The sequence below is a fragment of the Diuraphis noxia genome, unplaced genomic scaffold (assembly GCF_037042655.1).
Source record: "Diuraphis noxia isolate RWA-SAM2 unplaced genomic scaffold, SU_Dnox_SAM2 contig0002, whole genome shotgun sequence".
NCBI lineage: Eukaryota > Metazoa > Arthropoda > Insecta > Hemiptera > Aphididae > Diuraphis > Diuraphis noxia.
Window position 1 is genome coordinate 30,692,058 of NW_028301712.1, and position 115,080 is coordinate 30,807,137.

At 29.2% G+C, this 115,080-nt stretch overlaps 5 protein-coding genes across 12 annotated transcripts; 1 reads left to right on the forward strand and 4 right to left on the reverse strand.

Annotated features, from left to right (window-relative positions):
- Window positions 1-9,229: 9,229 nt before the first annotated feature.
- Window positions 9,230-13,613, reverse strand: LOC107163273 (growth hormone-regulated TBC protein 1-A). Its single transcript, XM_015510606.2, has 7 exons — window positions 13,344-13,613; window positions 13,037-13,238; window positions 12,721-12,954; window positions 10,936-11,096; window positions 10,713-10,821; window positions 10,158-10,343; window positions 9,230-10,073 (listed from the first exon to the last, which is right to left on the reverse strand). The coding sequence occupies exons 1-7, from the start codon at window positions 13,361-13,363 to the stop codon at window positions 9,960-9,962; spliced, it is 1,026 nt and encodes a 341-aa protein (XP_015366092.1). The 5' UTR covers window positions 13,364-13,613; the 3' UTR covers window positions 9,230-9,959.
- A 2,738-nt stretch (window positions 13,614-16,351) lies between these two features.
- On the reverse strand, window positions 16,352-21,631 carry LOC107172630 (uncharacterized). Its single transcript, XM_015522923.2, has one exon. The coding sequence runs from the start codon at window positions 21,629-21,631 to the stop codon at window positions 16,352-16,354; it is 5,280 nt and encodes a 1,759-aa protein (XP_015378409.2).
- A 19,624-nt stretch (window positions 21,632-41,255) lies between these two features.
- Window positions 41,256-95,529, reverse strand: LOC107163278 (PFTAIRE-interacting factor 1A). 5 transcript variants are annotated; one of them, XM_089219056.1, is made up of 18 exons: window positions 95,309-95,527; window positions 83,362-83,566; window positions 64,939-65,004; window positions 55,185-55,247; window positions 52,152-52,211; window positions 51,817-51,960; window positions 50,933-51,196; window positions 50,605-50,715; window positions 48,501-49,114; window positions 47,544-48,426; window positions 47,382-47,480; window positions 45,341-45,520; window positions 45,178-45,270; window positions 44,590-44,722; window positions 44,473-44,495; window positions 44,098-44,373; window positions 42,850-42,984; window positions 41,256-41,746 (listed from the first exon to the last, which is right to left on the reverse strand). In XM_089219056.1, exons 2-18 carry the CDS (start codon window positions 83,548-83,550, stop codon window positions 41,576-41,578), a joined length of 3,504 nt encoding a protein of 1,167 aa, XP_089075182.1. In that variant the 5' UTR covers window positions 83,551-83,566; window positions 95,309-95,527; the 3' UTR covers window positions 41,256-41,575. The 5 variants fall into 5 exon arrangements, with proteins under 5 accessions (XP_089075182.1, XP_089075184.1, XP_089075183.1 ...); XM_089219058.1 differs by lacking the exon at window positions 42,850-42,984 and having other exon boundaries at window positions 95,309-95,529; XM_089219057.1 differs by lacking the exon at window positions 52,152-52,211.
- On the reverse strand, window positions 87,661-88,535 carry LOC149058337 (uncharacterized). Its single transcript, XM_089218360.1, has 2 exons — window positions 88,004-88,535; window positions 87,661-87,713 (listed from the first exon to the last, which is right to left on the reverse strand). The coding sequence occupies exons 1-2, from the start codon at window positions 88,533-88,535 to the stop codon at window positions 87,661-87,663; spliced, it is 585 nt and encodes a 194-aa protein (XP_089074486.1).
- Window positions 95,530-106,525: 10,996 nt separating the features above from the next.
- Window positions 106,526-109,368, forward strand: LOC107163274 (uncharacterized). Of its 4 annotated transcripts, none has more exons than XM_015510608.2 (6): window positions 106,526-106,682; window positions 106,798-106,926; window positions 107,084-107,278; window positions 107,959-108,200; window positions 108,291-108,446; window positions 108,963-109,368. In XM_015510608.2, exons 2-6 carry the CDS (start codon window positions 106,830-106,832, stop codon window positions 109,104-109,106), a joined length of 834 nt encoding a protein of 277 aa, XP_015366094.1. In that variant the 5' UTR covers window positions 106,526-106,682; window positions 106,798-106,829; the 3' UTR covers window positions 109,107-109,368. The 4 variants fall into 4 exon arrangements, with proteins under 4 accessions (XP_015366094.1, XP_089077295.1, XP_015366096.1 ...); XM_015510610.2 differs by having other exon boundaries at window positions 106,528-106,682; window positions 106,838-106,926; XM_015510609.2 differs by lacking the exon at window positions 106,526-106,682 and adding an exon at window positions 106,719-106,739 and having other exon boundaries at window positions 106,838-106,926.
- Window positions 109,369-115,080: the final 5,712 nt, after the last annotated feature.

A 115,080-nucleotide genomic window follows, 5' to 3' on the forward strand; every position in this document is an offset into this window, starting at 1 on the left:
CCTTCCATTTCGTATATTTTAAAACCCCGAACAATATCATTTTCTTCATTTAATTGAAAGTGACGTATTTTATCATCTCCAAATGCAATATTTTCGACTTCACCATTATCGGAAATAGGCCATTTTTTTGGATCTAATGCGCTAAGACCATTGAATAAATCCGTATATATTCATCTATAGATGTTTTTCATTTTGACTGCTTACATGTTACGAATTAGTTGTTATCATCTGATTTCTTAAATCATTTGCTAAACCTCTGTATATAGTTGGCTCGTATTAATTTGTTTTACCTTCCCATTTTGAATGGAAACATTTTTATAAACATTAAATTAAATTGATGTTAAAGCTAATCTTTATCCAGGCTCACTTATCATCGAGTCAAATACTCTAATTGTTGTTCTTATAGCCTTATCGGCTTCTACAAGAGTGAATCTTCTAGTTCATCTAAAGCGTCTACCATTGCATTAAAATTGCTAACAAATACGGCGCTAGAGATCATTAATTTTAACCCGTTATACAGTATACTTGCTTCTTTCTTTGGAATCTCTCGTTATATATGTTGAAGCAGATTTACATAAGTGTAGATCTAAGAGTAAAACATCACAGACTAAATATATTGTGACATAGTCACTTGTCAGATTTTGGTATTTTACAATTTCTACAATCAAAATATAATTACACATTACACAATACACACATACAGATTACAAATATTCGATAGATTAAGTTCGTTACAGTTTATATGTCATTTGTGATAGAATACGTTATTGATAAACGATAGTTCATTGGTTATTTTTACATTTTATTACGGTCGTGGTTTTGTCGGTACTTTTCGATCATTAAACCGCTTACGTTTGTATTGCAATGATACGAAGAAGCGACACGCGAGATGTTAGGTGAAGCCTCTTGGACGTCAATAAAGAATTTAACTTCTCTCTATATTAAGTATATTATATTAATATTACTAATATTTCGTCAAAAAGAAATATTAAAATTTTAATCCTCTAGATTGTGATACTGTCGATTTTTAGAACCGGAACTTTTAAATTAAAATTTTAACCAACCGGGAAGGGGGAAAAGTTTATTTTTATAAACCGGAACGCCGTATTGTAACGACAATTGATTTTTTTTAAATATTAGGTACTTCCAGAATCAAGATATACTAAGATTGCTATTAACATTTCATTAAATTGAATGTTGGGCATCTACGGAATACCAGCTATATATGTATAATGTATGTGATATGCTCCTGTTTAGATAATTAGACCTGCAATTAACTAACTTACTCAAAAATTGAGTTATTAAAACAAATTAAAATACCTACATGATGTATGGTCTGGGTATAAATATTAAATAATAACGAATACATTTTTAATATTTGAATTGGTAGATAATTAATTATACCAGTTGAATATTAATCAACTGTAGACTATAGTTCAATGAAATCACACAGCAAAAATATACCAATTTCATAATATTTCCATATTATAATTATTATTATGATTGGGATACGATTGGCGTAAAGTTGATATTTTTAAACGTGTAAAAACACGATAAATTACACGAGGCGGCGCTACTCAATGTTGTTTCGACACCCGATTAAATGTCGAGAGAAAATTAATAATATTATATTGTATGTCGTATGGAAAATAAATCTACAGCCGTATATAAATTAATAGTTATTCAATAAATTTATAGAATTTACTAGAACTATCGAGTATATTCTTGAGAAACACAAATAGTGTGTAAAAAAATATAGTTGTATAATTATTTTTTATTTATCGCACAATTATATAGATAAGTATAACATTAGTAAAGTTTAGCTTATCAATAGTGGAACGTGACGTTTCATAACGATAATAAAATATTACCTGAACGGCTCACGTGAAACAATGCCACACCGCAACATCGTTGCAAAATAAGTATCAGTAGTAGTAGGTATATTATCAGTCTGTGATGCAGACATGCAGTGAGATAATATAGATTAATATGGGTAGGTAGAGCTTCAGAGATCGTCTACAACAGTGTATTGATGCTGACGGCCGCCATCTTTGAGATATAATTTTCAAACAATAATTTTTAAAAATGAGATTCAATACTTATTTTAATAAAAAAGTTTTTTTCTCTATGTTTTACTGTTCGTTTTTTATAACCCTTCAAAACTCGTCAATCGGCTCTGCCGCACCCTGTATGTTCCATAAAATATGTGATTTTTCACACGGTTTAAGGGTGGGTTATTATTTAAAATAAGTAAAATAAATTGGAACATTTAACTTTATCACAGATACCTACCTAATGTTTTTAAATGTAAAAATTTAAAACGCATGGATAAGAAATATATGTAAAAAAATCTAAAGGGCAGGACAAGAGTGTCATATTATTTAACATATTTGAATTTTTGGCATATAGTTTTATTATAAATTATGTTTTATAATTTAATTTAAAAACATAAGACTATTTTTTGGCTATACAAATAATATAATATAATTACATATTGTATTTATTGTTATTGCTAATTTCTGAAAAATTATATATCCTACATTTAGAATTTATTCAAGTAATTCAACCACTTCAACGTCTGAATGATTGGAGTTGGAGATGTCGATCTCATCGATTGAATAAATAAATAAGGGAACGCGCATGCGTATTAGAAACATTATTTTTTTAAATTTTTTTCTTTATTAGTTTTGTACATTATTATAGGTCAATAATTTATTATAAAAGAAACAAAAAAAAGAAACAGGAAACAGACGTCGTTATCGGTGAATATATTATGAAAATAATAATTATTATTATTATGAGGGTTCAAATTCAAACCCGGTTTCCTTCGTCTCCAAAATCAAGTTAGGTTCTTATATATATAGAATATACAGTGTGTTTCCTTTTAAAGGTAACACTAAATAATTCTGTCCAGTGACATCGGATTAATATGCGGATTTCGGGAGGGGATAGGGAATACATAAATACAAATTTCTTGATGATTTTTACATTTTTAGATCTATCCATGTGCGCATGCGCAATACAACTAGCATTTTTTTAAATGGCAACAGGTGTTTTGAATACCAAATTCGGATAGACCTATTTTTTTTAAGTCGATTTGGTCCTTTTTACCATAGCTCTAAAATCAAAATTGACTAAATGGCAACCAGTCAAAGTTTCGATTTAAATGATTTAATATCTGCAAACCTACGGATACAAAAATAATGAATACAATTCATAATAATTCATAAAATTCTAGTATGATTGGTGAAAAATTCAATAATATTAATCGACACTTTGACTGGTTGCCATTTAGTCAATTTTGATTTTAGAGCTATGGTAAAAAGGACCAAATCGACTTAAAAAAAATAGGTCTATCCGAATTTGGTATTCAAAACACCTGTTGCCATTTATAAAAATGCAAGTTGTATTGCGCATGCGCACACGGATAGATCTAAAAATGTAAAAATCATCAAGAAATGTGTATTTATGTATTCCCTATCCCCTCCCGAAATCCGCATATTAATCCGATGTCACTGGACAGAATTACTTAGTGTTACCTTTAAAAGGAAACACACTGTATATTATGCAATATAATATTTATATACCTAAACCATTTTAAAAGTAATTTAGTCAATCTATCAAGTGTAAATTTGGTTTCATGTTTTTAAATTAAAATTACATATTATATTTTAACCTATATCGCTAGTATTTATTATGCAGAAAATGATGACTTCTTGTTTAAGAATTTTTATATTAAAAATTATTACAAAAACCTGAGGTTGTGAGTTTGTGACTTGTGATCGGTGAACTAATCCAAAAAAGTTTTAGATAGAGGGAACTCTTTAACGAACGCCTTTTATTGGTTGGAGATTCGTATACGATATATTATATATTATTTATCCATATACGATTTATATTTATATTATATAAATCATAAAAATTTACCGTGGCACAGCGGTCTTTTCTATAAATTGAAATACGCAAATGTATCACATTATATTTTATATGTATTAAAATCCTTTCTCGCTGATTGATATTTCGCTGTTACGATAAACGAAATACAATCATCTTGTTGAAATTATCAAAATGGAGTTCCTCAGAAAATTGATCAACACATAAACTCAATAGTCAATAACACACAAATTCTTCAATTCACTTATTAACTCAAAAAGATCTACTTACTACAACTAAAACGTAAGTTCTCCAAAACCTCACAGACTCAAGATAAGAATAGACTTTACAACCGCAGAGAACGACATCTACCACCAGTCACTGCCCAAGGCCTAAGAAGGAAACAACATGTCTAGATAATAATCTTAAGTTAATATTTTTAATTATATTACAATTATGCAAAAATCTAAACATCAGTAGGCTAAGATAACTATCATTCGCCTTCAAAAAAAAAAAAATAAAAAAAAAAATAGAAACTAATGTAATTTACGTCTATACGTTAACTCGTTTCTCAAGAAACGATAAAAGTTCTCACTGTCATATCTAATTTGAATTACTTTGATAAAGAAAAAATATTTATAGTTTGGATATTGATTTAGAATTTTAGATGATACTATACGTGACATAATACGTTATAAATCTTAATATCGTGTTATTATTATGATCATATTAATGATCTTGTTAGTAAAGTTACCTAGATACAATAATTCGTAATTTTCCAAAGATAGCGGAATGAAATGGCCAGAGTAGTTATATGGCGGTTATAGCTTTCGGAGAACAACTCAACTATCGGTCGTTACTATTGTTTAAACTAGTCAAATAGGTGTGACGCACTGAGAGAGATTACACGGCTCGAGTCGCCAGCCATTGTTTATCGTCTACAATTTTATTCTTGTTATTACAAGCTATAAAAAAATTTAATTAATTAACTATTACCAGTAAAAGCGTGTTTCCACATAGATAAGTATAAAAACAACACACGTAGTCGTCTGTACACTGCGCTGCTGTGTACCTACACTATCTCGTTTAGAACATGTATGTAGGTAGGTACCTAGTAATAAATTACGGTTATACCTATTATGTACATATTATTATAATGTTATACGTAAAACTCATAATATAAAATATTAGGAATATTCTTGATTGTAATATAATATGCCATCAAAACCAATAATATTATTTTATAATATTGTACAAACCTATCCATATTAGATGCGGAGCCTACAAGACACTAGGATTTAGAAGACGTACTTCATCCGAACTAAAACTGCTAAAAATGCTCTACTGCTCGCTAGTCGCTAGTTCGTCCTTTATTAGAGTACACCTCCATGTTATGGGATCCCTACACTGCATCTGACTCCTTAATTATAGAGCGTGTTCAGAGGCGCTTCCTATACTTCGCAGGTAGTGTTCCCAAAATCTTCCACTTGGCGCACGACTATATTATACTCCTGTTCTACATGCTCTATGTTTAGATACCTTAGCTGATAGGAAAGCTAATAAAAATATAAAGAAATGTACAATTTAATTTAACTTATTTTTTTTTTTAAAACGTCATTGTAAAAACTCTTTTTGTACATAACTATATAATCTAATTGTAAGCTAATAACCTTGATGTTGATGCTGTAATAAAAATATATATATGATTCCTCCAGAGAATTATTGAGGGCACTTTAAATGCGCCGTCTCTCCTATATCCTATGTTCAATTTCTAGTTTTTTCTTTCCTCAACATTCCACTTGCTCCACTGCTCCATTTGTCGTTCCTTTTCGTACCTCCAATTATGGTCGCAATCGCCCCATCGGCCGTCTAATGCAACGATTCCCAACCTTTTTAGCAGGCGGTGCCTTATTGTTTGTACAAATTTTGTTAGGTGTCCTTCTGTGATATCACGAGAAACGTGATAAAAATAAACACTAGTTTTCATTCATAACTGATTTAAATAATTTTATTGAACATATTATTAATAAATTATAATTGTATTGTTGAAATTAAAAAAAAAAAATTCTGTTTTAATAGTGAAAAACTAATAATTAATGAGATATTTGAGGCTGCTTATTTTTGGAAAGTTTGGCAATGCTTTTATCTATTATTGAATTATTCGACACATATTAGAAACCCTATAATATATAATATTGGATATACAGAGATAGTATTCTAAGTAATTTTGTACATAAAATAATTTTTTTTCTTTTCAACTACAATAAATTTTTAATTTCTAATATATAATTAAATAATTTTTTTCATTATCGGATGAGCCGTGGAGAGCCGTGGATCGTGCCCCTTAAATGAGCTCGCGGTGCACAGGTTAGGAACCGCTGGTCTAATGTGTTTGCCAAATGAGTCCACCCCCTTCCCGCAGTCTACCCCAAAGCACCAACACTATTAATTCAAATTATATTATGTTCAATATGTTCTGTGTTTTATTTTGTAAACAATTATATTATATGAACTGTATTATAATAATAATAATTTCATGTATGTTTCTTTTGTAAAATTGGTCTAACGGGCCATTTAATAATAAATAAATAAAATAAATATTCATTGTGATTTTCGCGACTGGCGTGTACTTACATATTATGTTATTTAATATTTTTGACGGAAAACAATTCTTCTAGGCGGCATTCTTTTAAGTTCCTAAATGTCTAGCAATAACCGCGATGGGATAGACCTAGAAAAAAAAAATAACTAATACCTAGAAAAAGAATCGTTTACGAAAATATCTATACCTATTTCTTCTGTTATTCCACAGCTGCCTGTATATATATTTTTTTGTATATATACACCGTGAATCACTTGTATGGCAATAAAATTACATGATAATAATATATATGGTGAAAGATGCATATTTTCCAACCTTATTATTTAAAATTCAAGCTGAGGTATCAAATATCATGTCGGAAGCCTTCCGCCAAGATAACATGATGACCTTTTAAATTAAGACCAATCTTATCAAAAATTAATAATCTGTAATTTGTTTATGTAAATATTGTATCCTAAGGAATTGTTAACCTTAAAACTCCTGGTTTGCCAATAACGACCATGACGACGAGGCTTATTTATAAAAATAAATATAAAAATTTGAAGTTCATAAGTTGATGTTGCTTAGATTGTAAATTACTTAAATATTATGAAAAAAAAAGTTTATAAGTTTACATTCTCCACCTCTCTCTAGTTTATGTAAATTTCATACAACTTAAGAACGAATACTAATTCCATAACAATTAATGACAGATAGCTTTAATAATTTATTAATGAGTAATGACTATTAAGGTAATTTTTCGCTATACCGACGATCACAATTTAATGACACTCGTGTGGTCATACGGAATAGGGTACGGGTACCTACTCGCAGGAGCTTATCCACAAACAACGATTGGAGACGGCTACCTCGAACACAACAATAAAACCACGTCATGTAATAACATAAACGATTCAATAAATATTATACATTTATTTATGGTCGGTTATGTTATTTAAACGATTCAATGATAATTATAGAAGCACATCGTTAGAAATCCAATATTACAATTCTAAGTGGGATTTAGACTGAGATAAATGTTTACCCCGTGCAAGTGGATCGCGGGTTAAAATAAAAATATACCCACTCAGGAATTATCCGAATATTATCTATATTATTTTTAAGGTATGACATAAAGTTTTAACTTAAAATAATTGTATATAATTGTCATAATTTGTGTGACAAGGCGTTAAATTAAAAAAAAATATTCTTATGATTAATTACTCAAATAGAATCTGTAGTAAAATATGTACTCTAATAGTTTCAAGTTTCCATCTCATCGATTCATGTACGATAATTTCCATATTTAAGTTAGGTATACATATCTATGGGTACGTGTGTGTTTTGAATTATGAACCATGAAGATTTTCCTTTTTTCAAAAATATTTTAATGATTTTACCATAACAGGCATGTTGGAGGGTAAATGATAGAATCAAACCTCTTTTTAAATTGATGGAAACGATACATGACCGAGCACATCTGAGCAAGAAATTAAGCGACAGTTAGGGCGAATCATTGTAATTCTGTATTACCTATGTGGCTATGTTTGTTGTCCTGGTACATATAGCATAATATTATCTTGAACTTTATAATTAAATATAAAATATATGTAAATGTAATGGTTATGGTATAAACGTATTTTAATTTACAAACATAAACTCGTATTAAAAATAAATAACAAAATTTATAATATTGACTACATAAATCGTTTCGGACGATAGGCGATAATAATTTAAATGTGCTTAAAACGAGGAGTGTCTAAAAACAATAAGGAAAATATATTAGTCATGTCATTATGTGTTGATTTTTCCTGAATTATGTAAAGGCTGTACAGGTCTAAGATGAAACAGAAAGACTGACAAATGTAATAACTTTTATGATCATCAATATTTTAAACAAATTTTCATTTTTATTTCTTAAAACTGAAATTATAAATTTTAAAATTAGGTTCAAATTGTTTTGGAAAATTTCAAACTAGTCAATTGGTATGACTGATTATAAGAATCATTTTTATAGTAAAAATATTTATCTAAATCATGTAGTTTATTTTTTAGAATTGCTTAAAATATCAATATTTTTTGGGAGTAAATTAATAAATTGATAACATAATTACTTTTTTCAAAACATTATTTTTGGGAATTTCCTGGCATGAGTATATTTTTAGATTATTTAATGTCTATATAATTTGTATAATTTTTGTCATACATTTAACTAGCATCAATTTCTTTTATCTGATATTTTTGTTACACTCTGTATTAAGCTCACCCAAACGATGTATTATAGATACATTGGAGAGCCGTGTAATTTTCGCCCCAAAAATATATGTTATGTGTAACTAAATTTGAATTTTTTATTAAAAATTAAATTTGTTTCAAGCTCAAAGGTTATATCCTCATATCAATATTAACAAGCAATTACAATTATATTATTGGTTAATAGGATTGTAATTAGATTTTATAATATTTATTAACGACCAAACCAAACTAAAAATAAAATTAAGTAAGGATTAAACAGCCTTTATGTTATGCCCCGTAATCATTTGATCCTTTAAAACATTAATATAACATTTACCTAGGAAACATTTGCAATCCATTGATTATTTATTTCCATTTTATTAACACGTAATTTTTACCGATTTTTAAGTATGTAACAGTAACTTAAATTTATATATATAAGCTTTTTTAGTTATTGTTAGTTGTTTCTTTATAATATAGACAATAGCTATAACTGATAGGTATATTTTTTGTTTAAAACTCTAATTGAAAATAAGCAGATTTTTATTTATAACTAACATTTAATATCTAAATATATATATAATGAAAATGATGGTGAAATTATATAAAACTGAATATATTTTCATAAAAAAATATACTTTCTCTAAAATATTATGGCAAACACCTATAATAACAATTATAAATACATTTCGGTTACACAATTTTATAGATATGTTCATATTAATAGGAATATAAAAAAATATTCAACTTATTTGATAAAAATAATTACATATTTAAAAATAAAATGTCATTTTTTTGCTCTTAGAACTACAAATTATAATAATTAAAAAATACACCTTTATCTTAAAACAATAAATATTACAATACAAAATAATTTTTTACATATTTGCTTAAATTTTCATTTACTCATCATTACAAGGCAGTTTATATTGCTTAAATATTTAAAACTTAGATATAACAAAAGATTGTTTTGGATACATTATTATTAAATGTTATAAAAAACACCACAGCCACATATTGAACATAAATACATACAATAAAAAACAACAAAAAATGATTTTATATAATAGAGCAAATTTATAGCATAGCTACCAATATATATAATGTTATAATGTTAATTTTACTTAAAAATTATATACTTTAATAGATTGAAAATTTTGATTTCAAAATGTAAAATATAGGCCACATGTTACAACAAAGAAATATAATACCTATGACTAGAAACTGTACAAACATTTTATAAGCTCTTAAAATTAATAGTTATATAATTTCAATCTTTTTTATTTTTAGAGGTAGATTTGTTAGCATTACGTTCAGCAGATACTTGTTTCCGTAGATCATTAATCAATGACATAGGTAATGAGCCAATTTCTGTAAACATTTGCTAAAAAAAAAGAAAAAAGAAAAATTCAATTTTTAATAAAACAGTATACAATATACATAAATATAACATCAACAAATTACACACTTTAATGAATATATGGCAGTTTAAAGGAAATGGTCGTTGAACGATCGACTTGAAACATTCCGCCAATGATGCAATATCTTCACATGCCAACAAATCTTTTTTATAATGTTTCACTAACATTAAGCCAACTCTGAATAAAATCTTAGATCCTTCATAAAACAAGCAATCCCAAACTCGCAAAGTTGTCTAAAAAAAAAAAAAAAACTGTAGTAATATAAAACATGTATAAATAAGCACATAATTATCAAATTTTCATAAAAATAAGAGAATTTAAGATTAAGAAAGAAAAGAAAATTACTAACTAACAAAATTGTCAGAATAAATAAAGGAAAGCACTGTTTCAATAATATTTAATAATGATGACTGAGGAGCTGTTTAGTATAATGGTGACATTGAATGGGTTAAAGTTTTAGAAGAAGAGAATGGCTGTAAAGTGGGAGTATAGCTGATTTAATGATTCAAATGACACACAAAATAACCATTAATATATTTTAATACCTATAAAATCAGTTAAATAGAATGAGTCTTTTTAATTATCAAAATTCAATTTAATACCTCAATTGGTAAAACCTCGGAAAAAAGGCAAATAAACCATTTAGTAACAACTAATGCCCACGGCATTTCTAAATTAATCATATGCTTTGACACTTCAGGACATTTTTTCCTAAAAAAATCACAAATAAGATTCACAGTATTATTAAAGTGTACAAATACATATTTTTGTATTTTGTTTTTTTTTAACAGTTTATAATATAAAATAATAAATATTATTATTTACTTTACTAGGCGTGAAAAAACTTCAATATCAACAATGACACCTTCCATTGTCTTAGAATAATAGTCTGGTAGTATATTCTCCACCAACACTCTTAGTAACCAAAAACAAGATTCTTCATTTTTAGTAATTAATAGCAACAAACCAGCTATGTAATTTAAACCCTGCAAAAATCATTTTTTTTTTTATATATATATATATATTATTTGATTCGGTAATAATTTAGTTTATTTAACTTAATTTATTATGAAGTAATGAGTCATAATTATAAACATACAATTGCAACACAAATATTTGATTTAAAATGATACATTTTTTTTTTAACACTGCATGCAAATTTTTATCCAAAAGTAAAATTAAGTATACAACTGTGAAATTAATGACATTGAATGTTCAAACTAAAATAATGACTATTTGTCATTTCTTATAGTAGTCTTAAATTTGTTTAATTATATATTCTATTTTACTGTCCACTGTCATGATATAAACATATTAATATTTTTGTACCATATAATATTATGTACCCTGGATGCAAGCCAGGGTTTTCCTTAATATATTAATAAAAATCATCAAAATATGTTTTTATTACAGAATACTGAACAGAATAACATAAAATAAAATATTGCTACTCTTCAGCTATTGTACTTCAGGAATAATTGATTGTATGGATAATAGCATTGTATACAAATCTATAAAGCCAATCTAACAATACCAATATACCATTGTTAAATGTCTAATTTCTCTCATGTTTAAATGTTAGTTTTTTTTATCTCTTAAATGATTCTGTGTATTGTGTAAGTGAAAAACAATGATTTTTATCTGATATGCTGCCTTAAAACCTTCTACATATGTTTAATAGAAATGCATACTCTGAGCTGTAATGCATGATGAATATTCAGATTCAGTTAGCTTATTATTCTCTACAATTAAAAAATAAAATAAAAATGCATATCTATGGGGATTGACCAAAAAAATAAAAATAAAATAATATTTGGAACTCATTGATCAATATCAGATTCTTACATAATAGGTCAAAACATCCAATAACTTGATTTACTTAAATTATAATAGGCATTGTTAAATTAAGGCCTCCTTATAAATATTTTTTATTTTGCATCTATATTTAATTACAAAGGTATAATTGTAACCTTTAATTCCTATAAGGTATAAAATAATTTATGTTTTTATCAGTTTTTTATAACCTAAAGAAGACTTACTCAAGATTAATCATTTAAAATCCCACAAAGTACAATAATGGAATCAGTATTTTCCTAGCTGTCGCCGTTGTTCACTGTAGTACAATAACTGAATAGTATCAACAGTTTTGCATTAAAAAAAATACTGGGACACAATTTAAAGTCAACTAATTCTGAATACATAATTAAATTTTAGTCTCCATTGGACATTTTTGTTACTTTTTTTTTAGTACTGATTATTTATTGTGAATTAATGATCAATCAACTATTTAGTTATACTTATGTATTAGGATTTACTTGAATTCTACAGGTATTTAATTTCACTTTTATATATTATTTGTAAATATATTGCATAAAATATACTTGCTACATTTCTTGATTTGCTTAATGAAGTTAAATCATATTAAATTGTTAATTTTGAGTATGTTGTGAGTTGTCTTAGATTACCTGATATAAAATCTTTACTATTTATTATGTTTTAAAGAAACACTATATTATTATTCCTAACAATCCATAATATATTGTAGAAAAATAATATAGGCAAATGAAATCCAGGAGCGCTAAATAAAACTAGATAAATGTCAAAATATACCTGACAGTATCCTACATCTGGATTACATGCTGCAAATGCACATAGTATCCTAAACAATGTTTTTTGATTTTCAGAATTTGGTTGAAAATAAATATTATCTGGGTATGTTCGTGGAATATCGACCAATATTATATTCTTGATGTCCTCATTAATTGGTTCGTCTAGCATTTTTCTATATGTATTAGACCCATACTTGTCTTTCAACTTTTGCACACCACTGACAGAAATCCACCCCTAAAAAACAGGCAAGAGAGATGCAAACTTAAAAACGATACGAAAAGTTTAAAAGTATGACACATATTGATGAACAACTAACCGGTCCCCTAAGTATCAATGGTATTCCTGTGCGTACAAACTTTTTAAGTTTAGCGTTTCTCTTCAGCTGTGGATTGTAAATCAAAAGGCTAACCCAGTCCATTGAACGTCTAGTAAGTAAATTTAAGTAAGCGGACATGAACTTTTCATACTCCACATAATCGAAATCATCAGGACGTTTGAAACCATACTCATCGGTTTTGCTGTGGATGAGAGAATTCAAATGACACAATCGTTAAGACAACAACATTAATAATAACAGAATGATTACGAAATGAAGTGTTGTGATTATTTCTAGGAAAACTCACCTGAAAGTGGAAGTTGTCATTTCTAACGTGTTCGAAGGCACAACAAAATACGTTTAATAAGAGGTTCAAACTGTTCAAACAACGAAACGCGTTGAGGACGTGCAACCAGTGAATTACTAATTATTATACAGCAGCTACCACTCTATTAGTATGGCCGTCGAGTGTCGACCGGTCTATCGTCCCAATAATTGTTTCTTATGGCTAGCTACGAAATGTCGTGTTATTATATTTAAATTTAATGCGCCTAGATAGTAGATCGGCTTGACCATAGTCCATAACAAAAGTATAATAATCATGTTGTGGTGTTATCACATCCGTCCGGTACTCCAGCAAACGAGCGGTTGCATCACAGTGTTGCCAGATTTTTAAATTGTAATGAACGTAGTCTTAATAAAAAATCGTTTTTTGTTGTACAAATACCGTACACACAAGTTTAACTCGGATCAGTCGGATCTCGCAAATATAATATCTTCTGATGAGCTAAATAATATAACCCAGGTACACAAATGTAATTTTAAGACTTATGTAACAAACTTTACCAACGACTTTTTACTTTAAAGTGTAAATAGTAATAAAACATTGATATAATATGTGTTGGATCGTAAACGTAAACGTATTCCATAATGGCATGATTTTCCTAGGTCACGTGAATGTTGCTAAATCTACAGAGACAACTAAATATAACCTCTCTCCTTCTATTCACTGCATTCGAAGGGTCATGGCAATACCTACATACAGTGGCGTACCCTGGGAGGGGGGGGGCTTAGGGGGCTTCAGCCCCCCACCATTCTCCGTATTTTGGAATACATTTTATGTTATAAAAGACAAAGTACAAACCATATTTCTAAAAAACGGTATTGAATACCACCACAGAACAACGTATTATCTTTATATAGTAACAATGACCTAGTATAAGCAAAGCATAAACGTTACGTCTATTATGGTATCGAATATTACCGATATAGATTTAGCCTCCCCCCCCCATTCGAAAACCCTGGGTACGTCACTGCCTACATACTATTATACATTTAAAAATGTCATACACTAGCAATGCAGTTTAAATTATATTGAATTATAACCAGTGCTCGAAATGGAAAATTTTCTGAACCGGAACACTTTTTTTTGAGAACATACCATAGAATTGGGGGCTTCACCCAACCAAAATTATAATTTCTTCTTCCTGAAATACTATAACCCTTTTTTAATAATATATAAGTTGTATCTACTATTTTATGAAACTCACGCAGTTCCGGTCCATTTCGAGCCCTGACTATAACATAGCGTTATAATGATGATAAGACGTAAGCTTGATCAGAATCGTATATTAAATGTCTAAAAAAAATGTATTTGATTGAAAAAACATGTGTCCATATAAAGTTAAATTGTATGAAGTGAAATGTTGTAATATATATATATATATATATACTTATGTATAAACACCACCTAAAATTATGAAATGGACCCTGCAGAAAAATACAAATCGAAGATTCGAAACCCCTACACGTAAACATATTGCCTATAACAGGGGTCGACAATTTTTTTGACGGAAGAACCAACAGTTACAATATTATACTATATTTTTCTGATTTTAAAGAGCCACTAAAGATTTTTATAATTTTTTAAAAATAATATTTTATTTTTAAATTTTAATAGCCATAATAATACAATTTCACAGTTATTAATTAACGGCTTACATCAAGAGCGATACATTGAAATCAAGATACATAAAGGGTTACATAAATGGGATCATTGGCTTTGCATATGTGTTTGATCGCGATAGCCGATTCAAACGAATACGGTTATACCTCGACGGGTTTTGTAACGCTGGGTACTATCTATACTACTATCAAATGGTGAAAAATAGAAAAAAAAACAATTAGATAGTTTTATAAAGTGGACTGTATAAATATATTGTTCTTATATAAACTTAATGAAAAACAATAACATGAGAGCGCCTTAAATGTTATGTTAGTCCTAGCATAATTACAACGAATTAATAATAATAATAATAATAATGTCAATCACGACAATGATTGATAATGCAAAACATAATACACAATAAATACGTACGACGCTGATAACAGTAGTCGCGTTAACAGTAGTCGCGTTAACAGAATAATAATAATAATAATATGTGTGATACGTCTGACCTGGCCGCTGACGGGACACCTTGCTCCACACGACGTACCTTCCGACAACCAATATATCCAAACCAGCTCACTCGATGGGTTATTGACAAGGTGTATAAAGTCAAATCCCAATGGACGAGCCTTTCATTCATGCAGGTGACGGCTACAACAATGCGACGGACAGGTAAAACACCATAAACCTCACAGGAACGGACGGACGTGTGCGCGCAGACGAACGCGAATGGCGACGAAACAACACACGGCGATGACGATCACGTGTACGTCAAATCAATCCGTTTCGTAAGTCCGCGACTTTACCACAGCGACGATATTAGAGAAACGGAGTGTAACAACGGCTCATAATATAGCACGTGAAGAATCACAATGACCATACGCATCATACAACTACGCAACAAAACACATGCCGTTGAAGAACTATCGACAACGCACATGGTTAACAGGGCGCGATGTAGTATACGATGCGAACACGGCAACGAACGGTCAACAACAGCGCACCGGCCGGGCAACGAACGTGTTCGCAACGACGGCGGGGAACATAGCGGCGATAGCAACGCATGCGCGGTAGGAGCCGTAGTTTGATAGGCTTGGTGCGCTATGTTGGTATCTGGCCCAAACATCCTCCCCCGTTTTGAAAGGGTGCTTTCAAAAGTTATAAAATTCTCGATCAGAACGTATCACTCACATCAAAAAAAAATAATACAACGCATACAACAAATCATGAAAAATGCTAAATTCTATACAAAACCCAAAAAAAAAATAATAATAATAATAACGTGAGATAATAATTATGACAATAGGTAAGGACAATGAAAATAACAGCAGAAAATATTGAGGATATCGGTAATATGGGAGCCTTTCTTAAGGTCTTGGATCCACTGGAAGTTTTACCAGCTTGACAACAGGACGTTTGAGTATAGCGTCTTGCGTTTTGACTGTCGCTACACGCACTATATTATCTGCACCTGGATGAACCTGGATGATTCGACCGATCTGCCATGCCATGGGCGGTCGTGACGGTGTGTTGATGACTACCAGGTCGCCAATGGACAGATTTGGTGTCTGCTTAAACCACTTTTGCCTCCCTTGTAGGGTGTGCAAATACTCATTGCTCCAACGACGCCAAAATGATTGTTGAGCTTGGCGTAGTAATTGCCAACGATTCAAACGGTTAGTTGGAGTATCGACTACATCCTTTTCTGGAAGTGCTGATAACGGTTGCCCGATTATGAAGTGACCTGGGGTCAACACGCCTAAGTCGTTTGGATCACTGGAGAGTGGTAGCATCGGTCGAGAATTCAAGACGCCTTCGATCCGCGTTATGAGAGTTGTAAATTCCTCGGTCGTGTATACTTGAGCACCGATCACTTTCTTCAAATGAGTTTTTGCGCTTTTGACGGCAGCCTCCCATATTCCGCCAAAATGTGGGGCTCCCGGTGGATTAAAATGCCACTTGCAAGGTATACGACCACATAAGGTATGCTGATTGGAGGCTTCATCGAATAATTTCTTCAGCTGTTTTGCAGCACCAACGTAATTTGTACCACAATCTGTGTACATGTTACTTGGAATGCCACGCCGAGCGACGAACCGGTCTAACGCAGCGAGGAATGCGTCAGTGGATATGTCTGATACGGTCTCCAAGTGCACAGCCTTCACCGACATGCACACAAATACCGCTAGGTATATTTTATTGGTACGCGCACCGCGACGTCGACTTTCACGCACCAAGAAAGGTCCACCGTAATCCATCCCGACGTTGAAAAATGGGCGGTTTGCTACCAGTCTAGCTGCTGGCAGATCCCCCATAAAAGGTCGTGGGTTCATACTTCTGAACCTGGTGCAAGGAACACAAGAATGGATAAAATTTCGGACAGCTGCTCGGCCAGAAATAATCCAGAACCTTTGATGTATCATTGAAAGTACTAATCGTGATCCTCCGTGTAGCGAGATGTGATGAAAGTATCGAATGATTAGCTCGGTGAGATGTGTCTTTTGAGGTAAAAGGATTGGATATTTTGAATCTTCGTTCAACTGTGCATGTCTTAATCTTCCGCCGACACGAATGATCCCGATTGCGTCGATGAACGGGGCTAACTGGGCTGTCGTTGTCGGAGTTATGGAACCTGGATTCCTTATCTGTTTACGTAGATCCGACAGATGTGTCAGTTGCGTACACAAGACCGCTGCGTTCAGTGCATGGTCATATTCCATCCGAGTGATTGGTCCGCTGATATTAGGACTATTTCGACGACGGGCGAAGCGAAAACAATATGCCAACACGCGCTGCATTTTTGACAACGACGAAAATCGTTGAATAATTGACTCGTAGTTCGTTTCTTCATGTATATGCAAAACACTTGCTGTACACTTCGTCTCAGGTAGTTGATCAGTCGGTGGTAATGTTAACTCGGACATGGTAGACACAGGCCATAAATGGTCAGATTGTAACAAAAACTCTGGGCCATGAAAATGTAATGAATTCGAAATCAACTCAGAGGGAAGTAATCCTCTTGATGCGGGATCAGCTGGATTGTTCATGGTTCTGACATGGGCCCATTCACAACCTGGAGTTAATGCCTTGATTTTGGAGACTCTATTGGTGACGAATATCTTGAACTGTTTTTGGTCAGCGTGAAGCCAACTCAAAACTATCGTGGAGTCAGTCCATGCACGCACACGATCGATGTTGGTAAAACTCTGTAAAACTGTGTACTGGTGGGAGATGAGGCGTGCCAATAGTAAGGCAGCGCACAACTCCAAACGTGGAATCGTTAACGACGGATCAGTATCAGAGCATTTTAATGGAGCCACTTTGGTCTTACATGCAATAAAATAGACCTTGACAGCATTCCTCTGGTCAACCACACGTAAATACACATTTGCCGCGTATCCCTTCTGAGAGGCGTCAGAAAAACCTATTAGCTCCACTTGTTTTGAACATCGGATATCAATATGCCGAGTTAGCATAACCTGGGCTAGCGTGGGAAATTCGGAAATAAAGGTGTTCCACTTGTCAACTAGTTGTGTCGGCGGCGAAGTATCCCAGTCCAGTTTTTGCATCCACAATTCTTGCATGATGCACTTGGCCCAAAAAACAACGGGGCCCAACGCCCCAACTGGGTCATATAAACGAGCTATTGTTGAGAGTATTGAACGCTTAGTTGGATTAACTTTATTGATATTGATATGATAACCTAAAACATCCGATGTAGTACCCCAATGCAAACCTAACACCTTTACTGACTGATCGTCCTTAAGTTCGAAAGGTGCGTCAATTGCGCGGTCTTCGGTAGATATATCTTTTAATAGTGCTTCACAATTGCTGGCCCATTTCTTGAGATTGAAACCTCCTTTACGTAATAATAATATGACTTGATGCTGGAGTTCCACCGCTTCCTCTTCCGAGTCAGCACCTGCTACAATGTCGTCTACATATGTTGATGTAACTAATAAATTTTTCGTTAGAGGAAATTCAGATCCATTTTCTAAATCTAATTGATGTAAACATCTAATTGCCAAGAACGGGGCTGCGTTGACACCATAAGTGACAGTGCATAATTCGAATTCTTGGACTTCATCGTCGGGCGAATTTCTCCAAAGTATGTGTTGATATACGCAGTCGGCGTCATAAACTCGGATTTGCCTATACATTTTTTCAATGTCGGCAATGAACATGTACTTGTGGAAACGACTTCGAAGCAGTATGTCGGTAATGTCTCCCTGCAATTTTGGTCCGGTCGCCAAGCAGTCGTTTAGTGAGAGGCCAGATGACGATTTGGCCGACGCGTCAAAGACTACCCGGATTTTCATGTTACCATTCTCTCGTTTGACCACAGCGTGGTGAGGGATGAAATATTTTCCTGGCTTCTCCGCTACGCGCATGTGACCAAGTGACAGATATTCATTCATAAAAGAACGATACGCGGAATATAACTCGGGATCTTTTACTAAACGTCGTTCAATATTATACAAGCGATTTAAGGCCATGGTACGAGAGGAACCAATACTACAATGCGTAGCCAAGTCTTGATTTAAATCACACTGAGCGTTAATTATAGATCGAAAAGGTAAAGCGACGCAGAACCTGCCTGATGTGTCCCGTGACACTGTTTTAGAGAACCACTCTTCGCATCGGTCATCTTCTGTCGTTGAGTGTACTGGGATTGTCGGCTCTTCCACCCTCCAAAATTGTTGCATGGTTTCATTTATGACTGGTATTGCACTAATAGTTAACGACATCAGAGGTAATGAAGTAGGATCCTTAAGTGAACCAACAATTATCCAACCGAGATTTGTGTGCATTGCTGACGGCAATCCAGGGGTATGTATAATATCCGCTTTTGGCTGCAAAATCATCGGGTATAAATCACCTCCTATTAACATGTCCACGGTGCCAGGAAGATCAAATTCCGGATCAGCTAATATTAGGTGTTGATATCGTGTGCGCACCGTAGCAGGGAGAGAACACGTTGGCATTAATCCAGTAATTTGGGACAATATTATAACATTATTTGCTTTAAACAATGGTTGATCTGACTGAAGCGGGAAAAACGCGCACTGAGTAACACCTTTTACCTTGGACACCGGTTGTTGAGAGAGGCCAACTACTTCTACATGACTCTTGTTGCGTTTAAGACCAAGTCTAGTGGCACAATCTGCAGTAATGGCTGAAATTTGTGACCCACTATCTAACAAAATTCGAACCTGATGAGTAACACCTGCGTCATCTTGTATACGAACAACCGCAGTACCTAACACTACAGTGGCTTGTGTCGATATCGCACCAGAGAACACCGTGTTATTTTCACCTGGTTTGGACGTAGAGGACTGAACATCTGACTTTTCTTTCTGTGTCATCTCACTGCTATTCTTTGTACTAACATTTTCTATATGTAACAGTGTATTATGACGACCATCACATTTTTTGCATGTAAAAGAAGCAGTACAAGAACTAACACTATGCCCAGTTTTTAAGCATATAAAACATAAACTATTATCGCTCACAAACTTGCGCCGTACCATAGCTGGTTTGCGTTTAAATACAAAGCAACGATAAATCTGGTGTTCGTGTTGACAAAATAAACACTTTGATGTAGTAGATGAAGCTGACAGTGAAGTTTTGCCAAGATGCCCAATTTTGTTCTTTTTACTAATACCTTTAAAAGTGCCATCAGGTTTGTCGTTAGTTCCAACCGACGTTCCGACATTTTCTAAGATTTTACATCTGTGTGCGACAAATTTTAGTAACATATCTAAATCAGGCACTGCATTTTGTTCAATGCTTGCTTCAAACAGCCGCCTAGTCTCTGTGTCAATTACACGAGCACCGATGTGAAATAAAATGAAACCAGCTAGGTCCTTGACACCAAGTGCTTTAATAGCGGAGACATTTTCCATAAATACATGAACAAACGAAGACAGTGACGATAATGATTCCTTTTTCAAGGGCACAAATGAAAACAATTTGTCAATGTGTGCAGAAGCTAATAGTCGTTGATTTTCAAACGACTGTTTTAATGCGTTCCAAGCTATAACATAATTATCAGCCGTCAATGGGATCGCTTTTACTACTGTAAGTGCTGGACCGGACAGGCTTAAAATCAAAAAATGGTAACGTTGAATATTAGAAATATCTGGGTTGTCATGAACTAGTGATTGAAACATGTCGCGAAACGATACCCAACCCAAGACATTACCATCAAATTTTGGTAATTCAATTTTTGGTAACACAATTGCCTGTGCTGTTTGTCGTGCACCAGTAGAAACATTATTATTTGCAGTCACATTAACCGAAGTGCTATGGAAGCCAGTAGCAATAAGTCGGATATTTGCACATACCTCTTCCATAGTATCAGTGACAACAGCATCAACATTTTCAAACTCGACTACATTATCTAAATCAACAAGGACCTTTAATACTGCTTGCTGTTCTAACTCAAATTGATCAACGAACCGTTTCAATGACAAATGGTGAGCCTCAAATAATGCGCGACGTTCAACATCTAATTTAGCTTCTTCACCTATACTATTTATTTTTTTAATTGATCGTAACGATGCATCCCGCGATGCACGAGCACGAACTAACGACCGTTTACTCTCAGCAGTATTGTCCAAATCTTGACGCTTAGGCCTTCCCATATTACACGATTTATAAGGAATAAAGAGCAAGCAAGACAAGACGGAAAAAAAATAACTAATTAAATTACCTAAATTATCCGGGACGATGGACCAAATGTTTGATCGCGATAGCCGATTCAAACGAATACGGTTATACCTCGACGGGTTTTGTAACGCTGGGTACTATCTATACTACTATCAAATGGTGAAAAATAGAAAAAAAAACAATTAGATAGTTTTATAAAGTGGACTGTATAAATATATTGTTCTTATATAAACTTAATGAAAAACAATAACATGAGAGCGCCTTAAATGTTATGTTAGTCCTAGCATAATTACAACGAATTAATAATAATAATAATAATAATGTCAATCACGACAATGATTGATAATGCAAAACATAATACACAATAAATACGTACGACGCTGATAACAGTAGTCGCGTTAACAGTAGTCGCGTTAACAGAATAATAATAATAATAATATGTGTGATACGTCTGACCTGGCCGCTGACGGGACACCTTGCTCCACACGACGTACCTTCCGACAACCAATATATCCAAACCAGCTCACTCGATGGGTTATTGACAAGGTGTATAAAGTCAAATCCCAATGGACGAGCCTTTCATTCATGCAGGTGACGGCTACAACAATGCGACGGACAGGTAAAACACCATAAACCTCACAGGAACGGACGGACGTGTGCGCGCAGACGAACGCGAATGGCGACGAAACAACACACGGCGATGACGATCACGTGTACGTCAAATCAATCCGTTTCGTAAGTCCGCGACTTTACCACAGCGACGATATTAGAGAAACGGAGTGTAACAACGGCTCATAATATAGCACGTGAAGAATCACAATGACCATACGCATCATACAACTACGCAACAAAACACATGCCGTTGAAGAACTATCGACAACGCACATGGTTAACAGGGCGCGATGTAGTATACGATGCGAACACGGCAACGAACGGTCAACAACAGCGCACCGGCCGGGCAACGAACGTGTTCGCAACGACGGCGGGGAACATAGCGGCGATAGCAACGCATGCGCGGTAGGAGCCGTAGTTTGATAGGCTTGGTGCGCTATGTTGGTATCTGGCCCAAACAATATGTCTTTTGAAAGTTTTGTGAAGTCTGGCTCATAAGCTATTGTTTTAAATATCAAGTTATTGTTATGTATTATTTCATATTTTCAAAAGCAACAAAAATATTAAGTTTTGCGAATGGAATTGGAGAGTCGCAACTTAAGAACGAAAGAGCTACATGTGGCTCGGGAGCCGCAGGTTCCCGACCCCTGGCCCATAATGTCATAATATACCAATGATATTACAAATATTATGTTTGGAAAAATAAATGTGCTTGTACTCCTAACCTAATGCTGATGGCTTAAAGCTGTAATCCGAAAAGAACGACGATTGTACTCGCTGGCTAGTTGCCAATGACGTACGTCATATCGTGCGTTCTAGTAACATTTCGAGTTTAACAAGACTTCGTCATATAATATACTCTACTATACGCACCCATACAGATTGCACACAACGAATATTATCGTGTCTGAAAATAATATTAAATTATTAGAATAACGACGCTGAAAAAAATGACGGATTGCCGTTCGTAATGGAAGACGGCGAGAAGGTAGAAGAGTTGAGGAGCCAGCTCGTTTGTCGGCCAGCGATTATCAGTTTTCACAGCGGCGAAATGTCATAGGAGACAACGTCTCCCCATTTAGAACACAGGATAGATAATTTTGTTTTATACAATATTTACAATTTGAATGTCACTTATATTATCAAATACCAATGTGATGATGTTTCAATATTAATTGTTAAAATCGGCTGTAGTTAGAATTCTTAAAATAGATTTAGATTAACGCGAGACGCGACACGGCAGGTCGTACGAGATGCGGGTCATTCCAACCATGGTATTATATCTGGCGTCGCTAATTCGCAACTCGTCACAACATTATGGCGCGCGGGCATTGGCGAAATTATCGTGAGCGGGCCTTACCATCTACGGTAAGAGAATGTGACGTGCTTCACCATTCGTATTACCACGGTGGTTCGGTGTTCAGCCTTCGATTATCGACGTCGCCGCGTTGTCACGCCCATCGTCGACTGCAAACCGTGATAGATAACGTGATTCTTGATATTTTATTTCGACGTCTGCGAGCGGCGCTACAGAACGGGACGGCAAGAGGCGGAGAACTCCGTTCTGTTGAACAGCTTGTAGGTTGGCTGGATCCGTTGACGACATCCGGGAAACGTGATCTCCACTCCATTGGATCAAATTCTCCACGAGTAGGCAATGCGTCGACCGTGTTACTGGCGAAGTGGCGACCCGTGTTTTCGGTGACGTGAAATCGTCCACAGATCGCAATAGTTTGACCCCTTTAGGGCCGAACACGTTAGCAAGATGTCGCAAATAGGAGTGGATGATACGGAAAAGAGCACGAAGGTGCACGGCGATAACGGTAAGTAACCCGCTCACGTTCTCACTGTTCTCGTACCGCCCAAGGCTTGACGGGTTCGCGGGTGTAGTGCGGTCGGTCGTCGTTAACGCATGATACCCTCTGATGGGTGACGGCTCGACGAGCACTCGGTTGCAGTTACGATCATGTTGAGCGATGGACGAAAACGACGACGGTACGGCGAGTGTAGTAGAGATACCGTCGCAGGCAACGAACTATAGGTTGACTGTACCAAATACTATAAATAATATCTATCTATAGTATTTGACTGTACTAACGATGAGGACGGTGATGCCAGCCAACTCGTTTAGGCGGCAGCGGTGAAGACTTTATCATGGGGAAAGTGATAGAGAGATAGAGACAATAATAATATGTGCAAATAATAAAGAAACTCAAGATTTCCAGTGTTCGACGGCCGAGCATCGTGAACGAACTCCGACGAAGACTTACTTGTCATGCTCCAAGCCTCCAAAGCGCATGCGTGGAAACGAAGTTGGCGAATACCAGTTACCAGTCATTAACTACAAACTTCAACGGTTATTTTGCAGTGTTGTCACGCGTACGAACATTTCAACTATGTACAAACTACAAACATGACTTAAACTGATAACAAAATTACTTTCCTTTAGATCATATTAATAGACATCATGAATCATAATGAATGAAGTTTGTTTCGAAACATCTATCCTTAACTTTAATAGTGACATAATGAAAAATCATATTATATTGAACCAAAATGTTTTCAAAATCATACAATTAATACATTTAATAATCCGTCATTATGCCACAATCAGATTGCATCATTTTGGTAAAATGCATACTTTATCAACCACCAAAATTAATATTCGAAGGTACATGACTAAGATTATTTTGTTCAAAAATCAGTAGACGATAAAATGTATTGGTGTATTTTATTCTTATAATTTTTTTTTAATTGTTTAACTAAGAAATGACTGACTCTAAATCCTTATGGGTACCTAATTTGCTTAATTTTTGTAATACCTATTTATTCTATTGAGAAGGTATTTAGCAACAGGAAATACAATGACTAATCTCCATTAAACCTAACCAATGTTATCACAAAACATTTTACGGCCTTATGCATGAAATAATTTAAACTATTAAATAAGAAATTTTTAATTATCGTTTACCGCGTGCAAGAGAAATATTGAATGCGGTTTTGGAATATTATCCAATAAATTTTGTATTTTTCACAAACCAATGAATGCGAATGTTGAGTTGGCTGTATGTATCGTAAGGACATGCTGTATTTTGCATAATTTTATACGCGTTAGAGTACTTAGAGATGGATTTAATTTTGAAAACTCTTAGAATTGAATGTTTAGAAAATGTGAACGAGGTTACAATAATAATGATAATAGGTAATAATAATGTGACTAGATGTGGTAATACAATAAGAGACAAGTTTGCCAATTATTTTATAAGTGATGATGCAGGAAAATTAGAATGGCAAGATAAATGTATTTGATAAAATCTGATTATTTATTATACAGTAATTGAATTGAAAAATAGTTTTAATACGTTTTTAAACCACTATAATATAGGTATAGTGTATAAAAATTAAAAATATTAATACATTAAGGTTCTAAGTTTCTAACCTAACCTTTAAGTTTATTTTTAAATATATAATTAATTACTTCCCAATTTTTTTTTTTTTAATACTATGTTTTATGAATTCACCCTAGGTAATGTGTATATAAGTTATAGGTGTTATGTCATATTGTTTTTAACTCGGTTAGATTAATTGTATAATAAATGTTTAAATACTTAAATATATTGTATTTAATATGGAACAAATACTTGAATAATTTTTGTTTTAATTACCTGTTTTATTATGATCAGCTTTAGACATGGTGTCATATGAGGGCACTACTTTTTTTGTCACATCATTCCAAGCTTTAAGCTTTAAATCACGATATCTGTATTCTTCAACTCCAGGGTTCGAAAGATTAAGATGACTTATTGTACCTCAACTATTATATGCTCTGTAGTCTGGTCCATTGAGTTCATAGTGAATATAATAGTAATTTAAAAGTTTAAATCAAACGTCAAAGTGTAATGTAAGTTCTCTGCAATGTGTATGAACTTGTTGAGAGAACTGCACTTGCTTGAGAACTTGCAAGACATAATATGAAAACCATTTTTCAATATTTGATCAGCGCGCGTACTATACGCATCCATGTGAAACGGGCCTTACTCACATACCTTCTTAATTATGACGTGACTATATATTTACTATATTAGAATTAGATTGCAGACTGCAGTGATAACTTATTACTTCTCAGTAGTTACTACCTTAGAAGTTAGAATACTTAATATCATATAGGAAGTACATGATGTACTTATCAAAATCAATACAAATCCTCGTCATATTCAATGTTCATGAATAATCTGCAGATATCTGTAAACCATGTACCTCAACCCCCCTCATACTATTAGACAAGCAGTGAATGTATGGAAAGCTTAATAACATGAAGGCCACGTGTTTTTTGTTTAATTGATTACTCAATAATCAATATGCATAGTGGTGCTGGTGCATAAAATAATATATAGAATGCACACCTAGAAGATTAAAGATCTTTAAATTTTAATCTTCGAGGTGAATACGACCACTGAAAGCGGAACACCTGTTTCACTAACTATCAGAATGATCCATTATTTATAATAGAAACCTAACTTGGCAATATATATATATATATTTGTACCGAATTACGATATATACCCATCACATCTTCATTAGAATAAATCTTGGGATTTTGTATAGTACCTATATATTATAAGTATCGTAAGTTTGATTTACATAATTATGATATATTATCTATATTATTGGTTTTCATGTAGGTAGTTCAAATTTTTGTTCTATTATTTCAACACATCTAATCTGGATGAAATAATATTAAGTTGGTATTTTTCTGTTATAAATTTTTATATTTTACATTCAAATATTATTAGATATGCTCATTTAAGCGAACGATATCATTATACTAAACATACTTAAATTTTATTGTTTTATTATTATACCACGGATTATATTATATTATGGTTATGTGTAGTAATTTGTATTAAAATTACGGTCTCTGATCAGCACCTAATCGCTTACGTCCGTATTTATAATCACACAAATGAAGATGGCGACGAATTTATTACTGTTTTTATGATCATTATTATTACGCGCGCAGCATTTTATGACAGAATACAGATGTGATGGATTTTACAACTTTGACGGGCTATACGAAAACCAGCAATGTGCCAACGTCTATAATTTTATTATTGTTGTGTAAAAATATTATTGTTAATTGTGTTTTGGTCCCTAGTTTTCTAAGTACCTATAATAACTGCTATAACGTGCGATACGGGTAGATGCCTATTATACTTATACACTTAGCTACGAAAACTCGACGACCAAACCTGTAGTGTGTGCTTTTTATAATTTATTTTGAATACCTTTACAGCATTTTAATTAATAATACAACAAAAAACCACATTGGTTTAATATATTTTTTTAAAACGTCTAAAGATAAAACTATAAAAACAGAAGATAATGAATCCAAGTAGGGCGTAAGTATGCATATATATAGTATAATATGCAACTATAAAACGGTTTATCTAAACAGGAAATAACTCGTATGTGCCAATGTGCCATTGTATTATAGTTTTTATTATGTGCTATATAGATATATTGTATGCATGTATTTTCAGTCCACATTTCCTGTTTTGAAATTTTACTAACAATTTATGCATCGGATACACAAATAATAATCTCAAAGATATTAAATAACCACAAACCAAGATCAGTAGGCATAATTTACATTAAATCGCGGGGTAGGTAAAGATCAGCAATCCACCTGCAAGTACATCGGTCACATTAAAATATTATTTTGTTACTTGTATATTTATAGCCATATCATGAAATAGCCAATAATACATTACTTAAATTGTCAATTAGCTACTATTCGTAATCAGCTGGAGCTCAAATAACCTATAAAAACAGATAGGAAGTCATTGTCTTTTATAGTTTATACTTTAGACAAACTTGACGAGAAAGGGGGTGGAAAAAGCAAATCCCCTCCATAGCCGGAAAGAGAGCCCGGAAATTTGGGACTATTCAATTTTTTTAGACTAAAGAAACAATTAAAAACAAGAACTTGTGAAAATTATACTTCTTACTGTAGTTATCTCACAAAGTTAATGAATGGTAGACAAAAATAACGGGGCCCGGTCGTGGGTTTTTTCATGGCTATGGCTATATAGTCTACCAATAGTCAATCGTTGAGTAGGATTCTATACTACATCACTACCTAGATGTTAGTTATACAAAAATATTTACAAACTTGTCAAACATTGCTATACTTAATTTTTTTAATAATGTGTAATCACTAAAATTGAACTACTTAAGGATATTATTTTATTGTTTAATAATTCAAGTACATATGATGGAAATGAATCTAACTTTTATCTACTATTTTATTCTAAGACTAGAAACTGTCGTTCTTAATACTTGGGTATTATATATGCGCAGCCTCTAGGCAGTAGGCACACATAAATCTTAAGAGTATGACAACTTACCATTTGTTTTCTTTCTCTAACCTAAACACAACATAATATCTAATTTATGTTTAGCAGAACTAACCCTGTGTTGTTACTTTTAATATTAGAATTTTATTATTTTGCACGTGTTTTTGAATCTTTGCAATCTGGCGAGGTTTAAAAACTTTTAGAATTGTGATACTCGTACATATAATTCAATTGCTACATTTTTTTTTTAAAAATCTTTAGTTGCATACAAGGTGGATTGATAAATTAAATTAAATAAATAAATAAATTGATGATCAATCCACATTGGTTGTATAGTTTCTATACATAAAATGATAACTAAATAAAAAATAGTCATCATATTAATTTGTATGATGGCAACCATTTATAAACAATCAAAATGTATTCGATTTTTGTTAGCTAAAACTAAATTATGTCTGTACCACCGTGAAGCAACCTCCAGAGGTTGGAAAACTTTGCTATAAACAACACTCCTAGTCTTAAAGAATTTATTGATAAAATTGTTATTTAAAACAGTCCAATAGTTTTTATTCTTAAGAGAAGAAACAAAGAAACATTAATTTGTATAAATTTACATTGTTTCACACTGTGATTTTATTTCCATTTTAATAACCTAAAAACTAGTCATTAGAATTTTGATTTAGATCTGTCAAAATTTTCAAGAAATCAACTACTAAATATTTAAAAATCAATATACCTATATTGTTAAACAGAAAATGGTTGCTGCAGCGAGCATACTTAAAAAAAAACACCCTGAATAATATATTATATGGTTGCCATTGATTATGTAAATAAAATAACCGTAAAATATATAAATATAATATGAATGTTTTATGTTTCTTTATTTCTTCTCTATATAAAAACTAAAAAACTATAGAAAAGTTATTAATAAGAGTTATATAAATAGATTCCTTGAGACTAAGAAGGTGTTTATATAGCTTAGTTTTCGACCCCTGTAAATCGCTTAATTCATATGTAAATTTAGTTTTGGTAAACGAAAATTGCACCAACTAGATTTAAATAATTTAATCCCCCATCGACATCATTCATTCATTTTCCTCAAAGTTTAAAATGCATGCATTTTAGTGTTTTTTAGTGTCATATCATTCTGCTCAAAATCTAAATGAAACAAAAATATTGTCATCGGCCAGCACTTAGGTATATACCTAACATATTATATTATAATAGGTATAATGGCTAATAATATAATAATATAATAGGTAAATTGCTAAAAATCTAACGCATACGGGCATACGTGTGTAGTCCAAGAGGTATCAATTTATTGCTCCGCCGGGAAGTAAAATATATTATTTTCCAATATTGATTCAGATGAGTGACGACTATGCATATAATATAATAGGACATCAGTCTTTTTGGAGATCAGATATAATATAATATAGTATTATACAATAAAAATACATACACGTGAAAAAAAAATAATATGTCTTATAATCGAGAGAACTGCAACAATTCGACCGGAAGTCGCCTTCGCCGCTGACCACACAGCACGCCTGGCAAGTTCGATATACGATTACCAGTTATAAATATATAAATATATATAGTAATAGAGTTACCTAGATACCAAGTCATTATAATTAAGTCACAAATATACGAATTCGGAATTTATAACGTTGGGTACATACTACATAATAACATTGGCATATCATAAACGGGTAATGGGTAGGTACTTACAACATAACCGGATCTGAAATTATCGTCGTCAAAGGAGACTTAGAGTAATAAATAATATATTTCAAAAAGGCTTAAGGGGATACTTTCAAAATAAAAAAAAGCCATAAAATATATCAATGGGTGTACTTTTACGTTAGCGTCGAATTGAACCATTTGAGATTCACGTTATAGCACAATCATTTATTATTAGACGTTCGTATAAATAGGTATAACTATAGGTTTTTATATAATAAAGTCAATGCATTATATCATTATATATTAAACTTCTTCTTCGAAAAGTTATATTGTTTTTTTTTTACCTCAACTAAAACACTACAAATCAAATTAAAACTACCTAATATATTTTGTTATAATGATATTTTATTTTATTTAGTTATAGGCATAACTTATAAATCAGTTCGAATTTGAAATTCTCTGAAGTAATATAATATTATTGACCACTATGGTTCCTGAGAAGTAATATTTTTCTCTTTCTATATTTAACTTTAAAAATGTAAATCTAAAGTGTTTTTATAATATAAATTATTTTGGTTTAGAAAAAACTATAATAATTTTTATAAAGTAGGTAATAATACAATATAATTGTACCAATTGATATGCTGAACTGTGATATCGAATCAGTCAGTATAAGGTCAGTTACTGAAGAATATTATATTAAAAACTAATGTTATTCGAAAATTGAAAAATAGCTCATCATTACTTAATACATTGGTTTCAAACCTATGGTCCACTGTGCAAAAGATATTTTCTATTTCAATATTTTTTTTTTACCCAAAAAATTAACTTAAAACAATAGTTCATTAGTGGTCTTCCAAGTTCTTATATATAATTGAGGTGATCAGTAATCTATCAAAAATTTGCTAAGTGATAATTAGGTGGTCTGAGTTGGTAAATAGGTTAACTACGTTTACCTAATTATTTTTATTTATAAAATTGTAGATTATATTTTACAATAATTCAATTTTTTTATTAAGATTTAATTTATAATTTTTATTTTTGTTTGTTTCTGAATTTTGACTTTTTTATATTTGAGAATAGGATTATTTAAATCATATTAAAGAAGAAAAAACAACAATGATATGACATTCAAAATATTTTAAAGTATTTAAAACGTAAAAACAATACATTGAGTTTTAAAACGTTGGTAATTTTAAATTGCCAAATAACAGCTGTATTATAAGGTCATACTAAATATTTTCGTAAATTTATTTTAATTCTTAACAAACGACGATATTATCTAAATATAAAGAGCCGACATAATAGTGACGGTTCATATTTTTAATTCGGTCAAAGCGTGATTCACTGAGTCCATGAATATTATGCTACTATTTTATTGAAGGACATTAAAATTGGTATGTATTACTGTGTGGACAGTATAATATTATTTTTAGATTTTTCATCGAGCTATGGTTATATCGTTTACCTATTTACTATCGTTATACAATCAATTGATGTTCATGATGACTTATATAATATGGGATGAGAGACAAAATCAATTTTTCTTATAATTATTGTTCAATATAAAGGCTGTGTACTCGTGTTTGGTACCTCATTGAATAAAATAATGACTATTGATGCAAGTTACAAATTGAAGCTATTATATTATTAATTATTAAAAATTTTTAACAATTTTAAAATAAATCAATGTATCATCGAGTAAAAGATATGTTAATCAAATACGCCTTTGATATATTACGCCAATTCAAATAGAAAAATACAATATCAATATAATTTTGATTCATTACAATATTATTTCATCGTCGTCGTCACATGTTATGATACATTTAAATTAAGTAATATTTAAGCGATATTATTATTATATATTATATATAACGATTACGTAATATAGTGTAGTGGCGATTACTCGTCTACCCATTTGTTGAATAACAGTTGTAACGAGACACAATAATAATATAAAATACTTGTAGACCTATTATAACAAAACCTTTTTTTCATAAATGGATTTAATTTAAGTATTCGTCAAAATCTAATATAATCAGTCATAATGTTTAGTATTAGTGCAATCTCGATGACGCGGCGACCTGGGTAGGCAATTTATAGCCATACTTGATCGACTGGTTTCAGTTATACCATACGTAGACTTTAGTACAACGCAGTATTGGTACAAATCATGTGGGCACTAAGCCCTCTGAATTGTAATGCTATAGCATTTCAAGATTATCTTATACAGTAATTAAAATCATGAATACTTACCACTACGCGTCAACATAAAAAATCGAACTTATCAATATTATTACCCATATGGCGAATGAGATATTAATACTCCTTAATAGTTAAACTATTGCAAATAAATTTTGGAAAAACAACTACATATTTAAGTACTCAACATTGTAATTAAATTGTTGGTGTAATTATTACTTATATAAATAAATAAAAAGTTATTTATTTGCATACAATGTTACTATTGAATTGAATTTACGATCAGTTTTATTTTATTACTTTAGAGATATCAAATGTAACAGAGATAATATTGTAATTAATGAGAAGAGTTTTCTTTAAAATGCGTTTGTTGACCTTCTAATATTTCCGGGTGATTCCAGATTTGTGCCTATGAATTGTCAAAGCCACGCTGTGCGAATATACGATTTTGTGTATACGAATAAACATGACAAAATCTGAAATCGCACTCATTACCCACACCCACACGATCATATACAGTGCTACGAGTGTAAGGGTGTTCATAATTATAAAATTAAATTCTATGTTTTTGATGTTATTATCGGTGTGATTTTCAATACATTATTTCCGCATATATATATAATATATTAATGAGTTGACAACAAAATATGTGATAAATTAATAAAAGCATATTTAACTAAATTACGGAGTGATTTACGTCAAGATGTCATTAATAATGTAGTCATACCATATTGGTGCACAAATTCCACATACCTACACGATTAATGATTTAACACAATTATACTACGTCAATGCAATCATTTATCGCTCATTATTAATCGGATTATATTATATATAGTTTGGTTTGATTCACTGAGGGCGCAAGGTGGTTGGAAGCGAGTCAATTTCCCATCACCTACTCTTACTGACACAGTGCATAATTCCTGAGAGTCGAATCCAAAATAAAATAATGAGCGATATAATTATTAATGATTGCGTCGGCGTTGCGCTCAATTATAATATATAGCCGAGTTATTATTTAGTCTATGCCATAATGTAATATCATCATGATTAACCCTTCGCGCAGGTGATGTGCTAAATGCAAAAGATAGTACAATTTTCGTTGGTTTCACCGCTGTCAGGAAAACAGTGAAAAATTCTAATTCCCACCTCCCACGTGTATCCTTTTCAAAAAACCTTATAATATTATACACGTCATACGGACGATGCGTGTGTACAACAATATACCTACGAATGATCTGTACGACGGCCATCTAATACACACACACACACACACACACACACACACACACACACACACACACACACACACACACACACACACACACACACACACACACACACACACACACACACACACACACACACACACACACACACACACACACACACACACACACACACACACACACACACACACACACACACACACACACACACACACACACACACACACACACACACACACACGTACGCTCGGGAAACATCATAATATATAATATACACGTACGAGTAAGCACGTAGTCTTACATTATATACATGTGCGGTACACACAATAAGGGCGGCGGCGCGCGAGATTTACGCGATATAAAAATTCTCAGCGGTGTTCAATGATGTGTGACTCTCCGACCTCTATTGTTCCCGGGAGGTACTTATTGCGACGTACCCACACACGTATATTATCAGTGTGTGTGTGTGTGTTTGTGTTTGTATAATGCACTAAAATACAACAACGTGCCCGCTCCGAATGTTTCGCGCGTGTATATAATAATATAATGTATAATGTTATTATTATTATTATTACAATCATTGTTATTTTTTTCCCGCTCTGCGCGTCTCTGGCTGTAACCAGCGGCGCAGTGTGTGGTGCGAGTCTGCCCGGACGAAACTACCCGAGATCGTTTCTCATAATCCGAATAACGCGCGGGTGACACGTACGCAGCAGCCACCGACCGTGTTTATAATATTGTGTATAACAACAGTGTATGTAAATCGTGTGGGTGTGTATAATACAGTATAATAATATAGTAATATATATATATATACAATCGATTGTATACACGACACGAGAGAGACATGTGTAGTACCGTATATAATAATAAATGACATAACATACGAAATAAAGTCAGTGCGTCGTGTTTATATACATGGCGATTCACCAATAATGCTCATTGCTCGCCCCATATTTTCTTCAGCAATCTGATTTTTGGAATTTTTGCAATTCGTGTATTTTAAATCGTTTTCAGTACTACGGCCGTTAGGGTTATCTAACTGTCGGGTAACCAATACAGGATCAATATACTGCGCCCATTTTGCGAGCGTATAATCGTTAAATCGTTACGTATGAGTTTATTTAAAAATTCCGAAAAATCAGAAATTTAATAAATTTATTAGGGCAACAATATTGGAGTACGCATACTGTACATATTTGTGTGTATTTTAGCACGTTAAGGGTATTCACGATGTACCTATACATTTTTAGTACACGGTAAACTATAATATTTGAATCGCATAATGTATAGTATTTCCATATATTATTTTAACTACTTGCTTTTCAACAATGTAGAAAGACTTCAAAGACTTGTCCTTCTCTCAAATACATAACTTGTACAAAACGCGTCTTTATCGGAACATTTTTGCGTTTAAAAAAAAGCAATTTAAATACTGGGAATGTCGCTGTGCAACGCAGTTAGACAGCTAGTAGGTTATATGTTTCGAGTGTAGGTACCAATATAAGTCATTGATTAGGTCATCATCTGATAATATATACATATATAATATATATATATGTATCATAATAATTGATGTGTTAAATTTGTGTTCAATGGTAAATCATTCTCATTGCATATTATATGAAATACGATTCTGATCTGAGACGCTTTATCAGCGTATACTTTCTAAGTACATTTTATAATTTATGTACACCACGATGAGTAATTTATTGTTATTAATAATATTACAATTAGAAATACAATGATTGAATTTTTTATTTTTGCAACTAAGTTGCATAAATTATAAAATAATTATTACAATTTTGGAATTTTGTATCATTTATTAATATAATATTATTGTTTTTAGCTTATAAATAAATACCAACACACAATGTGGCAGAACTATGTAAATAGGTTTACAGTATATAATAGCTTAAAAACAGTTTAAATATGTTGAAACTTGTTATGTGTATAGTCGTAAAGAAGACAATAACATACCGAACGCGAAAAGATGCAGGGAATTGGTTATGATCACACTTTTTTAAATAATATAACAAAATATCTAAAATAATTCGATTTTGACAAAATTGAACTTCAATAATGTCTGTATAAAAGTTTGATCGGCATTTATTGTTTGCTGTAACAATAATATTTACAAGGTACTTGGTATTAAACTCTATTCCAAAAAAATTAGCACGAGCTAGTATAACACGAAAGTCTTATAAATTGTTCAACTACACATTTATTTGAAAATGTTCGTGTTTTCTTTTTGTCAAAATGTCTTCTACGGATTCATGTAAACAAAATAAATTGTGCCAATAATATATTTTCGATATTTTTATATAATACGGAATATATTATTAAATACATCATTTTAAACGTATGACAAACTCACTCGAATTTCCAAAATCCAAAGACGTAGCACTTAATCAAATTGGTTCCGGTCTAAATATGCCGTATAAATTTACAGATAATATAAAACATTTTATTGTTTGTCGTTGCGATTACAATCACCGCTGCAGGACGTTCTGCGATTTTTTTTTATTCTCCTCTCGGAAATTTTCTATGTCGCTGCATTTTAATAATAATATTATAGTTGTATACCTATGCATATATGTAGTATGTGGAAATACGCCGAGAAATGTTTCGTCGAGAAAAAATGTATTTTTGTTTGTTTTACCGTTATCTGCACCGTGAACGGTTGTACCCATTTTTCAGAACTACTTCGTAATGAAAAAAAAAAATATATATATATACATATACTATGCAACGATAATTTATTTTATAATCGTATTAAACCATAGGTACCCCGGCATTGGTAAATCGTGTGATTTACCGGACATTTTAAGGTTTAGTGTGTGATCTACCAAGAGAACAGTAAACAACAAGTAAAATAAAAATTATAAATAAATATGTAGGTACCTAATATTATCTAATAAAAATTAATTAAATTAAAAACATAACTATATAATATGTTCTTTGTGTTTACAAAACAAATGATATAATTAGTATTAGTCAAAATTTTTATGAAACATAAGCTTTTTATATGTTCAAAAAAATGTATAAACAAATTATTCAGATTATTTATTGAGCGGTACTAACATTCAATTAAATAGCGTAGTAATAGATTTTCATTAGCCCCAAGCATTTTTCTTAATATTTTAGATTTTAAAATTGACCATAAACTTTCTAATGTTTGCGTGTTTAGCCCTATTTATGGGATTTACAGGATTTTCAGATTTTATTTTTAAAATGTAATTCTATAATCGGTTTTTTCAATTAACTTTATCGTACATTACCACCATGCATTTAGTCACAAACTCACAAAAGGCATATTATACATTACCTATTGATAGTAGTTCACGGTGGACTCGGTAGATCACACACTTTACCAATGCCAGTACGTCTATATTATATCAAACAAATTTTGATTGTATCAATCACGCCAATTATATTACCGTGTGCATCATGTTAATTGTTGCACTGCAACGATCGCGTTCGATTTCGACAATTAAATATATAACTACTCGTACTTTTTTTTTTACATTTTAGAACTTTTCACGTTGACCGTTTGGCCGAGTATAGGTTACTATAATATACATTCGACTGTATAACGCACACGATATGATATAACACACAAAATTTGTTGCTTACACCGAAATATGAGTCGTCATTAATCAACGGTATTACCCGTCATGTTCTCTGACAAGACAAGTGAAACGATTTATTATCTTAAGAGTCGTTCTAGTTTCTCGTTAAGCGAAAGTTCAACGATTGATAGGTTCTTTATCATCCGAACTCGTCAGCTGGTCAGCTCGTCTAATGTATAGAAAGTTTTGGTCAGTGATTTCAAAAAATAATAATTATACTATTGATAAATTATTCCTAGTTTTGATAATACATTGTCTTACAATACAATATAAGTAATCTTATATAATATTAATAAAATGTACAATAAGTCTATAATCATATTATAAATTAAGTACCATTCATATTCTATAGCGTAAAAGATTGAAAATCCAAAATTTTAAAATCATACAGTATATAGTCAATAGTTTTATGTATAAATAAAGTTGTATAAATTATAATGTAATATATATTCTTGGATTCTGTGTTTGGCAATTTTTGTCGTGAGTTGGTGATATTTCGTTTGACACTTGTAATTCAATTTATAAAATCCCTATAATATATCTCGAGTGACATGGTTATTTATACGCACTCGTTGGGTATAGGTAAGTGAAAAATTTGAGTTTAATCATTTTCAATCCAAGTCTTAACAAATCTGAGGAATGAAAAATAGGATAAAATAAAACAAAACAAACCGTAAATAATCGAATAAAAGGTGCTTATAAATCAAAATTAAACAAAATGTGTAAAAAGTAACGAAAAAACTTTTTGAAATATTTGAAATACCTATAGTTTTGGTGGCTTTTGTTTAAAATAACCCGTTTGATTAATTTTATAACAAATTAAAAGGGTAAAAAAAACAATACAAATCGCAGTAGGTATAGAATTAATTTCAAGGAGGAAAAAAAGTTAAATCCTAAAAATGTACATAATAAATTAATCTTTTTTTCCACTCCTATTATATATAGGGTGTTTTAAAAGTTTGGATTATCGCTTTAACCCATTTGTAATTACACGTTGTAATTAATATAATACTAGCTCGTACTTTGCGAATAGTTCGTGCACACAACTAATTGTGCTCCGAGTCGGTTAAATAATTACGCTTAATTAATATTTATATTGCGAATAACATTTTTTAAAGCCAAAGTTCACGGAGGAAGAACATCCGAAAACGTATTAGGTTTGTTTATGCATCTGCAATCGGAACTTTTGTAGCGTAAATGATGACACGAACGAGTTGATTAATTTGAAGCAATATTCCGGAAGACGCCAAAAAGTCGTATGGTTCTCGGAAGTGTTTCGCACCGATTCGGATTTAACGAAGGCGTATCGTTCATTATGAAAACTACGGGAAAGTATATTAAAACACTACTGTGAGCTTCGTTAACGTATATACATATATAGTTGTCAACATATTGTGACCGTATTGATGAGAGCACGTCTAAACGTCTACGTGAAAAATTTAAATCTCATGAACCCTCTACTGCACCTACACGGGACGCACGCCGCATCACAATATTATTTTAATTCAATGTCATAACAATAATATACGTCGTGAATGAACGTCACACGCGCGAATGAAAAAATGTGAAGATATACCGAAAGAAGAAATGAAACAAGTTTGAACGTGTTTCGCAAAATCGCGGAACTCGCTACTATATACTGTTATTAGTGTTATTATTTTTATTATACGATAGTCGCGAGTCGTGCACATATATTTTGTGTCTAACTACAGCCGCAATATCATCATGCATTCGGATTTCTTTCGTGTAAAGTAAATAACACTAAACATACATAATATACCCATTGCCCACGCGTCATATGTATACTTAAGTTCAAACGGGCACTTTCTCTGTAGTTAGATTATTATATTGTTGTATATATATATATAAGTAAATTAATATTAGATTATTGTATATTATATGATACATTGATAAGAATGAATTCGAAATAAAAAGTTATCACTTATACTATTATACTTGTCCGTGGGTAATAAACCGCCATATATGGGTCTCTGCTATATAGTCGTTGTAAAACCACGCGATGTCGGTTCGTTTCGGGGTGCAATAAAATCGCGGTGTTAATTCGACGAACGACCACCACCTACCGATTTCTGTTCTTGTCGTTTGACACGTTTTCCTATCCTTTTTCCCGACAACTAAAACTTTCTACTGCAGCACTCGTAATTCAAGTCATCAAATGCATACGACTGCTTCTGCTGCTGTAGTTAGAATCGGCAAAAGTTTTAATGATTGAAAACCATATGCATGATGGGTACGGTGGGTAGGTACGCACTCGCGATACGTATAACACCGATCATTCCTGCGTCGGCAAAAACCGTTTTTGACTAAACGTTTTGAAATAGGTTATCTTATCCAAACACGATGGAAATTTGTTTACGAAAAAAAAAATCGTGACACTCTAGCCGTAACAGATAAGGATACTACAAAAAATTTTTTTTCTTCTGCTAATTTAATCTGTGTCAGTCGTCCGTATTGTGCCAAATTTATACATATCGTGCGAAGATCGACGGTGGTTCACACGCGTGTTTTCATAGAATAAATGTACGAAAACGGTCGTTGCGCGTTAACGTAAAAATGTGTACGAAATCGAGTTGCCGTTTCATGAGAATTTTTTCAGTCAAAATATAATATGCAATTAGTTTTTATCGCGAAAACGTTACGAGTGCTTTTCTATGGTAACTTTGATGATATTTATCAAGCAAATTAATTTTAATAAATTTTTTATTCCAGTCCGCGTGTTTAGCTTAGAACCTTATGACCTTATGTATTTTTCTTATCTATTTATAATTGTGCGTATCTGTAAGAATTCAAAATCGTCAAATTAAATCATTAGATCAATATTTAAATTTTGTTTGTTTTAGAATTTACACAAAAAAATGTAAGCTCTCCCCCCCCCCCCTTTAACCGTCACCAGTGACAAGCTTTTTTACCGTGGTTTTTAAAGTATTTAAATGTTTTGAGAATTTTAAACAAGTGCAATGCGTGGTCGGGTATTACCAATTAAATAAATGATATACAGGGAAGAAGTCAGTTTCTTTGTAATATATTTTAGCCGTTGCTCGGGGGAGCATGAAGCGTATTCAGGGTTTTAATATTACAGATAAATGCAGATTTGTCTAAATAATTGTTAATACATAAAAGTTTACATAATCGTTAGACAATTATAGCTGCAGTAGTTTATGAGGATAGGATCCGAAAACATTTTGTTCATATTCCAAACGAACACGCGCGGATATAATCGGGCGCCACGACGACTCCACGGAGATAATTTCGAATCAAAGCACGTTTTGACGGGTCGCAGCGTCCTTCGCAGTTGTATACTTTGGAGAGACAATGGTGAAAGGGGTGAAGCAATTATTTTAGCCGCTTAATCGGGTCCATATAACCTTGCCGGTAATGGGATACAACGTGAAAATAATATAAGTTTATATATTATGTAGATTGTAAGCACTCGAATAGACTTCGTGTCGATATCACTCACACACACACATACACATATGCACATTATAATAATAACGATAATATATTACGACGACGCAGCCCGAACAAGAGGAGGTGTGAACCATAATATTAAAATATGTATTAAACGTGTTATATCATTATATACATATTGCGTATATTATACATTTTAATAGCGGTTTTATAATTGGAATACGTTTGGTAACCGCAAACAGTGTCGGTCAGAAAAATGAGAGTACACGATCGTGGTATGTGCATGTATATTGTATATATATATATATATATATATTATTATACCGGTATATATTGTATATACGGTCAGCGTGTTTTTGTCATTGCGTCAATATTATTTTGTTTCATCAAAACAGTTGTAATTTTTTTTTTTTTTTTTTTTATATATTTATATAAATAATAATATAATAATAAATGTATAATTTTCTAATTATTCGATAACATAGAAAAAAAAATCCAATAATGTTTCCACTATTAGGTATAAAATATTAAAAGTAAACAAAATACAAAATGTTGACATAACCAATATAACGGTCGTGACATATGTGACGCGGTATACACCATGGCTCGATGTGTACATAATATTATGACGGTTATCGTCATTATACAATTTATTATAAATAATAATAATATGACGTGTTACACAGCTGGACGGTTTTGATTGATTTTTTTTTTTTTTTGCAGTAATACTGAAGACTAGAGAAACGACGACGGGCGGCTGATGGGGTTCATATGACGAAGGGATGGTGTATGGTGATTGGTGGCATCGCCGTCCCGTCTTCGTTGTTCACCGCGCTCATCGTGATCGTGAGAGGTTCCTGCAGGTTGACAGGACACAAAACGGTCGTCGAGCGTCCCGTGCACGGGATCCTCTGCGCAAACTTTCCGTTCAGGCACAGCTTTTAACAAAACCAAATCGTCATAGTTATTGTTTTGCGATGATATTTTTCTTAAACATAAACCACTCGGGGCCCACCCCCGATCCATCGACTTGGGTAAAAATAACGCGGGGATGACGTAACAAAAGTGTTATTTAACCGCTTAAATATAATATGTCTTCAATGGACGGATTCGGATGTGTACAGAAATAACGCGAGTTTATTGCATAGATATTAAAGAATGCTATTTATGTTTATCATATACGGGAACGAACATGAAAATATTTTGAGGTTATAGAAGTCTTAACAAAAATTTATATATAAATAATTATTGCACAAATTTATGATACGATTTTTGCCAGAATGAGAGGTAATGATAAAAATCTGTCTTTCTCTCTTCCCCATCCCGGCACACTTCCTTCTATTTTATTAATATAGCCATGGTCCATCCATTCTTTAATATCTATGGTTTATTGCGTTGACCTTTACATATATCTAGTGATTGACACTTCATCCCTTATACATTGCCAACGAAATTCATATTTTTGAAGAACTTTAACGTTGTACGGACCGTTCAAATTAAATTTATTTTTATTTATTTTTTTTGTCAAATGAATTGTACATATTTTCGCCGAAATATAAATCAAAAGCTTGAATAATTCGAATGATATTTTTTTTCGTGTACTTTTTCATAATTTTTTTAGACTATTATATATAGTAGGTGCACTGTGTGGTGTCTCATTTTCGTAGATTGAAATTCATAAAACAATTTAATGAACGCGTTAATTTTCAACGAATGTAAAAATATTCCTTTAAAAAAAATAAGAAATGTGGACTTGAACGAGTTAAGTTTTTACGTGAACAGTCTAAACACATTCTATAAACTATCATTAATCGAAAGGATATTTCTGAATTAGTTTTATGCAGCGGATAATTATTGGCTGGCTGACTGGCGAATATTACAGACCACCCTATCTGCGCGTTTCACTCGAAAAATAAGTATAATATAAGAGGTAGGTACGATAAAATATCGGAAACATAAATTAGAGTACTCGGTCCACCTGCTTTCGTTTAAACATGACAAGTCAAGCACAGAATTTTCATGAATACAGCTATTGACATACCTCGTACGAGCCAACCGTATTGGGTTGTGGCAATTTCCACGCCAGAATGATGCCGTCTGGTCCGATCTGCCTGACGACGTGCAGACCGATAGGGTTATCCGGTCTAATCAGACACAAGTATTTACGGTCGTCGCTCTGAAACAAAATCGTTTTTGTTTCAAATTGGCCGTAAAGTAATGATGTTTTCTGGATTTTGATGTATTATTACAAATAGTTTCCGCGTTTATGAAGATGGTCGTTTCGAATAATTTTTCGGGCGTAGCCGTCGTTCAACACTCTGCCAGGAAATTATGTCATACGCGAACAAACGACGTTTCGGACGATAATGACAAACGATTGTTAACGTGATAGAAAAATAGACAAAGATAATAAATATTGTGCAGGTAAATAATTGTTTTCCCAGATTGTTTGCGTCCCACGATTTAGGACGCACATTATCTACCTACTGATTTAATGATTTGAAGACTGAAATCACTTGCAATGTCAGGCCAATATCAAACGTATGCCATATATATATATATATATATCTTTTGTGAATAAGTTGCGTCTCTCAAAAAAGCTGAAGACTATAGTTGTGACTAGTATGCATATACTCATGTGAATCGTCTATTATTATTATTATATAGGTATTTAGTGTTATGCCACAAAAACATAAAATAATTTTTTTTTAATGATTGTAACCATTAGGTATGTATTATGTATTTGGTTAACATTTACGAAAAACTTTCGTTTAAGCTCAACTCTACTTATTAGATACCTACATGAAAAGATTATTGTTATTACTTATTATTAATTACCTTTTAAATTATTATAATTAAAAATATTTATCTATTTTAAAGTTAAAAATACACAAAAAAAAAGTTGGTAGAGAAAATTAACCGACAAACGTGATCTATGTAGTACTGACGTCTGTTGGGTGCGTTAAAAATGACTGCGCTCTCTTCGGGTGGGTCGGAACGTAAATGTAATAATAATTGTAACATGTCTGTACCAAATATCACGAGTGTTTAGCTGTATTACTCAATCGGGCTATATGGCGTAATAATATATACCACGAAAACGTCCGAACGCAATAATATATCGATGACTTGGCGGAAACATTATTACCAGTGTGTTTATTATTTTTATAATCGTTTTGAACGAAAGCGTCTGCAGTACACGCACATGTGGTATAGATGGCCTTAAAACTATTGTTGTATGAATCAAACGGTGTTATGAAATTTTTTTCATTATAAAACGAGGCAATACCTTTTCATCCGAAGTGCACTCGGTGCCACCGTTCAAGTATTTTTCTACGGTCGTGCAATTAAAGTCGGGAGCGTATCGAGTGGATGGTGTGGAATCGAGACCTCTCGTGAACTCTAATCGCCTACTCCACTTGTCGTGCTCAGATAAATATATCAGTTCGTCAGCCAGCATCATAATTATCTTGTTTTTTTCGAAATTTTTAGCCTCCAACATGGCTGCGTGTTTGGTGAGGCGACCAACTGTTTGTTTTATCTTTGGCGGACATTTGTATTGTACCTAAACAAACTCATAGTGAGTACTCAGCAAACATATTTTTTTTTAAATTATGTAGATAGTAGGTATCAAACCCCTGGTACAAAATCATAATATACTTACGGATTTCACAGATTTTGGATAATCTGAAACAAATAAACAAATATTCGTTATCGGTTAATGTGCACACGATAGCAGTATAAGAGTGACATAAATATTTATTTATTCTAAATAGTTTACCATTGGACGTTTTAGTATAGTCTTCCGACACGTTTAAATTGCTATTCGAGTCTAATGTAGTATAAACGTTGTTGAAATTGTCCATAACTTTTTGTAAAATTGGTTCTAAATGTTTAAAACAGGCATCACACGTCTGAAAAACATCATTATAAAATATATATTTTTATAATTTGTATACCAATGTATGTGAATAATTAATTTTAATTATGATTTCCATTTTTTATTCGCTACAGAAAATTATTTTTGAGTGACACAATAGGACAATATTATATGAATACCATCATTTTGCAAATTGGTTTATTATTTTAGACAACCATATTATAATAAATCATAACTGAATGTCTCTCATACGAAACGGATAGACGGGAAGCAAGCATCTCAAACATCCAGTCAGAAGCTCTCCCACCCAGACAACATAAGACAAATAATAACCTTTATTACTAAGTCCAACCTTATCAATAGTATTTAAGATGTAAATTATATAACTTGTTAATAATTTAGATTTAAATCCATAGTAGCCAATGCCCATAATTGCCGAGGCTTAATTCTAATAAAAAAAAAAAATTATAATAAATTATAGTGATTTACCTGTAATTGAGTTAGGTTCGATAGTCGCGGTGTTGTTATGTGTTCATCATTATCGTCGATTTGCTCCAAGTTTAATTTTCCAACATTACTAGTCTGATAACAAGAAAATTTAGATTAAAGATTAAATGATAAATTAAAGAAAATGTTAAAATATATTATTTACTTTTAAGTTTTCACATTGAAGCTCCTCGGCAGCATTTTTCGATCCATTGTATGACATGTGCCTTTCCAGATTATCAATAATTTCTTGTTTTTGGGAAAGTTCTTGGTTCAACTCGACAGTTATATTTTCTTTAATTTCTTTTTCTTCTGCTAGTGCATTTCGTAAAAGTTTGACGTGTGCCTAAGAAATCATAACAATCAATTATATGTAATAATGATTTGGAAAAACTTTCAGTTAAAATATAGTATCTTGAAATTGAAAAAGTCTAAACAGAACGACACATTCATACATATATGAAAACAAATAAACGATTTTATTATAACACAAAATATATTATACGTTCAATTGGTAAACGTATTATGGTCTGTTCTTCAGCCTTAAGAGATCCATACAGTATTTGTTCATAATCGTTTGTACACATCATTTTTATTTAAATAATTATATAAATATTTGTATATTGTAAACGTTACCTACATAATAAATATGTAAACGCATGTTTTCAAGGCCGTCCTTTAGATTTACGTTAATCAGGGAAAAATAATTATTGTGAGGCCCGGTGCATTCTGATTGCGAAGTTTAACATACATTTATATTCACAAGTGCTTTTAAAATATAATTCAATGCCTCGTTTGTTACGATTCACATTAATTGATTCAAAATTAACAAATTCCAAATGGATTATTCATCTTCCGGCAGAAGTAGAAGTAATATGAGTAGTGTAGTTTTTTGATTACACCAAAAAAGTCTTTAGAGCTGGTATGCAGAGTGTCCCGTGAGGATTTACCCATTGCGATATCTCCCGAAATAATGGTGATATCGAAATTCTGGTTTTGTAATAAGACCCACAAGGATATGAACTACAATCATTTTATTTTTAAATTTATTTTAATGTTTTTGTAAAAAATTTAAGAATTATATTTTTTTATTTAATTATTTCCAAAAAAAATTAAAGATGGCCATTTTGTTGAGTTTATTTTTCTAAAAATATTGACGTTTCAAAATTGTAATTTCATTAATTTCCTAGTTTTTAATATTTTTTTTTAGTTTCGAGAAAAATTGCGTATTATTTAACACCGTAATGTTATTAAACATGTGACCCGCCGCGCCGCGCGCATTTCCATACAGCCGGCCGAATATTTTCCGTGTTCCTAATGGTTATAAATTTATAATCATATTTTATTTCTTCATAACTAGAAAAAATATTAAAAATCAGAAAATTAATGAAAATAAAATTTTGAAACGTCAATATTTTTAGAAAAATAAACTCTACAAAATGGCCATCTTTAATCTTTTTGGAAATAATTAAATAAAAAAATATATTTCTTAAATTTTTTACAAAAACATTAAAATAAATTTAAAAATGAAGTAATTGTAGTTCATATCCCTATGAATCTTATTATAAAACCAGAATTTTGATATCTCCATTATTTCGTAAGATATCGCAATTGGTAAATCCCCGGGAAACACTCTGTATAGTTTACACGATACCATATTTAATATCTCCAAAATTAAAAAAAAAAGGCCATCAACAATGTATGGGACAAAAACCATATTTGCTCCATTTAGTATGCTTGAATACGACAATAAATTTATTATTATTTATTACCTACATAATATTAAGTCATATCGGTACTTCATTTCTAAGAAATTCTTTTTTCGTTTATCTATGGTATTTAATAATTTATTTTTATTGAATAAAATTTAATTCTAAATAAATGAAACCAATTTCTTAAACCAATTCTCTTTCTTTTTAGAACTTGAGTTCCAGCGCCGTCCCAAACCTTTCTGTCCTCATAAGAACGACACTGCATAATGTATATTATATTTTGTACTTATATCAAGTCTTGGTGCTTCTAAAATTATACTTTTTAAATATTTTCTTTGTATTATAAATACATATAGTTGATTAAAATTAAGTAAACAAACTTAGATATAAGCATACATTTTTAAAACTAAAACAACTCATAATTATTATGGCTTTTATCTAGATAAAATTGTGGTTTCCTATTTATAATAATTAAACCAAGAAATTAAAAATTACCTCAAGAGTTTCGACTTCTTCTTTGAGTTCTCCGTTTGTGACGTCATACTCATCAATTTGTTTCGATAATTTTAATATAGTAGATTGGTAATTTTTTGCCTGTAAGAGATTTAAGTGTAATTAAATTAATTTTAATATAATAAAATATATCAAAATGTTTACTTCGACGTTGGATTTCTCCTCCAGCTCAGCGTACACAGATTGTTTGAAATTAATATCCTTTTGAAGGTCCTTAAATTTCATTTTCTCGAGGTCTAATTGATTTCTGAGTACGGCGTTTTCTGATTTAATTTGACAAACTTCATTGACGAACTGGTCCATATCATTTCGAAGTTGTGTTTCACGACGAACCCATGATTGCTTTTCCACATCTTTAGCTTTGAGCTTGTGCATAAGTTCTCGTATCTCCGTTTCTAGTCCATGTATTCTGTCTAAAAGTTCTGGTTCCCTATCCCTAGAATCAGCTGATAACCGCATCCGGTTCTCGCGATCTGTTAACTGTTTTTGTTTTTCTGCCAGTTCTGAGTTCAGTTCTTCAATTTGCCGCTTATACCCTTCTTCGACGTTGGCCAAAATGTTATCAGCTTGTTGTAATGTCTGTTGATACACATTTTCTTTAAATTCAAGGTCATGGATCCGTTTTTCCATTTCCATTCGCTCTTTAGTCATGATACGCAATTTCTCTAAATAATCCATGTCTAGTGCTGTAGACTGTTTGTACTCAATAGCCGTCGTTGATTTATTTTTTCGATAATGTTTACATACAACACGCCATATATTCCATAACACTATTGCGGGCCATGCATTTTCCAAAATTTGTAATTTACATTTTGTTTCCATTTCGGATTCTTCAAGTTCAAAATTTCTCTGCTCATATTTATTGATCAATGCTTCCATGGAAGCCGCGTGCTTACGGGCTTCACACTTTTTTGCATTTGCTTCAGATAACTCTTGGCGTAGTGCTTCGATTTCTTTGGTCTTGACAGTCAATTCTGTTTGTAGAGTATTTTTTTTTTCAGCCAACGTCATATATTTGTTTTCCAACCTAAAAAAAAAAAAATAAATAAATAAACCGTAAACAAAAACAATACATTGTTAGATGCTTAAAAATTAACGTACTTCTGGAATCTAAGTCTGGTGTCGTTTTCTGCTTCTTCGAATTCGCATTTTTCTTCTTCTATCAATCGATTCTGTTCTTTTAGTTTATCTATAGTGGTATATAAAAGTTTTATTTCACTGGCCAGTCTTGATTCTCTATCGATAGTTGATGTTAAAAGTTTCACTCTCTCGTCGCCGTCACATTCATAAGCTTCAATTTTCCTTTCTAAAGTTCGCCAGTGTTCTTTGTAAAACGACAATTCTTTAGCAACTCGATCATCAACTAATGGCACTTTGCGTTCTTCGATTTTTTCACGAATTCTAGATAATTTTCTAAGTTCTTCGGTTAAGTCGGTAGAAAGAATACCTATGGTTTTTTCAATAGGACTTTCCGTTTGGGTTGCTTCTGATATAGCTTCTGAATAAATATCCTCTTCAAAAATACCACTTTCTTGAAGGCAATCTGTGTATGCCTGTTTATGGCGATCATTTTGATTTACGTCTATTAAACGGCACTCGAAATTCCGTATGAGAGCTAGTACTTGATTGATTGTTGATCTATCTTCTACACAATAACATACGCTGTTGTACATTTCCATCAGTCGTTGTTTAATATTATCACATCGCCGTACGTCCTAAAATATAATATTATAGTTAGGTAAAATTCATAAAATAATTGATACCTATATATGTGATGCAGTAGTTAAAATAACATTATGCTTATAATATTTATTTATTGTACATAGCATACGAATGTCAGTTGTCTGCTTGTTCACGTGTTTGTTAAGCGAACAATTAAAAATCATAACGATAACTATATAGTTAACCTTTACATTCTAATATTCTACAGTGACGGCTGTTAGGTACCGCAGGAATGTTTGTTTGGTATGTCAAAAATGCTCCTCATCAAACCCTCTCGGTTACATCCCCTGAGGTAAAAATCGAAACCTGTAATAACCTTGCCCATGCATTATGGATGCCATAAAAATATATTTTTATTACTAGTACGGCCTACAGACGACGAGTGAAGTATTTAATCGGAAAGCCATTAAAAAGTAGAACTATTATTAAATAAGTGCATTTAATTTTTGTGAGATATTACATCAGATCACGATTCGTCCAAAGAACAAAATTCCTATTACAAGGTTGTCACATAGTGCTATAATGTACGCTCTAGGCGTTGCCATTCGAGGCCTGGCCTTATTGTATTTAAAACATTCTATCTCGTACATAAATATATGGTATTTAATATTGTGATTTTTTTTCAGTAGGAGTGGTAGGTAATGCTAATAAAGACTAGAGGGTTCGTTGAATTAACGGCACACCTATAGATTTCGATGACATAATGACTAGAATAATATAAATTGGTAATCAAATAAACGAATAACTATCGCGTGAGAGTGATTTTGAATATTGCCTTTGTTTAGAATATTAAAAACAAAGTATTACAATCTTTGCATACTAATTTTACCCTAAAGATAGATGACAGTATTATTTTTGTTGCCCACTAATATTTAATATGAGCCATTATAACAAAAATCGTTATTATTATATTCGTTATTTATATTTGTAAAATGATATTTGTTGGTTGTTTAGTTAAAATATAGGCACCTATATATATTTCAACATATGTATTGATAAACATATTATTTTCATTAATAATAATAAGTTTTTTTCCACTTGGTTAAATGTAGGAACGTGCTTACGATAAAATATATTTTACACATAATTTATATTTGTAACAGTTGAACTACCAACTAAATAATAATAATAGTAAAAAAATATATAATGTTTCGTGGTAAGTTTATTATCTATCTATTACAGGAAGCGATATTTGTTTGGTTTCAACACTCAAATCCTGATTGAATTTTGAACGCTAACACCTTGTTCTCACAATAAAGATAAAAATAATTTTGTCATTACAAGGACAAAAAAAAAAATTGAACCAAAAATGTTTAAATAGTTTTAATATACAATAGAAAAAACATACATTTTAAATTACTCTTTATTAAGGTATACGAAACCACGACCTTGATTCTCAAAGACTAATTTATTATGTGACATATTATTCGTACAATGTTGTAGAATGTAGATCCTGCTGTGATAATTTTCATAGATTACTTACTAGTTCGTTTTCATGTTGGTCCCCGTCACTGCAAAAATCATCACTGGTGGCCAGTGACATAACACCGGAGTCGCTCATGTCTTCAGTAGTTTCACGGTTTTGAATTTTCAACTATAAAAACAATGGGTCCGAATAAGCACGAAAACGTTTTGCAATCATAGGGGAACGGGATATATTTCATATTCAATAACAAAAAAAACCCGTTAGGTATACAGAGCGTGATAAATGTTGAATGCATAAATACATATATTATGATTTGATGGTTAAATAGAAATTAAATAATAGATAACAAAATCAAATACGATTTTAATTATTTTTTTAATCTTACTTTGGTCGTTGTTTCAATGTCTTCCAACTCCAAAAGCCTGAACTCGAGTAGTTCGTTGTGTTCTGATATTTCTTTAAGTTGCGTTTGCAATTTATTAACTTCAGTTAAAAGGTCAGAATTTATATTTGACAACCGTTGGATTTCTCGTTTGTCATTACGCAACGTCGAGTCTTTGAGTTGTTGCACTTGCATGCAATTATATGCACGCAATAGTTCTGAATGTTTTTCTGAGAGTAATGAAAACATAGTTTCCAAGTCTACCATCTGTAAATAAAACTCTCATAAGAGACAGTTCTGTATTTTACCTGAGTAGTAAAAGTAATTAAAATATTTTTGGTTTTTTTTATAAAATTTTCATTTAGGAGCTTAAGATTTCCTTAATTTAGTTAGCATTTACTATGCCATAATATGTAAATATTTTACTTCAGTATAATATTATACATAATATTTGGCATGACTTAAGATAACTAACTACCTAAGATCAATGTAAAAATCTAAGCTCAGAGACAACTTTCTCAAAGTATAATTTTTGAGATATCATATTATTGTCTTAGTGCGAATTATGTGTCTCAAAATTAATTTTTTGTTACACTGTTCTCTCTTTTTATTGTAATTTAATGTCATATTGTGTACAAGTCGAACATAACCGTTTTATTATATTGTCGTATTTAGTATTTGCCATAAGTACTTATAATTTATTTAATAATTGTCTTATACAAGGTATATAATATAATATATATATATATATATATATATATATATATATATATATATATATATATATATATATATATAATATCAATATGCGTATAGTGAACAAATGGATTTAAAACAATTGTTTCGTTCGTAGTAAAAAAAATATTAAATTCTTCTAATGAACTTACCTGTGGTAATTGATTTTCATTGTCTAAAATTATCGAATTGGTAGTGTTTCCTCCCACGCGGTTATTGACTTCAACAGATTTTTTCCGTACGTCCAGAACATCTTGAACAGTTTCTTTTGACGAATTTGTTAATATTTTTTGTACCTATATAAATTAAATATAATTTTTATGACGTATTACAAAACAACATACCCAAACCCAAGTGCATAACAAAAATATATGTACAATTATGTATTTTGTATAGACTCCCGTGTGAGTTTACAATAATTATAAATACAGTTTTCAAACTGATTTCTAATAATAATTACAGGTTCGACGAAATTATTGTAAATTACCTTAATACTAGTGATTCGGTCAGTAAGTTTTGGTGAGCCAGTTTCTGAAGAAGCGTCGTTCTAAGTTATGATTTATAAAAAAAAGTATATTTAATATTTATAGACTCGTAGAAAATATTTTTATTAATAATATAAGTTCTACCTATCTATCTTTGTAAAGGTTATTTTTAAATTAGGTAATTAAAATTAGTGTAATAATTTAAGGTTTGTATATCAAATAAAACAAAAAAATAACGGGACGAATATATATTTTTGGTTAACGTCTTGTTAAACATACAAAATCATGAATTGTTCATTATAATAAATTTGTTTATAATTTTTATAACTACCAATATAAAGGTTAGGCTAATGCAATAATTTAATAGTTATATCACTTATATAATTATAAAGTTATAAAGTTATAAGTATTATTTGTAATAAAAAAAATTTACTTCTCCTCATAATGTTACTTATTAGTTTTTTTATGATTCGAAAATAAGAAAATATGTCTAAGCAGTAAGCACTAATGGTTTTGGAAAGTTAAATTTTACTTGTTTTTAATACTGGCAGGAACTATTATTTAATTGTAGGTATGTAATTAATAATTATGTATTATAACTTACACGAGTTATACGAAAGTAAAAATTTGAAGTCACTACAACAACAATTTTAAATTTGTTGAATTTCTTTCTTAATATAGGTACCTATGTTATGTAATCATAAGCCAATAAGAAATAGTTAGAAACGAAATTGCATTTGTGACTGCTTCATTTTCTTTTTCTTTTATTTAAAAATTAATTGATTTTATTAAATTTATAAGATTTAATACTTTGAATACATTAAGCACAGAATATGTCTACAAAATCATTCATGTTTAAAAATCAAATAATAATTATTATTACCAACATATCTACAAATCAAAATATTACATTAATATTTTATTTAAATAAGCTAATTGCGTTGAGTAAATATATTTTAAAAGTTTTTATATACCTAGTAAGAATTGTAAATTTACATAGATATATTTTTTTGTTTTATTAAAAAAAAAACAATAATAATTTTATTTTGGATAGTTTGTATTGCAAATTCATTATTTGTCATGGCTTTAAATTAGAACAGTTTAAACTAAATATACTCAGTGAGTTGTTCTATACAATTTATATGGTAAATAATTTATTAATTATGTCTATATTTGAATGTTAAATAATTAAGTATTAAATGTAGGTATTTGTAAAGTGTTGATAATATGAAACTATTTTAAAAATTGTTATTTCACTATGGAATGTAGTTCTTAGATCATAGAAGCTCTCACTGTAATTTTCAATTTTACATCCAAATTACTTCCTATAGAGTTACCGGTTACATGATCAACATATCCTATTAATAATTAATAAAATATTATATGAGATTTATCAAATAACTTTTCATCTTTTCATTAATTAATATTAACGATTTTAATAGCTGTTATTTATTTGGTTAAGTACATTAATATTTTTACATACTATTTTAATGCAAAAATATGGAACATAAATTAAATCCAATTATACGTTGTCACGAATATATAATTAAATTTTTTAATGCAATATTCTGAAACGTCAACGTTTCATTTTTCGATTCAATATACTGGAAATATTATAAGTATATTAAAAGTATTAAACGCCTCCCATGTAACATATTAAGTTTTGATAAAATTATTACTAAAAAATATATAAATGAAATACAAACTGCTTTAAAAATAATATATTAAATGCCTAGGCTGGTAGTAAAATTAAATTAAAACGTTTAACTGGATACCATATAGCATGCATGGAAGAAAGTGAGCTAACAGTTTTAAATTATAATATTATATGTTAAAACATTTCATAGTATTATATGTATATATGTTATTTACTCTAAATGTACAATTAATTTTTTAATCGTAAAAAATAACAATGTTACATTAATTATAATTTACTTGGATAAGAATGTTACACTCGCATTATTATGCACAAGGAAGTGAAAATTAAAATACCTACAATGTTTTATAATTTTATTAGAAAGGTTATTCCTTGTTGAAGAACAGACATTAAGAACGCGTATCGAAAAGTCCCGTACAACATTACAAACCCATTATTACGGTATAGGTACACTCGGATTAGAAACAATATCAAAAATAATGATATGATTACGAATATCGTTTTGGTCGGGCATCACGAATATTCATCTTTCCTACAACAGTCGTGCACATATTAAAGGCACACCAATATTATGTTATTAATATTTCTCATATTTTTTTTTTGCCATTATATTATTGTGATCATTCATGTTATAATATTGGCGGCACCACACGCACACTCACGGGCCACAACTTATTATTACGGCGATGGGGAGAAAGCATTATAATATTATTTTAGAAGTATATATTTTTTTATAATAGTAAAACGTCCGTTACGCGTGTTCAACATAATATTTTTTACGATGCATGTATGCACGATGCACATGCATTGCAATTTATAATAATAATATATCGGCCGTAACCATACAAAATGTTCGCAGAAATCGATGGGCAACATTCGATTGTGACATTTCAACGTCTGCTCGCGCTCGCGTTTAATAACACAATAATAATATGGTTTTAGTGTTCGATGGCTTACATTACTTTATGTTAGGTTAGGTTTGAGTCTTTAGTTTAAATTTATAACGTTGCCGTTTACACATTATACGATACTTCTGTACTAGAGATAAGTTTAAATATGATTTAAAATGTTCGTCAACTATGGCAAGTATAAGGTATAAATATTATACCATTTGTATAGTATTATGTAATTAGGACCTATTTTATTTTATTATTATCAGATGTATTGAAAATGCTGTGAACTTTATTATAATACCTATTATCTGTCGTGTGCGTTATTTTATACTATTACTAATAAAAAATAGTGATCTATATAAAACATAATAGTATATTATATTGTTGTGAATTAGAAGGTTTTTTTTTTCATAAACATAATCGTTAACTTTCAACGGTTGAGTAACAATATTGCTGTTGAAAGTGAAAAATTTAATTCGTCTTACCTTATGGGTCGGTCCTTTTTGATTAAAACTGGACTGTTGGGAACCTTCGTTTAGCTTTTTGATCTGAAAAAAAGAGAAAGATAACAGTGATAACGATTAACGATATTAATAAAAATAATAACAATACTTAATAATAATAAGCGACGACGTCATACAATAAGCTTGGTAAAAATAACATTCTAATCGTTTCAATTTTTAATATAGTTCATATAGTTCACTTTCATTTTCTCGCTTAAATCTTCATAGATTTACTTTATTATTTTTCATCATCATTAATGTACTATTATTTTTTTGCACACGCGATACCGTGACAGATCGTGATCCCGCCAAAATGGTGCCTTGGATAGCTCGTGATGTCGTGGGTGCTTCAAACCAGAGTCGTTGTTGCGAGCGGAACACTCATACAGAATACACTTTCACCTCCGACCGGATCACGTTTTACCTCCACCTCAATTCTAGTATACCTATATATTTGGCACCCGGCGCACGGTCAAATTGGACCAACTAATTAATTTCGACACCTGTTTACCGCGGTCGATCAACCCACCTGCATGGTGTTGCATGTCAGCCTGTTTAATGTACCGTTTATCGTTTCATAATTTTTAATCAAAATACTTTAATGCTTATACCACAGAAAACTACAGAAGGCAATGGAAATTAGATTTATCTTCCCCTTCCCCGCCCACACACTCATCGTAATGATAAATCTCTTGAAATGTTGATGCGTTAGACTCGTTAGAGCATTACAGCTATAATTATAGGCATCTAACTTATTTATACTTGTGAATGTGTACTGTGTACACAATACACATTCAAAAGTATAAACACTAGGTATTATAATTATATATACTATTTTATTCATTATCAATAAATAATAAAACATAGATTAATACTTGTACATAATATTAACATATTATGTGATATAATAAAAGTAATTATGCATATTAACTTTTGAGAACAATTACAGACACAAATAAAGTAAATATAGATATGAGATTTATATTGATGACAATTTTTTCTTAAGTCAAATTTTGGTGTTACTACCAAGTAATAACATTTCTCAAGCTTTAAAATATATATGTATTCACTGTTATTATTGTCAATTTATCGGGTGTTACCATTGGGTAATCTCCGTAATCTTAAGCTTCATGTTAACTCCATATCACTTATCAAACCTACTTATTGTACAAAAAAATATACAGATTGTAGTTTTATTTCAATAAAATAGAAACAAACCAATAAATAAATAAAAAGTCAAAATCTCGCAACCGTAATTGATCATCCGTGAGCTAAATATTTACATACTATTTAAAGGTGTAAGCAAGAACACTGTACTTATTTTATTAATATTATTATTGTTATTATTACTATTATTATTTTTTTTTTAATAAAAGCGTGTGGTAATGAGTAATGAGTAATGTCTAATGTATTAGAAAATGAATTGAAATACGTCTTTGCAGGTTGCAGAGACTAAAAAATAAAATAAACGTTCACAATTTATTCTACTTGGATTTGACATTTGTTGGCCTTTATTCATAAGCAGATGAGTCATGTATGAAATCACACAAATTTGACAGGTGAACACGCCTATTCCCCACAGGAAATCCGCCAATTCGTTTCGACTGATTAATGGACAGTGCTGTGTGTACCGTGTATGCTATATACACTCCGAGAAAACAAACGAAGGAGGTCAAAGCAATAAATATCTACTACTACAAAAAAATCTAAGTACTACATATACTGATATGGGTGGAAATTCTATGAACGTCTTGAGCAAAGTGCTAATAATTCGTTGATTGTTTTTAAAAATGAATCATAAAATATAAGATTTATGTTATGTCACACGTCGGGATTTATATCCATATATAGATACTGTTGTAATTCATTATTAATTTTTATGTTAAGATTGTCAACTATTTATTTTTATTTTTAATCCATAACATACTTTGATAACGTCTTAAACGTAAATTACATATTATTATTATTATTATTATCATTATTATTATAGTTAAGGAGAAAAAAATGAACATACATGCTGCTATTAAATGTAAAAGGTATATACTACGCAAGCTTGAATACACTCAGTTTCAATATAGAATTCTATATACATATACTTATATATTATACATAAAAAATGTAATAAAAATGAATAACTATAATATTAGTTGAGACATTTTATGGCTTCTATAAATGCTTTAATAATTAAATTCTCTAACGTGCAGTTGTCTAGAGTTCGAATGACCACATTCCAGAATTTTCAACAAGTTTTCAAAATTTTGTAAGGTCGCCCGCATGAGAACATTACGAAACATTGATACTTATACTTACATTCAAAAAAGTTAACCCTTATAAGTACTTACACTAGAAACACTGTTGGCGAAATAAGGCTTATAGTATTAACTATATTTTAGAAAAAATAATAAATATATTATATAAGTAACAAAACCAACATAATAATATTATATTTTTTCAAACCGGTAAAATCAAAATTTTAATTTTAAATTTTTTATTTAGTTTTTACCCAAAAACGTTCAATAATTACATATAACATAGATGTTAACTATTATAATGACGTAATAAAGTCATTTAGTCGATTTAGATATAACACACTACTATAAGGCTTACAATCGTTATAAGAATACTAGTAATACTGGATTATACCTAAAAAAAAATGCAATAAAATGATAATTTAAAGTTGTAATTTGTAAATTTCGTAATATACCGAGTATAATATATATATAATAGTCTGACACAACCACATGTGACCTAAAGAAGTGGTAAATATCTATTATATTATTCTAAAAGGTTAATAACTACCAAATTCATATAAAATATTATTACCCAGTAAATATAGCTAACATCATTTAAAATAATATATGTGTAACATCAAATCACTTTGTAAAAAATATGTAGGTATTATAAAATATACGATTTAGGATAAAATTACAAAATGTTTAATCTCCTTAACCTATTTAATAGAATTTTTTTTAATTATTTCTAGTTGGTCATATTGATTTTAATACTTATTAGAGTTAAGAGTTAAAACTTAAAGAAAAAAAAAACTTAAATTTGCATTTATTAACGATTTCATTATATAATTATAATGATTATGGTTTTAAGTTTTAAATAAAAAAAGAAAAACTACAAATTTTAAGAAAATTATACCTAAGGAAACTTAATCTAACTGTATTATTACCTAATGACTAATGATATATATACACTAAAGACAAAAGTGTGTCTCTATGTTATTTTATTTGATTGATCAGTGAATTAAAAATACACATTTGAGATATCTAGTAAAAATAATAAAATAAATATACAATTTTTAATGTTTGCAATTAATTTTTTTCGGGAATTGTGTTTTACATATAGATAATATAAGTTCGTGATTAATTTCAATTTAACTAGGAGACTGAATATTTGTATACAGCTTTAAATTAATGTTGTGATTTATCTTAAGCAATTAAACTATTTCAACCTATCTTCGATGAGAAATCTACACAGCGTTGTGGTATATTAATGTATAAATAATGTAAGTTATTAAGAATTAAAAAATACCTTTTAATGATGGCTAAATAAATTATTTATGGAACTGAAACATTTTATAAAATCAAACTTTCATATGTTTTTATAATATTTGAAAAATTTAATTAAAGAAATTTCATTTCAATACTATAAAAGACAAATATTTTGTAATTCTATAATCTACTATAAGCACGAAGAATATGTTCGAAACGGCAAATTAAAAGCAAAATGTGTATTCTTCATATTGTACCTACTACCTATATGCATAATTTATATTGTATGTTATGATTGAGGTATTCAAAATTTTTCATCCAGAGACTCCTTTGGGTGTTCACAATATTTTGAAGGCACTCAAATTATTATAAAAAAATTGAAACAACACACGGATACAATATGACCAATATGATAATAACAGTGACTTTAGCGCTAGAAAATCATCAACGATTGTGTTACAACTTTCATTGTGTCATGTTATTATTTTATTTTTTAGTTAAAATTAAGACAATGGAACGTTGAATAATAATATTTTAAATAATAGATAAGGATAACTGTTATTTTATAATATAGCTATATATTAATACAAATAGTTTGTTTTTTACTGTTTGTTTTAAATAGTGTTTGACATGATGTGTACTGTGTAGCATACTAGCATGTTATTATTAGTTGCATAATAGCATGATATGTGCAATATGCATAAGTGTGTTCATAAGTTATATTATACCAGAAATGAAATATTGTTGCATAAACATGAAAATATGTAAAGCCCTAGACCAAAAGCTTCTAATTGTTGCATTTACAAATATATTGCAGGACTCTAATAATTATAATAATAAATAAATATCGTCTACAACACACTTTGATAATTTCTGACCAAAAAACCAATTATATAGGTGCAACTAGAATTTTATTTATAGGTAGCTCACGTAATATAGTCTCAAGTAGGTATACTTGTTAGTTGAGAGTGCATTGTGTAAAACCCGGAATATTCATCCGAAAGGCGATAATATTATGTATTATGATTTGGAGAAAACTAATTAATTTGTTCGCATATTTGTTGTTGTTGTTTTGTTGTTTATGTTGGTAAAGTAATAAACAGTGACCACACAAACAAATAATACTATTATAACGGTATAGTACGATGATACTACATTTAGGTTGAACGAACTTCAATATCCTAACCGAATAATCATTATCGCTTCGCTTTTTATACGTTATTATTTCTCTCGTGATGAAAATTAGCAATAATATTAATAATAATATACAATATTTTAAATATATTATTTTATTCCTGACAACGACGGTGACCGTATAGGCTCAAACGTAACCGGTTCGTCGTCAGCCTGGGGTTTAGGGACGGAGTTATCGTCGTAATATTAATACAATAATTACATTATTATTATTAAACCGTGTGTATATACACAATAAGCGTAAAACACGACTGGGTGTGCGTATGGCGCGTGTGTGCGCGTATCAGTGAAAGTACAAACAGCTTCGGCGGCGGCGGGAGAAAGTAGCTTCAGCCTGTTCCGGAGTGCAAGCAGAAAAAATATTATAAGCAGGCTGATGACGGGTGTGTGTGTTTATTATTATTTTTATTATTATTGTTATCGTACCTATTTTTCTAGTTCCCAACGATACAACATTATTATAATAAGTTTACAACTCGCACACGCATGATGGTATATAGGTACGCGGTACAATAATATGCATTCTTGAACTTCCAATACCGTTAATGACTTTCAAAATAATATTCTCTGTCCATATAAAAATTGTATAACCTTCACCTTTCACACAAATACTTAGTACACATAGATACGTAATACACGTATTTATATATATTTTTATAATATAATAATAGGCGTAAGACGTATAATAAAATATTAATATATTATATTTTTGGTATTTTTGTTATAATAATAATTATTGATGTTGAGTTTATAAAGCAGGTGTGGGTAGTATAAACACTATAAACGGTGGCTGGACGGATATTTCGTGACGCCGAGAGCGATGGATATTATGGGTTAAATATATAACATCATAATATATTGTAGAACCGTATACGTACATTGTCTCCAAAGTCCAAAAATTACTATTAGCGACTATTAAGGCAACAATGGGTATAATATAATAGTATAATACGTTATGATTATGGTGTAACAAATAACAATTGTTTGTTGTATATTGCACAAGTTTCCGAAAAAATAGACCTTATTTAGATTGTGGTCCTCGTCAAATATTACAATATGGAATAAGTACACGAGTGTACTTAAGAGTTAAGACACACCATATTAATATAACGGATAAGTATAGATACCTAAACATTATAATGTTTATTGTTATCCGCAATGCACCAAATAACTACTTGAAAGTTGATACAATTAGAGTTTTGGTTCGTTTAGTTGACGTATAAGTATAGCCAGTATAGGTAGGTACCTAAATAAGAAAAATATTATAATGTTTATCGCCGCACCGACTACCTACTTGAAGGTTGATGCAAATACAATATTTACTTCGTTATTTACATAAAGTTTTTAAACACAAAATAAAATGAGTGAAAGAAATATTAGATATTCCCGATTGATTATAATAATAGGTTTTTAACAACCTTTATATATAAGTAGATGAGGTAAATCATTTTTTTATTTTATTGGGAGTTGAGGCTTCGACGACAAGGGCCATTAGCCTGTGGAACTGTCGAGGAGGGAACTGTTGGTTTTGGTACTCGTGGATGTTTTAGCAGAATTTCGAATGGGCACAAGTAGGTTTCTGCCATGGCCGGGTGGGAGGCGGCGGCCTGTCTTTCCAGACAAGATGAACTGCCCGGAAAGCTATGCCACCCATGACCGGGATTCGAACCGACGACGGTGCGCGTTGAATCCGACGTCTTAATCCGCCAGGCCACTTCACCCCCAAATCATTTTTTATTTAGATGAAATCTCTAACAAAATATATAACTATAGTCTATGACCATCGTACCTATTACAACTGTCACACGTTAACATTTAAACTTTATAGCGGAAAATATTCATGATTCGTACATTTTAGTTAGGTATAAATTATCATCATAGCATTATAATAAAAATAATTATAAAAGTTAAATTTGTTGCTAATTTTATTAAAAAACATTATTACTCACGTTAATATAAACATGAATTCGACTATAAAGATTATTATTTACTATTTAGCATGTTATTTCGAATAATTATTATTACTTTTTTTTCTTTATCGAACTCTTTTACTAATTAATATATTATGCATATTTGTATAAATTCTATAAAATAGGTATAAGATGAATATTATAGAAGCTTAATTGATTATATTTATAAAACCACAATTTTGACTTCTACATCACGTCATAACCTAAACTGTAATTTAAATAATGTATTTGACACTTATAAATATTGCAGGTACCTATACGTCCTACATCGTGTACCTACATATTAAACTATAATGATATAACAGTATTTTATGCAAAATAAACTCATATATACCTATAGGGAATACATAAGGGAACATCTTAAACGTGTTGAACATTCACTGCAGTCTATACTTTTGTGATATTTTCCCTAGAATATTATTTCTATAGATCTGCTTCAACATTTAAATTTATAAAGATATAAATTATAATATTACTTATAAATGGTGATGATAGGTATTAATACAATGTAGAGATCGTTGGGTGGGCCGTTATTTTGAAATTGCGCAGTAAAGTAAGTATAGGTTATAACTTATAACTATATAGATACCTAATGGATAACAATAAGTTAAAACTTAATTTTTTATTTTTAGTAGAAAATTTTTAATTTACCTTTTACAAAATATATCGTTGACGTAATAAGTATAATGTTATGTGGGTGTTTGGTATTATGTTCTTGATGAGTTGAGTTGTATCGGAAAATAGACGCTTAGGTATGAAAATTTCAATAGAAATAGAAACATTTGTCTTCGTCGTGAATTGTTTTTAAGTTACAATTTATACGTAGAATATGGTTTGATGTATACGGAGAAGCGTTTATCAATTTAAGTTAAAACGTAAAAAAATATTTTTCAATGTTATTAAAGTAAAACACTTATATGAATATTAAGATTTAAATCTTTATTGTGTACATAATACTTATGATTAATATTATATCAAAGTGTCAGTGACTTCAGATTTCTGCCATATATAATAATATTATATAGCGTGTCACAACCCTACCAACTTGAAAATCTACAAAAATAACTCCTACTGTACTACCCAACACCCAATGGCCTATGTTTCTGTGGGTTTCCACTATAATAATAAAAAAAAAATAATAATAATAACAATATTATTACCTATTGATAAATTCAGCCGTATAGAATTTATGCAAGCGTGTGAGAGTATCAAATAAAATTGATCAGAATGGGTCTAATTAAATATTGTATTACATACAAATTGGATTTTATTCACAATCATTAGAATGCGAAACATTGAAAAAAAATTATGCCATTATCCTTTGAATCCTTCTTCATAAGTCATTAAGCTTAGTAGGTTATTGAAATACATACCTATAAATAAATAATAATATAAAATACGTATCTATATTATTTAAAAAAATATAGTGTTAAGAAAAAAAAAATACGTATCGAATGAGAGAACTTTTATGAGATTTTTATATTATATAACATACCATCCATACCTACATATATTATACTTAATATTTTATTTCATATATTTTTTTTTTTGACTTTTGAGATTTTATTGGTTTGTTTTAATCTTCAAAGTCGACATGAATATATTTTATTTGAACATAATAACTACATACTTGATAATAAAACTCTTATAAAGTTTATTTATAATGAATAAATAATAATATTATATTGTCATGTATAATACCTACTACAATATATATATATATATATATATATATAAATATACTATGCTAAAAACTAGAAAGTAAATATAATAAATTATTTATTAATATCAAATATCAATGACAAAGACTTCATAAATTATCACTCGTATTAATCATATTAAGCAATAAATGTATAATAAATTATAGTACCTACCTAACTAATTCTTGATTTCTTCATGCGGTCTCAAACGTATTATTTAATTAGTATTGTATTGAGTGAAATAAACTATTTTTCATTTTTTTTTTTTTTTTTTTTTTTTTTATACTAATAATTATCAAGTACCAATAGGCTATAATAATAATAGCTTGGTGAAATAGTTGGGTAATTTGTATATTATATACTTCATCGATTATGATTGTGAGTTATAAACAGAAATACAGAATAAGCTAGATATTATTTAAAACTATATTGTTTGAAACCTATCTAACAAATTATGTTATAAATTTCAATTTATCAAGGTTAAAATAATTGGAACCCCTTGTCTTCAATTTTTTATTATTTATAATGAACATACTTAGTAAACATTAGTACAGTTATTATTATTATTATTATTATGTAACCGAGAAATGTATGAATAAAATATTAATCTACGAATCAAAATATTTTAATATGTTACTATATTAATATTATTATGATAATATACTCACTGACCGTAGTTCATATTTAGCATAATATTGTATGACGTGTTGACACGTACGACGAGTTAAATACACCCATTATGAAAGTTATGGTAAAAGTACCCATACACAATACAATATGTGAATAAATTGAATTCATCGACGAGATATTTAAGCTTTTCATCGTCTTTAATTGTTGTATCGGTTATGGTTATCGAATGCATGGAAATGTACATCAGATTCAATCATTCAAATACCATATTATAATTATCATTATTATATTCTATAAATATTAACTATCCGCAAGTAGTTATAGTATTATTATACGCCCAGGTACAACTATGGTACCTACTATAATATTATTACATCATGACTACCAGTAAATTTAACAATATGAATGTTGTTAGAATAATATTACATATATTCATATAATTATTAATTATTATTTTTGATTAAAATGTGTGACTAAATGAAAACCAGTGCACTGACACAATTCTGTTTGTAGTTACCGACTGTCGTTGTTGTTCTTTTTTATTGTTCTTATCGGGAACAGACCTTCTAGCGTTATCTTTTATCAGTTTTAATGAATCCGACCAACATAATAATGCTTGTGAAAACCGGGTTTTAATTACAAATCACCGGAAGCATAAGGCAACGACTTATTGTTGTAACCTATGTAACCCAAATAATAACATTCTCCCCTTACTTTTTTAAGAAAGCAAAAAGTTACTCACCAGGTCTTTGACTCTACTCGAGTTTTTACTCGTAAGTGACAAATCTTCGACAGTATCTTTGATCATCTATAAACAAAAAAATAAATTAACATTTGAGTATGGTTATTAGTGGTAAGGTATTGCCAGCATCCTTTCCCCCATATCAAATTTTAAACTCTTGTACCAAACGTTTTTGCAAGCCTTGAACAAAACTTCCAATAAAATACAATAAATTACAAGTGATAAAAACATCCAATACACGATTTTTTACTTTTTTTTTATTATTATCTTTTAGTATCAACTATTACAGCTGGACAATAATATTATATTATACATGGTAGTAAAATTAACAAGATTTTTGTACTTATTAACTTATAATATACATCATGGTCATAAAATATTATTTAAAATGAAATATAAGTTTTTTATAAAAATTCAAAATTTCAAAAATTACAAATTCATTTCAACGGGCTCCTAAAATAACCGGGTTCCTGTACTCCAGTCTGCAGGTCCAAAAGCCCCCCTAAGAAGCACTCGAACCACTAAACATATAATTAAAAAAAATTATTGGTATCTACTACCTACATATACTACGTACCAGCCGATTATTGACTATATATTTTGTATCAAATAATGTTATATAATTTTAGCACTAGAAAATGAAATATACCGTTTTTTTTGTGTGGATTAAAGGTTTATTAGTGTAAATATATAATCATATAATATATTAATATTTCATAAACCTATAATTATGATTACCTATATCGAAATGATTTGCTAGATTAATAAAAATTCTAAATGTATGACACAAAAAAAAAGTGAATTATAATCTTCACCTCGATATATTAGTATTAAAATTATTTTTTATTTTTTACCGAAAAACTATTAATAAATTAAAGTATTAAATTCTGTGTATTTGTCGTTATATAACTAATATTTTTATTGTTGTAAGCTAATAACCATAGTTGTTGATGCTTAACGATGAATAAATAAAAAATAAAATTCAAATGGTCTTGTACATATGTGTAGTGATCAGTATATTATTCGTTTTACAAACCCTACAAGGAATCTGAAATAATTTATATAAACTTTTCCCATCAAATTAATTACCGAATTATTTACCGAATAACAGTGTATATTTATTTCTCATTTCAAAAGACAGTTAGTTAATAGTTTTTTTTTGGTCTTAAAATAATTAGATAATATTTTATTCATGGGAGCAATCACTGTAAAACACAATTATTAATATAAGGTACCTATGTAAGACGTATAAGATGTAATAAACAGTAAAAAGTACGAATAGATAATAATAATAATAGTTCACTTAAATTTAAATTTATAAAAGTTTAAAAATAGATCTAATATTTAAAGACGGGATTATTAAATTAACATAATTAAATATTATAATATGGCTCACAATTTGGTGAGTTATAGTTTATCGATAAACGAAAATAAAATTGCCTTTCATATTTTTACTGAATAGTTTAAAAAAATTTAGAAATTTAAATAACTTTATCTATTTTATAATATAAATATAGATACAAATATTCTTTTTTTTTTATGGATTTAGTAAGTTTGTACTATATTAAATTCGTGGAGAGTTAAAATAGGTCATTTAGATTTTAAAGAAATGTTATTTTATATTCGATTGAAAATTCTTTTAAAGTTATTTAAGTTTACAAACATTAATTAAACAAATAGCTTAATTTTGTTCTATGGAATTAAGAAACAATTATAGTTTATTATATAAAGTATTAGCATTTAATATCCAACGGGGATAGTAATAATTTAGAAAAAAATTATTTTAAACAGATTATATTTTTTGGTCTTATTAATGGGACATTATATATAAGTATGTATTGTTATACCTACATATCATATTAAATAATATTTTAAGCTTTTAGCGTAATATATCATCATGATAACAATGTCAGAACATATAATATGAGGAATGACTGTGGTAAACTTTATTGTATATATTATATATACACTATACAGAGTGATTCTTTTATCAAACAAAACTTATAAGGCGATTGTGTGTAAATACCACCTAACATACACACCTATAACACACAAACACCACCCAAAACCACCCAACTTTGGGAGGCTATATCTTGTAAACGGAATGAACGAAAAATGAAAATTTAAACGTGAAAATTCATTGAAAAAATAGCCTTTTAAGTTTATGAAATTTTAAGTATAGGTTGTCATTTGAAAATCAAAAGTTGATAATGGTTAACCTGATAAATATAAGGGTGAAAATATTTAAAAAAAATATATAATTCTAGAACAAGATGGTTCTAAAATTTTTGAAGAAAAAAAAATTGAAAAAAGTCAATAGTTTTTGAAATAATGAGTGTTGTTTGATAAAAGAATCACCCGTATTATAGTTTAGCGTAGTTTAAAATTAAAATCTACAAACATTTTATTGTATAAAAGTTTAAATTTAAAATCAAACTTGAAATTATTTTAATGATTCCTTAATCCCTTATACAATTTTATATTCTATTTATGTGTTTCTCTAATACATTGAGTTCTGAGAGCACTATAATACATAATATTTGTTCACGATCATTGTATTTGTCATATCAATTATATTATGTGGATATAATAGGTAACGTGGTACATAATATACATAAATAATTATACATGCTAGTGCTAGAAAAAAAAATGTTATTGTTAATCTCATTTATATTTTTAGTTAATAAATTGTCTGTGATTTTGCTTTATTGCGAATTCTACATGCACATAAGAGTGAAAATGTTTAGCGATTATTTGAGTGGAATGATTTATACATACGCATCTATATTATATTATATATATTATATGTTTGATATATAGCTATTTTTTTTTCAAACAGTGACAAGGGAAATGTAGAAATCACACTTGTGCGTGTTTGGAGAGAAAAAAGTTCACCGGATAATAATGACGGTACACAGCGGTTAATGAGTAATTAAACATTACAACCAATTAAGGGCACGTTCTCGTGATGGAACGTAATTAACGAGGTAACGACACGAAACTATCGTAAACGCGTTTCCGATAATGATTAAATTACTATTAATGGCGGATAATGTTTTATTCTATCACACATTATTGCTTTGCAGTTTATTAAAAAATCTAAGATCAATATACCTCACTAGTCTGCACTGGTATACCTATAATGTTCTTACGGTAGTGGCGGCGTTATATCATATTTTTACTTTGATTAAATATCTATTAGATGTGAGCTGATGATGTCTGTTCTGTAGCGCGGAAGCATCACACATTTTATATTTTGAACACGAATACATAATACCATACTACTTGGTCAATACAAAGGTACGCACGCGTTATATACCATATTATCACTAACATTGCCGCTGACCAGTATAGATATTAACAAAGTATAAACACATTACTCATCTGAAAACTGTAATTTAATGTCTTTAATGACAATTTTATTGTAAATTTGTCAAAATGTAATATATACGAAGTCGTTTGTTAGATTTAGATTTCAATAAAAATGACGAAGTATAAAACACAAAGATTTCCAATTTTTTAAATTAGGTATTATTAATTGGACCCAATAGTGAGCACAGAAAACATTACATATAAGATATGTTTAATCAACTACTGCAATATACTTTGCATTTACAAATTAAAACACATTTGAATCGATTTGTTTTCTGAAAATCGTATGAAAACAGTAAAATCCTACTCGCCGCGAATCAACTTTAGAATACGACAATGTCCACTTAAAAATGTAATAAGTAGGTACAGGGTATCTAGTTGTATCAAGTGATTGAAAAGTGATGGAATTCGAAAAACCAACTCACACTTCGAAAGTTGGTACAATGGAAAATAATATATTATAAAAATGTACTGACTACCGACGAAGGATATATTATATAATTTACGTACAAAGGTAAAAGTGAAATCGTTTAATTTGATTATCTCATTAGGTAGGTACTTTAAATATCTCATATATTTTGTGTTTGCATTAAGGACCAGCGGATATAAATTATATAGTATACAGACTAAGGTTCATATATCGATAGTTCGGAATAAAAGATTTGAATATTCGAAAATTGTGCTTCGAGGATATTTTTAGTTTGGTGTCTGCTACATAATGCAGTAATATATCACGCCATATAACGGATATCGAGTTCTTTTATATCCATAACAGTTACTATTTATAGTTTTAGCATGTTTTATTGTCCGCGGGCGTAGGAAGTGCCGCAGGTATGTTAACAGTTCTCATTATTTCATAATGTCACATGGTCTGAGCTTTCCCCTTGCGTATTCGACTTTCTAATGCCATCAGATGTCAAAAACACTGTTTATTAGTCAACGAGCTATTAATTTAAGAAATAACATACGGGCATCTCAGAACTTGATGTTATTCAACAATAAAAGTCCATTTGTTTACAAAAAATCAAAATCAAGTATTATCTAACATTATATTAAAACTTTTCAAAATTGAATATTGTTTAAAATAATATGCTTTCCTAATATACAACTGGAGTTCAAATGGTATTAGAGTTTAATTAACATTTTACATCACTAAACGTTTAAATAAAATAATATCAAACGCATAAATAGGTATAAACTATAAACTATAATAAAAATCATTGTACCTAGGTACCTATAAACATTTTTGCATTTAATTAAATTTAATTAAATTCGAGATTGTTTTTAACACATTTTGCTTGAGTAGTTTTTAGTTAACACTAAATATATGAGTCTATAAGATGTACACTATAAGTAGTTAACCAACGTAATAAACAATCATTTTTATCCGGTTGTTTATACTTTTATATAGGTTACGTACTAATGTATTATTGCGTTTATGGACGTGAATGTAACGTAAACACACGCAATATTATATTATTACATTTTATTGTCTATCGCGGATAATCCTCGATAAATTATTCAAATAATTATGTCACATTATATTATACTATTTTATTTTAATAATGTATACAGCATTATATAGCGTATTTCGAAAATAAATATTATTTCATAAAGACATCTACGATTATGGATGGTGGCAGGAGTTAATTATAAGAATATTTTGTTGAAAAAAAATAACAACAATTATCGTAACAATATCGAATTTAATTAACGTTTCTCCAGCCCACTTGTCGGGCATAGTATAATATAGAATTAAAGTTTTAAAAATAATTCGGAACTCAATAAGCGTGCAACGTTCAAACACGAGATTTAAAATAAATTTGCACTTGCGGTGAGAAAACAATGCCAATACGGATATATTATAACATACGAAAAATCGTAAATGCCGGGGTCACGTTCCCGCGATAGCCAAACGGCGTTTCACACGACGAGGATGTGCCACTTATCACATTACTCTTGTACGCCGCACGGGGCCCCCAAGTTATTATAACCAGCCGCTTGGTCCACTGACCCACCTGTGTTACCTGAATCTCCCGTTACCGGGTTGTCAATAATTTTTCCTTTCTTTTCCCTGGATCCACCCCACACTGACGACGACCAGAGCAACTTACTTATTATTCAAATCGTTTACGTAACGGCGGTCGATTTAATAATAATAGGCATATAATGTATAATACGCAGCGCTCTGTATAATAAATAATTATATTAAATATATACATGACGTATGGATACGTATCTCATAGCCACCGACGACGATGGTCTCTACCAGCGATCGACCGTCAGATATTTATTATTTATATATATATATATATATATATATAAGTAGGTAAGTATATAGGTACAGGAAGAGCGCCCCAAATTTCCACCGGACTGCAATTGACCCATTTACCTTATAAGGGCACCCGATGTCCCAGATTGTTCTTAAATGTCAAAGAACAATTGACTAAATCGGAAGACTGGTTACTCATTCCACCCCTCCCTCCTAGACGTTATGCCGCCACCACCGCTGCTGCTTGTCGAGAGAATATCTCAAACCGGCTGATGAAATTTCGAACGATAGGTAAATAATTTATTATGTGGAACATATAGGAAAGGAAGTTAGTAAAAAAAAAAAACAAGTTCCCAGTCCGTTCGTTTGGAACACCGAATAATAATTAAATGACCGACATCTTCCCTCGATTATTTAGTGAATGAAATCACTGCAGTTTTATGCATTGCGCAGTGGTTATTACGACAACGATAAATCGCCATTTCCGGAAAACAAAAACACATAAACACAATGTATTTTTATTTAATTTGATGAAAAAAAAGATCACAACTGTGACTCGTTGACAGAAACTCCTGAGGAGGGTAGCGGTTTAGAGAATTATAATAAGTATACGCTTAATAATAAATAATTCAAATTTCAAAACATAAGAATCAACAAAGCGATACAAAAATCCTTTAAAATAATTATTATTCGGCCATTCTTGTATTTAAACAAGGTTTATATTTTTAATTTTAGTTGCATCATATTCATATCAAAGCCAACGGGAAATGTATTTTTTAAACAAGGGAAATATACCTAATAAATAATTAGTAATTATAATTTAATTTAACATAGTATTATTATACGTATAGATAATTCAACTGACATTAGCAAATTAGTCGGTCAGAAGTTACATTGTTTAATGTAAGCAATATGATGTTTTAGAATGCATGTTTGAGTAAAACAAAATATGTTATTTTGATTGAATACGAGAATGCCTATTATCATAATAATAACTTTAAGTTTCATTTCAGTTAGGCTTATTTAAAAATTTAGATTACAATTTATGAAGAATAAAAACACACATAACTTCACAGTTCTCACGGTAAAACATTAAGTAAGACGGCAAATGACTTGGTGCATAAATGGAAGTTTAATCTGATTTAAAAATCTTCCGATAACCCTAGCTAATAATTATAATAATTTATATTGTGTTCCGAGTTTCCAACGTATATTATGTTTTATAGTTTGGTGTCTACAGCTTGACGTTAACAAATGCGGTTTTTAAAAATTATGTTTTGGTTGGTTAGGTTTGATAAATCAAACATAAAAGTTAATATTAACTATAAATAAATGATTTCGATAATAATAGATTACAAAATATGTAAAATATAATTAAAACTTTTTAATAGGAGTACAAATAGACTAAACTGAAAAATTAATATACAGGAAGGTTGTATAACCTTATTAGTTATTATTATCATTATTATTTTTATGTTAGTGCCTATTGGTACCTGGATCATTAAATTAATTTTTTTTTTTTATTATTACATATTTTGAGCAGTTTATTATTTCTTAGTATTCTATGAACTATTAATTAGATATTCAATTATCATTAAATAGCAAAATTGATATTATGTACCTATACCTACTTACAATTGAGTTGATGATAAATAATAATAATTAACACTTTATTGAAAGATAACAGTTCATTATGTATACATAATATAGTATAATGTAATAGTTATATACTATTAGTTAATATAGTAAAGTTATTGTTTGTCATTAATTTAATATATATATATATATATATATATATATATAAATTACTAATTATATGAATCACTATAATATAACACTTTCATTATAAAGGCAGAACTCCAAAACAAAATATAAATATGTACAATTGTACACTAATCCATAGTCTTAATACATTTATAAATAAGTAATCTATGTAAACAATAATCCTTGTCTCCCAATGGCCCATGTCGCCGAGGGTAAATTTTTTTCAAAAAAAAAATAATAGCAAAGAATAGCGCTGTTATATCAATAATTTTTATAATATTGTTATGGTCTAAAATGTTAATTAATAGGTAACGGATCATTTTTAAATTTGTTAGAAAAGTGTTTCATAAATTAATATAATTCACAAAGATTATACATTTTAAGTGGTGGATGATAAAAATAAATCAATAAATAATAAACACAAACACAAAGTTTAATATTACAAAAATCGTTCTCTATTATTAGGTAGTTCTTACCCTGTAAAAATATACGTGCTATTAGAGATTTTCTATCTGACCTTAAAATTGAATTGCACACATGGATTGTTTCAAAAAGTATCTCTCAAGTTCTAGATAAGTGTATGCACATTAATGAATTAGAGTTTCCCCGGCGAACCCTATTTGGAAAACCATTGTCTAGAAAGCCATACAATTTTAAATTATTATTCGCGAGGTTTAACTTGAAATCGTTTTCCATCGTCGTAATAAACGATTTAAAAGGAACAAATTAAATTAAATTCGTGACCAAAAATCACAATTGGTTAGATCAGAGGTGAATGTCCAGGAGGTTAAGGCCAATATCGATTTGTGGTCAATCGCAATGATTCCCGGGGGCATTATAATATGAGACTACGGCTTAGGCCGATTTATACGACACTATAGGTCGAGGCCGATAAGTTTTTTTTTACTCTAACTTATCAATAACGCATTCTAAGAGATGCCAGTGTTATATCTACTCGATTAAATATTTTATAAAACAAATCGTTCATTTAAAAAAAATTCAGTCATGGTAAAGTTATGTTTTCAGAAAGACTATAAATCATGGTGATTTAGCAATAATTCAAAATCTATGCTTACTGATAAATAAATAGCAAAAAACTATGTAGTTTATTAAAAAAATATATTACTGGTACGATCAAGTGTTTGAAATTACTAAAAATAAAATAAATTATTGTTTAATTAAGTTTCTAAATCTTCATTTTAATTTTGTCGTTTATTTGATTTAGGTAGGTATTTTGTTTAACGTTTGTTTAAATTATTTAATTTAATTAAGTGTAAGTTTGGTTTTTATTGAAGATAAAATCATAGATTCCAATTACAATTTAAATAAAAATATTTACTATCAAATTGTATTTTCATTTAAATAAGTAACACACCTCATAAACTACTATGGTAATAAGGCAACAAGTAATAAGTGAAGAGTATAATAAGTTACATTTACTCGTAGATATATATTTTTATTTGTTACAATGTCCAATTAATTAAAGTCGTGAGAGATCTGGCAGTAGGCTTGTAAAATTCGAATAGTACATATACTCGCTAAGCCATCATTATGGTTATTTGATAAAAAAAAAATAACACGATCCCCTCGTATAATGAGAAATAACGTTTAAATATATAATTTCATTTTACTAATTACCTATCTACCTATTATATTATAGTATAAGATTTAATTTACAAAAGTATAAACACATTTTAGTACTCATGCAGATACGCATAATTTTAATGTATAAATCGCATTAAAACACTATTTATTGTTCTTAGGTACATAATTTCTAGAAATATTTTTAAATATAAAAATAGCATGATGTATAATAAAATAATGCTGTATTAAAAAAAAAAAAAAACGAATATTTATTAATTCATTATTTTGAATCATTGAACTTTACGATCCTAAAAGTGTAAGAACTAAAAAATAAAAGTACTCTATAGTCTACACAGGTGTTTATTTTTATTTAACTACTCTATAAAAATTATTTATGATGTGTATGCATAAATAACTAACTGTTATAGGTCACTTCGTGACTACTTAAATTCGTCATTATCTTTTAGATAATAATTTTTGTAACTTTTTATAAAACACCAGTAGTTGTTTAGCATTTTAAATAAATTTTAAAGTATGTACCTATAAAATAATTAAATATTAAAACATTAACTATCGTATAAAACTAATTCTTTGTGGGTTAGACCTTATATTTAACATGAGAAATGTGTAAACCGTGCAAGTTATGAATGTAAATACAGTATATTATTATATATAATATCATTATAATTCTAAAAAATAAGTAAAAATTTTAAATACATCAACCAAATAAAGTTAATTTTAAAGGTTAACAATAATTGAATTAATTATATCACTAAAATGTATAGGTAATTAAATGTCAGGTATCAAACGTTTGTTTTTTTTTTTTTTGTATTAAGTATTATTAATGAATTTAACAAAAAACAGTTGTTAATTTATTAAGTATACCTAGTCGGAATTGTATAATGTAATCGAAGTTAATTATTGATATTTGGGTAGAGTTTTTAATAAGGACATTTAACTTAATAATAATTTATACAAGTATGGAAAAATGGTCTTAAAACAAAGTTTAAAGTCTGTGCTCAATGTTGAATAAACATGCAATTAGTTTCAGTTGTCTCGGCATCACAACGATCGTTCAAGTCTATTGTGAAAAGCGTGCCGAGGGAAAATTCCAAAAAATCAGTTTACCTGCATGGTGGCGTCAAGGTGAAGTGGTGCATTTATAAGATCCATCAGGAGGTGTGGGTGGTGTATCGATAAGAAATTAAAAACGATAAATATTTAACAAGCCTTGCGGACGACACTCGGCCGATAACGACGGCACCGGCATTATTCCCGAACACGCGCACAAGACACAACAATCAAAACACGTTTCACCGTTGGAACGTGAGACCGAACTGAGTGCACTGGCAAAGCACCTGTTGCTCCGACTATCGTTCTCCATCATAACCCCAGTGCAGACGTCTACATACACATTGGATACATATTATGATGGCGGCGGCGAAAAGAAAGGAAATTGACATGAGCTCTGTACACCGAACACATTCAGACTCTTCCATTTAGGTATACAGACCATTATTATTATGGCGTGTGTGCATCGTAGTTCAACGACATAAATTTGTGGTTTCGTTGGGTACCTTTTTTTTATTTTTTGGAATCGACAAAATATGTTACGTTATACGTGGAAAACGTGAATCGCATTAAACATCATAAGCGAAATGACTATGACTCCTTACTACATATAGGTATGCATGTACCTATTAAACTCGCAGCGATTAAGCCATTGTTTTTACAATAACGTTTTATTTTTTGGGATGTTTAGTCATGTATTTTATCACTTTCTTATTTCTAAAAGTTGTTTGATATGTTATGTTTGATGTATATATGGCATCATCGGATCCTCTAGAGACTCAGTCTTCTATAAACTGATGAGTCGAAAATACTCAGTTTCTCCATCTTGTTTCATGCACCTGTCGGATTTTGACAATGTTTTCAATCATTATAAATTGCGAGTAATAATAAAAATAAACTGTGATATTGTATTGCGTGATTGATTTAAAAGTTTAAAAAAAATGCTATTTATATTATCAAAAACTGTATTGAAAGAGGTTCTTACTTATTCTTAACAAGTAATTTTACAAATTTGTCTAATATAACTTTATTATTGGTGTTACTGTGTTAGCCATTGACATTAAACCAGCCGATAAATTGTATTTCATATTCGTACAGTAAATATTATTTTAATAACAGAACAGGTATCTGCTTTGCTGTCAGGCAACTCAACAAATGAATCATATTATATATTTTTATTTTTTTATTGAGAATAAGGCTTCAACAGTCAGGTCATTAGCCTAATCATATTATGATATCATCCTACACCTAATGGCTAATATTATACATCTTCATTGCATAATTATATAACGATGTCAAAGGATTGTTTTACGTTAAACTCTCTATTCTTAACAATTCAAACTTTCACACAGCTGCCGTACTTAAAATAATATGCAAATTATTCATGAAAATTTAGAATAAAAAAATTACTAAGTAAGTATTTAAATAAAATATAATGTTAGAAAAACGATAACAGGATAGTGAAATGTATGTCGTTCACAGTTTATTTAATGAATGAAAAATAAATCGTAAACTTAATTAGTAATTTTAGTATGGTGAATGTTCTTTATCGTATTTAAATGCATACCAATAAATATAATAATGTAGATATTATAAATAATTGACAGCAGTGATGAAGTATACAGTTAATTGTAATTTTTGATCCATATTCCAAGTCTTTAATATTTAAAATAAAATGTTTTACCTATAAGAAACATATATTTATTTTAAATTACTTAACTTTATTATATTCAGAACTTCAGAATATTACTTATTAGTATACATATAGTTATTTAATAATTAAAAATAACAAATATTAACGAGTGTTGCGATATCTATAGATAATAATATACATATAAATAATTATTATTATGAAAGAAAAATGATGTATTCACACACACACAATAGGTATGAAGAATATATACGAGTATCTAACTGGCTACCTAAAATATATTTTGTTAAATAGATGACATTAATCATACAATAGAAGCAAAACAATTTAATAATTCTTATGTTGTAATTGGTGTAGCACCATTTAACAAACTGCATAATACAAGTATACTTATAACACACGCATTTGTTGTCAAACTTTAAATAAATATATTATAATATAGTCCATTTGATGAGTGAACCTCGTTAATTATATTGTAAACATAAATTTTGTGTGATAACGGCAATACACGTGTAAACAACTTAATTGGATTTTACATTAAAGATTACAAATTAGAGTACTTTAAGTATAATAATATTGTATGGTGTTTTCTGTTCTCGTTATTTAATTTTCTTTTTTAAATAAATAGTTATAATTAAAAATAAAGGGTCAATGTACCTACTTAAGAATGAAAATGTCATTTAAACATAGTATACAATTATACAGCATTTGACTATATTTTATTATATTTTGAAATAAAAATTATGTAGCATATAATTTTTTTTTTTTAATTTGCTCAGAAGCAAGTTACTTACAGTATTATTATCTAGGTAGGTACTATAATTTTTGAATTTCTTCAGTAACTCATTTCATGTTTTAAATACCATATATCTGGTAAAATTTATTTCGTACACAATTATGTACCTAATAAAAAAATTCAACAAGGTATTTAATTTCCAATATTATGGCCCGCTGAGCTAATGTTTTATACTTATAACGGCTGAGTTACTGTTAAACAAGATACATACACGAGATATACATCACTCGTTTACATGCAGAGTATTGTTCGTGAGTTGGCCGTTTTCACATATTATATGCTTATATGCATGTTAACGTTTCCTATTTCCTCAGGGTTCTGCAGATGAGAGAATAAAATAATGAGAAAAATACGATAAACAATCAGCTAAATCTATTTTTCTCTCGTCCAGCGCACTATTCATATTGTCTCTACTATTTATTTATTTGAGTTATAGATTTTAAGTCAAACGAAAACGCTGTTGTGATGATTTAGTGATGCGAAAATAATTATGATAATCGTGTATTTTTTTGTTTGAAATAATGAACAATATGTTGTTAGTTAGTAATCTATCTATACTATTCTAAACTTAATCTGTAAATTTAAAGTTAGTCTGGAATTCGTAAATTTAAATTTGTATTAAATTAATTATAAAATGTAAATAATAATTAGGTATCTATTATAATACGAATTATCTTCCTAATTCCTCAGAATTATAAATCGTATTATAAAGTTGGTAACGTTTTATTGTATGGTTGGTGATATAGTTTTTAATTATTTAAACACCTATTATCAAATAAATATTGTACCTAATATTATGATTAGTTTCGTAATTTAAGGAATCACTTTTCTTTTTTTTTAACGATTAATATATTAAACAATACGTTTATTCAACGATAAATATCTTAAAAATAGTCCAAAACAGTTATTATGTAAATATTATCTAAAATATAGTTTCATCAATCACATAGTAGAAGTTAACAGTTAAATATTTAATAAGAATGGCTTCTAAATATACAACTAAAACCTAAAAAAATTTCATAGTAACATGCGATGTATAGTAGAACTTTAATTTGATAAATATATGTTGTACCTACATTATTTTATAAGAATGTATTACTTTAATTCTTAGCTAACACTTAAAATATCTTCATAAATTAATGTAAAAATGTGTTTTTAAAACATTTTATTTAATATTCAGCAAATAGTTATAGCATGAAAACTAAAAAACTGCATTAATGTCTGTAGTCTAATAATTAATAATATTTAAATTTTGTTCTTGTAATATTAAATTAAAATAAGTTAATATCTTAGCGACGTCTAACATTGCTTATAAATAATTAAACTAAAACAAAATTGAATTGGACAGTAAAAAAATTAATGATTATTATACATTAAAGTACCCCACGGCTGCAGATGTAGGTGTATAGAAAATTACAATAATTTCTTTGAAAAGAAAAACAATATTGTAAATAGTAATTGTGAATAGCGAGCAGATTAAAAAAGTCTGTATCAATGGTTGATTATTATATTGTTTCATCCCGTGGGCTATAATCAGAACAGGCCTACATATTATTATAATGTCTAGCGTGGACCACCAACGTAACCATTCGTCTTAAAATTAGTTATACTAGCCCGTGGATTCCATTATTTTCAATATGTTACTGTAACATATCGGATTTATGAGCCAGAAGAAAATATACCAACTATGTTTGTTTCCCATGAAAATCAAGGTTCTAGTAATACCATTGAGGTATACCACCTAGCATGTACCTATTGTACCTGTTATCACATACCAAACGTATTTAACAATTGAACACGATTGAACACAATAATACACAATTTATACAGGGCGCCGTTATCCTTATATGCATATAAAATCGCCATTGAAATTCTATGGACGTTGTTTATTTAAATATCAGACACAAAATTAATTATGAATTAAAATAATAATAGCAGTAACATTGTATGTGCGCGTTTAACGGTATGTAATTTTGAGCAAGTGTCATGACCGAAACCATGTGCCGGTAGCTTAACAAATTTCAAGTGTGTTCGTAAGATACCGTTGTTTTAGCATGCTCCGTTTATTAATTACGTTTGTAGTGGTTAACTCACTGGATAGCCAGGTTAGAGGTACTTATCCTAACAAACAAAACGACCATAGTTCATAACGTTGTTCCAGTAACTTTTTGGCTTTATGAATATTCATTTTTTTTTTTAATATATAAATTGGATGTGACTTGAATCCAACAACGTGTAGAATACGTGATATTATACAACTATGTTAATATAAGTATAACTACCACCCACACATACAGATTTCCCTATGAATGTATAAAATTAAAATATATAGGCAGGCAACGTAAAATGCATCGACTAATTTAGTTAAAAACCTGAGAAGTGGTTCTGCTGTATAGTTGCGTACGAGTGTGCCTCGTCATTGAGTAGGTCATCACTGCAATATTTGTGTTGAATTTGAATTCAATGATAAATCATCGATGTTATTAAAATGCTGCAAGAGTGTAACGTACAAGACCAATTTATATATACTCGTATTTACATAGGTAGGACTTTCCTTGAAATTTAATGATTCCCGTTTTTTCCTAATTTGTTTTTTGTTTCATCAGTGGCACCCAACCTTATTACTGGGTGTAGCGATCGCTACACCTTGAAAATAAGGGGTGGGTGGGTACAATAACATAAAATAATTAACTTTAAATATGTTCATTGTTAATTATTATCATATAGGTTGCCGGTTGGTATCTATTTACCAATATTATCAATTAAAATATGATAAAATATATAAATTTAAATAATTTTGAATTTGTGATGGGTGAGTAGGTGGGTCAAATTGTTTCTTGCTACGCCTGAAAAATATACCTTGGGCGCATTGTTTATTTGTTCCGATTGATTTGAAAAGTTACTGGTAATTTAATTTAATTTTTTTTTAATTTTGTCCCTCCAATGAATGTATTTAGCATCAATTAAATATAATTTTATATCTAAAATCACCATGAAATTTGATGATTGATCCATTTTACTGCTCGTAAAGGCAATAACAGACACAATTGTATTTATTTATAAAAAACCCCATCATATATTGTGAGTAATCAATACATCCATCACTCCACTCTGTATCCAAAACTAAATTTTATACAAGAAAAAATATATACAACTGTATCTCAAACATTTGATAAAAAAAACACGTCTATTATTGATGACTTAATACGAATTCTAATTCAAAAACCAGTTACATACAATATCACGTCCAATTCAAACATTATTATTATTCCGTTAAAATCGAGTCTTAACTTATGTTGTTAGCATTATTGTTTTCTTCGTGCTCGTTGAATACCGTAACAAATAATCGATACCTATCAAAATTTGCATATCATAAAATGTATAAAAAAAAGATAGGTGATTATTGTTCAATTGCTTTTAGAAACAGAGCAAATACCGGTTCTCGAAACTCTTGTGGAATAAACCAATACACGTCGGTATAATACCCCTAAACCGCACTTGTACGGACTGATTGACGACAGCCCACACTTGGTTCACACGGTATGAAAGTAAATTACTGACGTCTTGATAGTATTTACATATTATATACACAGTGAGGGCACCGTTTTTTCAGAAGATTCGGCACAGACAAATAAATAAACAGTCGAAGATTATTGATCCCCAGGGGAGGTCTGTTTGGTGATAGTTATTAAAATATCTGCTATTACTTTCGTCAGCCGTCAAAACCTGTTACTATAAATTCAGGGACTACACCTACATTGCTTAAAAGAGGTTTTTTATAAAACAAAAGAAATTCGTTCACAAATTTGCTTAAAAAATGTATTCTAATTCCTTACATAATACATAATATAATAATAATATATTCGTGATAAAATCAATCAACAGATCGTATCATATAAACTTAATGATAATATAATTAATTTACTGATTATTCACCACTATAACATGTCTACATATATCTATTAATACCTCAAACTATATGGGTACATCAAGATAATATTCTATGTACATAAAATAAGACGTGGGTACTATTTAGTGTTACATAAATTAACCAAGAGCATATATACTCTTCAGTAACTCTTTTATATATATTGTATATTGATATAATGTGATTTGATACACAGTAATAATAAAAGTAGGTAACTCGGAGTATTAATTTCTCAATAAAAGTTTCAAACAAAATATTTGGAAGTCAATCCTAAAATATCTACCTACTATGTTTTAATTCTAAAAATCAAATTTGGAAATTAATCAATTAAACTAACTAAACCAATCGTATTACGTACATTACTGTCTTTACCGTGTGCTCTATTTATATTCTATATTATACTTTTGTATACCACTCTAATCTTATAGGTAAAAGAATGTTTAATATGATTTATAAAGTTATTATCTACAGTCTATGGTATATTGTGTACGACTGACATAATTATATATTCACTATATCGCGTATGTACCAGTAATTAAAATAGTTTGATACTTCACCACAATTTTAATAAATAAAAAAAAAACAATTGATTTATTACAGCGTAGTCGAGATTTAGTATAATATAATGTACCTAATATGTATTTTATGAACAATAATGATCACAATAACGATGATGCATTGGTCGCGTATTACATGTATGATGTCTAAATTATTAATTTTTAATAATTCTGACAATGTGGTTATCGTATTTTAAATGAATATATAGGTTTTAAATGTAGAATAAATCGTAATATTAATCTGTAATGTATTCTGTGGGTATCTGCTTAGAATTCAGAATCTTGTATTTTGCTTTTTGTCTTTTACTAACGAAATGGGAATTGGAACCGGAAGTAAATGGAATAACACGAATAAGCTCATATATGCGTATACATATATATTATGTATGACGTATCTTGTCTTGGATCTGTATGTGTATGTACCATTAAAACCAGATAGAACCGGTCACTGTGTTACAACCGGTCGATGGCCGCCAGTGCGCCTCTTGTTTTTCGTGATCAAATATTGTAAAATATTTTTAATGCCAATAAAATTGATACTGCATTATCATTATGCCCCCGATTATCTTTGTTAGAACGAAAATATGAGTATAGAAAACCGATTCAACGATGTTTATGGAGAAACTATAGAAGTTCAAATTATAGAAGTAGAAAATATTATAGTATAGGCACCTTTGAAAATGCATTTATCAACAGAAACGTAGCTTATTCGAATTTGATAGGTACATGCTTACGAATTATCACTTTTTTTTTCAATTTAGAGCCTGAAAGTGGTTTTTCAGTATCAATATACTATTATTATTTTTATTATCAATTCTATCATGATAAAACTATAAAATAATTGAACATCTTACAAATATTATTGCTATAGATATGTATAACCTAGTTATTATACAACACTATGAGAGAAATTGTTTGCTCATTAATATGATCAAATATCGTAACATAAGCTAAAAATATCATTAATTCAATTTTACAAATCACAAATAGATGCTATAGGCTTAAATACTCTACTAGATATAAACAAAGATGATATAAAAACATATAACTACCTAATCTATATTATGTAATAATAGTATCATAATTTTCTTTTACCGAACATTATGCTGTTTAAATTTATGTAGTCGAACTCTTTCAAAAGAAAAGAAAATAGCTTAAAAATATTTTATTCTAATAAAATGCACTGTTAGTATTCAAATTCCTATGATTTTCTCAATTACGATATAATAACCATGTATTATTTTTATTTTTTTATTCTGATAAATACCTATTAATTGTCTATTATATGAAATTAATGTATTATTAATTAGCTATTATATATTATGTGTTGCTGTACAATAAATGATTTAAAGTAGAATAAAATGTTACTTACATTACTTTCTAACTTTAAAACTCAAGTTATAGATAATATATTATTTAAGTACTTACTTTTTTGGAGTTAACAACCGGAATTTTCTGTTTCGTCCAGTTTTTTGTCACTACGTTACTTGTGCACGTCTGCGGTATCTTGGTTGTTGGTTTACCCGAAACCCCAATGCCGTTTTTGACATTTTGGTTACCGGTGAATTTCATCTTAAGCTCTGCGACGCTTTCTGTTTTCCGTATATATGGCCACATTCTGCTGTTATCGTGCCTATACAATAATTTCACAATATAGTCACTATAATATTTATGTCTTATACCTATACATAATAATAATAAATAGAATAAACCTATTGTACGTTTTTACAGGATTTAAATCGTAATTTTTGACAGTCTGTCACTAGAAAGACCGGGGTCTATTGAACCATAAATATAGTAAGGTCTTTCACCGGAAATTCAAGGATTTTGAAGCAGTAGGTTTGGTGAACCAATATTATTACTTCTTTTTTTGAGATTTAGTGTCTCGCTCGCTTATGGGTAGCCAACTGAGTACATACCGCCCCACATTTTGTGTATGTAATTTAAAAATGATTAGTGAACCGTGAAGAATACACGTTTCATCGACTGTTTGAATTTAAAAAAAAAATCAAATGCACGAAAACCTTCGGGCGGTTAAGAATTCAAAATAAAATAAAATATCGGTATAGACCACTGCGAGAGATTGTTTGCAAGATGAACTTGGAACCAAAATAATACATAATATTTTGATTTGATGAACGATTAAACAAATTTTAAGCTTTAAATTATTGTTTAGCATACAAATAATTTCATGACTTTCGGAGATAACAACAATTCAGAAAAAAATATATGTATATTATCAAAAAAAAAAAAACGATTATAATTTGATAATTTTAAAAGTTCACCAAGGACAAATTTTTCTACTCAGTTTTAAAAAATAATAATCGCATTATTAATGCAAGTCGACAATTGCAGTATAGCCTATAGGCGTGAACCTACATTTCTTATTAAGCAAATTTAACAGTTTAATAGTATTTTTTAAATATTATAAAGATATTTAATTTTTTTATTTCTAATAATTTTTTAAAATCAAAGTTTCTAAAAACTATTATAGTCGAACTATATAACGACGAGTAATTTAAATAATTTTTCCTTCCAAGCAATTATTCAGAAAACTTTAAGCCCATGTATATCATACGCTAACTTACAAACATTCGATACGGAAATCGTTATTTATAATATCAACAGTTGTACTTAAAAACAATCAAAATATAATATGTACCTACGAATGTTACGAAGTAATTCCTATGTAATAAAATCAAAAAGACTTAATCGCAAGAGTAGCGCCATTACTTTTGTCAAGGGAAATTACCGGTAATATAATAACCACCGACACGAATTCGTCGCATTTATTTACAGGTTTAAAAACGTAATGGTAATAAAAAATAAAAATACTATGCGCATATGTGTGTAAATTTGTTGAATTGGTCGTATTTTACGACGACTAGATGAACGGTAATCGTCTTCGTCGGTGGCGCGCGCCACAAGGACATAATATTAACTATCGATAGCGGCAGCAGAACACAACACCCGTTGAGACCGACGAGGACTATAATATATTAATATATATATATAATGTTATATACGTTATACAGGTACGATAGACCGGTGTCGTCATTATTATTATCATCATCATCATTATTATTATTATTATAAGACGGTCATCGTATTCATCGCGTTAAATTGACTGTGCGATGGACCGGAGCGGTTCTGCAGATGGAGGGTTAACCGGCGTGCGGTTCGGTGATATTATTATATATAGACAAGATGCGTTAATGTCTCTTCCGCGCGTTCGAAATAAAACAGTCATTATATACATTATTATACTACGCTTCGTCCTCTCTTTCACACTGTCCCGCCGTGTACCGGCTTACAAACACCGGTGTGTGTGTGTGTGTGTGTGTGAGCGCGACTCGCGTGTGTGTTTTTTATGGACACCGCGGTAGAAGTAAAAAATATTGCACCAGAGTACCGGACCATAAACGTTTCGGAGCATTAACATTCTTTTGAGGTTTTAAAATCGTGAGCCCTCCCGATAACATTTCATTTTTGTCATCGACGACGCGGCCCTCCCACGTAGGCAAGCACAGCGCTGACCATGCACATAATACTATTACATAGATCCTATGCCTTTCCATGCATAACACACATACAGTAGTAATGTAGTATATATGTACGTACAATATCATAATAAAACAACATAATATATTATTATATTCGTATAATAAAATATGCCTGTTTTTTATATAACATTACTGATGTAGTGTTGTGTGTGATCGAGCCTAACCGATAATTCATCATTAACATCGGACACGAAAATAGGATAGAAAACGGAATTATGTAGGTATATTTTTTACACACAGATCTATTTCTATCTGCTGTCAGTTTTCGAGGCAAAAGGATGAAAACGAACATTCAATGTTTTATTTTAGGTGTAAACGATACGCTAACTTCATCCGATCCAGTTCAAAAGTCAAGTGTAGGCTACAAGGATAAATCATAATATATCCATATACGTGGTTTATTATTAGGTAGTATTAAATATGATAAAGTTTATCTATATAATGTACACAGTTCGGACGAACGCGACGACGCAAATCAAACGGCATATTTATTTGTTCAAAAAAAACATATTGAACATTTTTAATCTTATTGAATTAAATAATTTAGATTTAAGATAAGTATAATGCAATTTAGCGATATAATACCTATTTAAAAAAATACGTATATCCAATTTTCTACCCAACACACTCAGTTCACATATTTCATTAAATTAGTTGACTGCGTAAAATAATCAAACGATTATATAATATATCGTACACATAGCTAGGGTTCTAAGCTATAATGAAATTCAATTTTTTGAAATATTTCAGGATACCTTCATGAATAATTCAATTTTAATTAAAAACTATAGTAGGAAGTACTGTTAACTCACCAACATAATTAATTGAAAAAATGTTGCTTATATCTTACATTATAGAAATGATATAATAATTTCTATTTATTTATATAAATATATAATATATATATATATATATCCTCTACATCGTGATCGGAATTAAATATTGATCATTTCTATTCAAGTAGGTATGAAATCAGTTTGACCATCTAGTGGTGATTTTATAAAAACATAAAAGCATGCAACATTTAAAAAAACTATATTTTTGTTTTAAATGGAAAATGTTCAGTTTCATAAGAAAAATCCGATTTTAACAACAATTTTAACACACTGCAATATTGGTGTACCTACATATTATTTAAAATTTGTCAGCCATTATACATTCATAATTCAAACATAATATTCTTATATATTATTGAATACATTTTAAATCATTCTTCTTTCTTCATAATTTAAGTGAAAATCACTACGAAATTCAATAATCAACTGACAATTTAACTCATTTAATGTAGAATATCGATACTTTTATAGTCATAAAATCTGACATGAATTGTATAGAAGCGATACCCTTAATTCTTATTTATGTACTCATTCAGCTGAACATCCCAACCACTTTAGATGCAGCCCTCGGTCCAGATGCAGACTCTGCTCTCCAAATTTTGACTTTTTTAAGAAAATATGAAGTGTACAATTTAATTTAAAATATTATATTTAAGATACTTAAAAAAAAAAAATGTAATCAATGTAACGTTTACGGCTAATGGCCGTTATCGCCGACGTCTTTTGATCAATAAAAAAAAAAAAATTCTTATTTTAATTCATTATAATTATTTATAATGATAACTCATGAATACTCATGTATTCGAATATATTTAAAATGTATATTAAAAAAAGTAGGTACCATAACAAAAATATTTTATATTTGTTTTCTGATATATTCTGCACTGCAGTTGAAAATAATATCCAATAATTTTATTGTTATGAAGCAACTTACTAACATTATGTGGAATACGACATAAGCAGTTTAAGTTTGATTATTCGGATAAGATAATATGCAAACTGAGCTGAATTTAATCGAGAAAAATAGAGAACACTGGCTGCCCGTCAAAATGTTAATGAGATTTTAGCAATTTACTATGTTCTAATACATTTTACTAATTATAGAGGTAACTCTATACAATCAAAAGAAACCTTAGTTCTAAATTGGTGCACCATATTTTTCAATTTCAAATGGAATAACTTTTTTTAAATTGGTACAATATATATTTTTGTTTTACAATACTTTCACCTTTTACTTCCATGAAAAAATAATTGCAAAGAAAATAACGTGTTCGATAGTTTCAGTAAAAAAGTAAAAAATGTAAAATTATGTCTCATAGAATTAAGCTTTATCGAGGTGACTTTGAATCTTGTGTCAAACAAGAAACATTATTAAGAAGACCTAGAATTTAAAATAATACATTTTAAACACGTAATAAATCAACAATTTAAATTGTTATTAATATTCCTTAATATGTCTAACAATTAAAGTAAGAACAAATATATCAACAATATTTTTTTTTTTTTTTTTATTGATCAAAAGGACATCGGTGACAACGGCCATTAGTCTTAAACTTTACATTATTGATTACATTTTTTTGGTATTTTAAATATGATAATTTTAAATTAAGTCGTACAATTCATATTTTCTTAAAAAAGACAAAATTTTGAATGTGGAGTCTTGATTTGGACCGAGGGCTGCATCTAAGGTGGTTGGGATGTTCAGCTGATCGAGTGCCTCTGTGTATTGTCGGCATTCTGTGAGGATATGATGAACTGTTAGTTCGGTGCCACATGTTGTGCAGTTAGGTTTTTCGTCTTTTGTCATGAGGTAGCCGTGGGTTAGCCGAGTATGCCCGATACGAAGTCTGTTAATGATAACTCTTTCTCTTCGTTTTGTGAGGAGATTGGGCCAACTGAATATGGTGTTTTTAATTTTTCTCAATTTAGTGGCTTGTCCGAACCAGTGTGCTTGCCATTTTATTTTAGTTAGTTCTTTAATTTGGTTTTTAGTGTCATCGAATGTAGTAATATTTAATAAGGATATATCAGTGTGCTCTGCTGCTTTCTTGGCTTCTTGATCTGCCTTTTCATTGCCCTCTATGTTGCTGTGCCCCGGGATCCATACTAGTGAAATTTTGATTCCTGTCTGATATGCTAGGCTAGTTTTTTGAAGTATAAGTTTTGCTATATCTGTAGCGTTGTAGGGGTTTTTGAGGCTCATGAGTGAGGAAAGTGAGTCGGACAGGATTAAATTGCTTTTGTGGGGGTTTCCATGATCGTGATTAAGTAATATGTGGTCTACTGTTTTGAGTATTGCATCAACAATATTATTCTTTAATTTAACATTAATAAGCAAAATTTTTAAACATATATTAACTACTAAATTATGTATATTATATATATTGCTCAGATTGGGAATTATTGGGTAGAGGAGCCCAATCCAACAATTTAAAAACTGCGATCCAAGTACAAAATTATTTAAAACTTTCTAGTTGGGGGCTTTGCCCCCCTCCCACACATACATTTTGAATCAATCCTACTTTTTAGTTTAGTTATACTATATAAGCTTTATTAATTTATTATACTTCAATTATAACATGTAAAGTTTTCCTCATTACCTTCATACATTCAGTCACTTAAAAATTCAATTCTTTAATATTATTATTATTTCCGTGTTGATGGAAAATGAAAATAATATCTATATGTTTCAAAAGGATATAAAAAAATTATCATAATATCCTAATTTATGATTCAGACGTATATCAATGTCAATATTGCAGTTAACAGTGCTTTTACAGATATTTGATGATACAATAAGTTTATTTTACACGTCTATGCACCAAAAAACTGCAGACAAAGAACAAGCGTGATAAAATGTAAACAAATTAGTGAAAAAATATTAAAGTATTAGGATATTAGGTATGTCTAAACTATAGAAAAAATAGAAAATTATTTTTGATATTAAAAAATTTAAAGTTCCCTCCTCTCAACCACGTTTGCGTTTAAACTAACAACAACAAATAATAATTCGAAGGAACAGTAAATACCTTTTTAAATTTTAATTAATTAATAATTTATACTGATTAAATTTTTGAATAATTATATTAAATGCTAAAAAAATATGTTCACTAATGTTATAGTATGACATTGTATTGAAAATCAAAAAAAAAAAGAAACTAGGTAAGTATAGTAATGTTGAAATCAATTTTAAAATAGATTATAAAAATAATAAATTCATGATACCTACGTAGGAACTTACTTGTTGCTTAACTTTAAATTCTACCTATACATTTAATTTTTACTTAGTTTAATTTAACTGAGTATTATAATTAAATAATTATAAAAAACAATAAACGCCCACAAAAATATAAAACTTTTAATAATCCATTTATAATGCAAATAACCGTTGCAGTGTATAAATAATATACAATAAAACATATTATTAGCTATTATTATTCTTAATATTGTCCTTGCCGTTTCCCGTTTTCCGTCTAGATTCTTAATTAATTTTAATTAGTTTTGAATAAAGTATTTAATTAATTTGTTTTTTTGGATTTACCTATGTTACTATTTTATTTTTAAATGTAATAAACTATTACATAATAATAATATACAAGTGTGTTTATGATCTATAAATTTGCCTTTAAATGATTCAAAATGGTTATAAATTTAAGAAATTCACCTTTTAATGGTTGCATTTAGCCGATAAAAATTCGAATGTATATTTGGTATTATGTTCAGGATTTACTGCACATAAATCATGATCAAGTATGATTGCATACATGTATAATATTATATGTATACATAAAAAATTGAATTTTCAGATTTTTATGAATATGGAAAAGTATTATAATATTGGTTATTCTAGATATGTGGTGTGTACTTTTATAATATATACTCGTGTATAACATACATTCTATTTTAATGATAAAAGCATTTCATACATTTATTTTATTTTTTAATGTTTGATCCAGTAAAAAAAAAGTAAAATAGACCATTAGATTAAACCTGAATAATGAATATAGAACTGGGTACTTGTGAAAAAAAAATATTAAAAACAGCATTCATAAAATTCTGTTCTTCATTAAATTAAATTTAAAATTATAAGTTATAACTATTTTTCGCAAACGATTTGAATAACATAATTATTTTACTAGATCTATATTTCTTATCGTCTTTTTTTGTTACCTAAACATATTATTTACAATCAAACGATATGTTAACTTACGAAACGTACGGCACTAATACACTATTGTTTTATAGGGGAGAAAAAATATAACATTTTTATTGTATAAAAAATAATAAATTATCCACGATAATTTGTAAAGGCAAGTTTCTGCGTCTTGTTAGTAAATACTTGTAAAATATTTCACGTAAACGAATCACTAAACTGTATTATAAATGTTTAACTCCTTTAATATAATAAATTAGGCAACAGTTTAAGCATATTATCATATTACAGTTATTACACTATAATAATACATATTTACACCAGTACTTGATGAAGAAAGAAGACCCACTCATTTGCGCCAGTTGTGGTACACTTCTATCTATCAAACACATCGTATCTGAATGCCGTTCCTTCGAATCGGACAGACGAGAAGCTGGAGTATCAAATATTATGTCGGAAGCCCTCCACCCAGACAACATTAGCCGCATGATGTCCTTTTTAATCAAGACCAACCTAATTAATAATCTATAATCTATTATGTTGTAATATGTGTAATATGTGTAATGTTTTTGTAAATAATGTAAATAGTGTATACAACAATTATAATTAACAATGTAAACTAAGTCAGCCAATGGCCTCCGCAGCCGAGGCTTATTTCTAATAAAAAAAAAAAAAAAAAAATACATATTTAATGTTAATCAGAATATTGTTATTATATTAAAAATAAATAATTACCTAAATAATAAAATACACTAAACTGTACAATTAGATTTTCATTTTTAATGAACTATAAATATGTGTAAAACAATTGAGTAAGTGTGTTTGTAGACCATTGAAGTGCAGCCTGTTGATATTGTAATTGAATTTCAAGAATTTATCATCTTAATTTATCCCATTTTTAATAATTAAAGAACGATTTTTTACATTTCTACAACAATTTTTTATCAACTACCTTTTTCATAATTTTTATGAAAACGTTATTATTTGAAATTAGCCTTTTTATAACTTTTAATAATATATAGGTTTACAATATCTATAAAATAGTAAAATGTCTGTATGAAATGATTTACTATAAAATAAACCAACACATTTTTTAAACTGTTTTCTGCTTTATTTAGATTATAACATAGTATTAGAATTATTTACTTACAAATTACCTACTTTTAATATCATAAAATTTATAACGATTTTTATTAGGCAGGTATACAATGAATTATTGAATACAATATACGTATTTAATTATCTTTTTTAATAATAATTAAAATTGCGTTGTTTGACTTTCTGTAATTGTATGTTTAATTATTATGTATCTATTCATTATATTATTAATATATCAACAATGTATGTAAAAAATAAATGAATAAAAAAATAAAAACCGAAAAACCGAAAAAAAATTGGTTGTTCAGCTATAATGTATTATACTAGTAGGTATATAAATTTCAAGTATATTCAACAGCGCAAGAGTACTAACGACTAGCGGTTGTATTTTTTAGATGGCGTATTGTAAAAAAAAATAGGTAACACGAGGCTTATTTGACTGTGTTTCCCACGAAAAAAAACAATTAATACATAAGCGCACACACAAAAATCCATTACACATTAAGTAGAATAGCCATGTATGTGTACTGTGTAGGTCAACGGAACACGAGCCAGCTACGTCGATGTCTATTTTTGTTTTTTTGACCGATGCGTGTTGTTTAATGTTTATCACTAAAGAACCCCAACATTGGTTGGTCCGGACAAACAGTAAAAAAAATACTCAATGTAATACGTTTATTATTTTAAACAAACTTAATAACGCATGCAATAATTGTTATATTTTTTCTTACACCGGTCTATTAAGAACCCTAATAACATAGTTTCAATGGAAACCATTACCATTTATAGATTTTTATCACACCACGTAGTCTCATAATATTTTACTAATTTTTTAATAATTCAAGCTTAATTTGATAAAATATCAATAATCACGCTAATATAGCATTCGTTATGTGTATAGGTGCATTAATAAAAACATAACAATTCACTTTTATTTGTTTATTTGTTTATAAGAAAAAAAATGCATATTGTCACAACTTTATACTTAATAATGGATTTAAATTTATATTATTTTAAGTAGGTTACTTATAAGTTAAAAATAATTATAACCAGTTATGACAATTTTTCGGAAACAAAATCACAAAAAAAAAATGTTATTTAAAAAACTAGTATTTTGTTTACATAATATACCATTAACTATACTGAATAGTTTAATGACTTATAGCTACGTGTAAGTACGTATGGCAAATGGCAATTACTTTAAATAATTCCAAACAACTGAAGGAAATATATTAGACCTAACTATTTTATGGCATCTGAGTGGGTTTCATCTAATGAACAAATTATAATATACATACATCTATTATTCAATAGTATTGTAAGTTATAATAAAAATATTATTATATTGTGTAGATACTGTAATATTTAAGTATTCAGTTTTAAATATTTTATATTAAAATAAAGGATAAAAATAAATTACGCTAAAAATTTGCTATTCAAAACTAATAGTTATTATATAATCATGTTTTAATGTAAATATTTCATATCTAATACGGTACTTACGTATACTAAAACTAATAGGTAAGACCATTTTCATAAGAAACTGAAAAGTTTTAGGTTAATTAAATGTTTAAATATTTAGTAAGTAATTAAAACAAAGATTTGCTCTCAACACAAATTTAAGTTTATAACTTACAAGTTTAAAAAATTTAATATTTGTTTTGCTTATCTTTGTTATACACTGAATTATAAAGAACAGTATTATCATGGTTAAAATAAAATTTTTTAGTAAAAATTAAAGGTTGAATTTTTTTATCACAAAATTTATGAAAGTGTTTTTAAATAGAATAGTGAATAAAATGAATAAATGTATTATATACGCTTAGATTTCAAAGTTTCTACATGACTATAACACAATTCATAACTTAAAACTTATGAATCATAAATAAATACATAACTGCATTTCCTAAGAAAGTATTTAATCTGCATTTACTATTGTTTAACTGTTAGTATCGTATAGCAAAAATAGATACTAAATTCTACAATAATGTGGTTTGTTATTTTTATTATCAAAAACAAATGATGAACTAGTAATAAAGTAACTAATATACGATTGAAATATTCATGCGATTCATACAAATTTAGTAATCTGTTAAGAGGTGATATTATAAAGGTAGGTACGGTCAACATGTTGTTTTTCGAAAACATACAATCTCTATATTTTATGATAATACAGTATGTAAATATAAAGACATGTACACAATATTTAACAGTAAATGAAAAAAAATGTATGAGTGAGGCTAATGGGCGATCCGTTGATAAAATCTTCTGAACTTGATTTTAATTAATTAATTTTAAGAGATCACTATACCATCGTCATTTGAGAAAACTTGGTGAATTGTTGTTTAATATTAATATTTTTACTGAAATAAAAATCCTCTTAAATGGTAATTATAATGTAAGAAATTTCAATCAGCTACCTAAACACGAATTAAATTCGAGCGTGAGCTATTTCAAAAAAAAATGTCTTAATCAAATGGTCGAATGCCTAGTATCCACAACCATTGCTAGATTCAATCATCGTTTCATATATTATAAACAACGTGCGTAGATTATTTTACCATACTTTGTTTTTATAAATAATAGTTCATAAGTATCTAAAAACCGAACAAAAAAGGGAAGTAAAGTTTATCGAAAAAAAAATAGTAATTAATAATCAAAATATTCATCGAGACAAATTGACAAATTATAAAAAATAGTAATATCGTCGTCACACGAATTGTAAACGAAATCGGCAAAAATATACTATAATATTATTATATATGATTAGGATTTTAAATTGGAAATATTTCAATGAAATTATAAAAATACATATTTTTTAAATGTATTTTTTTTATAGATGATTAGGAATGATTATTGATGACACACAGAAAATATCTATAATGAATGACTTATCAACCAAGGTTTACAAATTACTTTAATATGTTAATGGTAATAATAAATTAGGTATAAAATACTAAATAATATTATATGATTGGTTAATTTATCACTTATCAATTGGGTCTCTATTGGCTGTTAACTATTGCATATTAATTATTTATTAGTATATTATATTCGATATGATAAACCGACTGTTTAAAATGTTTTCTTGATGTAAATTTATGACAGTGAACTTTTTGACACAATATATACATCTTTTTATATTCACATTAATGCAATATTTCAAGAAAAGAGAATTGTAAAATCATTTAATATAAAAGTTGGAATAGTTTGTAATTAATATTTAATTAAGTTGTACTAACATGCTACTGTACAAGGCTGAGCGAGTAAATTTTCTTATTTGAACCCTAAAAAGTTTGAGACTTTAAACTGTCAATTAAAAAAAAAAAACAAATTTACTCAGTTAAAAAAGTCACTTCAAATGATTGATCGAATATAAAAATATGTATTAAAAGATTATTATTGAAAAAATATTAACTCACAATAAAATTCTGTTATTTTTTCATGACAACACGTCATAGACATATTATTTCGCAGTAAAATAAAAAAAAAATACGAAGAGATAAAATAAAAATTTAATTCGTCTTTCTTGTACACAAATTATTGTACTTACCTAACTCTAATCACTCAACAATTTATGGTAATAATACATTTTAAATATACAATTTGATTTTCAAACTTGGACTATTATTGACATTCGACTTCGCCGTTGCAGATAATAATATATGCGCTTGAGATGTGCGTTATTATGATATTACGCACCTATATAAAGATAACAGTTATACCTGTGAGTTATGACGATGACGACGAAAAATCAACAGCATGTGTGCCACGAATCGAGGGTGAGCGCGTCCCTCTTGTGTTGTTTTTTACGGTTTTTAAGCGAACTCAAAAAAAAAAAATAAAAAAATAGTTATAATTATTATTTAAATATTTATTACAGACGCGTTGCAGCGGACGGACACCGCGACGGCACCACTCCGGACTCCGATCTGGCCGGCAAGTCAAAAGACGATATTATATTTTGCAGTTCAGTCGGCGTAGTATTTAATAATCATTATATTATTATTATTTTTAACTCGACGCGGTCGATGCGGCTAAAACCCGCACACCGCCGCCGCCGCCGCTGCCACTGCTGACATATCGTTACGCGAATGTACTACCGTAATATACTCGTCGTCGGTTATAAATATACGTATTATTAAAACGTCATAAAAACGTTTTAAAAAATAACTCGTTATATTATTATGCACTTCTCGTTACATTATTAAATAATAATAGTAATAACAATATATAACAATAACGAGTAAGTACTTAGATTATAATTATTAATGTATTTAACTAAAATATAATACCGCACAACAACGCGGCCTTTTGACTCGGCAAAAAAGCCCGTCGTAAAAATCTCGTAAATGTATTCATTATAATATTGTATACATACCAAATATATAAGACGTATATACCTATACGTATACGATTGTCGTACGCTCACCGACTAAAGCATCATTGACAGACGACCGCTGTCGTAATAATAATAATATTATTGTTACGATCACGATCGTTATACTTGTATACATTAACACAGTAATATTATTATTATCATCGTCATGATACGCACTACGATTGCGACCAAAATATATCGAGACTGTACCGAAGATCGACGGGGCCGTTCCAGAATCGACGTCAAGTCTATATGTGTGCCCCCTCTCGAATCATCGACTAGCCATCCCACCATCCCCATAAGTCACGGTCACAGAATTTACGATTGCTATAGTAATATTATATAGGTTGTACACTCGTGGAGGTGGTTACTGGAGGTAGTACTATATGTATTATATATTCTCTGCGGTGATCGTGATGGCGAGTACCTACCGCGTGAGTATATAAAATAATTGTGATTAACTCAGATCGTAATAATTTTTATTATGTACGTTGAATACGATGTAATATTATCATCATCATATTATTATTGTTGCTATGCGTATACCAAAACTACATCTGTAATATTCGCTTTTGTATACAGCAGGTACAATAGGTACATATATGACTATATATAATACATCGATAGACGTCACAATGCTCGAATTGAGAATAATTAGAAGGGGGATGCCAAAAATGTTCTTTAAAAATGTGAATGCCGTAATATTTAGATGATTATAATATATAAAAAGAAATAGAAACACATGTTTATTAATTGAAGGTGGTAGACTCCATTCCTCCTCAATTCAATCACTGTCAGTAGATGATTTCATGGATTACCTGGCACCATAGAGTCTAAGGCATAGACAAATCAATTGCTTCAAGGCAAATGGAATTTAGTGAAAAAAAAAGATAAGGCTGTGGCAGTCAACTTGTGTTCTGTTAAGTTAAATCAGTGTAGTTAATAATGTTAAGTTATATGGATTAAAATAAAAGTAAGAAATTTGGTTATTATTTTTTTTTCATTACCTGGTTTACATAAATGTGCTAAGTGAATTTCAAATTTTTTAATTTTACAATTATTTCTCACTCGTTAGAGAAGTAAAAATGCTCTTATCATAAACTTGGATCTGTTTGATATACTTAGGAAATTCAAAAATGTACTGTGGGTAACATCACACGTGGATCTGTGTTTCAATCTTTTATTATCATTATTATTTTTATTATTATTATTATTATTACTATTACACTTTTTTTGTGATAAATACAAAACAGTATTAAGACATCGTGGAAATATTTAGTAATGAACTAATTTGTATGCTTTATTAAGGTATCTGACTACTAAAGTACTTATCTGCATTAACGAATGATGAGCGTTGATGATAATAACATATTACGTCATATTATATATTATATATAAATAATATTGTTTTGTTGCAGGCGCCTCGGCCATTTCCTTGCGCACATAATAATATCATAATATAATATATTATATCATTTCCTAGCAAAATGCTGTTTCGATCCTCAAATAATTGTATAATAAGTATTATACGACTCTAAAAAAAACTCTATAGATCTTTAATATTTTTACCAGTGTGTGATGTAATACAATACTGCATGAATCACAGTCGTATATTCGATATTAATATGCTGATGTTACGCATTTACGATAAAACTACCGTATAAAAGAAAATCGTACTAACGTTTGGTAATTGGTTCGTCATCAAACCTACTACTCAATTAATTCTACCTATTATTTTATCAATAAACGAGTAGAAACAATAAACAAGTTAGGAAATCTCGCTCTTCTGGCGTGCTGAATTCCTATAGTTTCTGAACGTACAACGCATTAAATTATAATTTCATGTACAAATTTAAAATCATAATTCGGTAACTTTTGCATTTTAGTTTTTGGTATATATTTTTAATTTTTAATATTAAATACTAATATTTTGATATTTTACTAGTATACAGACTAAAGTAAATTCATATAGCCTGCTATATATGAATTTAACAGTTAAAAAATAATTTATTTATTCAAATGTAGAATTCAAATATTTATGTTAATAAGTTTCTAATTTAATTTAATTTTAGTTTAATATTTTGAATTATAAATAGATGTAAATTTATTATTATACTAACATCTATTAAAATGGAAAAATTCATATCAACAATATCTAGTAACTATTATATATAGATTATAGGTAATTAACGGGCGGACTAACATAATATATGAGAATGTGAGATATATACTATATAACTATATAAGATATAAGGTATACTAAACTTGTGTTTAGAAATCTAAAACTGCGTTTTTATATGCGCTTTTGTTTTTTTGTTGTTCGGAAAATCATTGTTTTTGGTTTAATCAAAATCTGTAAAACAAATAATATTATAAATATAAAAATGGCAGTTTTACCAACGAAAAATTGAAAGTATTCACTTAAACATTTTAATCGACTGATCTTATTACTATTAATTTCTAAATATCTGTCGCATTAGCACAACTAGCTAGTGAAGGGTGAAGGATCATTAGAATCAGATTTTACTGTTGATTAGCTGCAGCTAATTCATTACTTTAAGTATCCAAACTCGTGCACGATAAATTCATATAATAAAAAAAATTCTCGTTTTATATGTACTTTTAATGTGTATATAATATATATATGATGTGATACGATACATAAATATAGGTTTTATAAAATACGTATGTACCTAACTGGCTAACTATAGTCGCATTCATCTTTAGCTGCATTAGTAACGGTCACTAAACTAGATATTATATAAAAAGCGATTTGCTTTAAGATATTTTTTTCTATTCAACGGTACTTATATCCGTCAGTTGGACTCGTTTTCATCAGTTCCTAGAAAATTTTAAAACTATTTTCATATACTCGTAATAATATTAAAATTCAAATTATACGCGAATCTAAAATAAAATAAAAATAGAGACTATAAAGACAGATTTTTTAATTACAAACAAAAAATAAAGAAATTATCATATTTTATATTTTTTGTATTCTTTCCTCGTATATTCGTAAAGAGGCCAAAGTACAACTTACTGAGATATTATGAGTTGATAAAATGAAAAAAAAGTGGTTGGGGAAAGGTATTTTTTTAAATTACCAATACTTGAGTGGTCGTCATAAATAAACGACTAAAGGTACAATTAAGTCTTTTGTCAATCTTTTTTGGTATTAAAATTTAATATGTATAATAATAATAATAATAATAATGATAAATTTGATATTATCAGTAATTGTTTAAATCGTACAATTCCGATTACACGGCGTCGTAGATAGGCCACCAAATGTTTCTCCGTTGGATAAAAATTAACCTAAAAATGATTTGTTTATAAGATAATAATTGCTATTATAACCTACTTATAAAACCTACTTGTAAAAATAAAAGTAAATGTTTATTTTATAATAAGCAATTAAAATTACATACAGAACAATTATTTTCAAAAACAGAGTTTAAGCCTTTATTTTTTATCCTCGATCCCCCTATAAATGGTTCTAGTCGTTCTAGAGATGTCCCTGGTCGTGAGTATCAAATGTTTGCTTATATTTTTAAAGGCACTTTGTAGTTTATATGTCCGGGAATAAAATTAATTCCAGCCTAAACAGTTTCCAAGCTCTCTTGGGTCTGTTCTTGACAGATTTCATAGTATAGTAATTTATATGACAGATTTGTTCGTTGTGGACATTAACCATGCCACAATGGATATTTAATATAGGTTATACAATTTTGTTAGAAATTGGATATTTTATTCTACTTTGACATATAAAATATTATAATATGTTATAATATATTGTTACATAACATAATACCGTTAAAGTTTATAATACCCTAACCAGCCTAATTTACATATAAATGACAAATGTTTAGTTTTTATACACATATGATGTTATACATTTTATAAATATTATTTTTTATTCAAATAATATTGTAACTTAATATATTACGTTTTTAAACGAACAAAATTATAAAAATTACTCGTTTAGTCACGTGATTAATGTTACCATAATATTACTATTTTTACATAAACTATATAACATATAAGTACCTATACGAGATGACGTAATGTACACTAATAATATATTGATCGTGAGAACTTTTAAAGTGCTGTGAGTTTATAGGTGGGTACCTTGGTACCTATTATTTATAAACCCACTCTTTAAGAGAAGTATAACAAATGCATGATGAGGCTACTGCCTACCGATTGGCTATTTTACATACAATGATCAGTAATAGGCCGAGAACTTAACTATTGTTTCTACATAATAAATTATTATTAATTATATTAATTATTTAGCTTATATTAAAGTAAGCGATTAATAAGTAAATAAAATAGGTAATATAATGATAATTATTAGATAAAGCCATAAAGGTAAAGAAATACGTTGCATATATAGGTACTACGCCCCTTCTATATAATAGTTAAAATGCTAATTAATATGTATGCCAGGATTTTGGTACTGTAGCCTCTATGGGTCAGCCTAGATCACGATGAAAGGCCACTATGTATTATATTTTAAAGTTACTAATCGTGGTTAACATTATAAATATAATATTATTATGAAAACAACATAGATAATTTGCCACACGAATATAATTAAATTTTACAAGCTTATACATTAAAACATTACAATTATTGTGGCTTGGTGAAGTGCGGTCGTACGCTCAATCTGCGGAAACGCATTGAGCGTACGTACCGGCCGCAGTTGCTAGCTCCCGGATGGGTGACCACCCGGGATTTTTAGCAACATATCCTTGCCACACATACATAAACACGCGTTACAACCCTACCCACTTAAAAACCTACAAACAAATACAAAAATAACCCCTACCGTACCACCCCACACCCAATGGTCTATGTTACCGCGGGTTCCCATAAAAAAAAAAAATTACAATTATTATTTTTCATCTTTTATGTTTGAAGTCAAAATCATGAAATTTGAAAATTATTTTATAAAGCTAAAAAATGTATAATACTTTAAATTGGCTTTAGTTAATTTAATGCAACATTACTTGCATGCCTAATTTAGGTTGCTTAAATCTAAAATTAAAAAAAAATACAATAACACAATTTTTTTGGAATAAAATTTCTTTTTGGAGGGTAATCAATAGATACGCAAAATAAAATTACAGTTATTGATACATATATTATTATTAACTATATTATACACAAATTGCAGGGTTCATTTTAATTGCCACAGAGATTATATTCATATGATTCAAAAAGTATGCCAGTATTGACTAACCTGTTAAATACTAACTATATTATGTAGGTAGCTTAGTTATAATAATTATTAATTAGGCCTACTTATGGGAATAGGGACATTTCCCGTCCCTGGATTTTTTAGTATTGTTCATATTTAATTTTGCTTTGCATTTGAATTTTTAATTATTTAAAAGTGAAGTATTTAATAATTTTACCCGCCCACTCCAAAATGTTTTACAGGTACACCTTACACCTCTATTAAGTATATAGCCTATTTGTGAATTTTATTATAAAAACAATTTCGATGGTAAAAAGATTTATCTAAGTCCAGTAGTTTAGTTTTTATAATTTTTTTTAAAATTCAATATTTTTTTGGTTAAATTAGTTTGGAACGCAATAACTTTAAAAAAAATATGATTTTAGAGAATTTGCTGACATGAGTATATTTCTTAAGTTATTTATTTATCATATAATATTAAAAAATGTTGTCATACAATAAATTGGCATAATTTTTTTAGTAAGGTCTTTCTGTTACACCCTGTATATATTACAACATATTTTTGGCAAAAATTGGTTAGCTTACCGTATTACTTATATAAAAATAAATTAAAACCATAATACCTATATAAAGTTATTTAATATTAATATAATAGGTATTACAATTACCGTTAGTTATTTATTAGTACCTATACATATAGGCCGGTAAGCTATTTCCACGCAAAAATCGTTTTTCGTAAGTATTTGTATATATCGTATAAGACAAGGATGACATAGGTGATAAATAATGATTTATGATTAAATTCGAATTACAGCAATGGATATCAACCTGAGGAGCACGCCCATTCTCCTAAGGGAGGCGTGAACATTTTTATTTTATTATTTACAATCCGTGTTTGACAGCACAATAAGTAAATTTGAACATTCACAAAAAAACCATGAAAGATGAAACCGTTATTTTTGATTATTTATATTTTATCGGGCATTATTGTGTAACTAATACTAACTTTACGTTATCATCATCTTCAATAATTCAGTGCCAATAAGGCCAACCATCTCATAATCCGTATTTAATAATACATTTAAATTTTAATATTTAAAAAAATTGAAAATAATAGGTTTACTTTGTTTTAAAAAAAAAATTATTTGTTATACATAATAATATTTGTTTTTCTATGCCTATACGAATAAATTCATTAAATATTAATAAAACTAAACGGGAGCTTTTTTTTATATTAATCCAATAACCGACATTAAGCTGTATACTGTAACTGTAAAGATTAAATAAATACCTATATTGGCTATATCCTTTATTAAACATCATACTTCAATCTTATGGCACGGTAAGGGGGCGTGACCTTATGCCCTAATAAATAATTTGAAAGAGGGCTTGGGCCTCAAATGATTGTGAATCCTCATTCCTCACATTACACTATTACAGTAACTAACTAATTATCTTATACTACATTATCAACACCTTCAATCATCTTCTTAACTGCAGAGAGACTTTTCCGTTTTTTTTTTCATTATATAATTAAGCTTATATATTGAAACAATTTTTTGTTTGCGAATAAAAAACAATTTAATACAAGGATCTTCATAAGAAAAATAATAATAATAAAGTAATTAATGTTGTTCTTACAACATAAATAAATAAAAAAAATTAATTAAAGTTATTAATGCTGTTCATTCTTTTATTTTGAAGCAATTTCGAAAATATAGTAAAAATTATTTCTCATTCATATTTAACATTTAAACGTTGACAAAACTCGTAAAAATTCCAATCAAAATGTCATCAAATAAAAAGGTTTTAAGGGAGATCATAGTTAAACTAGTTCAAGAAGACAGGCATAAACTCGATTTTGGCTCGGACTACACAGTTCCGATAGTTGCCTTTGAACACACAGTTCCGATTTCCCTCGGTTCCATTGCATGCCTGCCGGCTGCCACACTTCGCGCGTATTACCCACACACAAAAATGACGTATCGACTAAATAGTTGTTTTGTATACGTCGTAGGAATATGGTCAAATCAGACATTTCACTAAATACCTATTTGATATTTCATGTTATATGATTATATGAAACATTTAGTATTGTTTTAAACATTTAATTATATTTTCTATTAATTATTTATTGTTATTTTATAAAAAAAATTACTATTTATGATTAAGTAAAAATGTAAAATATATGTAAACAAAAAAAACAAAAATGTAAACATATGTTTGTAAATGAACTATTTTTAATTTCGTGTCCATCGGTATGAGTATAAAAAATGAATAAAAAATTGTATTACAATCACAAATTGTTGTTTATTTTTAGTCATTACATGTTATTGTTTGTTGTCATTTTTTGGAACATTTAACATTTTTTAAAAACACGAACACCGACCGGTTTGGAATTGCTACTTTCTCGCTTGACAGTGACATTTAACAAAACAAAATGTTTCATTTTAAATATTTTTTTGACTTGAAACATGCATTTAATTAAATGTCTAGGTGGATAGTGACTATAATATATCTATAATGAGTTTATGACTCAGTGGCGCAACCAGAGTAGGGGATTGAGGGTTGTGACCCTCAAACCCTCTCCTCCTGAAATATTTTTAAAAGTTATACATTTAAAAGCGGAGAAATTTTTTTGTTAATTAATTTTTTATAGGAATAACCCCTCCCGAAAATTAATCCTAGTCGCGCCACTGCTATGACATATACATTATATTCTACCGGAACCGTCGCGTGGTAGACCGGATGACCGTAAGTTGATTTTAATTTTAACGATAACAGGCAAGTGCATCTGACCGCTAGATGTCTCTTGCTTTACTGTTCTACGGAGGAGGGTGATAAAATTGTACCGCATGTAATAGAATACCTATAAGGCTATAATAAAATGTACTAAATAGTAAAAAACTAATGAGTAATGACATTGATTTTATGATATACCTATTCAATATTCTATATTTTAAAATCAATGCTCAATGGTAATAACAATACTATCTAATATAAATTGGTAAATTAGTAATTAAATAGCTGATCATCGACCATCATATACATTGATGTTTAAAAAATGATTCATAAACTATCAGAATATTCATTTTCATTAGTATTTATAATCATTTTTCTTTGTAACCACTTTCCCAAAAACCCATAGTATTAAACATTAAAAAATATCCTATAAAAAAATAATCTATCTTATAACTTCATATAACCTATAGTTACCTATTACGTATTATTAGCAAATAAAAATGGTTATGACTTATATTTGAAATTTGACAATGATGTATTTACATTTTCGTTAACATTCGAAACGTTGATTACTATGTCTTATTCAATGTCGAAGTAGATACGTTTGAAATTTAATATCTACAGTGAAAAGATTTGCCTGTTTTTGTTATAACTCATAACATAACATCTTAAATAAGCCTATACTATCTAACCTTATTTTATTTTTTATATTTATAAATTAAATTTTATGATTGTGAAATTATATTGCATGTTAGCTTTAGCCTATAGGGCTATAGGTAGGTATCTACTTTAATATCTGATGGCTGATGATGTAAGACAATGGCGCTGAATGAAATTCAGACTGGTAGTTCAAATAATTTGATTGAGATTGAACTACCCACCCTTTCAACCGACTGAGAAAAAGGCTTAACTAATTATATATAGGTACATAATTTAATGACATTCTTGTGTTTAATAAAATTATAGCCAAGCAAAATTAAGAAGTATAGTATTACTCAATTATTTTACCCACCCATCCAATTTTGAAAGCTGTTCAATTGGACTGCCTAAAGTACGTATTCGGTGCTAATAGGTACTATTGTAAGTTAGATTATTAAATGTTTGTATTAACAATATTATTAAATAAAATAATATATTTGTTTTATTCATTTGTTTCTAAAAATATTGTAGGTATATAATATATTAGTGTTGAATGTTGCTATATTGCGAGTTTAAACAAATAAATAATAAATAATTAACTAATCTGTTTAGATTATAATATATAAGTATAAATTATAAACTTCACATTACCTAATTATTATTTTTCGATTTAACTGAAAACATGCAGTTATTTTGATGAATACTTGAAGTTGTTGAGTTATAAAGTTAATTAGAAAACATGAATAACTAGAGTGAAGCAAAATTAAGGTAAGAAATATAACAATAACTTTCAAACTTGGCGTAGGTTTAACATTTAGTAATGTACACAGTTATTTGGTAGGTATCTACATAAATTTAAATAGAATAAAACCCATTAAGTTGGAAAATTGAAACAATAAAAACTACCTACCTAAGTCCTAAATCATATAGGCATGGTTGAAAACTGATAAAATAGAGTAGGTATATAGAGTGTATAGGCTCTTTATTATTGTTAGGAAAACTGTGTGTTACATTTTCTGGTTTTAGTTAGGTACTTATACAAATTAAAAATGTTATGAATCTTTCATTTAAACATGTAGTTGGCAAATTGTTGTAATTTAAAAGTATTTTTTTAACTCCAAACATTTTGGATATTAGTCAGTCGATAAGTGACAATTTGAGTGAAGATCGTGGTGGAAATGTGTGCTAATTCCGTGATGATCAAATAAAGGATATATGCAACAAAATTTACAAAATTCATAACGTTTTTATTCGGCCTTGTAATTTCTAAATGAATTTGTGCAAATGATAAATGTACTTAATGCAAAGTACGTGCTAATTTGGTATAGAAGAACATTAAAATTCCTAAATGGGTGTGGTTGGCACATTGAACTATAATACTATGGCTATACCTTAGTGGCTTAGGTTCATACCTATGTACATCTGTGTTCTGTAGTTGGGTACAGTGGAACTCAACATTTTATTGTGAAGTGAAATCTAGGATTGTTTAAAAATTCTAAAATTATGTAAAAATTATATATAGAATAATTAGAACACCTGATTTAACTTTGTTAACCTAATAACCGCTACTTCTTAGTTCTTAAAACTCGACTATACCTACCCACCCATTTAAGAAGTGAATATATTGCTTTAGTGCTTTACATGATATATATGAGTTTAGCGCTACTCGTTGGGTATATACCAATATATCTATTATACAGCTATAAGCTATTATAATTTGAATAATAATCTTGGAGTAATTATTTAAAGTATTACTATTACAGATACATTATATAGCTATATAGCAATGTAATAGTCTTATTGTAATTCATAGTAATAAAATAATTAATAGGTAATATACTAATATATTTGATAAACTCTTTCATTTTTTGGAGGAAATAGGATTGTTTTTCAGTTTACAAAGTATATTCGATAAGTATTATCACTTGTTAAACAGAATATTTTATTGATAATTCTGTGATCGCGATTCGTGATATCGTTAATGTAAACGACTCAAAATATTGACTTGTAAAAATTAATTATAATAATAATTAATAATGATCTACAGTGTTATAATTTGTAGTTATGAACTTATGAACGACATGTATAATAATAATAATTATAGATAATTATTACTTATTAGTAGGGATAAAAAGTAAGATTCAAGATTGTTTTTTTTTTAATGTTCATAGGTAGTTCCACCTGATAAATAGTTAGTAATATATTTTAACATAAAAGTTTTTTTAACTGCATAATATTTTGATTTTTAGCTTATGATAATAATTAGTCTGTTCTCTAATTAATGTCTAGAAATATATTTAATAAGATGGAAAAAATTTTAAAGCCAATTGGTTGTGAAGTGCGAGGAATTGACTTAAAAACTGAAAATAGACCTGAAAGTAATGTTTATTTCTTATATTCACTAATAGGAATGTATCATTAGTTATACTTTTTAGACAGTAAATTAATATATCTACTTGGGTACCTGTATAGTCAACTTTTAGTTTATTTATAGGCATTATTTAATAATTTTTATTCTGTACCTTAATTTTACAGTTATTAAACAAATACAGAAAGATGTCACTGAACATAGAATGTTAATATTTAAAGATCAAGGAATCATAAGTGGTGATAGGCATGTTGAGATCAGTCGTTGGTTTGGAGAATTAGAATCAACATTCTACAGGCATCCGAAATCGCCTCATCTTGATGTGTTTCGAGTATCTAATGATAAAAATGAAGGATGTACAGGTATATTTATCTATGATTATTAACAATATAGGTACACTTTTTACACAAGTAGCTTAATTAAATCTTGAATATTTTTTGCCTTTGTTAGATATCTATTAGACATTAGTACAACTTAACTATAATTTCATAAACATTGTACTCCCATAATAACTTAAAGTTATACAATAAATATTATACACATACCTAAATCTTAATTCTCATCTGTAGACTGTAATAAAATAAACATATCATTGAACTACATATTTGAAGGAAACTTCTAAATGTTAGAGTAACTAGCATAATCAATTAGGTGGCACTGCTGGGAGCCTTCCTTCTATGTAATTAATGTTATTATTTTTATTTTTAAGTCACCACACTTACTTATTATACACTGTATGTATAGATTTTATATAAACTTTTATCTTCAATAAAAAAAAAAAATTTAAAAAAAACTAGCATAATAATTAATTACTGTTAGAATGTAAGTATGTTAATATATTAGAGTGTTCATAGAATTAACAGATCTTCAGTATTGGTATTATTAATAGTAAAAAAGATTGTTTTGTTTTTCAAAATTTAGCTACAAATTATCAAAAAAGTTATTTTAAACAAGAGTATTCAAAATCTGTGTTCATCTAACTAAATTAATATCAAAAGAGATAGCATAATCTTGTAATTATTGTTATTATTTACTATATAAGGTGTTGGGAGATCAGGTTGGCACATAGATGGAACATTCCAACCAGCACCATTTAGTTATTCTTTATATCATATGGTGTCAGTACCTAAAGAAGGACATACATTATTTGTTCCACTCACCGAATTAATTGAAAGTTTGGATAAAGATACATATGACACGTGGAATAAAGCTTGGATGGTCAGTGATAGAAGATCATCGCCTATCCATCCACTGGTATATAGTCATCCTCTAACAGGCAAACCAGTATGTATAATTAATAACTTTCTTGAAATTATGATATTTATTATTTGTTATAAATTATAACATTATAACAACCATAAGTCATAACTATAGGTATTGTGTTTTCATTTGGGAATGACAACTGGTTTTATTTGGAACTATAAACTTCCATCTGAAACAACTGCTAGCCATGAAGAATATGAAGCACTTTTAAATTCAATAGAGAGTAAAATAAATCAAGATAATGGAAAGTATATATATATACATAAGGTATTGTTTTTAGTTTGAATTTAAAAAAATATTATAATTTTAAAGGGGGATTACTGATTTTTAACATATTTTTTTAAATTATTCATTATTGTAGTTTTAGAGTATTATAAAAAAACAATAAAATCTATTTAAAACCAAATACCTACCTATAATATAAATTAGAACCATTTATTTGGCCATATTGACTTTTGTTATGTAATATGGCATTATGGCCCCCCACAAATAGTAATAATGTTGACTCCTAGTTTATATTGTTAAATTGTTTTATTGTTGAAATTGTTCCTCAAAAAAAAAAAAAAGGAAAACAATTTTCATAGTTAAATAATATAATATTTATTTATTTCAAATATGATGTATTTTATTTATTCATACTGAAATTTTTGTAACATTGATTCAATAATTTTATAATACATGTAAATGTTACTAAACAAAAAAGATAATAATTTTTATCTGGATAACTATTTTAAAACATCATTGTTTATAATATATTATACTCATTTAATTTTTTTTGTTTAGTGGGAACCAGGCGATTTCATTATATCTGACAACTTAGCTGTTGGACATTTTGCTCATTCAAGTACACAGGCACCCAGAAGTGAAGTTGGCCTCAGAGTACTACATAGAACTACTGTTAAAGGAACACATCCACCAAAGAAATAAAATTCGTATTTTTTTAAACCATACTTGCTGTTAATATAAAGGTTTCTTAATATTTATTATATATTTTATCAAAAAATATATAAATTACTATATTTTTTTTTTATTAGGTACCTATTTTTTTATTTATCTTATAATAAAGCTAATATACTATTCTCACTTAATCAACTCTGAATAAATCAGTGATAATACCAATATGTTCAAGTGGCATTACTTATATTTTATTTTTTAGGATACTATTGAAATAAACAACAAATTACAACTACTATTTTGTTATATTATTTATGCATAATGGTTATCATTATTTAATATTCATTAACTTTATCTTTCATTATTGGTATTTTTAGACGAATTGCATCCTTATAATTACAATCCAAAAATAAGTGTGATGTGCTGTTGTAAATATGTGCCTATTTAAAATAAATCATGGCAAATTTTCAAATAATTATTGAGATGTTTAATTACTATTATAGTTTACTTATTATTTGTATAGTAGGTTTATCTATATTTCTTTTAAAATCATTGGTACCTACACCTAGTTATTGTTTTAATTTTGAATATCTAAATATAAAAGAAGTCCTTGGTCCATAATCAAATAGCAGCAACATACAGCTACAGCTGTGATAGCTAGCGACTATAAATATTCATGATACCTTCTTACCACCATGCAAGATGCATTAAGGATTTTACAAAGTTCACATGGATTTGTTGACTCATGGATAATAAATATATATATATAGAGCTGCATTGATTATATATAATAAAATAGTTATTATGAATGGATACAATAATTTTATAATTTTATCAAAAAACAACCCAAATTACTGTGTTAAAAATCAAGGTAAGTGTGTGTTTTACAATAAACAACAATTAAGATGAGCATTATTTAAATCACAGTATTATTTAATATTTTATTTATTTACTTACAATTAATTAATATGAAATAACAGATACCTAGGTACCTACTCAGGTGATTAAAACCAGTGACCGGGATTGTTTTAATTTTATGATTAATTTAACTTGAGGGGAACTTTAAACACTATTTTGGTCATCAATCTTCATATTAATAAAATAACAAATATCAAATAGAATCATATGGTGTAGAAATCTGAAGCATATGACAATCATACTTCGGAAAAATACCTATGCTTGAGAGGTGGTGGATGATTTTCAATCCCTCTGGGCACAGGGCCCTGGACAAGGCTTATCTACTGTACCTACTTCATATTTGATTATATTATTAATTGATTTTAGGTTCCCGGACAAAGTTTCAGTTCAAAAAAAAGTTGTTGCTTATATAAAATACATTTGGATGATTGATCACTAAAGCCTAAAGGTATAATGTAATATAGTATTATTTTATTATTATTATACAGGTATAATTTATATTTATTATATATTATACATATTGTCATGTTAACAGTTTAACACCAATATTTTAAGAAATAAAAAAAACACAAATATCTGAAGTTACTTTATACTTTTCTCTTTTATGGCTTTTTATAGTACAACTACTGAACTACTTACCTAGGTTTAAGTACCCATAGCCTATAACCTAACGGTCCTAACCTAACCTAACCTATGACCCATAGGTATGGTTTATGCACAATGTGATATATCATATATAAGTTCTTAAATAAGTTTATATTTCAAAAAAATAAATTCTAAATAAGTAGTATTGATCGTGCTCATGCCGTAATTTATTATGGTAATCTACGCATATTATTATTTATAAATACAACGCGCACATATTATTAACGGTTCACACGTTTTATTCAATGATTAAAAAAAAAAAAAAAAATAGCAGTCAGAACTCGGATTAATTACATACCTTCAGTGGCGCCGAACTAATTTTTTTTAGGTGTGGCAATGGACATTAATTTATACCCACCCACCTACCTAAGCGCTTTGAAACCTAAGCCGTGGGGGGCTAAGCCCCCCACACCCCCCCAAAGACACTACAGATTTTTTAACTTAGAAAATATAATTTTAATAAATAAATATATAACCCATATATTATTTACTTTATTTTTGCATTATTTCAGTAGGCTACCCCTTTATAAATGTACACCCAAAAAGTGGGGGCTACCCCCCCCCCCCCCCTTTTACAGCAATCAATTTTTATTTTATAATCAACATTCATACATTTTATATTTGCAAAAAAAGATTATATTGGCACAAATAACAATTAATTATATAATTTAACAAAAGTGTTAAAATTATAACAACAATAATGTTAATGTATTATAATAGTATATAATAATTAAAAATAATTAATAAACACTCGAGACTCGAATAAACTTGCACTCAAGTATTAACAAATGAAAAATAATACCGATGTATAACACACATACGCGCGCGCTGCAGTCAGTTTTATTGTTAACAAATAATAACTATTTTCTATTTTTATCTTTCCAGCAGTTAACTATTATCATTTATCAGTCGATCGCATAATAATATTATCGGATAATGCGAATTGGTATATTATATTCTAGGTATTTACTATTTAGTATTTCCCATTATTGGCAATTGCGATAATTGGAATATTTAATAATTTTATATTTTTATTTTTAAGACTTTTTAGATTCTGAACGGCGGAGTGATGAATTTATTGATTTTATAACTTTTTTTTTCTGCTCATCAAACAAATCTCTTAGAGACTTAGACCTAGATGATAACCAAAGACTTGGAATTTCGAATGTAGCTAACAACGTAATTGAAAAGGTTGGCGACCCCTTGGCTTAGCTGGTGCTTACAGTTAACTCTTAATATCATTAATTAGTTCTCAGTTCTCAATTTCTCATATATAAATGCCACAAATTACAATTACCTAAGGTACAAAATGTACAATACCATTAGATACAGCTGATATGCTAAATGCTAATACTAACAGCCTATGTGTTACATGAAGGAAAACTCTTTGCTCTATCTTGATAACTATACAATGACTACTCTTCTACTGTTCCAAGACTGGTTTTCTATCACAGAACTAAAGTTTTAACTTTAAAGTTCCCAGTCCTCGGACCACCCACCCCCTTAAAAAGGTGTGGCGACTGCCACACCTAATACACGGGTTCGGCGCCACTGCATACCTTTATTTAGTAGTTACCTATTAATTTATATTATAATAACGAATAATATAGATATTACCTTTACCTATTATACATTGAAGTCGCGACTCGAAATCAGTTAGGTATATCCGTATAGTAAATAACTAGTTATAAGCATATTGAATGTTTGTGTTGTATCATTGTATTTATATAAAATAAGCTATTTGAATTGCGGAAAAAAATCCCCTCATTATAGGAAAAAAATCGCCAGCATATTTTGTACATTAGATGTAATAAAAATAAAAATAATATTGTATGTTATTTTATAAAAAATTGCCTTTTACCCAATATTATATAAAAAAAAATGCATGCATGTAGTATACATATATCATATATGTGATTATAATATTACCTAGTCAGCCAAAAACTTATAATAATATTAATAATTAAATATAAGTTAAAATGTAATGTAATTATAATTATTACCTAGTCAGCCACAAACTTATAATAATATTAGGTAATAATTAAATACAAGTTTAAATGTAATGTAATTACCTATAATATTATAATATTATTTATTTACGACGATTATATGATGGGCGGTATCTACTATCTAGTATCTTATACCAGAACTGAAACAAATAACAACTAATTAGTAATATTGGTCATTTGGAATTACATCTTAATCGTGTTTATTTTGAGCATATTGTTGAAAATTCCGAAAGTTTAACCATCGTGGCATATATTTTATATACACATAATATAATACATGAATATATTTATTTATATTGTATTTTTAGGGTGTAAGACAGTTTTATAAAATAACAATGTTTATTTTATTTTCATATAATGTAATTTATAAAATAATATAATACCTACTACCTGTAAAATGCTACTGGGGATTTTTTTTCCAACTACCAATTTATCTCTATGCAGAGTTATTAGGCTTGGTAAATGGAGATTGAACTCAGTAAGTTACATAATTTAAATAAGATTTTTAGTTTTTGACATCTAAGTTTAATTTGTGACAGTAATATTATTATATTATAACAAGTAACAGGCAATAATGCATGTATTTGTGTCACAATGTTATAACGCCCACGACCTACAATTGCACAACAAAATCGGCAATACATTGAAATTTTGGACGAAACTCTCTTGTTACTAAGTACCGTGTACCAGTAGCATAAACAAGAGGCCAATCTAAAAGAAATCTTTAGAGTAAAAATTTCTGGAACGAACATTCCCAAAGCATATCTACTTAGTACCTATTTAAATTATAAAAGATATTTATAGACAACTGAAATTTTCAATTTCAAAAAAAGTTCCAAATAGTTCAGCCACAGGCCTCGGGGCCCATTGTTATGATTTAAAGGGGTCAGGAGGTTCTTTGCACCCCTAGCACCCCCGGTTGTTGCGGCACTGGGTCTAAGGTATTATTAGTGTTTTAAACTTAGGCGTTAGCCGCTAGGTAACTAATAACTACTATAAAATAAAAAATGTGGGTTTAAAATCAAATGCGACTCGACTCTGGGTGACAGTTTCTACTCAAATTCATGGTTCGTATTGTTCGTAAGTTAGGCTGGAAAAAGTGGAAAATAAGAAAAGCGTGTGGATAATATTTTAAATTTCCGTCCTTATTCAGTATTCACACATCACACACGCTATTATGAGTAGGTAACCCTAACAAAACAAAATTTTTGAAATATAATAACATTTTTTATCGTTATTATTTTTATGTTTTTACTTTTTTGAATAACAAAATATTTATATTTTTTTTTAATTACCTACCTACTAATTATTTTTTGTTTCCTTTATTGTTATATATACAATCTGTACCTCGTAGGTTAGAAGAGTATTAGCTAAAAATACAAAAACTAAAAACATGAATAATCTTGATAAAAGTAGCCATTCAGTGATGACACTTTTAACATTGTATGTTCTATAATAGAATATTATTTTGACTATTTGGAGGACTAATAAAAACCAATTTTCGAACAAGCAGTTTATAACATAATATATAAAGATTAGATTATTGGAGTAGCGAAGACTAATATTTTTCTGTACCACTACTCCACTCCACATCTACATCTAATATCTAAACATTCTAAACCTTAAATACTTATCATAATAGTTACACCTAATTCATAGACTATTCGTCAAAAATACAATTTTTATACATCTATAAGGTTATCCAGATTCTGCTTTGACAATATTAATAAAAAATATTTAGAAAAATTTTGTTTTTTAACGAATTAAAATAATGAAGAAAAATATTTTTTAATACGTTAGAAGTTTTAGAAATTCTGAGTGTAAGTATTATTTACCACTCGGTAGATATATAATTATTAATTTGTAGGTAGGTACTCATAACTCATTAGTAATCACTCATTATTATGATAATATACATATAGTCTATAAATATAAACAGTGATGATTTTTTTAAAGTACACACGAATTTTCTCGACAAAATCAAAAAATCCCATACATAACTACATAATAGGTATCTGGTATACCTATAATTTAATAAAATTGGTAGGTAGGTAATCTATTAAATTATAATTATTTGTGGGTAACTAGGTAATAGGTATACTCAGTGCCTATACAACTTACCTTTATAATATGCAATCGTTTAACGTAGGTAGTATACTTACTAAGTACGAAGTACCTCCTATACTGGCTATACTATACTGTGAGACGACGTTAGCACCGACCACTATACTAGGCTAAATATAGACATTCGAGTATTTGACTGCATAGATATTGTAACTTGTAAGTTATAGTACCTACCTGAAAAAAGTAATGCCGTAAAGGTATATTATAATAAATACACACGAAATATGTATTTAATTAAATTTAATAAAAATATTTTAACTTATAAGCACATCGAACACGTATTGTAATATTTATTATGTAACCTATAAGAC

Bases quoted from the DNA above. Each gene is read 5' to 3' on its own strand.
- LOC107163274 (XM_015510608.2), top strand. From the start codon at position 106,830: ATGTCTAGAAATATATTTAATAAGATGGAAAAAATTTTAAAGCCAATT. The intron at 107,279-107,958 runs GTATATTTATCT...TTACTATATAAG, and splicing joins TAAAAATGAAGGATGTACAG to GTGTTGGGAGATCAGGTTGG. The intron at 108,447-108,962 runs GTATTGTTTTTA...TTTTTTGTTTAG, and splicing joins AGTATATATATATACATAAG to TGGGAACCAGGCGATTTCAT.
- LOC107163278 (XM_089219056.1), bottom strand. From the start codon at position 83,550: ATGTGGCCATATATACGGAAAACAGAAAGCGTCGCAGAGCTTAAGATG. The intron at 65,005-83,361 runs GTAAGTACTTAA...TTTTGTTTATAG, and splicing joins CGGTTGTTAACTCCAAAAAA to ATGATCAAAGATACTGTCGA. The intron at 42,985-44,097 runs GTATTGCCTCGT...ATTTTGTTTCAG, and splicing joins AGTGCACTTCGGATGAAAAG to AGCGACGACCGTAAATACTT.
- LOC149058337 (XM_089218360.1), bottom strand. From the start codon at position 88,535: ATGAGCCTCAAAAACCCCTACAACGCTACAGATATAGCAAAACTTATA. The intron at 87,714-88,003 runs GTCCAAATCAAG...TTTAAATTCTAG, and splicing joins CACCTTAGATGCAGCCCTCG to GTCTTCTTAATAATGTTTCT.
- LOC107172630 (XM_015522923.2), bottom strand. From the start codon at position 21,631: ATGGGAAGGCCTAAGCGTCAAGATTTGGACAATACTGCTGAGAGTAAA.
- LOC107163273 (XM_015510606.2), bottom strand. From the start codon at position 13,363: ATGACAACTTCCACTTTCAG. The intron at 13,239-13,343 runs GTGAGTTTTCCT...TCTCATCCACAG, and splicing joins ATGACAACTTCCACTTTCAG to CAAAACCGATGAGTATGGTT. The intron at 11,097-12,720 runs GTATATTTTGAC...TGATTTTTGCAG, and splicing joins CAGATGTAGGATACTGTCAG to GGTTTAAATTACATAGCTGG.